This window comes from Dendrobates tinctorius, unplaced genomic scaffold (genome assembly GCF_039654945.1).
Source record: "Dendrobates tinctorius isolate UK_male_01 unplaced genomic scaffold, ASM3965494v1 ptg000046l, whole genome shotgun sequence".
NCBI classification, from domain to species: Eukaryota; Metazoa; Chordata; class Amphibia; order Anura; family Dendrobatidae; genus Dendrobates; species Dendrobates tinctorius.
This window is the reverse complement of record NW_027361714.1, coordinates 69,954,179-70,098,357: the sequence shown is the minus strand read 5'-3', so window position 1 is coordinate 70,098,357 and position 144,179 is coordinate 69,954,179. Positions and strand designations below refer to the sequence as shown.

General features: G+C 44.7%; 1 pseudogene; it reads right to left on the bottom strand.

Annotated features, from left to right (window-relative positions):
- Positions 1 to 41,230: 41,230 nt before the first annotated feature.
- LOC141089660 (zinc finger protein 592-like) lies at positions 41,231 to 102,430 on the bottom strand (annotated as a pseudogene).
- Between the last annotated feature and the right edge of the window lie 41,749 nt (positions 102,431 to 144,179).

The following is a 144,179-nucleotide window of genomic DNA, read 5'->3' as shown; positions in this document are numbered from 1 at the left end:
CAGGATAAGTGATCGGTGGAGTCCGAACATTCGAAACCGCACCAATCCCAAGAATTGGGAAATTTTGTCCCTTACAAGGCAGTTTTAAACCTCTTTGAAAATTGAGCTGCAGGTGGAATGTAAGACCTCAGCTTCATTCATTCTCTTTTGGGGCTCCAGAAAAAAAAAAGAGCAGCACTTGCAGCCAGTTAGGGAATTAATGGATCAGTGATTCAGTGATTGAGTCTTCAATGCCACCCCAGTCTCATAGGGATAAAAATTCCACATTCTGCCAATTGGTGAGAATCCCAGCAGTCAGACTCCCACCAATCAGTAACTCATCTTGTGGAGAGGTGATTACTTGGTTACAATGGAGAAATCCTGTAAGTGCATATCTGCCACTGTGTTCCAAGAATTTAATCTCCAGTGGAAATAAGGAATCTTCTAATTAACGAACGAATATCAGAGAGAATGAATGACCGCAATACACAACACAATCCACTATAGTAAGACCACTAATACCACATACAAGGAAGAAATATCACCACACCGTGAGTGGACTACATGTTACCACCACGTAGTGACCCAATAATACTACATACTGTACAAGGGAGAAATACTGCCACAGTATGACAGCAACACATATTACCACCATATATAGTAACCGAATAATACCACGTACAAGGGACAAATACCACAACACTGCTACCAGACTACATAGTGACCAAATAATACGACATACAAAGGAGAAATACCACAACACCATGACCAGACCACATATTACCAACACATAATGACCAAGTACAACAATACTGATCATGAGTAAAAACCAGAATACTAACAAACTGCTATTACCATCAGTGGCATTATACACATGAGCTCTGTATATAGTCTATAGGTAATACAGTGATCACTAGTGAAATTATACACAGGATCTCTGTATATAGTGTACATGTAATGCAGTGATCACCAGTGACATTAAACACAGGAGCTCTGTATACAGTGTATAGTGTACAAGTAATACAGTGATCTCCAGTGATATTATACACAGGAGCTTTGCATATAGTGTCAGTGTACAGATAATACAGTGATCACCAGTGATATTATGCACAGAAGCTCTGTATATAGTATCAGTGTACTGGTAATGCAGTGACTCACCGATGACATTATACATAGGAGCTCTGTATGTAGTATTTAGACTATAGTATGCCCATACATGTGATACACTGATTCACCTGTGATGTCTCTAGGTGAAGCCCTTCATCTTTGCTTTTCTTCTTCATCTGGCACAGACTGACATCATGTCTGTTAGCCAGGACTCAGCTCTGTGGAAAATAACACAGTCATTAATTGCTGATCACTTCTGGAGCACATTCCCCACTTTTTCACTGACTTCTATACTGCACCAGAAGAAAAAAAAAGCAGTACAGTGCCACCTTGCACAGTGACAGGACCTCACCTTTTGGTGCCCCCATGGAAATCAGTCTCCCAAAAAGTAAATTATATTGCAGCAGTAATAATGGTCCCACTTGCCACCATAAACTAATAATGCATGTTCCTCATTCTGGCCCTCATACAATAATTAATTTCCTCATCCTGGCCCACATGCCCCTTGTCCTGACCCACATGTACCTTGTCTTGGCCAATATGTGCAATAAGTCCTGGACCACTCCAAGTTTGAGGGACTGAGTACCATAGGCCATTTCAATGTCCACTCTAGCCACTGGATAGTCTTTAGCGTCCCCCTAAATGCAGTGGACGCCAACCTTATTCCCAGGGATCAGCTGTAGAGGAAGGGTGGCCCTGAGTTTAGCAGTCCAGGTACTTGCCAACCATTTACCTTTACAGAACAGGCTAGTGGCCCCTTACTGGGTGGACAGTTCACACTGCATGCCGGATATGCATAGTATGAAAAGTGGCATCCCAGGCTACAGTCCATCTGCTCAGAGATTGAGGACAATAGGTGGCTATATGGCGTGGGCCTTTTTGTAGTATATAATATTGCCCGCTGGAACCTTCGTTATTACCTCCCCCGCTCTTTTGGATTTGGATGACCCACCACCTTCTGGGCCTCCGCCTCCTGCTGGGACCCCCAGTACGGAGTGGGCTGCCCATAAAACCTGGCCCCAGTGCACAAAACAAGCCTCTTAGTATTATGTGCACTAGAGCAGTACTCTAGGTTTACATCACAAATGACAACCACCACTGTGATACATAACCTATGTACACAGTATTATAATGCCACATTGTGATTTTAGGAACACCCCTTTAATCATTGAGGTCTTTTCCTCTAAAAAACTTGAGCCCTCCTTCACTCTTTGTTCAGGTCACACCAGCACCCCAACAAAGTTCTGAGCTCTGCCCACCAGTTGTAACAGAGTTATAAACACCCCCTCTATGACTTACCCATTTGATGCAAGTTCCCTGTTTACTCCCGCTCAACTACATGGCATTATGTGACTGCTCAGCTTCAGATCATCACATACCACACCATCTTTACAATGTCTTCTTTTAGAGGGAGCTACCTACTTAGAACTTTCCTCTTTTCTCTCTTAACACATACTCTAACAATCTGTTCAAACCTCAAGCAGAAAATAGCTGTACTCTAAGTTTGAACTTATATTTAGAGGAAGTGAGGGCCAGAAGGTCATGTAACCACGACAGAAAGCTCAGTGATTGGGCTAATATGGAATGGAAGACAATTAGTCTATGCTGCATTTCAGAAATCCATATACATTAAATAAAAATCCTTGTGCCTGAAAAACCGCTTACATTTTGAAAAACAAAATCATTACTAGAGTTGAGCGAAACGGGTCGAACAATTTCAAAAGTCGCCGACTTTTGGCAAAGTCGGGTTTCATGAAACGAAACCCGACCCTAGGATGAGGTCGGCCACGAGGTCGGCGACTTACGCGCCAAAGTCGCGTTTCAAAAGTTTGTTTAGCGCTATTTTTCAGCCAATCAGGATCCACGGACACTGTGGGCAACGTGATGACATAGGCAGGGGTCGCCACCATCTTTCAGAAGGGCATGCAAGTGATTGGCTTGCTTTGGTGGGCGTCACAGGGGTTATAAAAGGGTGTGCACGCCGACCGCCATCTTACTTCTGCCGATCTTAGCATAGGGAGAGGTTGCTGATTCTGTAGGGAGAGCGTTAGGCAGGGAAGAAGACAAAAAAACTGCTTCTGCTGCTAGCGATTTTGCCTGTGCAACACACCAGTCACTGTGTGTGCAGTGCAAGGGGAGGCTATATTGTGGTGGATCAGCGGTGTTGGTTGTTAGGCTGCCTTCTAAGGCTTCCTGACAGCTGCATTGCTGTTTCCCCACTGCTCTGCAAACTGCTTTTTTAAAAGCAATCCCAATTTTTTTTTTGTCCTGCTAAGGTACTGAGCGTGCATTTATTCACACCATACAGCGGTGTACGCTCCTCACACAGTACCGTGTAACGGCTGTTATCACAGCCACAGTGAAGCTATCTGTGTGTCACTGTGGAATGATAAGTGGAGGACTTGTTCCGTTCTTACAGACCTACACTCTAGGGAGATTCCTATTCTGCCCAATTCTACAATTCACTTTTTTCACACCTGCTGCATCGAGCCTGTGACATAGCGCTCTGATATTCATTGGGCCTCACACAATCCAAAAGTGTCCAGTGTCTGCAGAAATTCAAAATCTCCCTTATCCTGTAGTCACTTTTTTCACACCTGCTGCATCGAGCCTGTGACATAGCGCTGTGATATTCAGTGGGCCTCACACAATCCAAGTGTCCAGTGACCACAAGTGTCTGCAGAAATTCAAAATCTCCCAGAAATTCAAAATCTCCCTTATCCTGTAGTCACTTTTTTCACACCTGTGCCATCGAGCCTGTGAAATAGCACTGTGATATTCAGTGGGCCTCACACAATCCAAGTGTCCAGTGTCCACAAGTGTCTGCAGAAATTCAAAATCTCCCTTATCCTGTAGTCACTTTTTTCACACCTGTGCCATCGAGCCTGTGACATAGCACTGTGATATTCAGTGGGCCTCACACAATCCAAGTGTCCAGTGTCCACAAGTGTCTGCAGAAAATCTAAATCTCCCCTGTCCTATAGACACCTTGTACCTTGTTTTACATTACTATATAGTTTGTAGGATTTTGTCTACATTTCTACCAAAAATGAGGAAGGCTGGTGGAAAAGGCCGTGGAATTGGGCGGGGGTTGGCAGCTGGTAATGATGGTGTTGGTGGTGGATCTGATGGTAGTGGCAAAAGCAAAATAGGACCGAATGCAGGAGGTGTTGAGCCTGCATCATCGTCTGGCTCCATAAGGCTTCGAAGGCTTAGTTTTCTAGGAGTTGGCAAACCGCTTTTTATGCCAGAGCATCAGGAAAAAGTTTTGTCTTACATTGCTGACTCAGCCTCCAGCTCTATCGCCTCCTCTTCTGAAGTTGTAAAAAGTAAAAGCACTGAGTCGTCATTGGAGGCTCATGTTCATGAACCACACCTTTCATTGTGTCCTTCACCACAACCAAGATTGAAGGATGACGCAGGCCATACTACTGATTACTCCATGGAGCTGTTTTCACATACCATGCCTGGATTATCAAGTGAAATGGTGAATTACCCAGGCCAAGATGAATCTGACATGGAGTGCACTGATGCACAGCCGCTGATAGATGATTCTGCTGGTACATTCACTCAGAGCACTACATTGTCCTCGCAGTGTACAGAGCCAGATTCTGACCCTGATGAGACTCAGGTGCCACTTCCCGCACACTATACCACCATACACGGTGACACAGAGGAAGGTGCACATGACATTGAAGAGGAGGTGATGGATGACCCAGCTGTTGACCCAGATTGGCATCCATTGGGGGAAGAGGGTGCTGCTTCCAATAGCTCAGATGAGTAGCATCCACAGCAGACATCAACATCGCAACAGCTGTTATCTGGCAGGCCCGGAGCACTCCAAAGACAGGTTCCAAAAATCAAAAGAGTTGCTGGACAGCTTGTCTAGAGGGTCAAAACATCACAGCGTGCTAGGCCGCAAAATGTCTGCCAAAGTAGGAAGAGTGCAGTGTGGCACTTTTTTGAACAAAATCCTCATGATCAGGCCAAGGTTATCTGTAAGAAGTGCGCAAAGACCTTTAGCCGAGGGAAAAATCTGAAAAATTTGAATACCAGTTGCATGCTTAGACATTTAACCAGCATGCACTTGCAAGCATGGACACAACACCAAACCTCAAGTGCCACATGTGCAACTGATCACAAAGAAGGTAGTCAGCAACGCTACATTGTTTCCCCCACTGTAAGCCCACCGGTTAGCACAGCAGCAAATGTTGAGGTGTCGTTGCAAGGCCACAGCAGTCAGGGAATCCCACTGTTATATCAACGAAATACTGAATCTAGGCCATCAGAAAGAACACCAACTCCATCACCATCATCAACCCTCTCTCAGTCCGCCCTGTCCACCGCTACTTCCACCATATGCAGCTCTCAAGTCCAGCTCACCCTCCCAGACACTATGAGTAGGTCAAGAAAGTACTCAGTCTCTCATCCGCGTACACTGGGTTTGAACGCCCACATTGCCAAACTAATCTCGTTTGAGATGATGCCCTATTGGTTGGTGGAAAGCGCAGCTTTCCGCGAACTCATGGCCTATGCAGTACCACGCTATGACCTACCCAGTCGCCACTTCTTCTCTCGCAAAGCCATCCCAGCCCTCCACCATCATGTGAAAGACCGCATTGTCCATGCACTCAAGCAGTCAGTGAGTGGAAAGGTGCACCTCACAACTGATGCATGGTCCAGTCGGCATGGCCAGGGCCGTTACGTGTCCATCACTGCGCACTGGGTTAATGTGGTGGATGCAGGGTCCACAGGGGACAGCGGTGGTGGGACAGTGCTGCCTAGCCCACGGTATAGGAAACAGTTGGCTGTAGGCGTTCCACCCTCCTCCTCCTCCTAGAAAAGCGAAAGCTCGTCCACAGAGCGCAGTCATACGAGCACTCCATCTGCAGCTGCCACTGTTGCACACAAGGTGTCCCCCTATCGAGCAGCTAGTGGAAAGCGTCAGCAGGCTGTGTTGCAGATGATGTGTTTGGGCGACAGACACACCGCCGAGGTGCTGGCCCAGTACTTGAAGCGACAAACTGAGTCATGGCTGGGCAGTGTACATCTTGAGGCAGGCAAGGTAGTTAGTGATAACGGCCGTAATTTTGTGGCAGCCATAGCCCTTTCAAAACTCAGCCACATACCTTGCTTGGCTCACACCTTGAACCTGGTGGTGCAGTGCTTCCTCAAAAATTATCCGGAGTTAACAGCCCTGCTCCAGAAGGTGCGAAGACTGTGCGCGCACATCCGCCGGTCGCCTGTACACTCCGTTCGTATGCAGAAGCTGCAGCGATTGCTCCACCTTCCCAACCACCGCCTCATTATCGACATTGCAACAAGGTGGAACTCCACCCTGCATATGGTGGAGCGGCTGTGCGAGCAGAGGCAGGCCATAATGCATTTGTGGGAGGATACACGGCCAGGCACTTTGAGAGCAGACATGGAGTTGACAGGTGTGCAGTGGTCGAAGCTGAAAGACCTCTGTAAAGTCCTTCAGTGTTTTGAGGAATGCACACGGCTGGTAAGCGCAGACGACGCCATCCTAAGCATGAGCATCCCACTTATGCGTCTGCTCATGCAAACTTTGACGCACCTTAAGGAGCAGGCGTCTGCAGCCAATGTTGACGAGGAGGAAGAGGTGGAGGGAATCCTTGATGACATTCAGCCATTGTCTGCTCAGGGACCTCTCCTGGACGAGTTGGAGGAAGAAGAGGAGGAGGAGGATGATGATGATGGGGATGATTACTTAGGGGAGGAGGATGCATCTCGTGGGGCAAGTGAAAATGTTGGCGTGGCAAGGTCTGGTACAGGGTTTGTGCGTGACTGGAGGGATGTGGATTTGCCAGAAAGTGCTCCTCCAACCAGCACTCGCAGTGCATCATTGACACCGGGAACATTGGCCCACATGTCAGATTATGCCTTGCGGATCCTAAAAAGGGACCCCCGCATTGCCAAAATGATGAACGATGATGACTACTGGTTGGCCAGCATCCTGGATCCACGCTATAAAGGCAAATTACAAAACATCATGCCACAGGAGAACCTTGACCTAATATTGGCTAATAAACAAGCAACTCTGGTAAATCGGTTGCTTGAGGCATTCCCAGCACACAGCAGCGGTGATGGTTCTCACACGAGCCGTATGGGCCGGGGGCAGCTTGGCAGAGGTGTTCGTGGTGCACACAGCAGAAGTGGCGTTGGAGACAGGGGTTTCATGACAATGTTGTGGACTGATGTTTCAAATACCGCTCACACAACTGGTAATACTGCATCGATGGAAAGTGACAGGAGACAGCAGTTGTCAACTATGGTTACAAACTACTTTTCCGACGCCCACGAGTGGGCCCCCCTTGCTTGGGCAGGGCCTCAGCATTTGCAATCTTTACCTCTCCCTGCTCCTCCGCTGTGTAGTCTGGGCCGTCAAATCCATACTGTGCCCGACACCGTCTGAGCCTGCCTCCTGATGTATAGACATATCTTTTGAATGTGTACGCTATCCATACATGTTATCCGAGGATACGGTACCCTTTCTCACCTTTGTGCAATCACTTGCAAGCCATACTGGGCCTTACACGTCTGAGCCTGCCTCCTGATGTATAGACATATCTTTTGAATGTGTACGCTATCCATACATGTTATCCGGGGATACGGTACCCTTTCTCACCTTTGTGCAATCACGTGCAAGCCATACTGGGCCTAACACCGTCTGAGCCTGCTTCCTGATGTATAGACATATCTTTTGAATGTGTATGCTATCCATACATGTTATCCGGGGATACGGTACCCTTTCTCACCTTTGTGCAATCACGTGTAACCCATACTGGGCGTGAGAACGGCTGGCGAGCTGTTAAGCAAGCTACAGCACCTGTGGTTTGCACACGTAAGTTTTTCATTTTTTTTCAGGAATTACGGTTAGGCCTAATTCCGGAACTGCGGTTGACCTGCACTTACTGGGAAATCATCGTTCGCGAGTAATAATTGTAATCAGTGATCCCCATCACTAACGTTGTTCAGCGGGTTATCTGCACCTGTAAGCGACAAACGCTGGCCTTTTCAGTGTAGCGCACATGCAGCCACGGACATGTAAGGGCATGACACACCAGTTATTGGCCAATCTCATGTGCCAGAGCCTCACGTGTCCCTCTAGTAAGCCGGACTCGGACCGTGGGGCATGACGGAGTCTCATTCGTTAACGGAATTAAGCTTGCAATGTGTGCATCTGTTCTGTAGCTGGCATGGTTGAGGTTGCCCGTGTTGAGTCAAATTACGCCGTAGGCTCCACTCCTGGTGGTGCCCTTCTGGACATTCCTTTAAGGTTCAGCTTTGCAACCATACTGCCCACGTAAAACAAACACTTTGCCTTCATGAACGCTGTTTGGAGGGTCTTGACTCGTGGGAATAACGCCGCCCAATCAGTTAACCTGCTAGAGAGATCCTTCGTTGCTCCCAAGCATGACATCACACTCCCTAGGAGGAAGGTAATGCCACTGTGGCGACCGTACTCCTGGGGGCGACACAAGTGCACTGATGCCCACCCACTGCTCGATGAATCTGCTGGTACATTGACCCAGACCACTACATTTCCCTCGCACGCTACACGGCCTGAATCTGACCCTGATGAAACTCAGGTTACACTTCCCATATACAGTTCCATCTTACACGGTGACAAAGAGGAAGCTGCAGATGAAAGTGCAGGTTCGGCCCACCCGCCATCAGACACACCACCGTACTATCAGGGGCCCTGTGCCAGTGCCGTCGCCAACGAGTGGGCCCCCCCTGCTTGCTCAGGATCACAGCACTTGCAAGGTTGAAATACTGTGCAGTGAGATGGAAGATGGGGACGACGAGGAGTCCAGACTAGTACAGGGATTCCCTAGCGAGGGGACTTATTTCATTGTTTTCAATGTTGGGACAGCAATTTTTGGGGAGCACTATACTCTGGAGAATGATAGATGTGGCCCACCATACACTGGAACATTCCAAAGGTGGACATCAGACACTGGAGCAGCATTTACAGGGCCCATTATACACTAGAGCGTTAGAAATGGGGCCCATTATGTTTTGAGCATTATTTGCGCCCATAAGACAGTGGAGCTTCATCCATGGGGACCAACATATACTGTAGCATTATGTGGAGCTCATCATATACTGTTTCAAACATTATATGGGACCAATGATTCTGTATGGAGAAATAGATGGGCCTCGTCATGAGATGTAAAAAGTGAGGTATTTTTCATTGTACTATACCGCTATTTCTCTGCCGTATCGGAGCATGATGAGTTGTGGTATGTGTTAAAGGGGCGCTCTTTCGCCCAGGGCACATGAAAACCTGCAGCCAGCCCCCCCCCCCACAACTTTAGCCAAATAACCCCCATTTTTCAGTGCGTAACTTGTATTATGAAGTTAATTAAGGTTGACCAGCTTAAGTAAGAAGAATTGATGCTTTGGCATTCAAATGAGCACTGTAGGTGTGTTTCCTGTCCTCCTCTCACTGCCGACTTTTATTCCCCATTGACTTACATTGGGTTTCGTGTTTCGGGACGACCCCGACTTTTCCCTATAATCGGCCGATCTTGCTCAACCCGACTTTTGGAAAAGTCGGGTTTCACGAAACGAAACTCGACCATAAAAAAACAAAAGTCGCTCAACTCTAATCATTACCAGTCAGTGTAAATTCGATTTTAAAGAATACATTTTATCAACATCTAAACATACATTAAGTTATTTAGGCAATAAGTTAATATGTAGAAATTAATTCTTCAGTCTAGTCAACATATTGAATCTTAACTGACCTCCAAATGAACAAACCGAGACAATAACTAAAGAATGTGCCTTGGTTGATACATCTGGATAACAGTGCGCATCTTTTTTAGATTTGTATAGCTTGAACTTAATGCTCTTCATGCTATATATCATGAAAATGTACTAAAAAAAAAGAAAGTAAATTTTCATATCGGTCATAGTCTAGACTAAAGCTGTGTATCCCACTGGCATGACTGCTAAATCATACCTTAAGGCCTGTATTAAAGTGAGCACAGCTTACAATTAGAATAAAATAAGTATTTTTGTGCCCAAATAAATAAAAAATGGAATTCAATTAGGGAGGAAGAGGAATATGTAAAAATGCATGTAATAAATATTTAAATCATTGAGCCAAATCGAGGACATTTGAGTGACATACTTCCAAAGGGAATCGATTCTAGACTAATGTTGGCCGAATCCCCTTATTTTGTCGGGATTGTCCTCATAAAGTATATTTAACATTCAGATGACATTCATACAGCAGATGTTGGAGAAAAGCTTTGGAAATACTGAATTTTAACATGGTAAATCCTGTGTTTTCAAAGCAGACAAGCAATTTTTGAGAACTCATGCATCATTGCCCAAGTGACTGTACAGGTGTATGGGAAAATCAGGAGAAATAGCTGCCAAATGAGCATCCAGCCAACAGCTATTGAAGGTGTATGGGCATCTAGAGTAGCCATGTGACAGGTCTGGAGCATTATCCTTTTCTACAAGACCACTCATTCACAAACTACATTCCAGTTTGTACCTCTTTACCATTTAACCAGTAAATCTCAGTAGGATCACACTGGAGCTTTGTAATGTTGTGAAGCCTGAGGTTGTTTAACCCTAAGATATTGTAATAACACTGAGGGTGGCATTTATAGTGGCAGCTAAAGTTTATGATAGCAGAAACTGATCCTTGGAGCAATAAAAGCTAAGCTTCGAGAGTGTCTGTGAGACTAGCAAAGACCATACCTCTGGAATATATGAAGTCTGCAGCAGGTGGAATCAATAAAGACTTGATGCTACTTAAGTTACCGCCAGGTTTATCAATTCAATACATGAATGGTAAATGTAATTCAAACAACTCCTTCAACTACAATGTGCAGATTGGTATTATCATTTTTAGTAAATGCTAGAACCTGAATAGGAAATATAGACTTTAGAAAACAAATCTAAGCTGCAGTTCTATATTATCCTACATTTTCAATAATTCACAAAGACAGAGAAGGCAAAGACATGAAAATAATAGATTTTCCAATCTACAAAATTGGAGTACTAAAGAAACTCTTTTGGCAAAATACTGTGTTACTCGTAGTGCTGACCATGAGAAGGTGGCATACAGGGATTCTCTCTTTGGTGTTCTCTCTGTATATAAATGTGTATGAGGGATATGCTGATGACAATTATGCAAAGGGATTTATATGATCACTCTCACAAATGATAATTCATAACAATCCAGCTCTATTATTGCTAGATATAAAGGAGTTCTCTGGTATATTTTTATATTTCAGAGGGAAAACTATTCCCAATAAAGAATAATGAAAACATATCTGACTCTACAAAAAATCTGTGACCTCAGACGTGACATCATTGCTTCTGGTTTGACTGGCAGAGTGTTGAAAAAATAAATCCGACAGTGTACATGGACAAAATCTGTGTCAATTAGTGCAACACAGTGTGATGCAGCATAAACCTGCAATAAGACCCCAATATTTGGTTAGGTATTAGCTTATAATTGATAAATGGCAAAAGAGGTTTTTATTTGATATGATTTACCAAAACGAAAGGTTTTAAAAAATAACCCCAATTATCCCCAGTGGTAGTATAAACTGAGGCAGTCAATTTCTATGTTAAAGATTTCAAAAGATCAAGGAAGGAAAAATAAATTATGTAATTACCCATTAGGGTCAGTGAGTGTCACTGACCCTAATGACATTTTAAATGTGTTTATTTCTTGTATGAATGGAGTTTTCTGTTAACCCTTGTTTGTGTTGCCTTGTTTGTCGGGTTGGTGTAATGCGGTGCACAGTAGTGCCCCTCTTCCCTGGGTGGGGGAAGAGAACAAATGGAGAGCTAACTCAGGAGATAATTCAAGGGTGGAGGCCTTGGCATCTTCACTTTCAGAAGTATCACAGGGAGAAGGGTGAGCTAGGGCACCCTCTAGTGTTAGGGACAGGGAAGCAGCCCCTGGTCCTGGATCACATGACAGCTGTGTTGTGACATTTGCTCTCACCGTACCCATTTTTTCTGATCGATTATGGATCCAATCGCTGCTCTGACAGGGCAACTGCGGCAGCTTCGTCTGAAGGTGGCAGACTTACACATGGTGGTTTTGCAACACTCTGATACATCCGGTGTGGTATCCCATCTCCTCAGCAAACCATATTGGAGCCTAAGATTGCTTTGCCAGTTAGGTTCTCTGGGGGGCGTGACAAGTTTGCTGAGTTCCAGGAGGCCTGTAAACTGTACTTCAGGTTACGTTCGGTTTCCTTAGGTACAGAGGAGCAACCTGTGAGGATAGTAATCTCGCTTCTCCAGGGGGACCCTCAAGCCTGGGCATTTTCTGTCCTGTCTGATTCTCAGTCACTTCAGACGCTGGAGGAATTTTTTCTGGCACTGGGCCTTTTATATGATGACCCCGATTGCATCTCCTTAGCTAAGTACACACTGCGCCAACTTCAGCAAGGAGACCGTCCGGCGGAGGAATATTGCTCTGAGTTCCAGAGGTGGGCAACAGACACCAATCAGAAAGACCCTGCACTCTGTAGACAGTTCTGTGATGGGCTCGAGGGTGAAGGATGTCTTAGCTGTGTATGAGACTCGTGACTCCCTTGAGGGTTGATTGCCGTCTTCACCAGAGACATAGGGAGTCACCTCTGTGCGCGGGAGGTCTGGGGTCAAGATAGGTCAGCACTGAGCCTACTGAGAAACCCATGTAGGTGGGGTGGCACCTCACTTTGGTAAACTACCTTTTTATCTGGCATAGATGGTGAGTGTTTTTCAATTGTGGCAAAAAGGGCCATTTCATGGGCATGTGTCCCTCCTGATCACATAGTAAACAAATGCCAGGAAAACTAGGTGGCCCGGGTTGTGGGGAGTTTAGCAACCCAGGTGTCCTAATCACCTCTGTGAGTAGGACACAATTTTTCCAACCAGCTATAATCCACCTGGGTGGGTTTAACGTGGACGTGTCTGCATTTCTGAACATTGAGACGGGATTTAATTTGATAAATGCTAGGTTCGTCCAGGTCCAACGCAGTTTGTCTCCAAGTTTTGGAGGGCACTTGGCACCCAGCTGGGGGTCTACTTGTCCTTTTCTTCTGCTTTTCACCCACAGTCTAATGGGCAGACTAAAGGGGTTAACCAGAATCTAGAGACGTGCATCATGTTTTGTATCTGAAAATCAGGAGGACTGGGTTGCCTATTTACTGTTAGCCAAATTCGCTGTAAATAATCGTTGTCAGGAGTCGACTGGTAAGTCCCTGTTTTTCAGGGAAAATGGGTTTCATCCTCAGTTTAGTTCATTTAATAGTAATCGCCCTTCTAGATTACTGGAAGTACTGTTTTCATCTTATGTTACTACCATATAGCAGGGGGTTACAAATAATTTGAGGAAGATGGGCTCCAAATATAAGAGTGTGGATGATCGGAGACGTTTGCTGGGTCCGGACCTATGGGATGATGACTTGGTGTGGCTGTCCTCTAGGAACATTAAGCGGCAGGTTCCGTCTTGGAAACTGGGTTCCAAGTTTATCGATCATTATAAGATCATTGCCATCGTCAATCCTGTAGCATTTCACCCTGCTTTACCTTCTACCTTTAGTATTCATAATGTATTCCATTGATCTCTCCTTAAAAAATATGTTGCATCTTCAGTATCTCTACCACTGTGTCCTGTCACTGATGATGGAAACTTGGAATTTCAGATTGCAAAGATCTTGGATTCTCGTGTTGTTCGTCGGTCGCTTCAGTATCTGGTACATTGGAGAGGATATGGGTACCAGCATCTGATGTTCATGCAGCCAATTTGGTAATGGCTTTTCACGGGGCACATCCCGATAGGCATGGTCCTGAGGTTCTGTAGATCCCTGGTAGAAGAGGTGGTACTGTCATGGGGTTACCGCGACAGTGTGGAGCCAGAAGATCGCAGCGTATGATTGCTCCTACTCTGGTGCTGAGAAGAAGCACTTCTCCTTCATTTTAAATGTGTTTATTTCTTTTGGCAGAAGAGGCTTTAATCGGCCATGATGGATATTCCTGTGCTCGCAACTGAGCTTGGCTACCCACTCCTTTCCCCTTTATACTCTGGGCTCTGTTACATATCCTTGTCAAAGCAAGCATTTGCTTCATGGCTAACGGAGGCAGAGGAGTTCATATGCGGAGTGTTGGAGGAGTTATCTGTGACAGTTGCTTGGCTTGTATGTGTGGTAATACCCTATCCTTCTCTGTTTTGGTTTATTCCCATACCTCCATGCCCCAGTGCATTCCTCTGTTATATGTGAATGAATATTTTGTATGACTGGAGTTTTCTGTTAACCTTTGTTGGTGTTGCCTTGTTTGTCGGGTTGGTGTGCTATGGTGCACAGTAGCGCCCCTCTTCCCTGGGCGAGGGAAGAGAACAAATGGAGGGCTAACTCAGGAGATAAGGCAAGGATGGAGGCCCTGGCATCTTCACCTTCAGAAGTATCCCAGGGAGTAGGTCGAGCTAGGGAACCCCCTAGTGTTAGGGACAGGGAAGGAGCCCCTGGTCCTGGGTCACCCAACAACTGTGTCGTGACAGCGAGTCAACGTCAGGTTCTCTCTATAGGAATCAATCGTACTTGGTCAATGATAGATGAACAGAAGATTAAAGATGGAAAATCAAAGAAAACATCTGTATTGGAGCTTCTGGTTTAGTTCAAAAGGGGCAACAGAATTGACTCAGTAAATCCATTTTGTCTCCTTTTGTAGAATTCCACAATTCCAACAATCCCAATTGACTCCCCCTAGATGACTGCGAAACTATTTCAACCACAGAAAACCAAAAGCAATGCAGGGTAGGTGATTCCCTAGGCGATATTAGACACTTCGATCTGGTCTGCATTGCTATCAGTTTTCTGTAGCTAAAGTTGTTTTGTGGTCACATATGGTGGGCAATTTAGATTGTAGAATATATTCGGTGAATAAATTTTTCAGGATTGGTCTTCAGTTTTAAAAATTCTAAATATAACTGACAAGACAATTCCTCTAAATAAAAGCGTGCTGATTGACATCTTAAATCGCCCTCAGTGCAATCAATTTACGGGCCTTTGTTAAAGAACTATATATAGTGTAGATAAAATAGAGATACAATTTAGGAGCAGCCAGTGAAATTTTTATCTTCTTTCTGCTTGTGAGTAGACCCAGCATTCGCAGGTCAGAGTAATAAAAACTTCACATTATTGAAAATATTAAAAACATCCAAAGTGTGGGAGACGCTGTAGCTATGCGTTTAAAGTCCATACAGAACTCTTAATTATGACTTTTTTTAGTTTTTAAAAGAACCAAATTTATCACAATGGCTCATTGCTGTTTGATTTATTTAATGCATTTTTTTGACTGTTTAGTCTATCTTTACACCACTTATGTGTGAAAAAGAAAGGGATTCTCCAGCGTAGGTTAAATCTTTAAGGGTATGTTTCCATGGTCAGGAAACGCTACGGATTGAACGCTGAGTACTGCCTCAGTGTCCAGTCGGCAGCGTCCAAATGTTTGTGAGGATTCTGGACTTTCCTTTGTGCTTGTTTGCCCTTATTCAAGACAGTCTTGCATCTCGCCCTGTCATGGAACTTCCTTTCTGTTCTGTGATTTAAGTCTGGGTTGTGTGCTCCTCTTTGCCTGAGTATTTTGTTGTTGCTAGCTCTTGAGCACCTGCCTGTCTACTGATGGACTCTCTGCTGCTGCTGCTGCTGCTCTTTACTCGGTACTCTGCCTCTCAATGCTCTGCTGCCTACAGTACGCTGTATGTCTCCCCGATAACTGCTGTCTAGACTTCTAGTGAGGAGCGGTTCGCCTCTGGAACTGCTCTGGCCAGTAAGGAATCCTGACGTCACCATCTCCTCTTGGTCTGTGTTTGTGTGGGCTGCGTTGCTGGACTTGTGTGGGACTTTCAGCCCAAAAGGTACATGTGGTGACCTTCCTCTGCTAATGCTAGTCCTGCGAATTGCTGGACTTCTACGTCTAGGTGCAGTGTGCATTTCCACCTATATGGTTGCTGGACTTCTACACGTTAGTGCAGTGTGTGTGCTCATCCATAATATCGCTGGACTTCCTCTTAAAGGGCCTTGTGCTTCCTCTCATATATACAGCTGGACTCTCACATTTAGTGCCTAGTGCACACCTGCATCATCATTACAGTTGAACTGGTTCATATTAGTTGTCGCGCTCCGCTCTTCAGTTTCACTAGACATTTCTATATTGTGCTGTGCTTTCTTTACTATTGCAGGAAATGCTCTGTTTTTTATGCCACCCTTGCATCATTCTATATTGTGCTGTATTTTCATTACTATTGCAGAAAGTGCTCTGTTAGTTTTGTTTCACTTGTTAATATACTTATTTACATCAGCTCTGGTCTCAGTCTCGTGTTATCCCACGCAATCAGATTCCGTAGTACCCTTATAATTGTTACAATGTTACAGCATAGTGGAGGGGATTTTATGAAATCCCATCTCCACTATGAGTTCAAAGACGCAGGTGGCAGACCTGCGTATACCCACATGCGGCTCGTCTTTATAGACCACAGCATGTCTATGTAAGTGAGTGGAATGATACTATTGCCTTGCTCTTCCTCCTTTAATGTTCTTAATGTTTTTATAATAACTTGGTGGCACTGCTACATTTTGTCATGTATTACCACCCAGAATTAATGGTATTACCACACTGTGATATGTGTTACCATGTGCTGTAAATATGTTGCGTTTCATTGTAATATGCTATGTTTTAGATAGGGAAAGTGTAGTGCTCCCTTTGGACACTAGAGGGGGCACTCTAGTATATAAAGCTCTTAGTAGGATAGGGTTAAGAGTAGGAGGGGCTGTCGGGAGTTAAGTTTAGATGAGAAGGAAGTTAGTTCAGATGGGGCCAGGGTCCCCAAAGTGTCCACATGGGCTATAGACCCATAACGGCTCGGCAGCCACGCAACGTTAACCAGCGACAGTCCAAGTTATCCACGGCTATTGGACATTAGTATAGTGGGCCAAAGCAGTAGAGAAGATGTGGCAACTCGTCGCTGGGCAGACGCTCTTAGGGCGGGAGACGGACAGAGTGAGGAACAGAAGGATGATGCAGCTTCACAGGAAGCTGTACAGATGGGTCGGATGCTTTTCCAGAGGCAACCAAACCAGGTGGCGGATGATTTCAAGTCTGGGGCGAAACAGGCAGAAGGAATTGTCACCATGGCGAGGATAGGCCAGGAAGAAGCTATGAAGCAGTCTAAGACAGTCGGGTCCGGGCACGTGCCGTATAGAAGCGTCAGCAAAGTAGAGAAAACTGAGGAAGCAAGTAAACATGAATGTGTAATCTATGATGCGCCAACTGTGGATATATTGTGTGAAGTTGTCAGTAAAGAAGCCATTCAAGTTAACATGGATTGTGCCTCAATTACTGGGAGTTGCCAAGGAGAGGGGCCATCGCAGCTTGGGAAGTACCCAGGGGGACCCGAACCTGGAAATGCAGGTACGCCGTACAGTGAATTAGTAACATAATAACATAGTAACTAGTTATTAGGGTTGAAGGAAGACTTCAACCCATATACTATCCTAACCTGCCCTAACATTGTATCTTTCTGTGAAGGAAGGACTGGATACTGATGCTTTAGTGTCTCTGGCCACGACTATAGTCCTGGCCGACCCTTACATCTATTTATCTTGCAGAGGCGCTCAGTCTCCAAGATAAGTTACACAGGCTATAGGGCCCGTTACACATAGCGATATCGCTATCAATATCGCTGTAACGTCACTGGTTTTGTGACGTAGCAGCGATATTGCTAGCGATATCGCTACATGTGATACATACCTCCGACTGGCTCCCCTGCTGTCTGTCGCTGATCGCGCGAGAATATCCTGGACCATTTCTCGTCGGGCGCTTCCTGCTGGGCTTCCTGTGGCGCCGACGAGCGACGCGTGGACGCGGGCGGAGGACGTCAGGATCGCCGAATCTGACAGATAAGTAGCGACCCCCGACCGCAGCTATGTCGCTGGTGAGATCTGCCTGTGTGGCAGCTCACTAGCGACCACTTTGCGATGCACCAGCGATCCATATCGTTGTCGGGATCGCTTGTGCATCGCTTAGTGTAACGGTACCCTATGTATAGGATGCGGTGATTCCGCATGTGTTCAATGGACACATGCGAAATCACTGCGCTTACAAAAGGGGGCAGCACTTTGAGCGGAGCTGCTGCCAATACGCTACGTGGAAACACACCCTCTCCCCTTTCCCTGATATTGTGTACTTATTATGTGTCTTACTTCGGTCCTGAAATGTGTACCAATTTTTGAGCACAGGTGTACATGTCAACTATGCTCATTCACTGCGAAAGCAAACCTCTCACTTTGCTGCGCTCTGTGACAATTACTGAATATGGTGACAGACACGTAAGAAAATGTAAGCCAGAATTTTGGCATATTTCATTTTGGCATATTTCATTGAGTAAAAGTCCTTTATTATCTATCGCTGTAAACATAACATCTCATCAAAAGTGAAGTTACTCTTTAAACACAGTTGAGCGCATGATGTCAGACATTAATTGATTTTTTTAAGCAATGATGTTATGTTACATATCACAACATATATCTTGCAGCAATTAAATAAACTTTAATCAGCTGGTAATGTTACTAAATATGGTAATTATAATATATCACCACTTGGCATCCATTATAAAAACTTACATATCTTGCCTGAGGAAGCAAATGCAAATCTTTTAAAATGCTTATGTAATCCTAAAACTTCTGGGCAATGTTGTCATCCTCTTTAAATGTCCATGTTATTTTTATACTAGGCATTTATTGTGTAATTGTGTGGGCGAGCCTTTCTTCATGTTACCATTATCTACCACAGAATTACATCATGCTTGTTATAAACATAAGATGTTAACATTAGTGATGAGCAAATTTTTTCAAAAATGATCGCCAAACATAAACTCGACATGAATACGGCACAGTCGGATTCGTGATCGGAAACCCGAACAAAATTTTATAAAATCGGTAAAAATTGGTAACATTCGGTAAAAGTGTGGCAAAATATTTGTTTTGCCACAAAAAATATTTTCAGCATTTTAGCAACGATAATCGTGATGTATCATGAGAGTTTGGCATGTGTTTGATGAGGGAGGGGGTTTGCAAAGCTCAATGGTGCGGCGTTCTTGTAGACAGTCTTTTTTTTTTTCTCCTAACTTTATATGTGCACATTGCCAGGCAGGGCGCAGGAAACACACACAATGTCCTGACACAACAGGTTGTGTCATTGGCTGCTCAAATTATATGTCCCTCTCCATATAAATAACGGACATCTTGTTTTAGCACCATTTTGACACTGTAACAGAGCAGAGAGGCTGCAACTGACACTGGCACTGTTAACAGCAAGATTTTAGCTAGTTAGTTAGGCGGTTGCATATCAGTCAGATAGTGTTGCTAGATAGTGTCCTGTTGTGAGTTCATTTTCCCCTTCACTACTGAGGCCCGAGGAACTCCCTCTTCTGGTAAAGAAAGGTAGTGAGCCTGATTATCAAACACCTGAGCCTGATGATGATGACTGGCTGAGTGGAGTTACTGACTGGATATAAGGCTGCCGACGCCCTTCTGCCCTGCGGGTGATTTCTCTGTGGGATCCTTGGAGACCAGTCTGAATTCCTGCTCCTCTAAAGCTAAGTTTTCTGCTCGGCTTTTTGCATTTGTGCTTAGACTTTGTTTTGCTTTGTTTTTCTGGATTTCTGCCATTCCCTGCTGGGGTGTGCTGAATTCCTTTAGCTCTGTCTTCTGAAAATACCTGAGTGCTGATTAAGTTTTTGAAGCCTAGCTGCTTCAGGGTCTTTTTCATATCAGCTTGTTGGCTTATGTCTTTGATAGGGTTTTGGCAGATTGCAGACAGCAACCTTCCTTTCCTGTTCTGTTTAGCTAGCTTGGGCCCCATCGTTTGCTCAGCCTATCTTTCTATCTGTGTGAGTGTTTTTTCATCTTGCTTCACCGTCATTATATGTTGGGGGCTGCCTTTTACTTTGGGGTCTGCTCTGGGGCAGTTAGATTTCCTTTTCTGTCTTTAGGCTATTTAGCGCTCCGGCTGTGATAGAGGCGTCTAAGGCATCATAGGAACCCCCCACGGCTACTGCTAGTTGTGTTGATAGGTACAGGGGTCTGCAATCTGATAGTTGCCAACTTCTCTGGTTTTCTGGACGTAGCTTCTATTTTTGTGTCTGCCTCCTACGGTGACTCAATCATAACAGAATCACCCGCCATACCGCAGATCCTAGGGTACTCAATAGCAGGAAAGAATTGTAAAAAAAAAAAAAAAAAAAGTGTGTATATTTTTTCCTCTATATCTCTGAGGCCGTAGGGGGAATTTTTTTTTCTCTCAATGGAGATAAAGCAATTGTCTGATCGTGTGGAGCAGCTCGCTGCGGAAGTGCGGGGAATTTATGCCTACCTTGCTCATTCACATGCTGCTGAACCAAAGATTCCTACACCTGATGTATTTTTTGGGGATCGGTCTAAATTTTTGAATTTCAAAAATAATTGTAAATTATTTTTTGCCTTGAAGCCTAACTCGTCAGGGAGCTCCGCGCAGCAGGTTAAAATTGTCATCTCTTTGCTGCGTGGCGATCCCCAGGATTGGGCGTTTTCTTTGAAACCAGATGATCCTATTCTGACTAATGTGAACGCATTTTTTCAGGCCTTGGGGTTGTTGCATGACGAACCTAATGCCATTGATCAGGCTGAAAAGACCCTGCTGGCATTGAACCAGGGTCGTGATTCTGCAGAATTGTACTGTCAAAAATTCCGAAAGTGGGCAGTACTTACTACCTGGAATGATAATGCCTTGGCTGCTCTCTTTCGGAAGGGGTTGTCAGAAGCCGTAAAAGATACTATGGTGGGATTTCCTGTTCCCTCTGGTCTTGACGATTCTATGTCATTAGTAGAGTTGAGCAACTTTTGGTTTTTTAGGGTCGCGTTTCGTTTCGTGAAACCCGACTTTTCCAAAAGTCGGGTCGAGCAAGATCGTCCGATTACAGGGAAAAGTCGGGGTCGTCCCGAAACACGAAACCCAATGTAAGTCAATGGGGAATAAAAGTCGGCAGTGAGAGGAGGACAGGAAATACACCTACAGTACCCATTTGAATGCCAAAAGCATCAATTCTTCTTACTTAAGCTTGTCAACCTTAATTAACTTCATAATACAAGTTACGCACTGAAAAATGGGGGTTATTTGGCTAAAGTTGGGGGGGTAGGGCTGGCTCCAGGTTTTCATGTGCCCTGGGCGAAAGAGCGCCCCTTTAACACATAATACCACAACTCATCATGCTCCGATACGGCAGAGAAATAGCGGTATAGTACAATGAAAAATACTTCACTTTTTACATCTCATGACGAGGCCCATCTATTTCTCCATACAGAATCATTGGTCCCATATAATGTTTGAAACAGTATATGATGAGCTCCACATAATGCTACAGTATATGTTGGTCCCCATGGATGAAGCTCCACTGTCTTATGGGCCCAAATAATGCTCCAAACATAATGGGCCCCATTTCTAATGCTCTAGTGTATAATGGGCCCTGTAAATGCTGCTCCAGTGTCTGATGTCCACCTTTGGAATGTTCCAGTGTATGGTGGGCCCCATCTATCATTCTCCAGAGTATAGTGCTCCCCAAAAATTGCTGTCCCAACATTGAAAACAATCAAATAAGTCTCCTCGCTAGGGAATCCCTGTACTTGTCTGGACTCCTCGTCGTCCCCATCTTCCATCTCACTGCACAGTATTTCAACTTTGCAAGTGCTGTGATCCTGAGCAAGCAGGGGGGGAGCCCACTCGTTGGCGACGGCACTGGCACAGGGCCCCTGATAGTACGGTGGTGTGTCTGATGGCGGGTGGGCCGAACCTGCACTTTCATCTGCAGCTTCCTCTTTGTCACCGTGTAAGATGGATCTGTATATGGGAAGGGTAACCTGAGTTTCATCAGGGTCAGATTCAGGCCGTGTAGCGTGCGAGGGGAATGTAGTGGTCTGGGTCGATGTACCAGCAGATTCATCGAGCAGTGGCTGGGCATCAGTGCACTTGTGTCGCCCCCAGGAGTACGGTCGCCACAGTGACATTACCTTCTTCATAGGGAGTGTGAAGTCATGCTTGGGAGCAACGAACGATCTCTCTAGCAGGTTAACTGATTGGGCGGCGTTATTCCCACGAGTCATGACCCTCCAAACAGCGTTCATGAAGGCAAAGTGTTTGTTTTACGTGGGCAGTATGGTTGCAAAGCTGAACCTTAAAGGAATGTCCAGAAGGGCACCACCAGGAGTGGAGCCTACGGTTAAATTCGACTCCACCTGGGAAACCTCAACCATGCCAGCTACAGAACAGATGCACACATTGCAAGCTTAATTCCGTTAACGAACGAGACTCCGTCATGCCCCGCGGTCCGAGTCCGGCTTACTAGAGGGACACGTGAGGCTCTGGCACATGAGATTGGCCAATAACTGGTGTGTCATGCCATTACATGTCCGTGGCTGCATGTGCGCTACACTGAAAAGGCCAGCGTTTGTCGCTTACAGGTGCAGATAACCCGCTGAACAACGTTAGTGATGGGGATCACTGATGACAATTATTACCCGCGAACAATGATTTCCCAGTAAGTGCAGGTCAACCGCAGTTCCGGAATTAGGCCTAACCGTCATTCCTGAAAAAATGAAAAACTTACGTGTGCAAACCACAGGTGCTGTAGCTTGCTTAACAGCTCGCCAGCCGTTCTCACGCCCAGTATGGATTGCACGTGATTGCACAAAGGTTAGAAAGGGTACCGTATCCCCGGATAACATGTATGGATAGCGTACACATTCAAAATATATGTCTGTACATCAGGAGGCAGGCTCAGACGGTGTTAGGCCCAGTATGGATTGCACGTGATTGCACAAAGGTTAGAAAGGGTACCGTATCCCCGGATAACATGTATGGATAGCGTACACATTCAAAATATATGTCTATACATCAGGAGGCAGGCTCAGACGGTGTTAGGCCCAGTATGGATTGCACGTGATTGCACAAAGGTTAGAAAGGGTACCGTATCCCCGGATAACATGTATGGATAGCGTACACCTTCAAAATATATGTCTATACATCAGGAGGCAGGCTCAGATGGTGTTAGGCCCAGTATGGATTGCACGTGATTGCACAAAGGTTAGAAAGGGTACCGTATCCCCGGATAACATGTATGGATAGAGTACACATTCAAAATATATGTCTGTACATCAGGAGGCAGGCTCAGACGGTGTTAGGCCCAGTATGGATTGCACGTGATTGCACAAAGGTTAGAAAGGGTACCGTATCCCCGGATAACATGTATGGATAGCGTACACATTCAAAATATATGTCTATACATCAGGAGGCAGGCTCAGACGGTGTTAGGCCCAGTATGGCTTGCACGTGATTGCACAAAGGTTAGAAAGGGTACCGTATCCCCGGATAACATGTATGGATAGCGTACCCATTCAAAATATATGTCTGTACATCAGGAGGCAGGCTCAGACTGTGTCAGGCACAGTATGGATTTGACGGGCCAGATTACACAGCGGAGGAGCAGGGAGAGGTAAAGATTGCAAATGCTGGGGCCCTGCCCAAGCAAGGGGGGCCCACTCGTGGGCGTCGGTACTGGCACTGGGCCCCTCATAGTACGGCGGTGTGTCTGACGGCGGGTGTGCACCACCACCGTCAGAGACACTTGATTGCACTATGAGGGACCCTGTGCCAGTGCCCGCACCCAAGAGTCGGCCTACCCACCTGTCCAGGGCAACGGCACTCGCACGGTGTCATGCGCTAGGTGGTGACCCCGGCCATGGGGGGGGAGGCAGCACAGTTAGGGAGTTTTAGAAAGTGGCATATGTTGATGTTGGACATTCAGCTGATGCAAAAGGCGAAATAGGTGAAGTCCCAGGAAGAGGTGGACCAAAGCAAGCCATTTTTCTGTCACCCTATGTGTCATCAGGGGAAGGTGGGACAAAACCCTTGGAAACCCATGCATGGTTCATTTTAATGAAGGTTAGATCATCCACATTTTGGGTTGACAGACGGGTCCTTTTTTCTGTCAGGATTGATCCAGCTGCACTGAAGACTCTTTCCGATAGCACACTTGCAGCTGGGCAAGCGAGCTCCTGTAAGGCATATTGGGCCAATTCAGGCCAGGTGTCCAGTTTAGCGGCCCAATAGTCAAAGGGGAATGACCTGTGTGGGAGAACATCGATATGGGAGGAAAAGTAGTTTGTAACCATAGTTGACAACTGCTGTCTCCTGTCACTTTCCATCGATGCAGTATTACCAGTTGTGTGAGCGGTATTTGAAACATCAGTCCACAACATTGTCATGAAACCCCTGTCTCCAATGCCACTTCTGCTGTGTGCACCACGAACACCTCTGCCAAGCTGCCCCCGGCCCGTACGGCTCGTGTGAGAACCATCACCGCTGCTGTGTGCTGGGAATGCCTAAAGCAACCGATTTACCAGAGTTGCTTGTTTATTAGCCAATATTAGGTCAAGGTTCTCCTGTGGCATGATGTTTTGTAATTTGCCTTTATAGCGTGGATCCAGGATGCTGGCCAACCAGTAGTCGTCATCGTTCATCATTTTGGCAATGCATGGGTCCCTTTTTAGGATCTGCAAGGCATAATCTGACATGTGGGCCAATGTTCCCGGTGTCAATGATGCACTGCGAGTGCTGGTTGGAGGAGCCCTTTCTGGCAAATCCACATCCCTCCAGTCACGCACAAACCCTGTACCAGACCTTGCCACGCCAACATTTTCACTTGCCCCACGAGATGCATCCTCCTCCCCTAAGTAATCATCCCCATCATCATCCTCCTCCTCCTCCTCTTCTTCCTCCACCTCGTCCAGGAGAGGTCCCTGAGCAGACAATGGCTGAATGTCATCAAGGATTCCCTCCTCCTCTTCCTCCTCATCAACATTGGCTGCAGACGCCTGCTCCTTAAGGTGCGTCAAAGTTTGCATGAGCAGACGCATAAGTGGGATGCTCATGCTTAGGATGGCGTCGTCTGCGCTTACCAGCCGTGTGCATTCCTCAAAACACTGAAGGACTTTACAGAGGTCTTTCAGCTTCGACCACTGCACACCTGTCAACTCCATGTCTGCTCTCAAAGTGCCTGGCCGTGTATCCTCCCACAAATGCATTATGGCCTGCCTCTGCTCGCACAGCCGCTCCACCATGTGCAGGGTGGAGTTCCACCTTGTTGCAATGTCGATAATGAGGCGGTGGTTGGGAAGGTGGAGCAATCGCTGCAGCTTCTGCATACGAACGGAGTGTACAGGCGACCGGCGGATGTGCGCGCACAGTCTTCGCACCTTCTGGAGCAGGGCTGTGAACTCCGGATAATTTTTGAGGAAGCACTGCACCACCAGGTTCAAGGTGTGAGCCAAGCAATGTATATGGCTGAGTTTTGAAAGGGCTATGACTGCCACAAAATTACGGCCGTTATCACTAACTACCTTGCCTGCCTCAAGATGTACACTGCCCAGCCATGACTCAGTTTGTCGCTTCAAGTACTCGGCCAGCACCTCGGCGGTGTGTCTGTTGCCCAAACACATCATCTGCAACACAGCCTGCTGACGCTTTCCACTAGCTGCTCGATAGGGGGACACATCGTGTGCAACTGTGGCAGCTGCAGATGGAGTGCTCGTACGACTGCGCTCTGTGGACGAGCTTTCGCTTCTGGAGGAGGAGGAGGAGGGACGAACGCCTACAGCCAACTGTTTCCTATACTGTGGGCTAGGCAGCACTGTCCCACCACCGCTGTCCCCTGTGGACCCTGCATCCACCACATTAACCCAGTGCGCAGTGATGGACACGTAACGGCCCTGGCCAGCCGACTGGACCATGCATCAGTTGTGAGGTGCACCTTTCCGCTCACTGACTGCTTGAGTGCTTGGACAATGCGGTCTTTCACATGATGGTGGAGGGCTGGGATGGCTTTGCGAGAGAAGAAGTGGCGACTGGGTAGGTCATAGCGTGGTACTGCATAGGCCATGAGTTCGCGGAAAGCTGTGCTTTCCACCAACCGAAAGGGCATCATCTCAAAGAGATTAGTTTGGCAATGTGGGCGTTCAAACCCAGTGTATGCGGATGAGAGACTGAGTACTTTCTTGACCTACTCATAGTGTCTGGGAGGGTGAGCTGGACTTGAGAGCTGCATATGGTGGAAGTAGCGGTGGACAGGGCGGACTGAGAGAGGGTTGATGATGGTGAAGGAGTTGGTGTTCTTTCTGATGGCCTAGAATCAGTCTTTCATTGATATAACAGTGGGATTCCCTGACTGCTTTGGCCTTGCAACGACACCTCAACATTTGCTACTGTGCTAACCGGTGGGCTTACAGTGGGGGAAACAATGTAGCGTTGCTGACTACCTTCGTTGTGATCAGTTGCACATGTGGCACTTGAGGTTTGGTGTTGTGTCCACGCTTGCAAGCATGCTGGTTAAATGTCTAAGCATGCAACTGGTATTCAAATTTTTCAGATTTTTCCCTCGGCTAAAGGTCTTTGCGCACTTCTTACAGATAACCTTGGCCTGATCATGAGGATTTTGGTCAAAAAAGTGCCACACTGCACTCTTCCTACTTTGGCAGACATTTTGCGGCCTAGCACGCTGTGATCTTTTGACCCTCTGGACAAGCTGTCCAGCAACTCTTTTGATGTTTGGAACCTGTCTTTGGAGTGCTCCGGGCCTGCCAGATAACAGCTGTTGCAATGTCGATGTCTGCTGTGGATGCTCCTCATCTGAGCTATTGGAAGCAGCACCCTCTTCCCCCAATGGATGCCAATCTGGGTCAACAACTGGGTCATCCATCACCTCCTCTTCTATGTCATGTGCACCTTCCTCTGTGTCACCGTGTATGGTGGCATAGTGTGCGGGAAGGGGCACCTGAGTCTCATCAGGGTCAGAATCTGGCTCTGTACACTGCGAGGACAATGTAGTGCTCTGAGTGAATGTACCAGCAGAATCATCCATCAGCGGCTGTGCATCAGTGCACTCCATGTCAGATTCATCTTGGCCTGGGTAATTCACCATTTCACTTGATAATCCAGGCATGGTATGTGAAAACAGCTCCATGGAGTAATCAGTAGTATGGCCTGCGTCATCCTTCAATCTTGGTTGGGGTGAAGGACACAAGGAAAGGTGTGGTTCATGAACATGAGCCTCCAATGACGACTCAGTGCTTTTACTTTTTACAACTGAAGAAGAGGAGGCGATAGAGCTGGAGGCTGAGTCAGCAATGTAAGACAAAACTTTTTCCTGATGCTCTGGCTTTAAAAGCGGTTTGCCAACTCCTAGAAAACTAAGCGTTCGAGGCCTTATGTAGCCAGACGATGACGCAGGCTCAACACCTCCTGCATTCGGTCCTATTTTGCTCTTGCCACTACCATCAGATCCACCACCAACACCATCATTACCAGCTGCCAACCCCCGCCCAATTCCACGGCCTCTTCCACCAGCCTTCCTCATTTTTGGTAGAAATGTAGACAAAATCCAACAAACTATATAGTAATGTAAAACAAGGTACAAGGTGTCTATAGGACAGGGGAGATTTTGAATTTCTGCAGACACTTGTGGACACTTTTGGATTGTGTGAGGCCCACTGATATCTGAGCGCTATGTGACAGGCTCGATGGCACAGCTGTGACAAAAGTGACGAGAGGATAAAGGAGATTTTGAATTTCTGCAGACACTTGTGGACACTGGACACTTTTGGATTGTGTGAGGCCCACTGATATCTGAGCGCTATGTCACAGGCTCGATGGCACAGCTGTGACAAAAGTGACGAGAGGATAAGGGAGATTTTGAATTTCTGCAGACACTTGTGGACACTGGACACTTTTGGATTGTGTGAGGCCCACTGATATCTGAGCGCTATGTCACAGGCTCGATGGCACAGCTGTGACAAAAGTGACGAGAGGATAAGGGAGATTTTGAATTTCTGCACTCACTTGTGGACACTGGACACTTTTGGATTGTGTGAGGCCCAATGAATATCTGAGCGCTATGTGACAGGCTCGATGGCATAGCTGTGACCAAAGTGACGAGAGGATAAGGGAGAATTTGAATTTCTGCAGACACTTGTGGACACTGGACACTTTTGGATTGTGTGAGGCCCACTGATATCTGAGCGCTATGTGACAGGCTCGATGGCACAGCTGTGACAAAAGTGACGAGAGGATAAGGGAGATTTTGAATTTCTGCAGACACTTGTGGACACTGGACACTTTTGGATTGTTTCAGGGCCACTGATATCTGAGCGCTATGTGACAGGCTCGATGGCACAGCTGTGACAAAAGTGACGAGAGGATAAGGGAGATTTTGAATTTCTGCAGACACTTGTGGACACTGGACACTTTTGGATTGTGTGAGGCCCACTGATATCTGAGCGCTATGTCACAGGCTCGATGGCACAGCTGTGACAAAAGTGACTAGAGGATAAGGGAGATTGGATTGCTTTTAAAAAAGCAGTTTGCAGAGCAGTGGGTAAACAGCAATGCCAGCCTGTCAGGAAGCCTTAAAAGGCAGCCCAACAACCAACACCATTGATACACCACAATATAGCCTCCCCTTGCACTGCACACACAGTGACTGGTGTGTTGTGCAGGCCAAATCGCTAGCAGCAGAAGCAGTTTTTTTTTCTTCTCAGCAGGACAAAAAAAAAATTGGGATTGCTTTTAAAAAAGCAGTTTGCGGAGCAGTGGGTAAACAGCAATGCAGGAATGTCAGGAAGCCTTAGAAGGCAGCCCAACAACCAACACCACTGATATACCACTATATAGCCTCCCCTTGCACTGCACACACAGTGACTGGTGTGTTGTGCAGGCCAAATCGCTAGCAGCAGAAGCAGTTTTTTTGTCTTCTTCCCTGCCTAACACTCTCCCTACAGAATCAGCAGCAAACTCTCCCTATACTGAGATCGGCAGAAGTAAGATGGCGGTCGGCGTGCACGCCCTTTTATACCCCCTGTGACGCCCACCAAAGCAAGCCAATCACTTGCATGTCCTTCTGAAAGATGGTGGTGACCCCTGCCTATGTCATCACGTTGCCCACAGTGTCCGTGGATCCTGATTGGCTGAAAGAGCGCAAAACAAACTTTTGAAACGCGACTTTGGCGCGTAAGTCGCCGACCTCGTGGCCGACCTCATCCTAGGGTCGGGTTTCGTTTCATGAAACACGACTTTGCCAAAAGTCGGCGACTTTTGAAATTTTTCGACCCGTTTCGCTCAACTCTAGTCATTAGCCATTCAGGTTGATCGGCGTTTGCGCGAACGCAAAGCTGCACAAGAGGTGTTGCCACCTGTTGAACAAATGTCTGAACCTATGCAATGTGATAGAGTTTTTTCCAGAGAGCAGCGTCAGGAGATCAGAAGGCGTAATAAGTTGTGTTTCTTCTGTGGAGATGCCTCGCATATTATTTCTGTCTGTCCTAAACGAGAGAAACGCTTTGCACACACGTTCTCTGATCTGCTCCCTGTCCACATTTTCCGCCAAGGCTTTTGTGGATTCGGGAGCAGCCCTAAACCTAATGGACTTGGATTGCTAAACGTTGTGGATTTCCGATGACACCTCTGCAGACGCCTATCCCTTTGAGGGGGATTGATGCTACTCCTTTGGCTAAAAATAAACCTCAGTTTTGGACCCAGGTGGTAATGCGGGTCGCCTCAGACCATCAAGAAAATTGCAGATTTTTGGGGTTGCATAATCTGCATGATACTATTGTTCTGGGGTTTCCCTGGTTACAAATTCATAATCCAGTTTTGGATTGGAAATCTATGTCTGTGGTGAGTTGGGGTTGTCGGTGTGCCTTTAGTGAGGCTCCGGTGTTTTCCACCTCTCCTCAGTCGCATGATGTTCCTGATTATTTGGCGGACTTTTATGATGTATTTAGTGAGAATGAGTCTGTGTCTCTGCCTCCTCATAGGAGTTATGACTGTGCAATTGAACTGAGCCCGGGGTTTAAATTTCCCAAGGGTCGGCTCTTCAATTTATCTGTACCCGAGCACGAGGCTATGCGATCCTATATTAAGGTGGCGTTGGAGAAGGGTCATATTAGACCATCCTCGTCACCCTTAGGTGCCGGTTTTTTTTTTGTAGCCAAAAAGGATGGATCATTAAGACCTTGTATTGATTATCGTGCCCTCAACAAAATTACTGTTAAATATCAGTATCCGTTACCCCTGATTTCTGATCTATTCTCCAGAGTTAAAGGTGCTTGCTAGTTTACCAAGCTTGACCTCAGGGGGCATATAATCTTATTCGCATTAAGCATGGGGATGAATGGAAGGCGGCGTTTAATACTCCGGAGGGACATTTTGAGTACCTGGTGATGCCTTTTGGGCTCACTAATGCCCCTTCTGTCTTCCAGTGCTTCATGAACGATATTTTCCGAGATTTTGTTGATAAATTTTTGATTATCTATCTGGATGATATTTTGATCTTCTCCAAAGATTGGGATTCTCATGTGGAACATATTTGGACTGTGTTCCGGATCTTGAGGGAGAATTCCCTGTATGTCAAAGGATCTAAATGCCTTTTTGGAGTACAGAGGATTTCTTTTTTGGGATTTATTTTGTCCCCGTCAACTATTGAAATGGACCCGGCCAAGGTACAGGCCATTTACGATTGGGTTCCGCCAACTTCTTTGAAGGCCCTACAGAAGTTTTTGGGTTTTGCTAATTTTTATCGGAAATTTATAGCAAAATTTTCTAGTATTGCCAAGCCATTGACTGATTTGACTAAGAAGGGTGCTGATGTGTTAAATTGGTCTCCGGAGGCTGTTTCTTCCTTTCAGGAGCTGAAGCGAAGATTCACCTCCGCCCCGGTTTTGCGGCAACCTGATGTCTCACTTCCGTTCCAGGTAGAGGTGGATGCCTGTGAGATTGGTGCAGGAGCTGTTTTGTCCCAAAAGGATCCTGTAACATCTAAAATGAATCCCTGTGCTTTCTTTTCCCGAAAGTTCTCTCCATTTGAACGTAACTATGATGTGGGGAATCGGGAACTGTTGGCCATGAAATGGGCATTTGAGGAGTGGAGACATTGGTTGGAGGGAGCTAAGCATCAAGTCGTGGTCCTCACTGACCACAAGAATTTGATTTACCTAGAGTCGGCTAAGCGCTTGAACCCTAGACAGGCTAGGTGGACCTTGTTTTTTACACGTTTTGATTTTGTGGTTTCTTTTCTTCCTGGAACTAAGAATGTCAAGGCAGACGCCCTCTCTAGGAGCTTCTTTGCTGATTCTCCTGTGGTGACCAAGCCTGCCACCATCTTAGACGAAGGGGTAGTTCTTTCTGCCATCTCGCCCGACTTAAGACGTACTCTGGAAGAGTTCCAGGAGGACAAACCTGAGCGTTGTCCCAGTGGAAAGTTGTATGTTCCTGACCAGTGGAAGAAGAGAGTGACGTCTGAAGTTCATTGCTCTGCTTTGGCTGGTCATCCAGGTATTTTTGGTACTAGAGATCTGGTGAGTCGGTCTTTTTGGTGGCCCTCCTTGTCTCGTGATGTCAGGAATTTTGTGCAGTCCTGTGGGACTTGCTCCCGGTCTAAATCGTGTTCTCGCTCTAGTGGGTTGTTGATGCCTTTGCCTGTTCCCAAGAGGCCATGGACCCATATTTCAATGGATTTCATCTCTGATATGCCTGTCTCTCAAAGGATGACTGTTATTTGGGTGATTTGTGATAGGTTCTCTAAGATGGTTCATCTTGTACCACTCCCTAAGTTGCCGTCTTCCTCTGAGTTGGTGCCCCTGTTTTTACAACAGGTGGTTCGCTTGCACGGGATTCCTGAGAACATTGTATCTGACAGAGGAGTCCAGTTTGTGTCTAGATTTTGGAGAACTTTCTGTTCCAAGCTGGGAATTCAGATGTCCTTCTCCTCTGCTTTTCACCCTCAGACCAATGGGCAGACAGAGAGAACAAACCAGACCTTGGAGTCATATTTGAGATGTTTTATTTCTGCTGATCAGGATGATTGGGTTTCATTTTCAATTTGCTTTAAATAATAGAGCTAGTTCTGCCACTTTGATGTCACCTTTTTTGTAACTTTGGGTTTCATCCTCGATTTTCTTCAGGGCAGGTGGAGCCCTCTGCCTGCCCAGGTGTTGACACTGTGGTGGAGAGAATGCACCAGATCTGGGACCAAGTGGTGGATAAGTTATCTCTCTCCCAGGAAAAGGCCCAGCGGTTTTCCAACCGACATAGGACCATTGGTCCCCAGTTTAAGATTGGTGATATGGTGTGGTTATCATCAAAAAATATTGCTATGAAGGTGGCTTCTCCTAAGTTTAAGCCTAGATTTATTGGACCTTACAAGATTTTGGAGATTATTAATCCGGTCTCTTTTCGTTTGGCTCTTCCTGTCACATTTAAAATCCATAATGTGTTCCATAAATCTTTGTTGAAGAGGTTTGTTGAACCTGTTGTTCCGGGGGTGGCACCTCCAGACCCTGTATTGGTTGAAGGTAACATGGAATATGAGGTAGAGAAAGTACTGGATTCCCATCTGGCTAGATGGAGACTCCAGTATTTGGTTAAGTGGAAGGGTTATGGTCAGGAGGATAATTCCTGGGTCTCTGCCTCTGATATTCATGCCAAAAGATTGGTGAGTGCCTTTCATCGGGCTCACCCTGATCTCCCTGGTGGCGTGGTTGAGGGTTCGGTGACCCCTCCTCAAGGGGGAGGTACTGTTGTGAGTTCATTTTCCCCTTCACTACTGAGGCCCGAGGAACTCCCTCTTCTGGTAAAGAAAGGTAGTGAGCCTGATTATCAAACACCTGAGTCTGATGATGATGACTTGCTGAGTGGAGTTACTGACTGGATATAAGGCTGCCGATGCCCTTCTGCCCTGCGGGTGATTTCTCTGTGGGATCCTTGGAGGCCAGTCTGAATTCCTGCTCCTCTAAAGCTAAGTTTTCTGCTCGGCTTTTTGCATTTGTGCTTAGACTTTGTTTTGCTTTGTTTTTCTGGATTTCTGCCATTCCCTGCTGGGGTGTGCTGAATTCCTTTAGCTCTGTCTTCTGAAAATACCTGAGTGCTGATTTAGTTTTTGAAGCCTAGCTGCTTCAGGGTCTTTTTCATATCAGCTTGTTGGCTTATGTCTTTGATAGGGTTTTGGCAGATTGCAGACAGCAACCTTCCTTTCCTGTTCTGTTTAGCTAGCTTGGGCCCCCTCGTTTGCTCAGCCTATCTTTCTATCTGTGTGAGTGTTTTTTCATCTTGCTTCACCGTCATTATATGTTGGGGGCTGCCTTTTACTTTGGGGTCTGCTCTGGGGCAGTTAGATTTCCTTTTCTGTCTTTAGGCTATTTAGCGCTCCGGCTGTGATCGAGGGGTCTAGGGCATCGTAGGAACCCCCCACGGCTACTGCTAGTTGTGTTGATAGGTTCAGGGGTCTGCAATCTGATAGTTGCCAACTTCTCTCGTTTTCTGGACGTAGCTTCTATTTTTGTGTCTGCCTCCTACGGTGACTCAATCATAACAGTGTCCAGTGTGGCTGTAAAATTTACCTTCCGGAATTTTCTTTTTTTTGAGCCATTACTGAGGTCCACAGACAAAGCCAGCAGGGCACATGTCCTACAAGTGTGTTGTGCACTGCTTCTATTGTGCTTCATGCACGAGTATAGCATTCTAAATAATATTTTTTCACTGGCTACATGTGAAAAAGCCTGCTGTATCCACATTTAGCTACTTAAATAGGTGGTTGACTGTATATCAGATAGATACTGTAGGTAGCTAGTGTCCAGTGTGACTGCTACATTTACCTTCCAGCACTTTTTATCTTTTTTGGCCATACTGAGGTCCACAAAGAAAGTCAGCAGGGCACGTGTTGTGCACTGCTTTTATTGTGCTGCATACACAAGTATAGCATTCTAATTAATATTTTTTCACTATATAAATGTGGACGGCCTGCTGTATCCCACCTTGTAATTTTGTGCTGTGGTGATATGAAACTGTCTGAAGACCTAAGGCACATTAAAAAAATTATAATTTTTTCTGTTGCTAAATGTGAAACAGCCTGCCGTATCCCACGTCATTTTGTATCGGTGATATGAATCTGTCTGCAGACCTAACGCGCATTAAAAAATTTATAATATTTTCTTTTGCTGAATGAAATACAGCCCGCCATATCCCCCATTGTCATGTTTTGGCAGTGTTATGAACCTGTCTGCAGACCTAACGCGCATTAAAAAAAATATATAATTTTTTTCTGTTCCTGAATGTGATACAGCTGGCCATATTCCCATACAGTAGGGGACATCTCACTTTGAAATTTTTTGGAGCCTATTTTCTAGATTATGTGCATCTTTGGCATTCAATTTCTAATGGGGATCTTTTATACCTAGCTTGAGACACGCATCTATTACACCTATCTTCTGACGAGCATTAAACGCTCTCTGGTAATTGGTGTTGGGTAGATAGGTAATAGTTGTAGGCTCTATCCTGGATCTCGTACTTTCCATAGCCACCCTGTTATTGATCCTGCTGTATGTTCCCATTCCCTCCTCAAAAATTCTTCTGTTACCAATGTCATACAGTAGTGGACATGTCACTTTTAAATTGTTTGGAGCATCTAGTTAATGTTAGACAGCCCTTATCGACAGGCACAGAAAAATTTGTCTGTTACAAACATCATACAGTAGGGGACATGTGACTTTGAAATTGTTTGGAGCATCTACTGAATCTTATACAGGCCTTATCGACAGGCCCAAAAAAATTCTTCTGTTACTAACGTTATACAGTAGGGGACATGCTACTTTAAAATTGTTGGGAGCATCTTGTCAATGTTATACAGGCCTTATCGACAGGCACAGAAAACATTTTCTATTACTAATGTCATACAGTAGGGGATATGTGACTTTGAAATTGTTTGGAGCATCTACTGAATCTTATACAGGGCTTATCGACAGACCCCAAACAATTCTTCTGTTACTAACGTCATACAGTAGGGGACATGCCACTTTTAAATTGTTTGGAGCATCTAGTCACTGTTATACAGGTCTTATCAACAGGCACAAAATAATTATTCTGTTACTAATATCATACAATAGGGGACATGTGACTTTGACATTGTTTGGAGCATCTACTCAATCTTATACAGGCCTTATCGACAGGCCTCAAAAATTCTTCTGTTGCTAATGTCATATAGTAGGGGACATGTGACTTCTAAAATGTTAGTAGCATCTACTCAATCTTATACAGGCCATATCGACAGGCCAAAAAAATCCTTCTGTTACTAACGTCACAGTAGGGGACATGTCACTTTTAAATTGTTTGCAGCATCTAGTTAATGTTATACAGGCTTTATCGATAGGCCCAAAAAATTTTTCTGTTAGTAGCATCATACAGTAAGTGACATGTCACTTTTAAATTATTTGGAGCATCTAGTCAATATTATGCAGGCCTTATTGACAGGCCCAACAAAAATTCTTCTGTTCCTAGTGGCACACAGTAGGGGACCTGACTTTAAAATAGTTTATAGCATCTAGTGTGTTATAGAGGCCTGATCCATAGGCTACAAAAAATTCTGTTCTTAACATCTTGCAGTAAGGGACCTGATTTAAAAATTGTTTGTAGCATAACTTGTTTGTCATACAGGCCTCATCCACAATCAAACAATTCTTTTTTCCGTGACTAACACGATACAAAATGCCATATTTCAACTTTGAATTTACTGTCGCTGAAATGCAGCTGTTTGCAGAGGTGGTGCAGAATTTAAAATCTAATTTTTGTTTGCTAATACTACACTCCTACCACACTATCTGAGTAACATGACTCACCAATCGTTACACCGATGCCTCTACCTTGTGCCAGTCATTACACTGGCTACCCATCCACTCCAGAATTCAGTATAAACTTATTACCCTCACCCACAAAGCCCTCCATGGCTCAGCATCACCCTACATTTCCTCCCTTTTTTCAGTATACCATCCTACCCGCACCCTCCGTTCTGCTGATGACCTGAGATTAGCATCCTCAATAATCAGAACCTCCCACTCCCGTCTCCAAGACTTTACACGTGCTGCGCCAATTCTTTGGCATGCACTTCCCAGGTCAATACGATTAGTCCCCAATCCCCACAATTTCAAGCGTGCCCTGAAAACGCATTTATTCAGACTGGCCTATCGCCTCAACACATTAACTTAATCTATCCCTGTGTGGCACAGCCAAAAGTTTTACCATAACCAGGTTCCCCGCATCATGTTCCCACATGCTTTATGCATCCATTAGCCCTCTGTGTCTGTACTGTTACACACTTAACATTATGGCTGGTTCATACAATCAGGGCAACTGTTACCATCCACCTTTCGTGTCTACCTCTTTCCTCATAGACTGTAAGCATGCGAGCAGGGCCCTCATTCCTCTTGGTATTTGTTATAATCTATGTGATAATTGTTATGCTGTAATGTCTATTGTCTGTACAAATCCCATCTGAAATGTAAAGTGCTGCGGAATATGTCAGCGCTATAGAAATAAAATTTATTATTATTATTATGACTGGGAAAAAGTGAGGCCGTGGTGGAAGGGGAATTAGGCTTGGTGTTCAAGATGTACATGGAGTAGGTGGTAATGTTTGTGAAAGCACTAGTGAAGCAATGTCATGTCCTATGCAAAGACAACTGACAACTTATGTTACTGGACAGGCTACACCACTACCTTTCTTTGGAAGATGCACAGCAGTACGGCTTGTCTATGATGCCCAGAAAGAGCATGTATTCGAGTGAATGGCAAATGCAGCTTCAAGTGGATCTTCTTCCTCTTCCTCCACCTCAACATCACACCCAGTACAGTCCACAGAGGTGGCACCCAAATTCCCCTTGCTTACCCTTATGTCCCAACTATCCAACTGCTAAACTGACTGTACAGAACCACAGATGGGTGCGTCTGAATATCTGTTCATCAGAAGTGTACTCAAAAGCTTTGCAGAGTCAAGAGAAGGAAATCTGCATCAACGCCCAAAATTTTTTTTAGCTTGGATCCGGGGCAGGACGAAATACGTTAGGAAAGCAGCATCCTGACCCTCGTCATCAGACGTTAACCCCCGGGGAGAGAGGTGATCCTGATGAGACTCAGATATCTGAGGCTCATGCAGACTGTACTGTGCTGTCAGGGCAAGAGGAAGAATGTGATAACAGAGGAATGTGATTATGATGATGAGGTATTAGATCCCAGTTGGTGTGAACACTGCTGAGTAGGTCTTCTGAGGAGGAAAATGAGGAGGTTACATTGCACTGTATGACGCAGACATGTAGTGATGCAGCCACGACGAGCATTACATCCTCAGCCAAAACTGTGCCTCTGACCAGCAGCGTCCACGGGTCTGCAGCTTGTAGGGGTGGCATGGGTTGCCTAGCCTTGGCCTTTTTTGACACTGCAAAGGAAGAGCCAACTCCCATAATCTGCCAACTTTGCAAAAAAATGAGTTGAGGTCAAAAGTGCAATAATTTGACTACTACATGTATGAACCTTCACATGCGCAATCAAAATGTTTTTCCATGGGAATCCCACTGTGCAAAAATGCGGAGCAGTGGACCTCAACAACCATCAGCCACCCCAATCGCATCTGCTGCTTCTTCCTCCTCCTCTGTTACTGTGCCATATATTGAGACACAGTTCTTCGACTGAAGAACCTTGGGTTCTTTACCTTCTCCAGTCACGCTGACTGAGAGCCCGCCATCAGCTGTAATGGAAGCGGACATGTTTTTGACCGATCTCAGAGACCAAGCACACCGCAACTTTCTCAATCCACCTTAAGATCTCCGCCTAGACCTCTCTCACGGTCCAGCAGTTTGTCAGGTTCACCATACTCTGCCCTCTCTCAGCACTGCAGCCAGCCCATGGTACCACAGTTGTGGTCAAATAAAAGATTGTTTCCTCCTACGAAGGACAAAGAGGTTGAACTCTACAATGTCCAATCTGTTGGCCACTGAAATGCTGCCTTTCTGCCTGGTAGATACAGAAGGTTTCCTAAAGTCGATGGCCATTGCAGTCCCCCAGTACCAATTGCCTAGTCGCCATTGCTTTTCTAAGAAAGCTGTGCCTGCACTACACTAGCATGTCGCAGACAACATCATCCATTCCTTGACTAAATCTATGTCTGCCAGGGTGCATTTCACCACAGACACTTGGGTGAATAAGCATGGCCAAGGGCATTACATCTCGCTGACTGGGCACTGGGTGACTCTGGTGGCTGTGGGAGCAGGCGGTCAAGGGGCTGCTCTACAAGTCATTGAATCCCCAATGCTTGAGGGACAAACTCTGTATCTAACTTTTCCTCCACTGCTTCTGGCTCCTCCGCCGCCTCCTAGGGCCCCCACCTGTGCCCTCAACATCTCCCTTAATCAGACATGCATTCCAACAGTGTAGATAGAATACCTTCAATATGGACTGACCTGGGATGGAGTAGTGGTATTACAACCACTAGGAGCAGCACCGGCAGGTAGTGAAGTCAGGAATAGCCAGGGGACAATACACAGGAGCAGCAATGTAGTTTTCAGGATCAGGAGGTGAAAGGAAGCTTGACTAAAGGCTAGTAGCACAATAATCTCATAAGTAAGGAAGTACAATGCCAGGTTTAATTAGGGTGTTCAATAAGGGTAGAGCCAATCAGAAACAACACAGGTACTTGTATCTGGGTCAAGAAGACAATGTCCAGTGAGCTGAATAGATCAGTGGGAAGAGCTGCAGCTTGGTGCACAAGAGCCACTGGTTTCAAATCCTGACAGTACTTTCCTCCTTCCAGGCTGGCCTCTGGATATCTAAGGCGCATGCTTCTCTGGATGTCTCTGATGAGAAGCTTTTGTAAGCCTGGGTGCATGAATGTTGCCCTCCAGCTCCCTTGAATTATCTTCTGGTCCATAACCCCTCCATTACACCAAATATTGTAGTCTTCCTCTGAATCTTCTAGAGTCCAGATTGTTATACACAATGTACTCCTCTTCACCATGGACTTTTCCTGGTGGTGGAAGTGTCTGACTTCTACCTGGAAACAGGTACTAACTGAATGGTTTGAGCAAGGATACATGGAACAGAGGGTGAATTTTCTTACTGTTAGGAAGTTTTAAACGGAAAGCAACTGGGTTAATTTGTGCAGAAATGTGAAAAGGTCCTATTAATTTTGGACCCAATTTACAAGACAGTAGGATTATTTTCAAATTTTTGTTTACAGAGTCAAACCTTGTCACTGACCTGAAGAGTAGGAGGGACTTTGAGATGTTTATCTGCTGCTTCTTTGTAATCTTCTTGGGCCTTTTGTAACATCTCAGTTAGTTCTTTCTGAACTTTCTGCAACTTTGTAAAGGCCCGTCACACATAACGACTCACCAGCGATTCCGACAACGATATCAACGTCAGAATCGCTGGAGAGTCGCTACATGATCGCTGGTGAGCTGTCAAACAGACAGCTTCACCAGCGATCAGCATAGCGACGCCGAGCGTGCGGCGTCACTGTTTTCATTAGTTACCAGCACGCTGATGCAGGGAGCTGGAAACTAAGGTACACATCGGGTATCCAAGGGACGTGCGTCCCTTAGATACCCGATGTGTACTTTAGTTACCAGCTCCATGCATCAGCGAGCTGGTAACTAATGTACACATTGGGTTTCTAAGGGACGCATGTCCCTTGGATATCCGATGTGTACGTTAGTTACCAGCTGATCGCTGGTCTCCCGCCTGTCACACGCAGCGATGCGTGCTGGCCAGCGGGAGACCAGCGACCAAAGAAAAGTCCAGGGCTTTCCTACAGCGATCTGCGATACTGGCAGGGGGGCCGGTCACTGATCGCTGTCACACACAGCAATCTCGCTGGTGAGATCGCTGTTGTGTCACAAAACTTGTGACTCAGCAGCGATCTCGCTAGCGAGATCGCTATGTGTGACGGGGCTCTTAGTCTATTTGTAACAGCAGGAACAGATGTATTAAATGGGAGATTAAAAATAAATACTGGGTGCTAGCCAAAGTTAGCAAAAACTAGATTTTGGGATGTAAAAATGTTTGGAGTTATTATAGGCAAATTCTGATGGTAAATAGTCCACCCAGTCGTCCTGGAGGTAAGAAATAAAGCAGTGCAGGAATTGTTTTACAGTTTGGCTAGTTCTTTCAGTCTGGCCGTTGGATTGTGGGTGGAAGGCAGTAGACAAATTGACAGTAACTCCTAAAGCTGTACAGAAGCTTTTCCAAAATTTTTATGTAAACTGAACACCCCTATCAGATTACATTGTCATGGATTCCATGCAGCCTAAATATCTGTTTGACTTTTTATTCTGTTTCTTGTTCAGTGGTAGGAATCCCTTTAATTGGAATAAAATGGGCCATCTTTGTGAGCCGACCTACCACAACAAGGATAACAGTCATTTCTTTAGATGGAGGTAGGTCCACAATAAAATTAATTTAAATTGATCCTCAAGGCCTGGATGGCACTGGAAGAGGTTGAAGCAGTGCTAGAGAAGAAGATTGTGGCATCTTGCTCTGTGCATATGTTAGGCTAGTTTCACACTAGCATATGGAGGAGCTGCAGAGGGATGCGGACTTCCTCTGGTCAGCTCCGCCCATGGCCACACCTACTCTGGCCAGCTCCGCCTCCGTTAGCATGCAGCCTGAGTACCCTATCTTTAGTATTAGGTATGCAAGCTGTGCCGATGTATGCGGATGCCTCCACATGCAACAATTTGATGATGCGGCAATCGCACCAAAATGCAGCACGTTGCGTTTGGCGCTGGTCCCCGCACCGTCAAAACAATGCATGCGGAGGCATTCGCATACATCGGCACAGTATGAGAACCTAATGCTAAAAATAGGGTACGCAGGCCGCATTCCGGTGGAGGTGGAGCTGACCGGAGGAGGTGCAGCCGTGGGCGGAGCTTCACAGAGGAAGTCCACATCCCTCCGCAGCGCCTCCATATGCTAGTGTGAAACTAGCCTTAAACAGGAGGAAACTTATTTTATCGCATCCTTCCTACAGTAAGGCCATTAAAAAGAAGATAACAGTAGTTCTTGTGTTTTCATGACTCCTACAAGTTTAGAATCATGGACAAGTTTCAGGACTTCAAGTCAAGTAGATTCTGGGACATATATTTGGTGGTTCTGCATCCCAAACCCCTCCCTAAAAGAAAGATCAACGTCTTTAGAAGTTTAAAGATTCCTCCTTAGGGACCACCGCACCTTTTTTAGCCTGCAAGTTGCTAAAAAAAGCAGCTACACAAGATGATAATTCAGAATGAGCAGGTGTAATCCGCTGCCTAGGTTGCACAGATGAAGACAGAGTTGATGTACCTGCTACAACACCGAAGGAGTCCCCTGTTAAGGAAAATACTTTATCCTGAGAATTTCCGCTGTCCTGAGCATCCCTAAAAGGCATAGGCAAACCAAGCAAGCTGCTGTTTTTGTCAATAGCTCTGGTTTGCTCAGATCTAACCTTTTCTGCTTCCATGCAGTCAGATTTCTGCCCTTTTTTACAGTATTCATCAAACATACTCAGCTCTGGTTCTGAGGGCTTTCTAAGAGAATTGTCCATGCATTCTTCTTCAGGATTGTTTTTGGAAGGCTATTGAAAGTACGGAGACTCTGCTACCTTCTGCTTGTTAAGAACAATATCTTTTGAATCTTCTGGCTCAGGGCTAGAAATAGGGCTAAACTGGGTAAAAGTTGGCAAAAGTTCTGCCTTGTGCGATTCTATTTTTTCTGGGTAGCTCCGTGAGCTGTCCCAGTTGATGTATCCTGATTCAAATTTTCCATAGACTGAACGAACAGCATGGGGATCAGGGCTCACTTCAGGGCCACGAAAACGCTAACTGTTGGAACAACAGGGACAGAAACAGACTGGGCCAAAGACAGATTCTCCAACACATTCCTGATGGTTTGAGATGGTTTTCTTATTCATCACTTGTTTGGATAGCTTCCTTGGAATCCAAACTTGAAGCATCAGGGATATCAAAAGCAACAAGAAAATCATTAAAGTCTAGAGTCTGGTAGTGCTAATTCATGGCTCCATTTAATGTAGATGCCACACTTAAAACCCTGCCCTGTGTTTTCTGATCACAGCTACAGTCACCGGGGTCTTGACAAGTCCGTAACCACACAAACATATAGGGAATTGACCAGATCAGTTGGCTGGGACCTGGAGAAACTAACATGGTCAAGAAAGACTGGGCCTGGGGAAGAGGAGGGTACTAAGTAGTGAAGTGAGAGGAGACGAGTCGTATTAATGGAGGAGGGAACGTCAGCTGTATCAGAGCGGGAGCCGGGAGCTACTCAGCATGCGTGTGTGCTGCACAGGGGCAGGGAGCATAGTCAGGAATAGCCATGGGTCAGTACACAGGAGCAGCAATGTAGTTTACAGGATCAAGAGATGAAAGGACGCTTGAGTAAAGACTGGTAGCTCAATAATCTTGCAATGAAGGAAGTACAATGCCAGGTTTAAGTTGGATGTTCTATCGGGGGGGATCCAATCAGGAACTCAGGTTAGAGACAATCAGAAACAACAAAAGCACTTGGATCTGAGTTAGGAAGGAAATGTCCAGCGCACTGATTAGCTCAGAGGGAAGAATTGCTGCTTGGTGCACAAGAGCCACTGGATTCAAATCCTGACACCCCTCCAACTCCACACTGCACATCCATGGCTCAACATAATCAGGCAGTGTTCAAATTAATATGACTTGGAAATCACAGTAACATGCTCAAGAGTTGTGGACAGCTATCCAGGTCATGTTAGAGCAGTGGCTTTCTCTACTGAAGAAAGCAGAAAAATCCAGCTCACAGATAAAATGCAAAATGTGCATTTTATTTTCCATGGTACATGAAGCAAAGATTAAAATTGTGTGTTCACAAAAAAAGAGAATACAGGCATCTTTTGCCGTGTTTCTAGCAACATGTGCTCTTTGTCTTGATCTGCACCCTTCTGCACAGTTTCTAAATAGCTACTAAGATGGTTAGCAATGACGACGCTGATGACGCCGTCATCGCTAGCGCTGACAACGCCATCATCTCCATCACTGTTCCGGTCATCTATATGCTGGAGCAGACTTTGAATAGCCTGTGGGAGGAGATGGTGGTCCCAGAAGATGAGGAGGAAGCAGAGGAGGCTGCTGAAGGGATAACATTGTCTCTAAGATCAAGGCTGTTATCACACAGGCGGGTGCCAATGGAGGGTGGTTTTCTGCGATCGAGGGGGGCTTGTGATAACAGACAAACTCTTATCGAAGGTGCAAGATCTGAGAAACAAATGAAGGAGGAAGAGGTGATGGGCAAACAACTGTCAGATTAAGAGGATAATCAAGCCCCTCTCTGTTGTTCGTGGTTGGCTGGAGGAAACGAGCCTCATTGTCACCCAGCCACCAACACAGCATGGGCTTGGACCTCACGGTAGAGCCTGACATATGAGTGCCTTCTTGCTACACTATCTGCAACATGATCCCCGTATAGTTATGATTAAGAATAATGCTGACTATTGGGTTGCCACTCTGTTAGATCCACGTTATAAAACCAAATTTTGCCAGATGATTCCCGCCCTAGAAAGGGACCCACGAATGCTGGAGTATCGAAACGCTTTTACCCAACCTTAAGAGAACTTTTCCCCAAGACAGCAGTGAAGCACACAGTTTGCATTGCAGCTGTAGACTTCCAACCTCCAGCACGTCAATTCGTCAATGTTAAAAATATTAGCAGCAGCTGCATTGGTGAAAATGTAAGTAGCAATTTCTGTGAGTCCTTTGACACTTTTTTAGACCAACTCGTGCACCAGCACAACAGAATCCAAGTCTTACACATGGTGAACGAATGGAGAGGATAGTACAAGGGTATCTAGAACTAAATTTCAATACCATCAGGGAGCGTTTGGACCCTGTTATGATTGGGTCACCGATGAGGAAAGCAAGACCAAGCTATGCCACAGAAAACCAGAGAGGTTGGTAACTAAGCAGATTGCAGACCCCTGATCCTATCCACACAACTAGCAGTAGCCGTGGAGCGTACCCATGATGATTCTAGACGCCTTGACACAGCCGGAGAACTAAATAAGCCTAAAGCAAGAAAGGGGAAATCTAAACTGCCCCAGAGCAGACCCCAAAGGAATAGATAGCCCCCAAACATATATTGTTGGTGAGACAAGATGAAAACACTAACGCAGGTAGGAAAATAGGCTGAGCAAATTATGGGGCCCAAACTAACTAGACAGGACTGGAAAGGAAAGACACTGTCTGCAATCACGCAAAAAACCCTGCAAAAAATGCCCAATATGTCTGATAGAAAAAATACTGAAGTCACTAGACTTCGCCCACTATATCAGCACTCTGGTATATTCTGAAAACAGAGCAAAGAGAAGCCAATCTAATAAGGGACAAAAACAAACTGGCACAAACAGTAACATAAGAATGGAAATTCAGCACAGCCCCAGCCGGGGCTGGTTGACCACACAAAACTGAAATTGACAAAGCCAAATCAAATGTGAACAATAGCAAAAGAACACTTAGCTTGAGCATGCAGGGACTGAGCTGGAAACTAAGACCTCAGGAGGCAGGAAAAAATCACCAGCAGGGATAGAGGGAGTTGGCTGTCTTAAATCCAGTCAGAATCTCCCAATGTCCAATCGTCCTCCTCATTATCAGGTGGCAGGCCTCTGTTAATTAGATCAGCTCCATTACTTCCTGTAACCACCAGAGGGAGCCCGGAAAGAGAACTCGCAACCCCTCTTTCAATACAACCATCTCCACTACCTTCACCAGCAACCAGAGGTAGGCCAGAAAGTCAATTCACAATAGGACCCTTTCACATTTTAGTCTTCTAAAATTAATGAGTGGCCTGAGCTCACCTCACATGCCTTGGAGGTTTTATCATGCCCTGTAGCCAGTGTTCTCTCAGAACGTGTCTTCAGCATTGCTTGTGGTGTCCTGACGGTAGGACGCGCTTAGGCAGTCTTCTCATAGGGGAAGAGGGAAGAAGATATGTGTAGCAGCTCCTGGTTAGGAGGAACTGCTGGAAAGGATAGAAAGACAGAAGGAAGCTCCCTGTCGAGGGAAGTGATCCAAGAGGCACAGAGCAGTGGCTATACTGCCCGTGGGGCTCAGTCCACACTGACGGACGTCAGATGAAGGGATTAGGTCACAGAAGGGAATTGGCCCCTAGCCCAGTGGTGTAAACAATGGACTCAGCTGGCAAGGCGACAGTTGTGGCACCTTTAAGTACCTCAGCCACAAGCCACAGTTATCTTCGCCTGAAAGGCAGCCAAAAGGGAGCAAGGAAACGCAGAGAGTACTTTATCCAACAAGGTCTGTGGCTGCTGGCCTGGGACACTGACTGTGAGGTGTTGTGTAGGAAGAGGCGAGAAAGCAACACAGTGAGATGGCCAGGAAAGGCATATACTGAAAGGAGTGCTGGAAGGGTGTTCTCCATCTGCCTGGGAGTTTACTGAGCCCCTCACCTGAAGGACACAGCACCAAGCAGGTATTTGTGTACACCAGAACTGTGAGTAAAGCTTTGGAACTGCACCCAGCTGTGTCCTCTGAATTCTTTCCTCAACACTCACTCAGCACTGCCACATCTAACATCATCAAACATCCCATCTTTAATTACAACTACTGCCCTGGGACAACAGCTCTGCCTGTAGAGAGCTATTCCAACTCTGCTGCATCACACCATCAGTCACAGAGGATCTGCACAGCAGCGCTGGTCACCTCTGACCAGAAAACACAGGTGATGTCACAAACACTTCATTATAATTTTTATCATCAATTCCTTGTAAATATTCCCCTTTTATTGGATGCCCAGGGCCACGGACTGGGTCACCGCCGCTGTGACAGTGCCCCTTTAAGAAGTGGCCTGGTACCAAGTACCCCACGGCCCTGGCGGGCGATCCAACTTGGCATCATGAACAGGATATCGAAGCCCGGTATCACTGGGTCCTGTGTGCCAAAGACTGTATTGAATTGTGAGATTGCTTAATAGAATGTGCAAATTAGTAAACTTATTGGACTGTGATTTGGACTGTAAAAATGGCTACCATGGTGGTTCCACGAGGTGTGCAGTGAGGGGTACCATTGTGGGCGGTACCCAGGAAAGAGCGCGAAACATGAACCTCCCGTGTCTGTACTTTTATGCTACAGCATCATAGCCGACAGCCCGAGGGGTCCGCATCCTGGCTTGGAATGGCAGCAAAGGAAAGAGGCACTGCCCCCGGAGGGTAGAGAAAGGCCCCATGGCAAGAAAGAGAGTGGAAGAGAAGACAGAACACCAGGAGGCTATCATGGAGAGTGGAGGGAGGCCAGTGGATCGCAGGGAGAAAACTGAAAGCTCCCCCGGCCCTGTAGATCAAGACTTCAGCTGCTCAACTGGCACCGACTCCCAAATCTGGCCAGGTAGTCATAGATGTAGCCTGAGACCGGAAGGTCGAACCCAGGGGAGGGATACTAGAGCCCGTTAAAGTAGAACAGCCGCTCCCTGCAGTACGTCGCAGGCAGGAGGTACTCATCTGGGAGGATAGCGGGACCGACCTGATGGGATTCCCCATAACACAGGAAGAGTTCTCATTCAGCACTGCCACATCTATGATCATCAAATATCCCATCTTTAATTACAAGTACTGCCCTGGGACAACAGCTCTGCCTGTGGAGAGCTATTCCAACTCTGCTGCATCACACCACAATCGCAGAGGATCTGCATAGCAGCGCTGGTCACCTCTGACCAGAAACCACAGGTGGCATCACGAACACTTCATTATAAACGTTATCATTCATCAGCTTTAAATATTCCCCTTTTATTGGATGTCCAGGGCCACGGACCCGGTCACCATTGCTGTTACACTGCCCCTTTAAGAAACGGCTCTGGCGGGCGATCCACGAACACTCCTGGTTGGGTGTCCATCTGCTGGAATGGGTGTAGTGGAAGGACTGATGGCCCCTATTATACTATTTCTACTGTGGTGAAAATGATGCCACTTCTGTAATGTAAGCCCTGATTTATTTAAATGTGAACACTCCTTGTTGGGTGTCCATCTGCTGTATTGGGTGTAGTGAAAGACCTGTCAGTCCCTATTAAACTATTTCAACTGTGGTGAAATTAATGCCACTTTGGTGGTGTCTGCCAATAAGTTTTGGAAATGTGAACTCCTGGTTGGGTCTCCTTCATGTGTGTTGCCTTTAGCAGTAGGACTCTGAGACGGTCAGGCCTCTACCCCCTTGAATGTCAGGCACCAAGATGTGGTTAAAACTAAAAGGTGGAGGCCATTCCTGATATGTCTATGTTCAGACCTGGTTGGCCTTCATCTGCACTTGCTCCATCTGGCTTCATGGGAGCGATCCAGTAATGTTCAGGAAGAAGTTTGAGACTTCGAAACGCGTTGGGAAAATAAAAGTATACAAGTACACAATCTGGAAAGGAGTCGTTTTGTCTAGCAGCGCACGTTTAAATCCGAAAATTGTTTCTTTGATATCTGAGGCACCAAGATGTAGCAGTGCTGAGTGGGTTGGTGCAGCAATAAGCAGAGGACACCAGGGCATGTAGTTCCAAAGCTGCCAAAATGCCCGGGTGTAAATTTCCCAGGGTCAGCTTTTCAACTTATCGGTACCCGAACATGATGCTATGCGATCTTATATCAAGGAGTCGTTGGAGAAGGGTCATATTAGATCATCCTCTTCACCTTTAGGTGCTCTTTTTTTTGTGGCCATGAAAGATGGTTCTTTAAGGCCATCTATTGACTATCGTTCCATTAACAAAATCACTGTTGAATCACTGCTTATTAGGCTGCCTGCTGCCATACTTGGGACTGAGAGCATCATTGTCAGCAAGCTAAAATCTCTAGGGAGATTCAAATTCTCCCCAGTCCTATATAGACATTTTATACACCATCCAATTTCAGCCTGTTATATTGAGGTGTAATCTACACTGGGCCTGAGATAATAGTTCAGTGTCCTCAAGTCTGTAGGGAGATTCAAATTCTCCCCAGTCCTATATACACCTTGTACCTTGTTTTACAGTACCATATTGCTAATGGTATTTTGGGCACATTTTCCCAAAAATGAGGAAGTGTGTTGGAAGAGGCCATGGAAGTGGGCGGGGGTTGCCAGCTGTTAATGACTGTGTTGGTGGTGGTGGTGGATCTGCTGGTAGTGGCAAAAGCACAATAGCACCTAATGCAGGAGGTGTTGAGCCTGCGTCATCGTCTGGCTCCACAAGGCCTCGAAGGCTCCCTTTTCTGGGAGTAGGTAAACCGCTTTTAAAGCCGGAGCTTCAGGAACAAGTTTTGGCTTACATTGCTGACACAGCCTCCAGCTCTATCGCCTCCTCTTCTGAACTTTCAAAAAATAAAAGCACTGAGTCGTCATTGGAGGCTCATGGTCAGGAACCACACCTTTCCTTGTGTCCTTCACCCCTACCAAAAGTAAAGGATATGGCAGGCCACACTACAGATTACTCCATGGAGCTCTTTTCACATACCATGCCTGGGTTATTAAGTCAAATCGTGAATTACCCAGTCCAAGAAGAATCTGACATGGAGTGCACTGATGCACAGCCACTGCTAGATTTATCTGCTGGTACATTCACTCAGAGCACTACATTGTCCTCGCAGTGTACTGAGCCAGAATCTGACCCTGATGAAACTCAGGTGCCCCTTCCCGCATACTATACCACCTTAGATGGTGACACAGAGGAAGGTGCACATGACATTGAAGAGGAGGTGATGGATGACCCAGTTGTTGACCCAGATTGGCATCCATTGGGGGAAGAGGGTGCCGCTGCCAATAGCTCAGAAGAGGAGGAGGAGCATCCGCAGCAGGCATCGACATGGCAACAGCTGTTATCTGGCAGGCCCGGAGCAGTCCAAAAACGGGTTACAAAAACCAAAAGAGTTGCAGGACAGCTAGGCCAAACGTTCAAATTAGCACATCGTGCAAGGCCTCAAATGTCTTCCATAGTAGGAAGAGTACAGTGTGGCACTTTTTTGAACAAAATCCTAATGATCAGGCAAAGGTTATCTGTAAGAAGTGCGCAAAGACCTTTAGCCGAGGGAAAAATCTGAGAAATTTGAATACCAGTTGCATGCTTAGACATTTAACCACCATGCACTTTCAAGCATGGACGGACTACTAAACCTCACGTACCACATGTGCAACTGCTCCCAATGAAGGTAGTCAGCAACGCTACATCGCTTCCCCCACTGTAAGCCCACCGGTTAGCAAACTACCACCAGCAAATGTTGAGGTGTCGTTGCAAGGCCAAAGCAGTCAGGGAATCATAATGTTATTGCTATGAAAGACTGAATCTAAGCCATCAGAAAGAACACCAACTCCATCACCATCATCAACCCTCTCTTAGTCCGCCATGTCCACCGCTAGTTCCATCATATGCAGCTCTCAAGTCCAGCTCACCCTCCCAGAGACTATGAGTAGGAGAAGAAAGTACTCATCCTCTCATCCGCGTACACTGGGTTTGAACGCCCACATTGCCAAGCTAATCTCGTTAGAGATGATGCCCTACCGGTTGGTTGAAAGCGAAGCTTTCCGCGAACTCATGGCCTACGCAGTACCACACTATGACCTACCCAGTCGGCACTTCTTTTCTCACAAAGCCATCCCAGCCCTCCACCTTCATGTGATAGACCGCATTGTCCATGCACTCAAGCAATCAGTGAGTGGAAAGGTGCACCTAACAACAGATGCATGGTCCAGTAGGCATGGCCAGGGCCGTTACGTGTCCATCACTGCGCACTGGGTTAATGTGGTGGATGCAGGGTCCACAGGGGACAGCGGCGGTGGGGCAGTACTGTCTAGCCTACGGTATAGGAAACAGTCGGTTGTAGGCGTTCGACCCGCCTCATCCTCCTCCTCCAGAAGCGAAAACTCGTCCACAGAGCGCAGTTGCATGAGCACTCCATCCGCAGCTGCCAGTGTTGCACACTCGGTGTCGAACAGCTAGTGGTAAGCGTCAGCAGGCTGTGTTGAAGATGATGTGTTTGGGCGACAACAGACACACCGCGGAGGTACTGGCCGACTACTTGCAGCGACAAACTGAGTCATGGCTGGGCAGTCTACATCTTGAGGGAGGCAAGGTAGTTTGTGATAACGGCCGGAATTTTGTGGCAGCCATAGCCCTTTCAAAACTCCGACACATACCTTGCCTGGCTCACACCTTGAACCTGGTGGTGCAGTGCTTCCTCAATAATTATCTGGAGTTAACAGGCCTGCTCCAGAAGGTCCGAAGTCTGTGCTCGCACATCCGCCGGTCGCCCATACACTCCAGTCGTATGCAGAAGCTGCAGCGATTGCTCCAACTTCCCAAGCACCACCTAATTATCGACGTTGCAACAAGGTGGAACTCCACCCTGCACATGGTTGAGAGGCTGTGCGAACAGAGGCAGACTGTAATGCATTTGTGGGAGGATACATGGCCAGGCACTTTGAGGGCAGACATGGAGTTGTCGGGTGTGCAGTGGACGAAGCTGAAAGACCTCTGTAAAGTCCTTCAGTGTTTTGAGGAATGCACATGACTTGTTAGCGCAGACGATGCCATCATAAGCACGAGCATCCCACTTATGCGTCTGCTCATGCAAACTTTGACGCACATTAAGGAGCAGGCGTCTGCAGCCGAGGAGGATGAGGAAGAGGCGGAGGGAAGCCTTGATGACAGTCAGCCATTGTCTGCTCCGGGATCTCTCCTGGACGAGGTGGAGGAAGAAGAAGAGGAGGAGGATGATGGGGAAGATTATTTAGGGGAGGAGGATGCTTCTCGTGGGGCAAGAGAAAATGTTGGCGTGGCAAGGTCTGGTACAGGGTTTGTGCGTGACTGGAGGGATGTGGATTTGCCAGAAAGTGCTCCTCCACCCAGCACTCGCAGTGCATCATTGACACCTGGGACATTGGCCCACATGTCAGATTATGCCTTGCAGATCCTAAAAAGGGACCCCCGCATTGCCAAAATGATGAACGATGACAACTACTGGTTGGCCAGCCTCCAGGATACACGCTATAAAGGCAAATTCCAAAACATCATGCCACAGGAGAACCTTGACCTAATTTTGGCTAACAAACAAGCAACTCTGGTAAACCGTTTGTTTGAGGCATTCCCAGCACACAGCAAAGGTGATGGTTCTCCAATGAGCCGTAGGGGGCAACATGGAAGAGGTGTTCGTGGTGCACACATCAGAAGTGGCGTTGGAGACAGGGGTTTCATGACCATGTTGTGGACTGATTTTTCAAGTCCCGCTCACACGACTGGTAATACTGCATCTATTGAAAATGACAGGAGACAGCAGTTGTCAACTATGGTTACAAACTGCTTCTCCTCCCATATCGATGTTCTCCCTCACAGGTCATTCCCCTTTGACTATTAGGCCTCTAAACTGGACGCCTGGCCTGAATTGGCACAATATGCCTTACAGGAGCTCGCTTGCCCTGCTGCTTGTGTGCTATCGGAAAGAGTCTTCAGTGCTGCTGGCTCAATCCTGACAGAAAAAAGGACCCGTCTGTCGACCCAAAATGTTGATGATCTAACTTTAATTAAAATGAACCATGCATGGGTTTCAAAGGATTTTGTCCCACCTTCCCCTGATGACACATAGGTTGCCAGAAAAATGGCTCGCTTTTGTCCTCCTCTTCCTCGGACTTCTCCGATTCCTCCATTTGCAGCTGCTGAATGTCCAACATCAACATATGCCATTTTTTAAACCTCCCTAACTGGGCTGCCTCCCCCCCATGGCCGGGGTCACCACCTAGCGCACGCAACCGTGCGAGTGCCATTGCCCTGGACAGGTGGGTGGGCCGACTCTTGGGTGCTGGCACTGGCACAGGGTCCCTCATAGTGCAATCAAGTGTCTCTGACGGTGGGGGTGCACACCTGCCATCTGACACACCGGCGTACTATGAGGGGCCCAGTGCCAGTACCGACACCCACGAGTGGGCCCCCCTTGCTTGGGCAGGGCCCCAGCATTTGCAATATTTACCTCTCCCTGCTCCTCCGCTGTGTAGTCTGGGCTGTCACATCCTTCCCTGGGACTGCCATTACAAATTTGGTGAACTGATAGATGATGGTTAAGACGTAGCTATGCCCTGTCCTGCTGGCCGGGCTCTAGCTTCAGATGATCAATGGCTTACATTTCTTATGGACGTCGACTCACAATGCAGTGGTGGTTTATCATCAGCTTTCACAGTTTTCCTACTCACAGATGTGTGACATTCCTGCCCACATTTTTAAATGTGCCCTCTCATGCCAATCCAATAGAATCGCCTAAAGCCTGTGGCTTCTGTATTTTGCACTCCAAAGTTACCTGACAGATCATGATAGGCAGTGAGGACCATGTCTACATCTCTCCCTGTGATCAAAATTTGATGGAGATGAGTAACGGTGATGGGATCAACGGTACTGCGATACAGCAACCCTTTCTTCACAAAGAACTGTTTTCGCTGTCTCCACACACAAAGTAATCGAAGGTCAGCATCGCCTCTGAGAATTCTCCCGGGAGTTTTCACTGTGATTAGTAATTCCTAAATTTCTGCAATCACTCGACTTTATGTCTGTACTTTTATCCATCTCGTTTCCTCTTGCGGAGAGTCTGGACTGTCTTACTGAGACAGAAATATATATGAAGATTTAAAAATACCCCAACAGTGTATACTGGTGTACGCTTCAAAAACATTTCCTTTTTTCTACTTTTTAGATTGTTGTCTAATCCATACTGAGGCTGTGAGTGTCTTTGTCGGACTCCGGAAATAAACACGGAGATTTTAAATGTTTAAACTATGCTATATATACCTGTTATTCGGTGATACTGTACCCTTTCTCAACTTTCTGCAATCTTGTCGAATCCATACTTTGCCTGAGACCGTCTGAGTCTGCCTCCTGATTACAGATGAGTGGTGTTTGAGTGGAACTGTTGGCCAAGTTCAAATTCTAGCTGTTTTGAGCAGTGTTAGATCCATTCGTCGAACTACAACACTTTGATTAAAATTCGGCTGTTCGAGTTTCCGTTCGAGAACATTTCGTTAAACAAAAGCGTATCTTTTTTTTCACATTAATAATGGTTTTCAATGATAATAGACCGTTTTAGGGCATAGTAGCGGTGTCTGGTAGCCAGCGGTGTAGTACACCTGTGAAGGAGCTACACTCTGTGTGTTTCTAATAATTTTTACCGCATATTGTCCTGAAAATCCTTTTGAGCCTAGTAACTGTGTCTGCTACTCAGAAGAGGAGCCCACCCGTGAACCAAGCTATGCCGCCTGTTTATGAAAGAACCAGTTTTTGACTGCATTTACACCACTTAATACTTTGGGCCTAGTAACTGTGTATGCTACTCAGCAGAATTGGCCACCTGTGAGCCAAGCTATGCCGCCTGTTTATGTAAGAACTGTGTGCTACTCAGCAGAGGAGCCCAGCTGTTAAGCAAGCTACAGCACCTGTGCTTTGGACACTTAATTTTTTCACATTCTTTCTGGAATGCCGTTTAGGCCTAATTCTGGAATTACGGTTGACCTGCACTTACTGGGAAATGCTTGTTCGCAAGGAAGAATTGTAATCCCAGATCCCCATCACTAACAGGGTTCAGCGTGTTATCCGCACCTGTAAGCGATACACGCTTGTCCTTTCATTGTAGCACGCGTGCAGCCCCGGACATGTAAGGGCATGACAGACCTGTTATTGGCCGATCTCGCGTGCCAGAGCATCGCGTGTCCCTCTAGTAAGCTGGATACGGACCGCGGGGGCATGCCTGAGTCTCGTTCGTTAACGGAATTAAGCTTGCAATCTGTGCAGCTTTTTTGTGGATGGCATGGTTGAGGTTGCCCGTGTTGAGTCCAATTAAGCCACAGGCTCCACTCCTGGTGGTGCCCTTCTGGACATTCCTTTAAGGTTCAGCTTTGCAACCATACTGCCCCCGGAAACCAAACACTTTTCCTGACAGTGACATTCTGGTCAAAGAGTGCGATGACATCACGTCTGTACGCCCTCTGCCTAAACAGTCCAAGTGCAGAGAGATGGAAGATGGGGATGACGAGGAGTCCAGAGTACAGGGATTCCCTAGCGAGGAGAATTTTTGGGGAGCACGATACTCTGGAGAATGATATCTGGGGCCCACCATACACTGGAGCATTCCAAAGGTGGACATCAGTCACTGGAGCAGCATTTACAGGGCCCATTATACACTGGAGCATTAGAAATGGGGCCCATTATATATGGAGCATTATTTGGGCCCATAAGACACTGGAGCTTCATCCATGGTGAACAACATGTACTGTAGCATTATGTGGAGCTCATCATATACTGTATGGAACATTATATGGGACCAATGATTCTGTATGGAGAAATATATGGGCCTCATTACTCTCTATGGCGCACTATGCGGTGGCCATAATACTGTAGGGAGGAATATACTATCTGTTTTTTGATCTATTGGAGAATTTAAAATGGATATCAGTCATGTGATGTAAGAATTTAAGTATTTTCTTTGTACTGTACCGCTATTTCTCTGCCGTATCAAAGGATCATGAATTGTGTCATGTGTTAAAGGAGCCCAGTGACACTCTTTGGCCCTGGGCCCACGAAAATCTGGAGCCAGCACTACCCCCTCCCCCCCACAACTTTAGCCAAATAACCCCCAGTTTTCAATGCCTAACTATTATTATAAAGTAAATTAAGGTTGACAAGCTTAAGGAATAAGAATTGATGTTTTTGGCATTAAAGTGGGCACTGTAGGTGTGTTTCCTGTCGTCCACTCACTGCCGACTTTTCTTCCCCATTGACTTACATTGGGTTTCGTGTTTCAGTCGGACTTCGACTTTTCACAATAATCGGCCGATTTCGTTCGACCCGACTTTTGCGAAAGTCGGGTTTTGTGAAACCCGACTCGACCCGAAAAAAGGCAAAGTCGCTCATCTCTACTTTTGGGCTCACTAATGCCCCTTCTGTCTTCCAGTCTTTTATGAACGATATTTTCTGGGACATTGTGGATAAGTTTTTGATCATTTATCTGGATGATATTTTGATCTTTTCCAGTGATTGGGATTCTCATGTGGAACATGTCTGGACTGTGTTCCGGATTTTGAGGGAATATTCTCTGTATGTTAAGGGATCGAAGTGCCTCTTTGGTGTACAGAGTGTCAGGTCCTGTCAGTGCCACCACCTTGATCGGGACCTTGAGCCTAACTGTCCCTATCTTGCAACGTGTGACCAACTGGGAGTCAATAAAATTAATAGATGATCCGCAGTCCACGAAGGCTGTAGAGGGAAAAGAACTACCTCCACAAACAGCTCTACATGAAGCAAAACTTTAGAAAACGAGGAAAAGGGTACCCGAGGGACTGAGTAGTCTCCCTGCTGACTACCCAGAACTGGGTCGAAGATGGGCAATCAGGACACTCCCTTTTCCAATGTCCCGTTTTACCGCAGTAGAAGCATAACTGCTTGTCCCTCTGGCGTTTTCTCTCCGTATCCTTCAGGGAGAGGGCGCATGCGTCCATGAGCTCAGGGACAGTCTTTTTTCCACTGGGGAACAATGGAGTCTCCACCTGCATCACCCCTCTGGCCCGCAACCTTCGGTCCATCCGGGCGACCTGGGTCATGGCGTCCTCAAGAGAGTTAGGTGAGGGATGTAACGCCAAGGCATCCTGCAGCTGCTCAGACAAGCCTCTGCAAAAGAGTCCTCGAAGCACGTCGTCGTCCCAAAATACCTCTGCAGCCCAGCGGCGCAATTCAGTACAAAACCACTCAGCCGAGTGTTTCCCCTGACAGACGCTCATCACCATGTCCTCTACCAATCGCACTCGGTCAGGCTCATCATATATGTGCCCGATGGTCTCAAAGAATGAATTCACAGACACTGTCTCAAGGGCAGTGGGAGGAAGGGAAAATGCCCAAGCTTGTGGGGACCCTCTTAATAAGGACATAATGACCCCTACCTTCTGGTTTTCATCCCCAGAGGAACGTGGTCTCAAACTAAAAAAGTTTGCAACCCTCCATGAAAATCCTGAACTCCTTTTTGTTCCCAGAAAAGAAGTCAGGCAGTTTAATAGGTGGTTCCGGGGACACCAGAAGAACATCACTGACCCCAGCCCCCATAGACCCATCAGATAAAGCCCCCCGCACTATCTCAGAAACCTGCTACTGAGTACGAGCAAGAGCTTGCTGTTCCAGAGATAAACCCTGAAACATCTGACTCATATTTTGCATCTGTTCAGCCAAAGACTGTATGGAATCCATAATTCTCTGCACAAAAAAACCCCAAAACTTAATGGTCAGTTATAATGTCAGGGTCCTGTCAGCGCCAGCGTGCAGCCTCCGCAGAGCAGGGACTCACCCACACTGTAGGGGGGCCCGGGGACAGGTACAGCTGGGAAGCTCAGACAAACAGGACCTGGGGACGCTGAAGTTTAGCAAGCAGTGAAGGAGCTACGGTCATGTGACTGCAAGGGGCGGGGCTTAGTGTCCTGCTGCCAGAGATCGGTAGGACACAACTACAGGAAAGCTCAAAGTCAGGCAAACGGGGGTCATACTCAGAGATAGCAGTAAAGTAACAGAGATGAGACAGTACGGATAGTCAGGGCAAAGCAGAGGTCAAAACCAAACAGATATAGAAGATACCAAGCAGAATCCAACAAGCAGTATCCGGAGAACAGACCGAGTCAAAACCAAAGTATCAGGCAACCAGAACACAGCACAAACACACTCAGGGGTCAACACAATCTGCCAAGGGCAAAAGTATAACTGACGAGGATTGGAGCTTCCTGAGGCTATAAGAAGCCTTCCCAGAACCAAGGAGAGGCCAAAATAATAAGCCCCAGGTGTGCAGGTAAGAGTCCGCACTGAGATCATAACATTAACCCCAGAAGTGCAGGTCCACCAGCACTGGTTCCAGACATTAACCCCAAGCGTGCGGGTCCAACCCGCACTGGGATCATGACACAGAGGATTTCATTTTTGGGATTCATTTTGTCCCCGTCGACTATTGAAATGGACCCGGCCAAGATACAGGCCATTTATGATTGGGTTCAGCCCACTTCTTTGAAAGCTCTCTAGAAGTTTTTGGGTTTTGCTAATTTCTACCATAAATTTATAAGTAATTTTTCTGGTATTGTTAAAGCACTGACTGATTTGACCAAAAAGGGCGCTGATGTGGTGAATTGGTCTCCAGAGGTAGTTTTGGCATTTCAGGAGCTTAAGCGGAGATTCACTTTTGCTCCGGTTCTACGGCAACCTGATGCCTCACTCCCATTTCAGGTGGAGGTAGATGCTTCTGAGATTGGTGCAGGAGCCGTTTTGTCCCAAAGAGATCCGGTGACTTCTAAGATGAATCCCTGTGCCTTCTTTTCTCGAAAATTCTCCCCATCTGAACATAACTATGACATGGGGAATCGGGAATTGTTGGCCTTGAAATGGGCGTTTGAAGAGTGGAGACATTGGTTGGAGGGAGCTAGACATCAAGTTGTGGTCCTCACCGACCACAAGAATTTTATTTATCTTGAATCAGCCAAACACTTGAATCCTAGACAGGCTAGGTGGACCTTGTTTTTCATGTGTTTTAATTTTGTGGTCTCTTTTCTTTTGTGCACTAAGAATGTTAAGGCGAACGCCCTTTCTAGAAGTTTCTTTGCAGATTCTCTTGATGTGACCGAGCCTACTACCATTCTAAATGAGGGTGTAGTTCTTTCAACCATCTCACCCAATTTCAGACGTGCCCTGGAGGAATTTCAGGAGGACAAACCTGAACATTGCCCTATGGGAAAATTGTATGTCCCTGACCAGTGGAGAAAAAGAGGAATGTCTGAAATTCATTGCTCCACGTTGGCTGGTCATCCAGGTATTTTTGGTACCAGAGATTTGGTGAGTCGGTCTTTTTGGTGGCCTGCCTTATCTCGTGATGTCAGGAATTTTGTGCAGTCCTGTGGGACTTGTTCTCGGTCCAAGTCCTGTTTTCATTCTAGTGGGTTGTTGATGCCCCTGCCGATGCCCAGGAGGCCATGGACTCATATCTCAATGGATTTTATTTTTGATCTTCCTATGTCTCAGAGAATGACTGTTATCTGGGTGATCTGTGATAGATTTTCTAAAATGGTCCTTCTTGTACTCCCAAAGTTGCCATCTTCTTCAGAGTTGGTGCCCTTATTTTTACAACAGGTGGTTCGGTTGCCCGGGATTCCTGAGAACATTGTGTCGGATAGAGGAGTCCAGTTTGTTTCCAGATTTTGGAGAGCTTTTTGTTCCAAACTGGGAATTCAGTTATCTTTCTCCTCTGCATTTCATCCTCAGACCAATGGGCAGACAGAGAACAAACCAGACTTTGGAATCCTATTTGAGATGTTTCATATTTGCTGATCAGGATGACTGGGTCTCATTTTTGCCCTTGGCCGAATTTGCGCTAAACAACAGGGCTAGTTCTGCCACTTTGATGTCGCCCTTTTTCTGTAACTTTGGGTTTCATCCTCGATTTTCTTCAGGGCAGGTGGAATCTTCGGCCTGCCCAAGTGTGGATTCTGTGGTAGAGAGAATGCAGCAGATTTGGGACCAAGTGGTGGATAAGTTGTCCCACTTTCAGGAAAAAGCCCAACGGTTTTTCAACCGGCATAGGACCATTGGTCCCCGGTTTATAGTGGGTGATATGGTTTGGTTGTCTTCAAAGAATATTCCTATGAAGGTTGCATCTCCAAAATTCAAGCCAAGATTCATTGGACCTTATAATATTTTGGAAATCCTTAATCCCGTTTCTTTCCGTTTGGCTCTTCCCGTTACGTTTAAGATTCATAACGTGTTCCATAAATCCTTGTTGAAGAGGTTTGTAGAGCCAGTAGTTTCCATGGCGGCGCCTCGTGACCCTGTATTGATTAATGGTAATTTGGAGTATGCGGTAGAGAAAATATTGGATTCTCGTTTGGCTAGACAGAGACTCCAGTACTTGGTCAAATGGAAGGGTTATGGCCAGGAGGATAATTCTTGGGTCTCTGCTTCTATCATTCATGCCGAAAGATTGGTTCATGCTTTTCACCGGGCCCATCCTGACTGGCCTGGTGGAGTGGATGAGTGTTTGGTGACCCCTCCTCAAGGGGGATACTGTTGTGAATTCTCTCTCTGGCTTCCCTCTGGTGATTACTGAAGATAGTGGAGCTGGTCAGATTGAGAGTTCTTTCTGGGTTACCTCTGGTGGTTATTGGAGGTAGTGGAGCTGATCTGATTGACAGAGGCTTGCCACCTGATAATGAGGAAGACTATTGGAGATCCGGGGTTTCTGATTGGGATTTAAGACAGCTGACTCCCTCTATCCCTGCTGGTGATTTTCTTCCTGTGCCTCCTGAGGTCTGATGTCTCCTGCTCTTTCCCTGCATGTTAAGCTAAGTGATTCATTTGCTATTTTGTTTGCTTTTGATCTGGTTTTGTCTATCTCTGCTTTGTGTGGGTCATCCAGCTCCAGCTGGGGCTATGCTGAATCACCGCCCATATGTTATTGCATGTGCCAGTTTGTTTTGTCCCCTGTTATATTGGTGGGGACGAAGTCATGTAACTTCAGTGTTTTTGTGCATCAGATGTGTTGGACTTTTTGCAGGGTTTTTTGCGTGATTGCAGACAGTGTCTTTCCTTTCCTGTCCTGTCTAGACAGTGTGGGCCCCATCGTTTGCTCAGTCTATTTTTCTGCCTGCGTTTGTGTTTTCATCTTGTCTCACAGACAATATATGTTTAGGGGCTATCTATTCCTTTGGGGTCTGCTCCGGAGCAGTTTAGATTTCCCCTTTCTTGCTTTGGGCTTAGTTAGCTCTCCGGCTGTGCCGAGGCATCTAGGATCATCGTAGGTACGCTCTACGGCTACTGCTAGTTGTGTGGACATGATCAGGGATCTGCAATCTGCATAGTTACCAACCTCACTGGTTTTCTGTGGCTTGGCCTGGGCCTGCTATCCTCCTCAGTGATCCATTCATAACACCCACCATCCCCATCCTTGTCCATTCCACCACTTCCATCATTTCTTCTTCCCCCACCACCCTCAACATTGCCCTCCTCATCAGCACCTTCTCCCCATCACCTCCACCCCAACATTGCCCTCTCCTCCACCTACACACACAGACACAAACAGCACCATTCACCTCTCTGCACATTCCCTTGCAGCGCTATGCACACACACACACCACCACTCAACTCTACACACACACAACACATGTACATACAAAAAACACACACACAGCACCGCTCACCTCTCAGCACATCTCACCTCTCTGCACGCACTCCCATCGCTGGCAGCTTGCCGCTGAATGATGGGGGGCAAGTGTCAAATAAAGATAAGTTAGGCAAACAAATAGGGGAGGTGTGTACGTAGATTAATAATCTCGATCCTTACATTTATGTTTCAGCAAAAACTGCAGGTGCCACATTTGAAGGGGAAAACCAGCCAGATGCCTATTGGTCTCAGGCTATTGTATTGACTATATATCACATAGTCTCATACCAACCTGCCTCTACTAAAAGTTACTGACAGTCTTGGGAAATCTGATCCGAGATATCTGAATCTGCCATTTACATGTCCCAATGTCTACATAAGATTGACATGATTTTATCATTTTGGTCATCATAGGTGCCAATCAGACATGTAATATCATTAGATGTGTCTCTGATCACGCGAGTAAGCTGGCCCGTATGATTGCTCCCCAGTACATGCTTAGAACTGGCATTAATAACCAATGCTGGATATTCCCTATTAAGAAATCTCCTTTTTAAATTAGTCGCTTGTGCCTCAGTTTCTCCTAAGCCTCAAGATTTGTGCCTTGGTGATCTGGGACGCCCTCACACCCAGGGCGGTGGGGTACTCGGTACCGGGCCCGATGGTCCTCAGTGGTAGATGTCACGGTATCTGGGACCCGGCCCGTGGCCCTGGGCGCCCATTGTAAATGTTCAGTGTGAATGTGTAAGTCATGACGCCACCTGTGGTGTTCGGCAATGAAGACGTTAAGCTGATGCTGCAGACAGATCCTCTGGGACAGATGGTGTGGTGCAGCAATGATGTTATAGCCCTCCACAGGCAGGGCTGTAGTCCCAGGTTAGAGTAGGTGAAATGACACTAAGATGGTGTAGTGCCAGGCGCAGGGGATGTAGCAGTGCAGGGCAGGGGCGTATCTAGGGGAGGCAGCCGGGGCAGTTGCCCCGGGCGCGGCCGGCAGGGGGCGCAGTCCGGGCCGCCTAAAGCAGCTGTCCACAGTGTCCTCCCTGGCGGCTGCGTTCTGATGCCCCCCCCGGCCTGAGAGTCGGCAGTTCTCTGTGTCAGCTGTCAAGCTGACAGCCGGCACAGAGAAAGTGCGCGTGCCGACTCCCAGGGAACAATTATACAGGCATCTGTATAGACGCCAGTACAATTGCAGCTCTGACCGGCGGGCCAGAGCGACATCAGCAGGGTGACATGTTATGTGATCACGCTGCTGACGTCACTCCCCGGCGCCCAGAGCGAACGCTCAGCGCTGGTGGTAAGTGTGCTTCAATGTGAAGCTGAAGAAGCCACCGAAGATGGGAGATAGGGTGGTGTTAATATGTGGCGATGGGGGTTAGTGAGTGAGGTTAATGAGTGGGGATGGGGTTAATGCGTGGGGGGGTTAAAGAGTGGGGATGGGGTTAATGTGTAGTGGGGTTAATGAGTGGGGATGGGGTTAATGTGTGGGGGGTTAAAGAGTGGGGATGGGGTTAATGAGTGGGGATGGGGGTTAATGTGTGGGGTGTTAATGTGTGGGGATGGGGGTTAATGAGTGGGGATGGGGTTAATGTGTAGTGGGGTTAATGAGTGGGGATGGGGGTTAATGTGTGGGGGGTTACTGAGTGGGGATGGGGGTTAATGTGTTGGGTGTTAATGAGTGGGGATGGGGGTTAATGTGTGGGGGGTTAATGAGTGGGGATGGGGGTTAATGAGTGGGGGTTAATGAGTGGGGATGGGGGTTAATGAGTGGGGATGGGGGTTAATGAGTGGGGATGGGGGTTAATGAGTGGAGATGGGGGTTATTGAGTGGGGATGGAATTAATGTGTGGAGGGTTAATGAGTGGGGATGGAATTAATGTGTGGGGGGTTAATGTGTGGGGGGTTAATGAGTGGGGATGGGGGTTAATGTGTGGGGGGTTAATGAGTGGGGATGGGGGTTAATGAGTGGGGGGTTAATGAGTGGGGATGGGGGTTAATGAGTGGAGATGGGGGTTAATGAGTGGGGATGGGGGTTAATGAGTGGAGACGGGGGTTATTGAGTGGGGATGGAATTAATGTGTGGAGGGTTATTGAGTGGGGATGGAATTAATGTGTGGGGGGTTAATGAGTGGGGATGGGGTTAATGTGTGTGGGGTTAATGAGTGGGGATGGGGGTTAATGTGTTGGGGGTTAATGAGTGGGGATGGGGGTTAATGTGTGGGGGGTTAATGAGTGGGGATGGGGGTTAATGTGTGGGGGGTTAATGAGTGGGGATGGGGGTTAATGAGTGGGGGGTTAATGAGTGGAGATGGGGGTTAATGAGTGGGGATGGGGGTTAATGAGTGGAGATGGGGGTTAATGAGTGGAGATGGGGGTTATTGAGTGGGGATGGAATTAATGTGTGGAGGGTTAATGAGTGGGGATGGAATTAATGTGTGGGGGGTTAAAGTGTGGGGGGTTAATGAGTGGGGATGGGGGTTAATGTGTGGGGGGGTGAATGAGTGGGGATTGGGGTTAATGTGTGGGGGGTTAATGAGTGGGGATGGGGGTTAATGAGTGGGGGGTTAATGAGTGGGGATGGGGGTTAATGAGTGGAGATGGGGGTTAATGAGTGGGGATGAGGGTTAATGAGTGGGGATGGGGGTTAATGAGTGGAGATGGGGGTTAATGAGTGGGGATGGGGGTTATTGAGTGGGGATGGAATTAATGTGTGGCGGGTTAATGAGTGGGGATGGAATTAATGTGTGGGGGGTTAATGAGTGGGGATGGGGGTTAATGTGTTAAGGGATTTGGGAGTGGGGATGGAATTAATGAGTGGGGATGGGGGTTATTGTTTGGGGGGTTAATGAGTGGGGATGGGGTTAATGTGTTGGGGATTTGGAGTGCGGGGTACATAATGTATGGGGGGATTTGGAGAGGGGATGGGGGTTAATGAGTGGGGAAGGGGTTAATGTGTGGGGGTACATAATGTGTGCGGAAGATTTGGAGTGTGGATGGGGGTTACTTAATGTGTGTGAGGGATTTGGAGTGTGGATGGGGGGTATTTAATGTGTCTAAGGGATTTGGAGTGTGGATGGGGGGTTATTTAATGTGTGTGAGGGATTTGGAGTGGGGATGGGGGGATTTAATGTGTGTGGGAGATTTGAGGACACAGAGTATGTATGAGGAAACAGTATGGGGGTTGGGTGCAGACAGTATGGAGAGCGAACGGGTTAATGTATGTGGACACAGTATGGGGAGTCAGGGGTATGTGTGAGCAGACAGTATAGAGAGTGAGGGGGTAAATATATGATGAGACAGTATGATGAACCGAGGGATGTTAGAGGAGGGAGGGGAATAGTGTGAGGTGACAGTATATTGCAGACATTTTTATTTAGGAGCATTATAATGACACTTCTATCTTTAAGGGGATCGTGTGGAGATTTGCTGCAGAAGACCGGAGAAGATGGAAGCCTGCAGAGACGAGATGTGGATGAGAAAACTCATCATGGGGCCTGGACAAGAAGAAGAAAAGGAGAACGACTCCAGAGACGACATCATCTATAAGGTACTTGGATGTAAATGTTATTTGTGCTACTGACTTATTCTCATGTTTTTATTTGTTAGGAACATTAAAGTGGTTGTCCAGGTTTGTACGGTACGGAGTCTGCAGTCATTCTATGTGACTGCAGACTTCTGAATTCTCACAGAGCTCATTGAACGCTGTCAGGATTCTCTCGTGCTGGTAATTTACATACATGCGGTTACATGCTGACTAGACATGTGTGGCCTCACTCAATGAAAATGAACGGAGCGAGGCTGGGCACGTCTAGTCGGAATGTGGCCAGAGGTATATAAATCACATACTTGTGCTGACATGACTGTACATCGGCAAGGGAGAATCCTAAAAGTGTGCAGTGCATTAGTTGTGAGAATTCAGAAGCCTGCAATGTCAGGATTCAGCTCTGCAGGTTCCAGTAGTCATTACACGGGCACTTCACTCATATGCGATTTTCATACTTGACAACGAGCTTCTCTTCCTGCTTTCAGTTTTTTACTGAACATGGAGAGCATTAGGGAGAGCAGCTCGTGGGTACATGGCTAAGTGTGCAAGTCGCATATTATTTGGTGTGGGGGGGGCGCCGAACCAAATTCTTGCCCCGGGTGCCAGGAAGCCTAGATACGCCTTTTGGTGCTGAGTTGGTTGACGCAGGAATAAGTGGAGGACACCAGGGCATGTAGTTCCAAAGCTTTACTCACAGTCTGTTGTGGCACAAGAGACCGCATCCGTGCCATGTCCTCCGGGTCAGGAGCTCAGCCAACTTCCAGGCAAGATGAAGTACTCCTTTCCAACACTCCGCCAACATATGTGCCTTTTCTGAACATCTCCCTTTTGCGCCTAAAGTGAAGTACTCACAGTACTGAGTTACACTGGAGTTCCTCCTGTCAGATGTTCCTATGAACTCTACTTGTACAGCAGGCAGCTGTAGCCTGCTTCGGGGACTCTCTGCTACCAAGTCCCGGGTCACTATCTTGTTGCTGTTGTGCCCCCAAGTCTTGTGTGGGAATAAAGTGGTGACAAACTTCTATTCCTCCGGTGTCTGTTGCGGGACCATCAGTATCCAAACAACCTCGGTGACCGGACACCGGCCTTGCGCTGTGAACTTGAGAAGGCTTCTCCTCCAACCCTAATCCTTAGTCCTCCTCTCCTCACGTTCCGTACTAATCCTTCTTTCTTATGGAGAGAGTCAGGCTTTCCTTCAATGTCTCTTTACTGTGCCAGCAGACCCAGGTCACTGAGGTCGGCTGCAGCACTTCCTTCATCTATCCCTCTCAGGGGATCTTCTTACACAAGTCCGACCTTGTCAGACTCTTATGACTGACTGCCCAATTCCTATCTTCTTCCCGCTCTTTTTGTGCAAACTAAACTCCACCCACCGCCCACCTCTCTTCGTGTTCCAAGCAGGGAGCCACCAAAGGGTTCCTTGCTACACTACTGTGCTGTGTGGGATGCAGGTGTTGGAGTGCGGTCAGGTGTCCCCACCTTACCTGGATAGTGGGGTACCACACCTCAGGAGGAGGTGCAGTACCTCTGTGGCGACTGAACCCTCAGGGGCACCACAGATCCCTCTCCTGAGACTTGGTGGAAGGTGGCTTTCCCACCTAAGGAGGTGTTTACATAGCCCTTTGCGCCCCTCGCAATCATAATGTCCAGGAAGGCAATCCTGTCACCACATACCTCGCATGTAAATTTCAGGCTAATACTAATCACATTCAATTATAATATAAATTCTTCAAATTAATTTTTATCTCCCATCCCAAACACAGGCCGAGGATGTCAGCAATGTACCGCCTCCAGAATTTTATCTAGGGGAACCATGTGACATCCCAGTCCCAGAAAACAATGGTGTCCTCCCACCAGCCCAGCAGCAAATTGGCATATGTGGGGGCACAGGGGTTCCCCATTGCAGTGCCTCTGAGCTGGTGGTAGAATCTACCATTAAAAAGTAAGTAATTATGGCCAAGGACATATATCAACACATCTATCAGGAATAGTGATGGGTGAGTAGCATCGTTGCTCGGGTCTCCCCGAACATGCTCGGGTGATCTCCGAGTATTTTGGCGTGCTTGGAGATTTAGTTTTCGTCGTCTCAGCTGCATGATTTGTGACTTGTAAAGAGGCTGAATACATGTGGGAATTCCCTAACAAACAGGCATTCCAGACATATATTCAAGCTGTCTAGCAGTCACAAATCATGTAGCTAAGGCGACAAAAACTAAATCTCCAAGCACGCCAAAATACTTGGAGACCACCCGAGCAACGAGTATACTCGCTCATCACTAATCAGGAACCTATTGTGTTCTCCTAAGTGTGTTCTTCTCATAGTTGGATAGTATGTAACTGCTTTAATGCCCTGATCATGCGGTATACTATTGTACAATGATTCTATATCAATGGATGCAATGACAGTCCCAGGTTCAAGTTGAATATCTTCCAACTTGATCAACAAGTCTCTAATATGAGAAGGTAGGGTTACGAAGGGGAGGAGGATTATGTCCAAATACACCCAAATTTTGGGTAAGAGCATCTATACCAGACACAATCGGGTGTCCTTTTAGGGGATTAAAACTTTGTGCACTTTTAGTAACAAATAGAAAGTAGCCAGTTTGGATATTTTGGAAGCATGAAGTCAAACTCATTTCTAGACATAAGGCGACCATTAAGAGCTTTAATAAGATTGGTTTCCAGGTTTGCTGAATATTGGGGTGTAGGGTCCCCTCTCAGAACCTCATAGAATCTTTCATGTATCTGAAAGTAAGAGATAGCACATCTTAAGATATTTATTTGCATCCAGAATTATCACAGTTCACCCTTGTCTGAGAGTTTAATAACAATACTATGGTTCCTCTCTAAAGAGAGTGTGAGCTTTTTATAATAATTACAATTAAAGCTCATTTTTATAGGTCTTGTTGTTTTGGTTTAAGCTTAATCAGATCTTGTTTATTCTTTTGGTTTTTCCCTTTGACCTATCAAAAGAGAGAAATTGGTATAATGAATAAAAATAAGCTAAATAATCATCAATATCTGGTTGTCAAGGGTAAAGAAAGTGCTGTGTGCAAAAAAAAAATTGCATTGTGTAATGGAATTAGTGAAATCCTCCCACACTAATTCCTAAAGTTTATTTCTTGGGTTACATTTACCTCTCATAACTAACTGAAAACCGTTGTTGTGCGCCACTGTTGTGCATACATCTCCATAAAAATTACTCCTTCTACTGGTAGCATCCATTGAAGGAATATTTATTATGTTGTTTTCCATGAGGGTCATGAATTGTCATTGGTCCTTAAACAATGGAGGCAGCTGATTGAAAGAACATTGATGATCTAAGCAGCAAAGTATTCAAGTTTTTTAGGTGTGACCTAAAATAGATAGATTTAAGTGATTATTTCTCGATGAAGCTGTGACAGCTTGTATTTTGTGGAGTCAAATAAAGTTTTAATTTTATTATGTTTACTTATAAAGAGTCATCATATTACACTGCGCTTTACAGAAATCATCATCATTGTGTGAATGTGAAGAGGATGGCGTTCCACTCCTCTGACAATACCTGATATTTAATATATAAGAATATATTTTACTGTGCTATAATTTATTGTTAACTTCCTGTGACTGTAGTTCCTGCTTTGGTGGATATCACAGGATTAACTGTAGGGCCGGCCCATAATGGGGAGGAGGATAGGGAATCTCTAGGTTAGTTGCACAGGAAGTTGTAGGTAGTTAAGAAGCAGAAGAGGAAGAAGTGAGAACACCCTCTGGTTAAGGTGATCTTCTCCTGGGTTGCGTGTGTGAATGAAGAGAACAGAAGAGGAGAGAGGAAGCTTCTAAGAAGAATACTCTTAGCAAGCTAGTGGGGAAGGGGTTGTGTGACCAGAAAACTTTGCTAGTTTGAGTCCTTAAAGGTCTCTGGGGAATAGAGAAGTGTCAGCCAGGTCTAGTTAGCGATGGTTCTGAGAAGAGACGTGTCAGCAAGACTGGGGTCACACTCAGGAATGTGGCAGCTATAGGCAAATCGTTACGTGGCTCCTGAAAAGTTGCATGAAGGAAAGAGGTCACTGGAAAAGCTCAGCTAATTATGGTTTTATGCACTGCTGTGGTTTCCTGTTCATGGGGTCACGAGGAAGCAGAGCCATGCAATGCCTGGCAGAGCAGAGGAGCTGGGAGGTGTCCATTACGAACATCTGTTTACACACACTCAAAATGGCTACAGTCCCGAGCCCCGCTACAATTATCCCTATTGGGGCTCACAATCTAAATTTCCTATCACTATGTCTTTGGAATGTGGGAAACCAGAGTACCTGGAGAAAACCCACACAAACAGGGGGAGAACATACAAACTCCTTGCAGATTGTTCCCTTGGTGAGATTTGAACCCAAGACTGCAAAGCGATGGTGCTAACCACTGAACCACCGTAACGCTATCTTTTTTATTTGTATCATATTTGACTACTTTTGATTGCTTTTTACGCCATTCATTGGGGAGTGATAAGGGACTAAAAACTGTGGTGCTTTAGGATTTTTTATGCCATTCATCATGCAGAATATTATGTTTTCAAAATGTGGAATTTCCATTCACGGTTATGCAAAATATGATTCTTTTTCTTCTTAGGAGAACAGAAAAATAGAGGAGTAATTTAAACTTCTATTTTTCTAAACTTTTTTTCTTAGTTTATCCAGGAGACTTGAACCTGCAAGCTAGCTCCAATGACTACAGTTCCATGGGGGTGTTGGTTGTCACCCACGTTATATGAAGCAGGGAAAACTCCTAAGCACAATATATACATCAAGACTAGAGCTGAGCAAATTTGTTTGGGTTCCCTCTTATTTGGCAAGCTATAGCACTTACTGAATAAGCTGCAGAGGGAACCCAGATCCCTGGATCTCTCCGGCTGATCAGCTGATTGGCGCCGCAGCTGCATGTGTCGCAGCTGTGTCACAGTCACAGCACATGCATGGAGAGCCTGTTTGTTGGACTCGCCATGCATGTGCTGTGACTGTAATACAGCTGTGACACATGCAGCTGGCGCGATCCAGGAAGCTTGCCAAATAAGAGGGAACAGGAACAAATTCGCTCAACTCTAATCAAGACCCAACATGATAAATACGTATATTTCCATCACATGTCATGAATAAATTAGAACATAGCTAAGCATGATCTTCAATCCTGGGCTTGTCGAAGTTGTCATTGTTTACCGCATGCCCCCTATAAGCACAGATCTCAGCAACATATGTTGTGGCAGTGCAGTCATTGGAGCAGTGTATTTATATGTTTTAAATCATTATATATTTATTTTTCCTTTTAAAAAAAGGTAAGCAAATATCTGTCTCTGTGTGGTGACGTGTGATATGCAAAATATGCAAATGAGTCATGGAAAAGAAAATGCAAATGTTTCCAGGTATTACATACTTGTCAAATGCCAGCTCTGAGCATGCAAATCCAAAAATAAGATTATCAACCTAAATCTATCATTACTTTGATGCAAAGAGCAGTTTATCACAGAAAATACAATATCCTTAGCCTTATATCTAAAATGCAAATTAGGACTAATGAAAATGGACCTAAGCTGCAAATGCCAGGTGTATTCTGGCCAGTGCAAGTCTGAGAAACAAGCCATGCCAGTCCGGGTCTCCTAGCAACCATCCCCTCCATGATAAAGTCTTTCACTGTGCAGCTGCTGTGGAACTAAACCTGACATATCATCCTTCTAAACACTTCCTTGGGCTCATTATTAGGCCCATTATTGGCTGGCTGCAGAGTCAGGAAATGAAGAACCTGTGGGAAGTTTGAAGAAAGGCTTTTTAGAATATAGACCTAGGCCTATATATTTCTTCTGAATATGTGAATATGATACATTGCTCATTTTTACGTCTTGTCTGACTGTATACATTTTTGCTCAAAACCGGGCAATTTCCCGTTTTCGTTTATTCCTTCTCTTCTTCTAACAACCATTTTTTTTATTTTTCAGTCAGTTTAAGGAGTAATACTCAAAATTCCAAGTGGTGCTCAGTACAGTTGAGCGAATTTTTCAAAATTCGGCTCCAATTACGATCGGACTCGAATATTGTTTTTGCAATATTTGCCAAACACAGCCGAACATCATTGGAGTCAATGGGAGTTGAAATGAACGAATATGTTCGGAATCAATCATCAAACATAAATTCGGAAAGAATAGGGTACCAATATGGCACGAGTATGCCAAATTCTGATTCGGCAACTGATTCCGAACATATTTGCTCAACTCTAGTTCTCAGCAGATATGAAGACAGTCCAGCAGTATAAAGAAGAAGATAAACTGCAGCATTCACCTGAATAAAAATCAGTAGATTTTATTCAAAATTTTTAAAAAGTGTGCGTAGCAGCCAATGGCATACTGCAAAGTACTGACAACAGCCGTTTCATGCCCAACAGGCGCTTCTTCCTGGTCCTTGTCTACCTTTTAATTTTTCAGTTGACAAAGATAAATGAGGCCTTGTTTTTTTGCAGGAGGAGTTGTACTGTAGTTTTGAATAACACCATTCATTTTATCATTCAATGCAGTGAACTGGAAAACAGGAAAAAAATTCCAAGCAATGTGAAATTGCAAAAAAATAAAAACGTAATTATGCTATTGCTTTTTGGAGTTTTGTTTTTTCCACATGCGTTGTGCTGTAAAAATTACCTGGCAGTATGGTTTTCTAGGACAATACAACTACAGAGATATCAAACTTGTGCAGTTTTTTTTTTTCATAGAGGGCGTTTGACTGGATTTTTTAATGCAAACTAAGCACCTCCTCCAATTGACTCTGCTTCACTAGCTCTTGGAACTTTTTTTTTCTTCTGTGTCCCTCCATTCCATCCTTAAGCCCCCGTTACACACAGCGAGATCGCTAGCGATATCGCTGAAGCGACAACGATTTTGTGACGCAACAGCGACATCGCTAGTGATCTCGCTAAGTGTGACATGCGGAAACGACCGGCTCCCTGCTGCGATGTCGCTGATCGTGCGCGAACGTTCCGGATCATTTTTTGATCGCTGGCGTCACGCTGACCAGCATGCATCGCTGTGTTTGACGCCCCTTATCAACGACGAGCGACCTCATTTGCAACTCCGAACTCATATAGATAGCGCTGAAGGACGCCTATTCAAAGTCTGAATCGCTATTATAGACAGTGTGTGACACGGTACCAACGATCGCCGTGGTTGTTAGTGACATCGCTGATCGCTGATGCGTCGTTATGAAGATCGGCCTGTATGACTGCTTACTAGCGATGCACAAACAATCTTAGCCAGATTGTATCGTTGTCGGAATCGTTGGTGCGTCACTACGTGTAACGGTACCCTTAGGTCAACCGGTAATAAAGATGCAAATTTTCCCTTCAACTAATATGTATAGCGCAGTGTTTTGGCCAATATCAGAGGAGAAAAAGCAAATGCACACAGTGACATTCTGTGGTAAACACCTAGTTGATTGAAGGAAAAATGTGCACCATTATTACCATGAGACATCATTTTGGATTGGAGGGGAATAGACAAAAAAACTACTCCAGAATCAGTGGAGCAGCATCAACTGGAGGAGGTACTCCGTTTCAATTAAAAAATACAGTGAAAATTCCTCTTTATGTGGTGAAAAAAAAATTGTAGAAAAAAAATATTGTTTGTGTTACTTTTTGCCATATTCCAAGAACTATAAGGTTTTCATTTTTATGTCGATGTATTTGTGTTAGGGCTTGATTTTTCCATTGCAAGCTGACATTTTTATTTATACCATTTTAGGGTTGATACAATGTTTTAATCGCTTCTTATTGAATTTCGCAGGTAAGTGATATAATATATAGCAAAACTATGCAGGGATATATGTTTGTTGTCCCTGCTATACCAACTCTGCGATTAACAGGAAAACAGCACAAATGGGGAACTAAAACTTAACCTTTTCTTAATAATTTAAAATAGTGTTATTCACGCTTGGAGCCTATAATGACCCACAAAACATAAAAAACATATACAAAAAGAGCCCATATCCCTGTAAGGGGGGAATGTTTTGACAATGGTCACTCAATATAAGGGGCCAATGTGTCAGTCTGTCAACACTTTAGAATATATGGATAACATGCAATTCATATCTGGCTCAAAAAAGACAGCCGTATATTATAATGGAGAAGTGACAAAATAAAGGAACAGTCTCGCCAATTTTTTTGTTCTGAGTCTTCCCATCTCTCATTTTGTTCTGCTACTTCTAGAATAATAATCTTTATTTATATATATAGCGCCAACATATTCCGCAGCGCTTTACAGTTGAACAGTTTCAAACACAACAGTCATAAGTAGAGTTGAGCGAAACGGGTCGAAAAAATTCAAAAGTCGCCGACTTTTGGCAAAGTCGGGTTTCATGAAACGAAACCCGACCCTAGGATGAGGTCGGCCACGAGGTCGGCGACTTACGCGCCAAAGTCGCGTTTCAAAAGTTTGTTTTGCGCTCTTTTTCAGCCAATCAGGATCCACGGACACTGTGGGCAACGTGATGACATAGGCACGGGTCACCACCATCTTTCAGAAGGGCATGCAAGTGATTGGCTTGCTTTGGTGGGCGTCACAGGGGGTATAAAAGGGCGTGCACACCGACCGCCATCTTACTTCTGCCGATCTTAGTATAGGGAGAGGTTGCTGCTGATTCTGTAGGGAGAGCGTTAGGCAGGGAAGAAGACAAAAAAACTGCTTCTGCTGCTAGCGATTTGGCCTGCACAACACACCAGTCACTGTGTGTGCTGTGCAAGGGGAGGCTATATAGTGGTGTATCAGTGGTGTTGGTTGTTGGGCTGCCTTCTAAGGCTTCCTGACATTCCTGCATTGCTGTTTACCCACTGCTCCGCAAACTGCTTTTTTAAAAGCAATCCCAATTTTTTTTTTTTTTGTCCTGCTGAGAAGAAAAAAAAACTGCTTCTGCTGCTAGCAATTTGGCCTGCACAACACACCAGTCACTGTGTGTGCAGTGCAAGGGGAGGCTATATAGTGGTGTATCAGTGGTGTTGGTTGTTGGGCTGCCTTCTAAGGCTTCCTGACATTAATAATAAATAATAATAATTTTTATTTATAATAATAATTTTTATTTATATAGCGCCAACATATTCCGCAGCACTTTACAATTAAGCGGGGACATGTACAGACAATAAATTCAATACAAGTTAAGACAATTCAAACAGTGACATTAGGAGTGAGGTCCCTGCTCGCAAGCTTACAATCTACAAGGAAATGGGGGGACACAGTAGGTGAAAAATGCTTGTTAATTCAGGTCTGGCAATTATAATAGGGATTTTCATATAAAGCTGCATGATCCGGTCATCAGCCCGTGTGTTTAAGTGCAATAGACAAGTATCAAGTGCAGTTATCCTGTGCATGAAGGGTGTGGAGACAGATGAATAGTAGGGTGCAGATTCAGAATAATATTTGGAAGGAGGGAACAGGGCAAAGTTAGCTTGCTGGGTAGTTGATGTGGTAGGCTTGTTTGAAGAGATGGGTTTTCAAAGCGTGCTTGAATAGGTCAGGGCTAGGTATCAGTCTGATCGCCTGGGGAAGTGCATTCCAGAGAGCTGGAGCAGCACGAGAGAAGTCTTGGAGGCGGAGGTGCGAGGTTCGGATTACGGGGGATGTTAGTCTTAGGTCATTTGTAGAACGGAGGGCACGTGTAGGGCGATAGACAGAGATGAGAGAGGAGATATAAGGCGGTGCAGAACAGTGGAGAGCTTTGTGGGTGAGAGAGATGAGTTTATACTGGACCCTGTAGCGAATAGGTAGCCAGTGTAATGACTGGCACAAGATGGAGGCATCGGTGAAGCGGCTGGACAGAAATATGACCCTGGCTGCCGCATTCAAGATGGATTGGAGAGGAGAAAGTTTGGTAAGAGGGAGACCGATCAGAAGAGAGTTGCAGTAGTCCAGGCGAGAATGAATAAGAGCGACAGTAAGAGTCTTAGCAGTTTCAAAGGTGAGAAAAGGTCGGATTCTGGAGATGTTTTTAAGATGCAGGTGACAAGAGCGACTGAGTGATCGGATGTACGGAGTAAAGGAAAGTTCAGTGTCGAATATGACCCCAAGACAGCGTGCATGCTGCTTGGGAGTTATGGTTGAACCCTCCAGGGTTATTTCGATGTTAGGTAGAGTGAGGTTAGTAGAGGGGAGAAACACAAGAAGTTCAGTTTTAGAGAGATTTAGTTTCAGATAGAGGGAGGACATGATGCTAGAGACAGCAGACAAACAATCCTTGGTATTTTGAATTAGGGTAGGGGTGATGTCAGGGGAAGAAGTGTATAATTGGGTGTCATCAGCATAGAGATGATACTGGAACCCAAATCTGCTGATTGTTTGTCCAATAGGGGCAGTGTATAAAGAGAAGAGGAGGGGGCCTAGGACTGAGCCCTGCTGGACCCCGATAGTAAGGGGACGAGAAGAGGAAGAGGAGCCGGAAAAAGATACAGTGAAGGAGCGGTCAGAGAGGTAGGAGGAGAACCAGGAGAGGGCCGTGTCCTTGAGGCCTATAGAGCGGAGCATAGTGAGGAGGAGCTGGTGATCCACAGTGTCAAATGCGGCAGAGAGATCCAGGAGAATCAGCAGGGAGCAATGACCTTTCGATTTCACTGTTATTAAATCATTAGAGACTTTAGTGAGGGCAGTTTCAGTAGAGTGTAAAGAGCGGAAACCAGATTGTAAGGGGTCGAGAAGAGAGTTATCCGAGAGATAGCGGATTAGACGGGAGTGGACCAGGCGTTCCAGGAGTTTAGAGATGAAGGGAAGGTTAGAGACAGGTCTGTAGTTAGCAGTGCAGTTCTGGTCCAGGGATGGCTTTTTAAGTAAAGGGGTTATGATGGCATGTTTAAATGAGGAGGGAAATATACCTGAAGAAAGAGAGAGGTTAAATATTTTAGTCAGGTGAGTGGTGACCACTGGTGAGAGAGACTGCAGGAGCTGTGAAGGAATAGGGTCACTGTTGCAGGTTGTAGGCCGAGCAGAAGCGAGGAGCTTGGAAACTTCTACTTCTGAAACAGGCTCAAAGATGTCTAGTGAGCTTGAGGTGCGGCAGGGAAGGGGATCCAGGCACTGAGGAGATAGGGCTGAGATATCCTGATGGAAGTGGTTGATTTTTTCTAGGAAATAAGTGGCCAGATCCTCACCGCTGAGGTTGGTGATGGGGGCCTGTACTTTAGGTTTCAGGAGGGAGTTTAAGGTTTCAAAAAGTCGTCTTGGGTTGTTGGATAGTGAGGTGATGAGGGTGGTGAAGTAGGATTGTTTGGCCAGATGAAGGGCAGAGTTATAGGTTTTGAGCATGAACTTATAGTGGATGAAGTCTTCTGCTAAGAGAGATTTTCTCCACTGCCGCTCTGCACACCTCGAGCAGCGCTGAAGAAAGCGTGTTTGCGTTGTGTGCCAGGGCTGCCGTTGTCTGTGTCGGGTCTTTCTGCGTATAGAAGGTGCTGCTTCATCTAGGGCATTCTTCAGTGTATTATTGAAGTGTGACAATGCTATGTCTGGACAGGAGAGGGTGGAGATGGGGGCTAAAGATGTGTGGAGATTGTCCCTAAGCTGTTGGGTATTAATGGTACGTGTATTCCGATAAGTGTGGTAAGTGGGGGTGTTCCGAGTGAGGAGACAATTTTTGACAGAGAAGGAAAGAAGGTTGTGGTCCGAGAGCGGGAGGGGTGAATTAGTAAAGTCGTGCAGCGAGCCGGGACGGGAGAAAACCAGGTCCAGAGTATTCCCGTCCTCATGTGTAGGAGAATTAGTAAACTGTGAGAGGCCGAATGAAGAAGTTAGAGAAAGAAGATGAGAGGCAGACTGGGAGAGCGGATCATTGATGGGGATGTTAAAGTCTCCCATGATGAGGGTGGGGATGTCACAGGATAGAAAGTGAGTAAGCCAGGTGGTGAATTGGTCTAGAAACTGGCGGGAGGAGCCTGGAGGGCGATAAACGACCGCCACTCGTAAGGAGAAGGGCTTAAAGAGTCTGACGGCGTGGACTTCAAAGGAAGGAAATGTAAGTGAGGGAACCGGGAACCGACATTCCTGCATTGCTGTTTACCCACTGCTCCGCAAACTGCTTTTTTAAAAGCAATCCAATCTCCCTTATCCTCTAGTCACTTTTGTCACAGCTGTGCCATCGAGCCTGTCACATAGCGCTCAGATATCAGTGGGCCTCACACAATCCAAAAGTGTCCACTGTCCAAAAGTGTGTGCAGAGATTCAAAATCTCCCTTATCCTCTAGTCACTTTTGTCACAGCTGTGCCATCGAGCCTGTCACATAGCGCTCAGATATTCATTGGGCCTCACACAATCCAAAAGTGTCCAGTGTCCAAAAGTGTGTGCAGAAATTCAAAATCTCCCTTATCCTCTAGTCACTTTTGTCACAGCTGTGCCATCGAGCCTGTCACATAGCGCTCAGATATTCATTGGGCCTCACACAATCCAAAAGTGTCCAGTATCCACAAATGTGTGCAGAAATTCAAAATCTACCCTGTCCTATAGACACCTTGTACCTTGTTTTACATTACTATATAGTTTGTTGGATTTTGTCTACATTTCTACCAAAAATGAGGAAGGCTGGTGGAAGAGGCCGTGAATTGGGCGGGGGTTGGCAGCTGGTAATGATGGTGTTGGTGGTGGATCTGATGGTAGTGGCAAGAGCAAAATAGGACCGAATGCAGGAGGTGCTGACCCTGCGTCATCGTCTGGCTACATAAGGCCTCGAACGCTTAGTTTTCTAGGAGTTGGCAAACCGCTTTTAAAGCCAGAGCATCAGGAAAAAGTTTTGTCTTACATTGCTGACTCAGCCTCCAGCTCTATCGCCTCCTCTTCTTCAGTTGTAAAAAGTAAAAGCACTGAGTCGTCATTGGAGGCTCATGTTCATGAACCACACCTTTCCTTGTGTCCTTCACCCCAACCAAGATTGAAGGATGACGCAGGCCATACTACTGATTACTCCATGGAGCTGTTTTAACATACCATGCCTGGATTATCAAGTGAAATGGTGAATTACCCAGGCCAAGATGAATCTGACATGGAGTGCACTGATGCACAGCCGCTGATGGATGATTCTGCTGGTACATTCACTCAGAGCACTACATTGTCCTCGCAGTGTACAGAGCCAGATTCTGACCCTGATGAGACTCAGGTGCCCCTTCCCGCACACTATACCACCATACACGGTGACACAGAGGAAGGTGCACATGACATAGAAGAGGAGGTGATGGATGACCCAGTTGTTGACCCAGATTGGCATCCATTGGGGGAAGAGGGTGCTGCTTCCAATAGCTCAGATGAGGAGCATCCACAGCAGACATCGACATCGCAACAGCTGTTATCTGGCAGGCCCGGAGCACTCCAAAGACAGGTTCCAAACATCAAAAGAGTTGCTGGACAGGTTGTCCAGAGGGTCAAAAGATCACAGCGTGCTAGGCCGCAAAATGTCTGCCAAAGTAGGAAGAGTGCAGTGTGGCACTTTTTTGAACAAAATCCTCATGATCAGGCCAAGGTTATCTGTAAGAAGTGCGCAAAGACCTTTAGCCGAGGGAAAAATCTGAAAAATTTGAATACCAGTTGCATGCTTAGACATTTAACCAGCATGCACTTGCAAGCGTGGACACAACACCAAACCTCAAGTGCCACATGTGCAACTGATCACAAAGAAGGTAGTCAGCAACGCTACATTGTTTCCCCCACTGTAAGCCCACCGGTTAGCACAGCAGCAAATGTTGAGGTGTCGTTGCAAGACCACAGCAGTCAGGGAATCCCACTGTTATATCAATGAAATACTGATTCTAGGCCATCAGAAAGAACACCAACTCCATCACCATCATCAACCCTCTCTCAGTCCGCCCTGTCCACCGCTACTTCCACCATATGCAGCTCTCAAGTCCAGCTCACCCTCCCAGACACTATGAGTAGGTCAAGAAAGTACTCAGTCTCTCATCCGCGTACACTGGGTTTGAACGCCCACATTGCCAAACTAATCTCGTTTGAGATGATGCCCTTTCGGTTGGTGGAAAGCACAGCTTTCCGCGAACTCATGGCCTATGCAGTACCACGCTATGACCTACCCAGTCGCCACTTCTTCTCTCGCAAAGCCATCCCAGCCCTCCACCATCATGTGAAAGACCGCATTGTCCATGCACTCAAGCAGTCAGTGAGCGGAAAGGTGCACCTCACAACTGATGCATGGTCCAGTCGGCATGGCCAGGGCCGTTACGTGTCCATCACTGCGCACTGGGTTAATGTGGTGGATGCAGGGTCCACAGGGGACAGCGGTGGTGGGACAGTGCTGCCTAGCCCACGGTATAGGAAACAGTTGGCTGTAGGCGTTCCACCCTCCTCCTCCTCCTCCTCCTCCTCCTCCAGAAGCGAAAGCTCGTCCACAGAGCGCAGTCGTACGAGCACTCCATCTGCAGCTGCCACTGTTGCACACGATGTGTCCCCCTATCAAGCAGCTAGTGGAAAGCGTCAGCAGGCTGTGTTGCAGATGATGTGTTTGGGCGACAGACACACCGCCGAGGTGCTGGCCGAGTACTTGAAGCGACAAACTGAGTCATGGCTGGGCAGTGTACATCTTGAGGCAGGCAAGGTAGTTAGTGATAACGGCCGTAATTTTGTGGCAGCCATAGCCCTTTCAAAACTCAGCCACATACCTTGCTTGGCTCACACCTTGAACCTGGTGGTGCAGTGCTTCCTCAAAAATTATCCGGAGTTAACAGCCCTGCTCCAGAAGGTGCGAAGACTGTGCGCGCACATCCGCCGGTCACCTGTACACTCCGTTCATATGCAGAAGCTGCAGCGATTGCTCCACCTTCCCAACCACCGCCTCATTATCGACATTGCAACAAGGTGGAACTCCACCCTGCACATGGTGGAGCGGCTGTGCGAGCAGAGGCAGGCCATAATGCATTTGTGGGAGGATACACGGCCAGGCACTTTGAGAGCAGACATGGAGTTGACAGGTGTGCAGTGGTCGAAGCTGAAAGACCTTTGCAAAGTCCTTCAGTGTTTTGAGGAATGCACACGGCTGGTAAGCGCAGACGACGCCATCCTAAGCATGAGCATCCCACTTATGCGTCTGCTCATGCAAACTTTGACGCACCTTAAGGAGCAGGCGTCTGCAGCCAATGTTGATGAGGAGGAAGAAGAGGAGGGAATCCTTGATGACATTCAGCCATTGTCTGCTCAGGGACCTCTCCTGGACGAGGTGGAGGAAGAAGAGGAGGAGGAGGAGGAGGATGATGGGGATGATTACTTAGGGGAGGAGGATGCATCTCGTGGGGCAAGTGAAAATGTTGGCGTGGCAAGGTCTGGTACAGGGTTTGTGCGTGACTGGAGGGATGTGGATTTGCCAGAAAGTGCTCGTCCAACCAGCACTCGCAGTGCATCATTGACACCGGGAACATTGGCCCACATGTCAGATTATGCCTTGCGGATCCTAAAAAGGGACCCCCGCATTGCCAAAATGATGAACGATGACGACTACTGGTTGGACAGCATCCTGGATCCACGCTATAAAGGCAAATTACAAAACATCATGCCACAGGAGAACCTTGACCTAATATTGGCTAATAAACAAGCAACTCTGGTAAATCGGTTGCTTGAGGCATTCCCAGCACACAGCAGCGGTGATGGTTCTCACACGAGCCGTACGGGCCGGGGGCAGCTTGGCAGAGGTGTTCGTGGTGCACACAGCAGAAGTGGCGTTGGAGACAGGGGTTTCATGACAATGTTGTGGACTGATTTTTCAAATACCGCTCACACAACTGGTAATACTGCATCGATGGAAAGTGACAGGAGACAGCAGTTGTCAACTATGGTTACAAACTACTTTTCCTCCCATATCGATGTTCTCCCACACAGGTCATTCCCCTTTGACTATTGGGCCGCTAAACTGGACACCTGGCCTGAATTGGCCCAATATGCCTTACAGGAGCTCGCTTGCCCAGCTGCAAGTGTGCTATCGGAAAGAGTCTTCAGTGCAGCTGGATCAATCCTGACAGAAAAAAGGACCCGTCTGTCAACCCAAAATGTGGATGATCTAACCTTCATTAAAATGAACCACGCATGGGTTTCCAAGGATTTTGTCCCACCTTCCCCTGATGACACATAGGGTGACAGAAAAATGGCTTGCTTTGGTCCACCTCTTCCTGGTACTTCACCTATTTCGCCTTTTGCATCAGCTGAATGTCCAACATCAACATATGCCACTTTCTAAAACTCCCTAACTGTGCTGCCTCCCCCCCCATGGCCGGGGTCACCACCTACCGCACGACACCGTGCGAGTGCCGTTGCCCTGGACAGGTGGGTAGGCCGACTCTTGGGCGCGGGCACTGGCACAGGGTCCCTCATAGTGCAATCAAGTGTCTCTGACGGTGGTGGTGCACACCCGCCGTCAGACACACCGCTGTACTATGAGGGGCCCAGTGCCAGTACCGACGCCCACGAGTGGGCCCCCCTTGCTTGGGCAGGGCCCCAGCATTTGCAATCTTAACCTCTCCCTGCTCCTCCGCTGTGTAATATGGGCCGTCAAATCCATACTGTGCCTGACACCGTCTGAGCCTACCTCCTGAGACATATATTTTGAATGTGTACGCTATCCATACATGTTATCCAGGGATACGGTACCCTTTCTAACCTTTGTGCAATCACGTGCAATCCATACTGGGCCTAACACCGTCTGAGCCTGCCTCCTGAGACATATATTTTGAATGTGTACGCTATCCACACATGTTATCCGGGGATACGGTACCCTTTCTAACCTTTGTGCAATCACGTGCAATCCATACTGGGCCTAACACCGTCTGAGCCTGCCTCATGCTGTATAGACATATATTTTGAATGTGTACGCTATCCATACATGTTATCCAGGGATACGGTACCCTTTCTAACCTTTGTGCAAGCACGTGCAATCCATACTGGGCCTAACACCGTCTGAGCCTGCCTCCTGAGACATATATTTTGAATGTGTACGCTATCCATACATGTTATCCAGGGATACGGTACCCTTTCTAACCTTTGTGCAATCACGTGCAATCCATACTGGGCCTAACACCGTCTGAGCCTGCCTCATGCTGTATAGACATATATTTTGAATGTGTACGCTATCCATACATGTTATCCAGGGATACGGTACCCTTTCTAACCTTTGTGCAATCACGTGCAATCCATACTGGGCCTAACACCGTCTGAGCCTGCCTTATGCTGTATAGACATATATTTTGAATGTGTACGTTATCCATACATGTTATACAGGGATACGGTACCCTTTCTAACCTTTGTGCAATCACGTGCAATCCATACTGGGCCTAACACCGTCTGAGCCTGCCTCCTGAGACATATATTTTGAATGTGTACGCTATCCATACATGTTATCTGGGGATACGGTACCCTTTCTCACCTTTGTGCAATCACGTGTAATCCATACTGGGCGTGAGAACGGCTGGCGAGCTGTTAAGCAAACTACAGCACCTGTCCAGACAAGTACAGGGATTTCCTAGCGAGGAGACTTATTTGATTGTTTTCAATGTTGGGACAGCAATTTTTGGGGAGCACTATACTCTGGAGAATGATAGATGGGGCCCACCATACACTGGAACATTCCAAAGGTGGACATCAGACACTGGAGCAGCATTTACAGGGCCCATTATACACTAGAGCATTAGAAATGGGGCCCATTATGTTTGGAGCATTATTTGGGCCCATAAGACAGTGGAGCTTCATCCATGGGGACCAACATATACTGTAGCATTATGTGGAGCTCATCATATACTGTTTCAAACATTATATGGGACCAATGATTCTGTATGGAGAAATAGATGGGCCTCGTCATGAGATGTAAAAAGTGAGGTATTTTTCATTGTACTATACCGCTATTTCTCTGCCGTATCGGAGCATGATGAGTTGTGGTATGTGTTAAAGGGGCGCTCTTTCGCCCAGGGCACATGAAAACCTGCAGCCAGCCCTCCCCCCCACAACTTTAGCCAAATAACCCCCATTTTTCAGTGCGTAACTTGTATTATGAAGTTAATTAAGGTTGACCAGCTTAAGAAAGAAGAATTGATGCTTTTGGCATTCAAATGGGCACTGTAGGTGTGTTTCCTGTCCTTCTCTCACTGCCGACTTTTATTCCCCATTGACTTACATTGGGTTTCGTGTTTCGGGACGACCCCGACTTTTCCCTATAATCGGACGATCTTGCTCGACCCGACTTTTGGAAAAGTCGGGTTTCACGAAACGAAACGCGACCCTAAAAAACCAAAAGTCGCTCAACTCTAGTCATAAGTAACAACGTTAACAATGCAATAATTAAAGCGAAATAAGATGACCCTGCTCGTGGGAGCTTACAATCTACAATGAGGTGGGGGAGATACAAAGCACAGGTTTGTATTTACAATGATGTACTTACAATGATGGTCCAGCCATCTTCAGGGGGTGGGGGTTAGATGGAGATAGTGAATGGGCTACACACACACAAACATAAAATGACTTTGATTACTGAATGTGATAGGCCGCTCTGAACAAAAGTGTTTTGAGCGAGCGCCTAAAACTATGCAAATTGTGGATGGTCCTAATATCTTGGGGTAGAGCATTCCAGAGGATTGGCGCAGCACGGGAGAAGTCTTGGAGTTGGGAGTGGGAGGTACGGATTAGGGCAGAGGTTAGTCGAAAGTCATTTGCAGAGCGTAGCGGTCGGTTAGGCCGATAGACAGAAATGAGAGAGGAGATGTAAGGGGGTGCCTCACTGTGGAGAGCTTTGTGGGTGAGAATAAGTACTTTGAATTGTATCCTGAAATGAATGGGCAGCCAGTGTAACGACTGGCAAAGAGCAGACGCGTCCGAGTACCGATTAGCCAGATGGACAACCCTGGCTGCTGCATTAAGGATGGACTGGAGAGGGGAGAGTCGAGTGAGGGGGAGGCCAATTAATAGAGCGTTACAGTAGTCCAGGCGGGAGTGGATCAGGGCAACAGTGAGGGTTTTTGTTGTGTCCATGGTGAGAAAAGGGCGGATTCTAGAGATGTTCTTTAGGTGTAAGCGGCACGAGCGGGCAAGAGATTGTATATGGGAGGTGAAGGAGAGATCGGAGTCAAACATAACACCCAGACAGCGCACCTGCTGTCGGGGTGTTAGAATCATAGAATCATAGAATCGTAGAGTTGGAAGGGACCTCCTAGGCCATCTGGTCCAACCCCCTGCTCAAAGCAGGATTCGCTAAATCATCCCAGTCAGATGTCTGTTCAGCCTCTGTTTGAAGACATCCATTGAAGGAGAACTCACCACTTCTCGTGGCAGCTTGTTCCACTCATTGATCACTCTAACTGTCAAAAAGTTTTTTCTAATATTTAATCTGTGTCTCCTCCCATTCAGTTTCATTCCATTGCTTCTAGTCTTTCCTTGTGCAAATGAGAATAAAGTTGATCCTTCTACAATGTGACAGCCCTTTAGATATTTGTAGACCGCTATTAAGTCTCCTCTCAGTCTTCTCTTTTGCAAACTAAACAATCCCAAATCCTGCAACCTTTCCTCATAAGACAGGGTTTGCAGACCGGTCACCATTCTGGTTGCTCTTTTCTGAACTTGCTCCAGTTTGTTGATGTCTTTTTTAAAATGTGGTGCCCAAAACTGGACACAATATTCCAGATGAGGTCTGACCAAAGAGGAGTAGAGGGAAATAATGACTTCACGTGATCTAGACCCTATGCTTCTGTTAATACATCCTAGAATTGCATTTGCTTTTTTTGCTGCTGCATCACACTGTTGACTCATATTCAGTCTGTGATCTATTAGTATACCCAAGTCTTTTTCACATGTGCTGTTGCTTAGGCCTATTCCTCCCATTCTGTATATGCTTTTTTCATTTTTATTGCCCAGATGTAGTACTTTGCATTTTTCCCTGTTAAAAACCATTCTGTTAGTTGCTGCACACTTCTCCAGTTTATTTATATCTTTTTGAATCCTCTCTCTCTCTTCTCTAGTATTAGCTATCCCTCCTAGCTTTGTGTCATCAGCAAATTTAATCAGTTTACCCTCAATTCCTTCATCTAAATCGTTGATAAAGATGTTGAACAATACAGGGCCCAGGACAGAGCCCTGTGGTACCCCACTTGAGACATTCTTCCAACTGGATGTGCAGCCATTTACGACCACTCTTTGGGTCCGATCACTAAGCCAGTTATGAATCCACCTAACAGTTGCCTTGTCCATTCCATACTTAGTCATTTTTTCAATAAGGATTGTATGAGATACTTTGTCAAATGCTTTGCTAAAGTCAAGATATACTATATCTACAGCATTTCCTTGATCCACCCAATCAGTGATTCCATCATAGACGGAAATTAAGTTAGTCTGACATGACTTACTAGTTACAAACCCATGCTGACTCTGTTTAATCACTTCATTCTTATCCAGGTACTGACATACATGTTGTTTAATAATTTGTTCAAAGATCTTTCCTGGTATAGAAGTCAGACTCACCGGCCTATAGTTGCCTGGGTCCACCTTCTTCCCCTTTTTGAAGATAGGAATAACATTTGCTCTTCTCCAGTCTTCTGGGACTTCTCCTGTTCTCCAAGAATTTTCAAAGATTATGGAGAGGGGTTCAAAAATTTCTTCTGCTATCTCCTTCAGTACTCTGGGGTGTAATTCATCTGGACCTGGAGACTTGAATTCATTTAGGTTAGCTAAGTGTTTCCTCACTATCTTTCTGTTTATAGATATCCTGGATTCTTCTATTCTCTTAATAGGACAGTGAAGAACAGTTGATGTCACATTTCCTTTCTGAGAGAAAACAGATGCAAAATAGGAATTTAAAAGTTCAGCCTTCTCAACATCCTGTCTTACCATTTCATCATTTTCATCCTGTAAAAATCCTATAGCATCTTTGACTTTTCTTTTACTTTTGACATATCCTCAAAATCCTTTATTATTGCTTTTGACATCTCTTGCAAGCCTCAATTCATTGTCAGCTTTAGATAATCTGATTTGTGCCCTGCAGGTTCTGCAGACAGCATTATATTCTTCTTTAGATATGCCTCCCTCTTTTCATTTTATAAACATTTTTTTCTTCCTTTTTAGCATGTGCTTAAGTTCTGTGTTCATCCATCCTGGCTTCCTTAAATGCTTCCTATTCTTCCCTCTTTTCGGAATTGTTAACAACTGTGCTTTGAGAATTTCATTTTTCAAGATTTCCCATCCTTCCTGGACATTTTTGTCTTTAAGGATATCCAGCCATTGGATCCCTCCAATTCTCTTTCTGAATCCCTTAAAATCTGCCTTTCTGAAATTTAACCTTGACGTCTGAGTCTTCACAGGTCTTCCTCCTCTAGTTATCCAAAATTCTAAAATAGCATGGTCGCTACCTCCTAGGGTCCCAGCCACTTTTACCTCCTCAACCATTTCCTCCCTGTCTATAAGGATTAGATCCAAGGTAGCAGTTCCCCTTGTTATCTCCCTTACCTTTTGGAAGATAAAGTTGTCAGCAAGAGAGGATAAGAATTTCCTTGACCTGTTAGTTTTGCCTGAGAGAGATTCCCAACAAATGTATGGATAGTTGAAATCTCCCATGACAACTATGTCATATTTTTGGGAGAACTTGGCCATTTGATGCATAAAGAGTTCATCCATATCTTCAGGTTGCACAGGCGGCCTGTAGTAAATGCCTACAATGGTGTCCTTTCCATTGTTCTGTCCTTGTATTATTACCCAAACAGTTTCCACAGAACTCCCAGTCTCTGAAGCTTCAATCTCTGTGCAGATATACGCGTTTCTAACATACAATGCGACACCTCCTCCTCGTTTATCAAGTCTGTTTCTTGCAAATAAGTTGTATCCTTCTAGTCTTGTATTCCAATCATGTGTATTGTCCCACCAAGTTTCAGTGATTCCAATGACATCATATTTCTTCTCCTGCGTTAGTAGTTCCAATTCTCCTTGTTTGTTGCCCATGCTTTGTGCATTAGTATAGAAACATTTTAGTTTGTGATTGGTTTCTCTTTCTCCAATATTTTTATTAATTAGATTCTTTTGTCTTTATTCTTCCTTTCCACTTCTAATAGCAGAGTTCTCAATAGCATTTGTCAGGTGTATGGCTTTTTCTGGTCTTTTGCTTCCCTTCCCTTGTTGTTCTAGTTTAAAGCTCTCCTTACAAGTGTAGCAAGACGACTTCCAAATACATGTTTTCCAGTCTTCGTAAGGTGCACCCCATCTCTAGCAAGTAGTCCATCATAAAGGTAACTCACTCCGTGATCCAGAAATCCAAATCGTTGCTGACGGCACCATCGACGTAGCCAGTTGTTCACCTGCAGAATCTTATTCCACCTCCTTGTTCCATGGCCATCCACTGGGAGGATGGAAGAGAAGACCACCTGCGCTCCCAGTTCTTTCACTTTCTTGCCTAAGTCTTCAAAGTCTCTGCAGATGGTTTCCAGGTCGTTTCTTGCGGTGTCATTTGTCCCCACATGTAGTAGCAGGAATGGGTAGTCATCTGTAGGTCTGAAGAGTCCTGATATCCTGTCAGACACATCTTTAATTTTTGCACCTGGAAGACAGCACATTTCTCTTGAAGTTATTTCCGGTCTGCAGATAGCGGCCTCTGTTCCTCTCAAAAGGGAATCCCCCATCACCACCACTCTCCGTTTCTTCTTCAAAACATTTTTCTTTCTCCCTCCAGGAGGACTCTGAAGGCGTACAAGGTTGCTGTTTGTGGGCAAAGTCTTATCCTGATGTATTTCTTCATCATTTTCCTGCGTGAGAGCCTGGTACTGGTTTCTGAGCAGTATGGGTGCTGACTGCCTCCTGATCCTCCTGCTTCTCTGGGTCACATGTCTCCATTCCTCTGTTTCTTCAGGTGCACTTCGAATTTCTTCTCTTTCTGTAACATGAAGAGATAATTCTGCTCTGTCTAAGAACTCTTCGCCTTCCTTAATGATCTTCAGCGTAGCTAACCTCTCTTCGAGACTTTGCAACTTTTCCTCCAACAGGGACACAAGCTTGCATTTGTGGCATGTGACGTTTGGCTTTTCCACTGGTAAGTCTGTGAACATGTAGCAAGAAATGCAGCTCCTGGCCTCTTCCATATTGAGATTTCTTAAAAACGATGAAAGATGAGTCAAAATTCGCACGCCGATAGGCACGCGGCTTTCCGATTTCCTCTTTTCAGCTGCAACAGCCAAAACCCAGTGATCGTTGAGCTTGCAGAGACTCTTCACTTATCCCAGAAGGCCCTGGGAATATGCAAATGATCTCCTCAAGACTCTTCCCCTGGTTTTCCGATTTCCTCTTTTCAGCTGCAACAGCCAAAACCCAGTGATCCTTGAGTTCGCGGAGACTCTTCACTTATCCCAGAAGGCCCTGGGAATATGCAAATGATCTCCTCAAGACTCTTCCCCTGGTTTTCCGATTTCCTCTTTTCAGCTGCAACAGCCAAAACCCAGTGATCCTTGAGTTTGCGGAGACTCTTCACTTATCCCAGAAGGCACTGGGAATATGCAAATGATCTCCTCAAGACTCTTCCCCTGGTTTTCCGATTTCCTCTTTTCAGCTGCAACAGCCAAAACCCAGTGATCGTTGAGCTCGCGGAGACTCTTCACTTATCCCAGAAGGCACTGGGAATATGCAAATGATCTCCTCAAGACTCTTCCCCTGGTTCCCCTGGTTATTATGCTGCCACCCACGGAGAGGGAAATGTCAGATTTAGGGAGGTTAGTAGATGGCGGGAGCAGAAGAAGTTCAGTTTTGGAGAGGTTGAGTTTCAGATAGAGAGCAGACAAGATGTTGGAGACTGCAGACAGACAGTCAGTGGCGTTCTGTAGTACAGCGGAGGTAAGGTCAGGGGATGATGTGTATAGTTGTGTGTCATCAGCATAAAGATGGTACTGAAAGCCAAATCTGCTGATGGTCTGTCCAATTGGGGCCGTGTAGAGAGAGAAGAGAAGGGGGCCAAGGACTGAGCCCTGATTTACCCTGACAGTGAGAGGAAGAGGAGATGAAGTGGAGCCAGAAAACAGAACACTGAAGGAGCGGTCAGAAAGATAGGAGGAGAACCAGGAAAGAGCAGTGTCCTTAATGCCTAGTGACTGGAGCCTAGAGAGTAGGAGAGGGTGGTCAACAGTGTCGAAAGCTGCAGAAAGGTCGAGAAGAATGAGCAGAGAGTGGTCACCATTACGTTTTGCTGTCAGAAGGTCATTGGTCACTTTGATGAGTGCAGTTTCTGTCGAATGTAGGGAGCAGAAACCGGACTGTGAGGGGTCTAGGAGGGAGTCAGTGGAGAGGTAACGGGTAAGGCGGGAGTATATCAGGCGCTCCAAGAGATTAGAGATGAAGGGGAGATTGGAGACTGGTCTGTAGTTGTTTTTGCAGGATGGGTCGAGGGTGGGTTTCTTTAGTAATGGAATAATGATAGAGTGTTTGAAGGAGGAGGGGAAAATGCCAGAGGAGAGGGAGAGATTAAAGATTGTAGTTAGGTGAGTTGTGACGACTGGAGACAGAGACTGGAGGAGATGTGAGGGAAAGGGGTCGGTTGTGCATGTAGTCGGACGAGAAGAGGAGAGGAGCCTGGAGACTTCTTCTGTGATGGGTTCGAATGTGGAGAGTGAGCCAGGGGAAATGCAGGGAGGGATGGGAGTCACTGAACTTGGTGATTGGGAGTGGATTTCCTGACGGATATTGTCTATTTTCTCTATAAAGTGGGAGGCCAGGTCATCAGCGCAAATGTCTGTGATAGGGGCTTGTGCTTTTGGCCTGACGAGGGAGTGAAAGGTGTCAAAAAGTTTCTTGGGGTTGTTGGATAGTGAGGAGATCAGGGTGGTGAAGTAGGTCTGTTTGGCGAGGTGAAGGGCAGAGTTATATGTCCTTAACATAAATTTGAAGTGTATGAAGTCTTCTGGTGTGCGTGTTTTCCTCCATAAGCATTCAGCACACCTAGAGCATTGCTGGAGAAATCGGGTTTGCGATGTGAGCCAGGGCTGTTTCACTCGTGTTTGGAGGTTCTGAGGGTGAGGGGAGCTACTTGGTCAAGGGTGCTTCTAAGAGTGTCATTGAAGTGATGTACAGCCAGATCAGGACAGGAAAAAGAAGAGATTGGGGACAATGATGAGTGTAGGGAGTCTGAAAGTGTATGAGGGTTAATGGCTTGTAGATTTCTGACTGAATGGTAGGTAGGAGGGTGCTGGGGTGAGCGAGGATTTGTGAGTGTAAAGGAGAGAATGTTGTGGTCAGAGAGGGGAAGCGGTGAGTTATCTAGGTAGGAGATTGAGCAGAGCCCGGCGAAAACCAGGTCCAGGGTGTTACCGTCTTTGTGTGTTTCAGAGGTTGAGAGCTGTGAGAGGCCTAGAGAAGTGGTTAGTGATAGAAGCTGGGATGCAGATGTGGAAGTGGGGCTGTTGAAGTCTCCCAGGATAAGGGTTGGTAGTTCTGAGGACATGAAGTGCAGCAGCCAGGCAGAGAAATGGTCCAGGAAGTGGATGGGTGAGCCTGGGGGCCGGTATATGACCGCTACTCTGAGGGAGAGGGGACGAAAGAGCCTGATGGTGTGGACTTCAAAAGAAGGGAATGAGAGTGATGGAACTGGGGGGATGACCTGGAAAGTGCATTGTGGGGACAGGAGTATGCCGACTCCACCACCAGGTCTGTTTGTCGGTCTCGGGGAATGGGAGAATTGTAAGCCACCATGAGAAATGGCAGCAGGAGAGACAGTGTCAGAATCCTGAATCCAGGTTTCCGTGAGGGCCAACAGATTCAGAGAGTTTTTCAGAAAGTAATTGTGTAGGAAAGGAAGCTTGTTGCATACAGACCGTGGATTCCAAAGGGCACAATTAAAAGAAGGAGATGAAGGAGTGCAAATAATATTAGTAAAATTATTAAGGTTTCGATGTGAGGTAGGGTAGGGGTTGAGGTTGGGGGATGGTGGACCTTGGTTGGGGGAGATGTCCCCTGAAATCAGTAGGAGCAGGAAGACAAAGAGCAAGTAGTTTTTGGAATTGTATGAAGATTTTTGTGCTGTGTGTTTGGGCAAGATGGGCTGAGGTTTTTTAAGAAGGTGAGAAGTGCATGGGAGCTGTACATGGGAGAAGGAAAGAGAGAGGAGCTGATGTATATGAGTCGTGATGGAGGGGGGATTGGTCGGTGAAAGTGGATTGCAAGAGAACATAGGAGGATAGGAATAAAGCACATGGATAAAAGGGAGAGCAGAGTGTGGGTTACCTGACTCCTGCCCTGACTAACTGCCATGTAATATCTGCTGTATCACGACGCTTATCTTCGTGACGCTTTGCTTCTGTGATGCGCGCACCCCCACATGCGTGCACCCCTAAGGATGGTTCTAAATTTATAGTCCAGACTGCAGGGTCAGAAGAGATGGATTGTGGGAACTGGTTGAGGATAATTTGCCAGCTGGGGTCAGCACACCAGGGTTTTTTTGTTTTTTTTGCCATTCAGCCTGGCGACATCTATTTTAACACCTCCACCAGATAAGATCTACACTGATCCCAGTCATGGTTATGCAACAGTGAGTTTTAAGTACAATGCACCAAATGATTTATAACAATGAATTAGCAGAAACATTAAAATATGTTTCTAGATGGTAAAGCAGCAGATGACACAGCAGACAGCAAGCAGAGGTGGGAATTTTTACCATAAGAGTCTATTGCAGCAGATGAGACAGCAATCAGAGGTGGGAAGTTGTACCATTTGAATATGTTGCATATGTTGCAACATATGCATATGTTGCATATGTTCTAGAAAAAAGAAGTCCCAAATTTTGTCCCTATCAGTCCCTGATCACAGGGTCACCCTGACACCCAAGACTCCTGCCCTTACAAGGGCAGTCGACAGCTAACACTTATGGTGCTAGTCAACCCTGGACTGGCCTTGTGTGCCCACCAAGAGGAATGACACGCAGGGCCTTTTTTTTTCTAGAGGTGACTTCAGGACTTTTTTTTTCAAGAGGTGGCAGAATAAAACCAGAGAGGGGAAGACTCAGAAAATAAAAAAACTGATGAGACTGTTCCTTTATTTTGCTACTTCTCCTTTTATAATATATGGCTGTCTTTTTTTGAGCAAGATATGAATGGCATGTTATCCATATATTCTAAAGTGTTGACAGACTGACACATTGGCCCCTTATATTGAGTGACCATTGTCGAAAAATTCCTCCCTTACTGGGATATGGGCTATTTTTGTATCTGTATATCGTTTTTAAGTTTTCTACATCATTTAGGCTCTAAGTGTGAATTACACTATTTTATAATACTAAGTAAAGGTTAAGTTGTAATTCCCCATCTGTGCTGTTTTCCTATATTTTGATATATCTGACTTTTAAGGATGCAGTAATACAAATATATTTTTATCAATTTATTAGATATCTTTTTAATGGATTTGAATTGTTATGCTAAAAAGATGTTTTTATTTTAACATTTTTTAATCCCCGCGAGGGACTTGAACCTGAAATTTTAACAGTAGAACTGTCTGATCTTCACAGGAGAACTGTTATGCAAGGCATAAAAGCCTTCAGCTAGCCGGAGCCTGCAATAGCAAGCTGTTGACACCCCTGATTGTACTGCGGGGGTCAATGGGCTCATGCAAAGGTGCGCCCCCTGTTTCTGCCAGCTCTGATGTAGCTGGCATTATAGACAGCTCCTAAGCTATATATATATATATATATATATATATATATATATATATATATATATATACTCAGCTCCTAAGCTGGCATCATAGGATGTACCAGTAGGCTCAGTGTCAGAAAAGGGTTAAAGTGGATCTGTCACCAAATTTCACAATACAAATGGCATACATTATTAAATAGCTGTCTTAGATCTGATGAAGTCACCATAATTACTTTGAAAATCCATGTCAGAATGGCCGTTAAACAGTAATATTAAAATAGGCATTTTATGAATCCAGTTTTTCAGCGCTCATTTCAATTTTAGTCAGAAAACTTTCAGAAAGGAAAAAAGGGTAATATAGCCATTCTGACCATTTTCAAAGTAACTACAATAACTTAATGCGGACTAGAAAATTAATAATGCATGCAGTTTGTATTGTGAAATCTGGTGAGGTCACAGATGCACTTAAATTTAATTTCTTAATGGGTTTAATGAGTTGAGGGCAGTGTCCACTACTCGCACAACCCCTTGTCAATCACTATGTTTCCACCTGGTAAAATAATAACACCTATACTCACCTCTGTGTACTCTGATCCTGATCACACTCTCCCCCGCAAATAAATACCATAAATACATCAGTTAGGTTCCCAAGAAGTAAGGGACACCTGGATGACCAAATAACTGCAAGATCAAGCTATAAAGTATAGGATCTGTTTGTAGTCTGTTACCATGGTATTATATAGATCTGCATAAGAGCTGTACATATAAAATTGTAGAATATATTTCATAAAAACTAATTGCTGTTTTAAAAAATGTAAAATAAAGCATAAAATAACAAATTCTCCACGTTATTATCCTACTGACTGCTTACCATTTACTCCCCTTCCACCTTTGCTAACGTCTCCTGCCACTCCTCTTTTTAAACTGGTGTGTCACTAGAAGTCTGATTCAATATCACAAACCCCAGCGATCAGTGGTTGGTGATTAGAAGTTGAGGTCAGGTAACACATGGCGACTATGAAAACCACAGGGCACCAGTGTAAGCAGAAGAAATGCTGGGGACAATTGTGATCTTAAAGCATAACCAAATAAATAATTCAATCAATAAAGCAGATTATAACAAGACCGCACTGATCAAATTTAATATCCGATACATAATGATCATTACAGATAGAAAAATTGTTAGGATAATAAAAATTTGCATGCAATAAAGTCTCCTTACATTAAGCAACTTAATGGCGTTAATAGCCATAAGTCAATTAGTTTCATATTAAATGCCTAAACTAAAGGTGCATTAACAGTAACAAATTGTCAGGAATGGTGGTTCCTGATAATCGGGCAGTGTAAAAAAAAAACTGCAAATAATAATATAATAATAATAATAAATGTTATTTCTATAGCGCCGACATATTCCGCAGCACTTTACATTTCAGAGGGGACTTGTACAGACAATAGACATTACAGCATAACAATAATCACATAGATCATAACAGATACCAAGAGGAATGAGGGCCCTGCTCGCAAGCTTACAGTCTATGAGGAAAGAGGTAGACACGAAAGGTGGGTGGTAACAGTTGCCCTGATTGTATGGACCAGCCATAATGTTAAGTGTGTAACAGTACAGACACAGAGGGCTACTGGATGCATAAAGCATGTGGGAACATGATGCGGGGACCCTGGTTATGGTAAAACTTTTGGCTGTGCCACACAGGGATAGATTAGGTTAATGTGTTGAGGCGGTAGGCCAGTCTGAATAAATGCGTTTTCAGGGCACGCTTAAAATTGTGGGGATTGGGGACTAATCGTATTGACCTGGGAAGTGCATTCCAAAGTGTATAGTCTTGGAGACGGGAGTGGGAGGTTCTGATTATTGAGGATGCTAACCTCAGGTCATCAGTAGAACAGAGGGCACGGGTAGGGTGGTAACTGAAACAAGGGAGGAGATGTAGGGTGGTGCTGAGCCATGGAGAGCTTTGTTGGTGAGGATAATAAGTTTGTACAGGATTCTGGCGTGGATGGGTAACCAGTGTAATGACTGGCACAAGGTAGAGGCATCGGTGTAACGATTGGCGAGGAATATGATCCTGGCTGCAGTATTCAAGACAGATTGGAGGGGGGAGAGTTTGGTAAGAGGGAGACTGATTAGAAGAGAGTTATAATAGTCGAGACGACAATGAATAAGAGAAACAGTAAGTTTTTGCAGAGTCAAAAGTAAGAAAAGGTCGAATTCTAGAAATGGCTTTCCTAAAAATTATCTTTCTCAGCAGCACATTGTCCTGTGTAAGCAGGAATAGTGCTGCCAAGAACATCCTATATGCACAGAATTGAATGTGAGGGTGGCCGCACTAAACAGGCTTCTAACCAACTGTTGATCGAAAAATCTGTAAAGCCCCCTTCTCACATAGCGAGATCGCTAGGGAGATAGCTAAAGTGTCACCAATTTTGTTCATGCAACAGCGATCTTGCCTGCGATCTCACTACATGTGAGACATAGCGGCGACTGGCCCCCCTGCTGGATATCGCTGATCATGCAGGAATGTCCTGGGCCATTTTTTCATCGTCGTCGTCCCACTGTCCAGCATGCATCGTTGTGTTTGACGCTGACGAGCGACCTCGTTGGCGACGCAGAACTCAGGGATGCAGACTGGAATCGTTCAGAATAGCTGCTGTATGACAAAGTAGCAACGACCGTCTAGTCGTTATACGGATCGCTGAATCGTTGCTGCGTCGCAGAAGAGATCTGCCTGTTTGGCAGCTTACTAGCGACCATTTAGCGACGCACCAGCGATCCTTACCAGGTCGTATCGTTGTCGGGATCGCTGGTGCATCGCTATGTGAAACAGGACCCTAACAGTCAATTTTCAGCAGCATATTGTGTTTTGTAAAAGAGTCCTAAGGACACAGGACAGATGCTTTAAAATAATCCAAACAGCAGATCATGCCAGGTAAATGAAAAATTAACTACTTAACGTGAACCCCTCATCGCTTCTGACATGTCAGTTTCTGTAAATAGGTGTATTCCTCATTAAACAAAAGATCTGGAACAAATTTTTGAACTCTGCATTGTGTTGTTCCTCCTAGAAATGTATGAATTAATTAATGCAGACCTAAAACTTCCTCAAAAAAATATGCTGAAGACTTTGTAAAGATCCATGAAGTCCCCTGATTCTGCTGCATCACTTCATCGCAGAGATATTCATATTTCTTACTTTTGGAGGGCAGTAAGTAAAACCTCTGCTTCTCGTACAACTGGGCATGTCTTCAGAGTTCTCTCTTGGATAGTAAACTTTCGCCCTTCCAAGACGCTGCCAATCACAGCTTGGCAGCTGATCTATCAGTCTCTGATTGGCCAGGTACTATATGGATAGATCTGACTAATCAAATGGCATCCCTAGCTGACTTCTTCCTGTTCCATTCAAGCTGATGGATATGTCTCATCCATGTATGTACATATGGGTAGACCTAACAGTCACTTGGAGCTGGGTGAAGAAAAGCCGGCTGGGGGCCATGCTAGATTAGTCACATCTTTACCTAAAGTCCCCAGACCGGCATTTGAAACTATGTTTTCTCTGAAATAATTGGGCAGCCGGAATCAATTTACAAATTTTATTACTATTGCCATTGTCATAGGATGTAATAATAATAATAATAAATTTCATTTCTATAGCGCCGACATATTCCGCAGCACTTTACATTTCAGAGGGCACTTGTACAGACAATAGACATTACAGCATAACAATAATCACATAGATCATAACAGATACCAAGAGGAATGAGGGCCCTGCTCGCAAGCTTACAATCTATGAGGAAAGAGGTAGACACGAAAGGTGGGTGGTAACAATTGCCCTGATTGTATGGACCAGCCATAATGTTAAGTGTGTAACAGTACAGACACAGAGGGCTAATGGATGCATAATGCATGTGGGAACATGATGCGGGGACCCTGGTTATGGTAAAACTTTTGGCTGTGCCACACAGGGATATACACTCACTGGCCACTTTATTAGGTACACCATGCTAGTAAGGGGTTGGACCCCCTTTTGCCTTCAGAACTGCCTCAATTCTTCGTGGCAGAGATTCAACAAGGTGCTGGAAGCATTCCTCAGAGATTTTGGACCATATTGACATGATGGCATCACACAGTTGGCGCAGATTTGTCGGCTGCACATCCCTGATGCGAATCTCCCGTTCCACCACATCCCAAAGATGCTCTATTGGATTGAGATCTGGTGACTGAGGAGGCCATTTGAGTACAGTAAACTCATTGTCATGTTCAAGAAACCAATCTGAGATGATTCGAGCTTTATGACATGGCGCATTATCCTGCTGAAAGTAGCCATCAGATGTTGGGTACATTGTGGTCATAAAGGGATGGACATGGTCAGCAACAATACTCAGGTAGGCTGTGGTGTTGCAACGATGCTCAATTGGTACCAAGGGGCCCAAAGAGTGCCCAGAAAAAATTCCCCACACCATGACACCACCACCACCAGCCTGAACCGTTGATACAAGGCAGGATGGATCCATGCTTTCATGTTGTTTACGCCAAATTCTGACCCTACCATCCGAATGTCGCAGCAGAAATCGAGACTCATCAGACCAGGCAACGTTTTTCCAATCTTCTACTGTCCAATTTCGATGAGCTTGTGCAAATTGTAGCCTCAGTTTCCTGTTCTTAGCTGAGAGGAGTGGTACCCAGTGTAGTCTTCTGCTGCTGTAGCCCATCTGCCTCAAAGTTCGACGCACTGTGCGTTCAGAGATGCTCTTCTGCCTACCTTGGTTGTAACGGGTGGCAATTTGAGTCACTGTTGCCTTTCTATCAGCTCGAACCAGTCTGCCCATTCTCCTCTGACCTCTGGCATCAACATGGCATTTCCGGCCACAGAACTGCCGCTCACTGGATTTTTTTTCTTTTTCGGACCATTCTCTGTAAACCCTAGAGATGGTTGTGCGTGAAAATCCCAGTAGATCAGCAGTTTCTGAAATTCTCAGACCAGCCCTTCTGGCACCAACAATCATGCCACGTTCAAAGGCACTCAAATCACCTTTCTTCCCCATACTGATGCTCGGTTTGAACTGCAGGAGATTGTCTTGACCATGTCTACATGCCTAAATGCACTGAGTTGCCGCCATGTGATTGGCTGATTAGAAATTAAGTCTTAACACACAGTTGGACAGGTGTACCTAATAAAGTGGCCAGTGAGTGTATTAGGTTAATGTGTTGAGGAGATAGGCCAGTCTGAATAAATGCGTTTTCAGGGCACGCTTAAAATTGTGGGGATTGGGGACTAATCGTATTGACCTGGGAAGTGCATTCCAAAGAATAGGTGCAGCACGTGTAAAGTCTTGGAGATGGGAGTGGGAGGTTCTGATTATTGAGGATGCTAACCTCAGGTCATCAGCAGAACGGAGAGCGCGGGTAGGGTGGTATACTTAAACAAGGGAGGAGATGTAGGGTGGTGTACCCCTATATGGAATGGAAGTGTGAACAGCGATTTGACAAGAGCCAAACTGTGTATGGAAACACGAAGTTGACTGGAGAAATAGTAACACCCAGTTGTCAATTTGTAATAATATTCTATAAAGAATAGCAGCATGTTTTATTTGTTTTTTCTTGTGCTTTTTGCTGCGGTTTTGGCATGCCAGATTTGTCTATTGTGCATGCTGATAAACTTTAGCGTTGAAAAATTAGTCCCATTTTACAGAACCAGGTTTCGGCACAAAAACGCAGCAAAACCTGATACCTGTGTTTTTGGTGCATTTTTTTCAGCATTTTTTCACCACCCAGTCATGTAAATGGGTAAAAAAACACTAGACAAATGCTGAAAGAAGTGACATGCTCCATTGTGTGAAAAACATGCAAATCACAACGTTTTGATGACAAAAAAACAAGGGGTGTGCTGAAAATTTGCATTAAAAAATACATTAAAAATGCTACAAAAATGCCTAGTGTGAACTTAGCCTAAGGCAAGAAGTTAAGAAAAGATGTTCCAGAATTGATATTTATGAGGAACACAACACTAGAAGTAATGACCTTAGGACCTCTTTGCATACTCTTAATTACTAAATGAGTCTTGTAATAATAACTAAAAGTTTTCAGAACTTAGAGCAAAAAATGACTGCACATGAAGGTATCAACCACTAAGGACTCTCAATTCTGAATATTTTGCACATGATTTAAGGATTTCTTCAGCATTGGATATAATAAAAACTGAATTGTTATGACACAAAAGATAAATTTTCTTTCTTTTTAATTATGTTCTTCTGTTTGCATCATGCAGAGGATTAGAAAACAGATACAAACCAGCCATTGCTATCAGTTTTCAGCTAGGAGTTAATGATCAGCTTAATGCACTCCACCCATTGTTATACAATTGGGAATGACATGTGTTAGTAATCTCCTTAACCTCACATGATGACGGGGACCCAGATGTTGCTGATATGTGCTGGTTTAGGCAAATGTATCCCTTATGGGGAATCCTTGTACTCAAAGCAAAAGGCAAATGAATGTGATGTAGTTTTATGAACTGTATTAAAGAACCATGCTCTGTATAAAAAAAAAAGACATTTACGACATGGAAAATTGATGCTTAAAATATTAGACATTAAATGAAAAGTGATTCTAAATGATCATTATAGAAGTGTTAACAAATATTTATAATGTAGTCAAGAAAAAGCTAGATGGATGCATCTCATTTTAGAACAATTCCTAATAATCCGGTGTAAGCCCCCTCTTTTCTGCGATTCTTTCACCACTCTTCTGGGAAGGATTTTGATGGGACTTGGAATTTGCTTTCAGGTATTTATGTCTTTACAGTAACAAGAACATTAGTGTTGTGTTACTGTGTAACTTAGGGTGCATTTACACTGTATAATTATCAGGTTCCAAGAAACGCGCATTCCCCAATGATCTTGCAGTGTAAACCGGCTGCCAATCTACCCAATGGACAAGAGAAACATTTTACCATTTGGTGGTCCAATGGGATCCTAGGTTCAGATCCCACCAAGGACATCTGCAAGGAATTTGTATCTTCTCCTCATGTTTGCATGAGTTTCCTCTGTGGACCTGAGTTTCCTTCCACATTACAACAACATACTTAAATGGCATTCAGATTGTGAGCCCCAGTGGGGACAGGGATGATGAAGTCTGAAAAGAGCAATGGATTAATGACGTTATATAATTGAATAGAATATTAACAAAGTATTTTGTATTCTGTATGCACTGGAAAATAATTCCAAATGGGATGCAATTGTAAAGAAAATGGGTTTTGCAATGATTTTTGGGGTTATGTTTTTACAGCATACATTTTGTGCTAAAAATTACTCTTAATCCTGATTCTCCAGATCATTATGGCTATGATGATGCCATTCCAAGCTTGTGTGTATATATATATATATATATATATATATATATATATATATATATATATATATATATATATAGTACATACAGTGCCTTGCGAAAGTATTCTGCCCCCCTGGAACTTTTCAACCCTTTCCCACATATCGTACTTCAATTATAAAGACACCAAATGTAAATTTTTGGTGAAGAATCATCAACAAGTGGGACACAATTGTGTAGTTGAACGAAATTTATTGGTTATTTTAAATTTTTGTGGAAAGTCAAAAACTGAAAAGTGGGGCATGCAATATTATTCAGCCTCTTTACTTTCAGTGCAGCAAACTTACTCCAGAAGTTCATTGTGGATCTCTGAATGATCCAATGTTGTCCTAAATGACTAATGATGATAAATATAATCCACCTGTGTGTAATCAAGTCTCCATATAAATGCACCTGCTCTGTGGTAGTCTTAGGGTAATAATAATAATAATAAATTTTATTTTTATAGCGCCGACATATTCCGCAGCACTTTACATTTCAGAGGGGATTTGTACAGACAATAGACATTACAGCATAACAATAATCACATACAGTAGATTATAACAAACAACAAGAGGAGTGAGGGCCCTGCTCGCATGCTTACAGTCTATGAGGAAAGAGGTAGACACGAAAGGTGGGTGGTAACAGTTCCTCTGATTGTATGGACCAGCCATAATGTTAAGTGTGTAACAGTACAGACACAGAGGGCTAATGGATGCATAAAGCATGTGGGACATGATGCTGGGAACCTGGTTATGGTAAAACTTTTGGCTCTGCCACACAGGGATAGGTTAGGTTAATGTGTTGAGGCGATAGGCCAGTCTGAATAAATGCGTTTTCAGGACACGCTTAAAATTGTGGGGATTGGGGACTAATCGTATTGACCTGGGAAGTGCATTCCAAAGAATTGGCGCGGCACGTGTAAAGTCTTGGAGACGGGAGTGGGAGGTTCTGACTATTGAGGATACTAACCTCAGGTCATCAGCAGAACGGAGGGCGCGGGTAGGGTGGTATACTGAAACAAGGGAGGAGATGTAGGGTGGTGCTGAGCCATGGAGGGCTTTGTGGGTGAGGATAATAAGTTTATACTGAATTCTGGAGTGGATGGGTAGCCAGTGTAATGACTGGCACAAGGTAGAGGCATCGGTGTAACGATTGGTGAGGAATATGATCCTGGCTGCAGCATTCAAGACAGATTGGAGAGGGGAGAGTTTGGTAAGAGGGAGACCGATTAGAAGAGAGTTGGGTTCTGTTTGATGCACAGAGAGCATCATGAAGACCAAGGAACACAACAGGCAGGTCCGTGATACTGTTGTGGAGAAGTTTAAAGCCAGATTTGAATACAAAATGATTTCCAAAACTTTAAACATTCCAAGGAGCACTGTGCAAGCGATTATATTGAAATGGAAGGAGTATCATACCACTGCAAATCTACCAAAACCCGGCCATCCCTCTAAACTATCATCTCAAACAAGGAGAAGACTGATCAGAGATGCAGCCAAGAGGCCCATGATCACTCTGGATGAACTGCAGAGATCTACAGCTGAGGTGGGACAGTCTGTCCATAGGACAACAATCAGTCGTACACTGCACAAATCTGTCCTTTATGGAAGAGTGGCAAGAAGAAATCCATTTCTCAAGGATATCCATAAAAAGTGCTTTTTAGAGTTTGCAACAAGCCACTTGGGAAACACACCAAACACGTGGAAGAAGGCACTCTAGTCAGATGAAACCAAAATCGAACTTTTTGGCAACAATGCCAAACGATATGTTTGGTGTAAAGGCAACACAGCTCATCACCCTGAACACACCATCCCCACTGTCAAACTTGGTGGTGGCAGCATCATGGTTTGGGCCTGCTTTTCTTCAGCAGGGACAGGGAAGATGGTTAAAATTGATGGGAAGATATATGGAGCCAAATACAGGACCATTTTTGAAGAAAACCTGTTGGAGTCTGCAAAAGACCTGAGACTGGGACGGAGATTTGTCTTCCAACAAGACAATGATCCCAAACATAAAGCAAAATCTACAATGGAATGGTTCACAAATAAATGTATCCAGGTGTCAGAATGGCCAAGTCAAAGTCCAGACCTGAATCCAATCGAGAATCTGTGGAAAGAGCTGAAACCTGCTGTTCACAAACGATTTCTATCAAACCTCACTGAGCTCAAGCTGTTTGCCAAGGAAGAATGGGCTAGAATTTCAGTCTCTCGATGTACAAAAACTGATAAGAGACATACCCCAAGCGACTTGCAGCTGTAATCGCAGCAAAAGGTGGCGCAATAAAGTATTAAATTCAAGGGGTCGAATAATATTGCACACCCCACTTTTCAGTTTTTGACTTTCCACAAATATTTAAAATAACCAATACATTTTGTTCAACTTCACAATTGTGTCCCACTTGTTGTTGATTCTTCACCAAAAATTTACATTTGGTATCTTTGTTTGAAGCATGATATGTGGGAAAAGGTTGAAAAGTTCCAGGGGGCCGAATACTTTCGCAAGGCGCTGTACATATATACACTAAAGACATACTGAAAGGGAATTTAGATTGTGAGCCCCATCGGGGACAGTGGCAATAATGTCTGTAAAGTGCTGTGGAATTAATGGCGCTATACAAAAGAGTAACATAAATAATTAAGTAAAATATTTAATTTTTTTTCTGATTAAGTAGAAAAAAAATCTGAATTTTGTAAGACAAAAAAATATTTGGTTCATGTCACCCATTTTTTTATATCGGCACCCTGTGATTGCATCATTTACGCCGATGGGAGCCCAAACAAGCGAGGACCAGAGCACGTTCCATTTATTATCTGCTGTCAGATATTGACAGTGGCATTTAAATGGTTAAAATCCATAGGCAGCGCTAAACTGTTAAGGGGCCTTTACACATAGCGATATCGCTAAAGCGTCACCGATTTTGTGACGCAGCAATATCACTATGTGTGATACTTACCTCCAACCAGCTCCCCCGCTGTCTGTCGCTGATAGCGCGAGATCGTCCAGTTCCATTTCTCATCGGGCGCTTCCTGCTGGGCTTCCTGTTGGCGCCGACGAGCGACGTGTGGACACGGGCGGGAGGACGTCAGGATCGCCGCGTCTGAAAGGTAAGTAATGACCACTGCTGCGTCGCTACATCGCTGTGAGATCTGCCTGTGTGACAGCCGGAGCCTCCTTGTTAAAGCTTTGCAGCCGTGATGTGCCCGCTGTCACTGCTGCACTGTTCTGGCATTCTCTAATCTTCCCGGCGGCCAGCGGGGAGACCCAGGTGACATAGTGAGTCTCCCCTCCCGGATCCTGATGCTCCGGCAGAGCCCCGAAGAGCATCGCCGGCAGCAGCACAGGAGGGGCTTCCTCTGCATAAATATGCAGAAGTGCCGCGCTTACCTCCGGTGCAGGTTCAGACCCAGTCTTCTCCCGACTTCTCCTCTTCTGTCCTGCGGCACTTCTTGAGAGGGCATCTGCTCCATCAGTCCTCCCTCTCTGCACTCGATGGACCGGCAGGGCTTCATTAAGCTCCGCAGTCGCTGGGGAGTAGGGGGGACCAGCACCAGAGCCAGACGCGCTCAGCTGTAGCTGTGTCAGTTTGGCATTAGACCCATATATGTCTTTGTCCACGGGATCTGTATATTTCATAGCCCCAATTTCTTTTGTTGTATGAGATTTCCTTTTCAAATCTGCTTGGGTTGCCATATTGTTTTTCAGCTGCAGAACAGACAAAGGGGCTACAGTACCAACTTTCACCTGGCCCTTTCTTTGGTCAAATAAAGTCTTTTTTGTTTATAAATGTACATCTTTCTTTTTTTTGTGATTTCTGGCATAGTCCAAATGATCTGCCACCAATTTTAATGCAAAAAATACACTGTAAGGATGCCAATAGTTTTTATTTTTAGGGAAAATCCAGGAGCTAATGTAAAAGAGGTCTGTTCCTGGTCTCTGCACACCGCACCCCCCTCACACCCGACGATATCAACGGACTTGGCCAAACACCTAATCCCATCCCTGTAGTCTGTGAGCCCTCACGGGCAGGGTCCCCTCTCCTTATGTACTTGCGTGTCCCTTGTCTTACACATGTTTAGTATACTTGTCTATATTTCCCCTTTTCACATGTAAAGCGCCATGGAATAAATGGCGCTATATAAATGCATAATAATAATAATATATGGGGACCTCCTGACATTTCCCATAGAGTTGATGTCCGGGAAACAATATTCCAGCCAATTCAATGGCCAATTGTTTGGTGGTGTACTTAAGCCAATACATAGGCCCCGATTACATTTGTGTTTTTTCTTTTCAGTCACTTTTTTTAGCTTGTGGTATTAGTTGTCTTTTTTTGCTCATTTTTCAAAATGAAGCATGCAATTCATGAATTTGGCACAAAGTCAAAAATTGAATTTTCACTGTCTCAAGCTGTTTTTGCAACATTTTTGAGCAAAAAGCAACATTTTAAAAAATGGTGCAAACATTGATCCAAAATACTGGCATGCTAAAAAATTCATTAGGGGTGAATGGAGTAGAGTTATCCCAAATTTTGCAACTTTTTAAAAAGTTGCAATAGCTGAATCAGGTAAAAACTTCTAGAATTGCTAAGCTCCACCCATTAAACGGTGAACAAAAAGAAAAAGCAAGAACATATAAAATAAACTTAAAAAAAGGCACAAATAGAATAATGAATTGGGTGCAAACAAAAAAAGAAGCAAAACACACAAAATTAGACAAAAACGTGGGTAAAGGCAATGATGAATCAGGACTTTAGTGTTATTTCATGCTTTTATATGGCTGCTTTACTTGGAAATCTTGGAATTCAGTAGTAAATGCAGCACTCAAAGTCAGATGACAGTTATGTGCTACAAGGGTAATCATTTAGCGGTCCTACATTTTGAGCTTGTGCTGCATGCAATTTTGCAGATTAGGCCCTTGATTCATCATTGCCTTTGCACCTATTTTTTGCCTAGTTGTACCTGTGTATCTTGTGTCTTTTTTGCACCTAATTCACTATTCTATTTGAGCCTTTTTTATGTCTGTTTTATATGTGCTCGCCTGTTTGTTTTTTTCCCCTTTGTGGGCGGAGTTTAGAAATTACTCATGTTTTCAGGTGATTTTTTATTTTAAAAAGTCGCAACCTTTGGCACAACTCCAATAGAGTTTTACAACCCCGAAGTGATTGTTTATACATTAATTAAAAGTCCCTAATTTTGCAATATTAAAATAATAAAAAATGTTATGTTTTGTCCAAAAAGAGGTTGTCTGGTCTTAAACTACAAGTCTGCAGTCACGCTATGTGAGGATTTGTCAGTCCCGGCATCAGGAACAGTAGACATGTGATCGCTAGTATATGATATGTATAGTTTCCACCACTTTTCGACTGGATGGTCGTGGCCTCATGCAATGCAAGTGTATTAAGGCTGGAAACAGTTTAGTCAGAATGTTGCCGGGAGTATTCATATGGCATACTTACTGTACCTAAGGGTGGTTTAGTCTGTGTACTCTATTAACACAGGAAGCAGGCACATGGCTGATACAGAGGGGACAATAAGTATTTGATACACTGACGATTCTGCAAGTTTTTCCACCTACAAAGAAGAGAGATCTGTAAGTTTTATCGTAGGTATACTTCTATGGTGATAAACAGAATCTAACGATAAAAAACAAAAAAATCACATTGTGTGATTTTTAAACAGTTAAATTGCATTTTATTGCATGTATTAAGTATTTCATCAATTACCAACCAGCAAGAATTCTGGGTCTCACAGACCTGTTAGTTTTATTTAAGGAGCCCATACAGGTAAGCGCATGTCTTAATCCTGCTCATTTAGACACTGTTCACATGTTCAGGTTTTAAATATATTAGATAGGGACTGCTTCAATAGGGTTACCTTGACGTGGTGGAGCAGCTTAGCATACATTTTTTTGCATAAAAACGTATTGACTAAATACCCTGTATTTGTTGTCATCTTTTTCAGCACTTGCTGACTACTATTATAGGTCTTACTGCAAGGTATTTTTGCACATTTTTCATTCTGTGCTTTGTTTGAGTTTCAATCAGTGGGTGGTGTGAACATTGTCCTACAGACTTGTTCACATTTGTGCATTTCACATGTGTTTTTAATCCATTTTTTTCGTGCTTATGCATGATTTGAGAGACCCCACCCCTCTCTTGTGTGACATGCACAAAAGGAGCTGTCTCACGCCATGAGCCCATACAGGTAAGCACCTGTCTTAATCCTGCTCATTTAGACACAGTTCACATGTTCAGGTTTTAAATATATTAGATAGGGACTGCTTCAATAGGGTTACCATGACGTGGTGGAGCAGCTTGGCTGTTATGATGAGTCACCGAAGGAGGAAAAAACAAAATACCAGCTAAGTCCAGAAAAACCAGAGAGATTGGCAGCTATCGGATTGCAGACCCCTGAACCTATCCACAACAACTAGCAGTAGCCGTGGGGGGTTCCTACGGTGCCCTAGACCCCTCGATCACAGCCGGAGAACTATATAGCCTAAAGACAGAAAGGGGAAAAACTAAACTGCCCCAGAGCAGACCCCAAAGTAATAGGCAGCCCCCAACATATAATGACGGTGAAGCAAGATGAAAACACTAACACAGATAGAAAGATAGGTTGAGCAAATGATGGGGCCCAAGCTAACTACATAGGACAGGATAGGAAAGCTGCTGTCTGCCATCCGCAAAAACCCTATCAAAATGAGCTAACCGACTGATAGGAAAAATAAGCCCTGAAGTCGCTAGGCTTCAAAAGACTATATCAGCACTCAGGTATATTCTGAAGACAGAGCAAAATATCAACAGATCAGAGACAAAAATGGAGTTCAGCTCACCCCTGGCCGGGGATGGCAGAACTCCCAAAAAACAAGGCAAAACAAAAACAAAACTGAAGAGTACAAAGAAGAGCAGAAAACTTAGCTTTGAGATGCAGGAATCAGACTGGTCTCCTAGAATCCAGCAGGAAAATCACCAGCCAGGAAGAAGGGCGTCGGCAGCCTTATATCCAGTCCTCAATTTCAGCCACCCAGTCATCATCTAGCTGCCCATGTGTTTGGTAATCAGCCTCACTACTTTCCTTCACCAGAGGAGGGAGTTCATCAGACCTCAATGGTGAAGGGAAAAATGAACTCACAACAGTACCTCCCCCTTGAGAAGGGGTCACCGAACCCTCATCCATGCCACCAGGGCGATCCGGGTGAGCCCGATGAAAGGCACGCACCAATCTTTCGGCATGAATATCAGAGGCAGAGACCCAGGAATTATCCTCCTGACCATAACCCTTCCACTTAACCAAATACTGGAGTCTCCATCTAGCCAGACGGGAATCCAGTATCTTCTCTACCTCATATTCCATGTTACCTTCAACCAATATATGGTCAGGAGGTGCCACCACAGGAACTACTGGTTCAACAAACCTCTTCAACAAGGACTTATGAAACACATTATGAATTTTAAATGTGACAGGAAGAGCCAACCGAAAAGAGACCGGATTAATAATCTCCACAATCTTGTAAGGTCCAATAAATCTAGGCTTAAACTTAGGAGAAGCCACCTTCATAGCGATATTTTTTGATGACAACCAAACCATATCACCCACCTTAAACTGGGGACCAACGGTCCTACGCCGGTTGGAAAACCGCTGGGCCTTTTCCTGGGAGAGAGACAACTTATCCACTACTTGGTCCCAGATCTGGTGCATTCTCTCCACCACAGTGTCAACACCTGGGCAGGCAGAAGGCTCCACCTGCCCTGAAGAAAATCGAGGGTGAAAACCAAAGTTACAAAGAAAAGGTGACATCAAAGTGGCAGAACTAGCTCTATTATTTAAAGCAAATTCGGCCAAGGGCAAAACTGAAACCCAATCATCCTGATCGGCAGAAATAAAACATCTCAAATACGACTCCAAAGTCTGATTTGTTCTCTCCATCTGCCCATTGGTCTGAGGGTGAAACGCAGAGGAGAAGGACAACTGAATTCCCAGCTTGGAACAGAAAGTCCTCCAAAATCTAGACACAAACTGAACTCCTCTGTCAGATACAATGTTCTCAGGAATCCCGTGCAAGCGAACCACCTGTTGCAAAAACAAGGGCACCAACTCAGAGGAAGATGGCAACTTAGGGAGTGGTACAAGATGGACCATCTGAGAGAATCTATCACAAATCACCCAAATAACAGTCATTCTCTGAGAGACAGGCATATCAGAGATAAAATCCATTGAAATATGGGTCCATGGCCTCCTGGGCACCGGCAAAGGCATCAACAAGCCACTAGAGCGAGAACAAGGTTTAGACCGGGAGCAAGTCCCACAGGACTGCACAAAATTCCTGACATCATGAGACAAGGCGGGCCACCAAAAAGACCGACTCACCAGATCTCTAGTACCAAAAATACCTGGATGACCAGCCAATGCAGAGCAATGAACTTCAGACATCACTCTCTTCCTCCACTGGTCAGGAACATACAACTTTCCACTGGGACAACGCTCAGGTTTGTCCTCCTGAAACTCTTCCAGAGCACGTCTCAAATCGGGCGAGATGGCAGAAAGAAGTACCCCCTCGCCTAAGATGGTAGCAGGCTTAGTCACAACAGGAGAATCAGCAAGGAAACTCCTAGAGAGGGCGTCTGCCTTGACATTCTTAGTGCCCGGAAGAAAAGAGACTACAAAATCAAAACGTGTGAAAAACAAGGCCCACCTAGCCTGTCTAGGATTCAAGCGCTTGGCCGACTCCAGGTAAATCAAATTCTTGTGGTCAGTAAGGACCACGACTTGGTGTTTGGCTCCCTCCAACCAATGTCTCCACTCCTCAAATGCCCATTTCATGGCCAACACTTCCCGATTCCCCACATCATAGTTACGTTTGGATGGGGAGAACTTTCGGGAAAAGAAAGCACAAGGATTCATTTTAGATGTCACAGGATCTTTTTGGGACAACACCGCTCCTGCACCAATCTCAGAAGCGTCCACCTCCACCTGAAACGGGAGTGAGACATCAGGTTGCCGCAAAACCGGAGCAGAAGTGAATCTTCGCTTCAGCTCCTGAAAGGAAGAAACAGCCTCAGGAGACCAATTCAGCACATCAGCACCCTTCCTAGTCAAATCCGTCAATGGCTTGGCAATACCAGAAAAATTAGCTATAAATTTCCGATAAAAATTAGCAAAACCCAAAAACTTCTGGAGGGCCTTCAAAGAAGTGGGCTGAACCCAATCATAAATGGCCTGTACCTTGGCCGGGTCCATTTCAATAGTTGACGGAGACAAAATAAATCCCAAAAATGAAATCCTCTGTACCCCAAAAAGGCATTTTGATCCCTTGATATACAGGGAATTCTCCCTCAAAATCCGGAACACAGTCCGAACATGTTCCACATGAGAGTCCAAATTCTTGGAGAAGATCAAAATATCATCCAGATAGATAATCAAAAATGTATCCACAAAGTCTCGGAATATATCATTCATGAAGCACTGGAAGACAGAAGGGGCATTAGTGAGCCCAAAAGGCATCACCAGGTACTCAAAATGTCCCTCCGGAGTGTTAAACGCCGTCTTCCATTCATCCCCATGCTTAATGCGAATAAGATTATACGCCCCCCTGAGGTCAAGCTTGGTAAACCAGCAAGCACCTTTAACTCTGGAGAATAGATCAGAAATCAGGGGTAACGGATACTGATATTTAACAGTAATTTTGTTGAGGGCACGATAGTCAATACAAGGCCTTAATGAACCATCCTTTTTAGCCACGAAAAAAAACCAGCACCTAAGGGTGAAGAGGATGGTCTAATATGACCCTTCTCCAATGCCTCCTTAATATAGGATCGCATAGCCTCGTGCTCGGGTACAGATAAATTGAAAAGCCGACCCTTGGGGAATTTACACCCCGGGTTCAGCTCAATTGCACAGTCATAACTCCTATGAGGAGGCAAAGACGCAGACTCATTCTCACTAAATACATCATAAAAGTCAGCCAAATAGTCAGGAACATCATGCGACTGGGGAGAGGTGGAGAAAACAGGAGCATCACTAAGGGCACACCGACAACCCCAACTCACCACAGACAAAGATTTCCAATCCAGAACTGGATTATGGATTTGCAACCAGGGAAACCCCAGAACAATGGTATCATGCAAATTATGCAACACCAAAAAGCTGCAATTTTCTTGATGGTCTGGGGCGACCCGCATTACCACCTGGGTCCAAAACTGAGGTTTATTCTTCGCCAAGGGAGTAGCATCAATACCCCTCAATGGGATAGGCGTCCGCAGAGGTGTCATAGGAAATCCACAACGTTTAGCAAAATCCAAGTCCATCAGGTTCAGAGCTTCTCCTGAATCCACAAAAGCCTTGGCGGAAAATGTGGACAGGGAGCAGATCAGAGTAATTGCCAGAATAAACTTAGGTTGAACACCACCCACAGAAAACGTGTGTGCACAACGTTTCTCTCGTTTAGGGCAGACAGAAATAATATGCGAGGCATCTCCACAAAAAAAACACAGCTTATTACGCCTTCTGAACTCCTGACGTTGCGCCCTAGACAAAACTCTATCACATTGCATGGGTTCAGACAATTGTTCAACAGGTGGTAACATCTCTCGTGTAGTTTTGCGTTCACGTAAACGCCGATCCACCTGAATGGCTAATGACATAAAATCGTCAAGACCAGAGGGAACAGGAAATCCCACCATAGTATCTTTTACAGTTTCTGACAAACCCTTCCGAAAGAGGGCTGCCAAGGCACCATCATTCCAGGTAGTAAGGACCGCCCACTTTTGGAATTTTTGACAGTACAACTCTGCCGAATCCTGACCCTGGCTTAATGCCAACAGGGTTCAGCAGAATGTGAATGAGCAAGATAGGCGGAAATTCCCCGCACTTCAGCAGCGAGCTGCTCCACACGATCAGACAATTGCTTCATCTCCATTGAGAGAAAAATTCCCCCTACGGCCTCAGAGATATAGAGGAAAAAATATGTACACAAAAAAAAAAAAAAAAAAATTCTGACACTTTTTCTTTTTTATATTTTTTTTTTTTTTTTTACAATTCTCTCCTGCTATTTAGTACCCTAGGATCTGCGGTATGGCTGGTGACTCTGTTATGATGAGTCACCAAAGGAGGAAAAAACAAAATACCAGCTAAGTCCAGAAAAACCAGAGAGGTTGGCAGCTATCGGATTGCAGACCCCTGAACCTATCCACAACAACTAGCAGTAGCCGTGGGGGGTTCCTACGGTGCCCTAGACCCCTCGATCACAGCCAGAGAACTATATAGCCTAAAGACAGAAAGGGGAAAAACTAAACTGCCCCAGAGCAGACCCCAAAGCAATAGGCAGCCCCCAACATATAATGACGGTGAAGCAAGATGAAAACACTAACACAGATAAAAAGATAGGTTGAGCAAATGATGGGGCCCAAGCTAACTACATAGGACAGGATAGGAAAGCTGCTGTCTGCCATCCGCAAAAACCCTATCAAAATGAGCCAACCGACTGATAGGAAAAACAAGCCCTGAAGTCGCTAGGCTTCAAAAGACTATATCAGCACTCAGGTATATTCTGAAGACAGAGCAAAATATCAACAGATCAGAGACAAAAATGGAGTTCAGCTCACCCCCGGCCGGGGTTGGCAGAACTCCCAAAAAACAAGGCAAAACAAAAACAAAACTGAAGAGTACAAAGAAGAGCAGAAAACTTAGCTTTGAGATGCAGGAATCAGACTGGTCTCCTAGAATCCAGCAGGAAAATCACCAGCCAGGAAGAAGGGCGTCGGCAGCCTTATATCTAGTCCTCAGTTCCAGCCACCCAGTCATCATCTAGCTGCCCATGTGTTTGGTAATCAGCCTCACTACTTTCCTTCACCAGAGGAGGGAGTTCATCAGACCTCAATGGTGAAGGGAAAAATGAACTCACAACACTTGGCATACATTTTTTTGCAAAAAAGCGTATCGACTAAATACCCTGTATTTGTTGTCATCTTTTTCAGCACTTGCTGACTACTATTATAGGTCTTACTGCAAGGTATTTTTGCACATTTTTCATTCTGTGCTTTGTTTGTGTTTTTATGTACAAGGGTGCGATGGGCTAAATGACAATAGGCAAGCAGCTTGGTGAGAGAGCAACAACTATTCATGCAATTGTTTGAAAATGCAAGAAACACAAGATGATTGTCAATCTTCCTCTGTCTGGGGATTCATGCAAAAGCACACCTCAAGGGGTACAGATGATTTTGAGAAAGGTCAGAAATCACCCCAGAACTACTTGGGAGGACCTGGTCAATGACCAGAAGAGAGCTAGGACCACAGTCTCAAACATTACTTTTAGTATCACACTACACCATCATGGATTAAAATCCTGCAAGGCACGCAAGGTCCCCCTACTCACGCCATCTCAGGTCTAGGCCTGTTTGAACCTCACCAATGACCATCTGAATGATCCAGAGGAGGCATGGGAGAAGGTCATGTAGTCAGATGAGACCAAAATAGAACTTTTTGGCATCAACTCCACTAGTCATTTTTGGAGGAAGAAGAAGAAGAATGAGTACAACCTCAAGTACACAGTCCCAACCGTGAAACATTGTGAGGGAAACATCATACTTTGGAGGTGCTTTTCTGCAAAGGGGAAAGGATGACTGCACGGTATTGAAGGGAGGATGGAGGGGTCATGTATCGCAAGATTTTGTCCGACAACCTCTTTCCGTCACTAAGAGCATTGAGAAAGAGTTGTGGCTGGGTCTTCCAGCATGACAATAACCAGAAAAACACAAACCAGGGCAACTAAAGAATGGCTCTGTAAAAAGCCTTTCTAGGTTCTGGCATGACTTAGAAAATCTCCAGACCTGAACCTAATAGAAAATCTTTGAGGGAGCTGAAACTCAATGTTGCCTCGCGACCGCTCTGAAATCTGAAAGATCGAGAGAAGATCTCTATAGAGAAGTAGACCAAAATTCCTGCTGCAGTGCGTGCAAACTTTGTCAAGAATTACAGGAAACGTCTGACCTCTGTAAATGCAAACAAAGGTTTCTGTAGATAAAAAAGCATAGTGCATGAGAATAATATACGGTTTAGTTAACATGATTTTTGATGAAAAAAAATGTGAAAACCATCCTGCCTCTTTACGGTAACGGTAATTGGGACAGTTCTAACTCTAATATTAAAAACCTTACCTTTTGTCAAGTGGCATGCATGTTGATAAGGGCTGAGATGGACTGAGCCCAACTAGTGGACACACAGCCATGTTATCATGTTAATTAAATACTGTATATTATTTCATGCACTATGCTATTCATTTATTTCATGCAGGGTATTTAATCATTATGTTTCTTTGTTTTTTTTCTGTTTAGTGTCGAGAGTGAATGTGCGCTTACATGCTGAATGCACACCCATTTATATCCCAGTTCATACTTTTTTTCGACATATATTTAAGTCAGTGGTGTTAGGCCTGAGTGAATGAATGTATTATTTTCGTAACTTCCCAACAACACCGAAAATATATCTCATAAATATCGGATAGGTGCAAACCCCAATATTCATCAATGACCACTAGCTGAAAAGTGTCTGAGATTTTTTTTGGAACAAAGGAAGCTTTTGCCTCTGGAATTGTACTCCTCCACCTCAGAGTATACAAATCCTAGACTTGGTAGCTGGTTCTCAGCAAATCCCCTGTTGTAATTACCTGTTCATGTCGAAAGGTCCTTCTTCAATGGAGGTTCAAGTGTCAGCCCTTTCTCACTTTCCAAGTTATAATTAACCCCATATGTTCAATGTGAGGGTAATACAGTGCCTTGCAAAAGTATTCGCCCCCCTGGAACTTTTCAACCTTTTCCCACATATCATGCTTTAAACATAAAGATACCAAATGTAAATTTTGGTGAAGAATCAGCAACAAGTGGGACACAATTGTGAAGTTGAACGAAATGTATTGGTTATTTTAAATTTTTGTGGAAATACAAAAAGTGAAAAGTGCGGCGTGCAATATTATTCGGCCCTTTTAACTTAATACTTTGTTGCGCCACCTTTTGCTGCGATTACAGCTGCAAGTCGCTTGGGGTATGTCTCTATCAGTTTTTTACATCGAGAGACTGAAATTCTTGCCCATTCTTCTTGGCAAACAGCTCGATCTCAGTGAGGTTTGATGGAGATTGTTTGTGAACATTTCTCTCTCTCATTTCTTCCCAGTTCTCTTAATGCTGTTGTTTCTAAAGACTTTCTTTTCAGGGATCTCTCTCCAATCTTTCCTCTCAGGGGTCTCTCCTCACATCTGCCTCCAGGCAGCTCCTATTTCTACCAACTGTCCATCAAGTTCCTCTGCCCCCTATATTCCAGATCTTTCTTCAGTGGTTTGTGCTGGGCTGGTTGGGCTGGTTGGGCATGCTCAGTACAATCTGCCACATGCACCATCCAGCAATACATTCCCTCTACATCTATACAACTGGCAAGACGGAAGTCATAACAGTATACCTTTTTATCATATATATACAATGCAACATAATACCTGCTTCACAGCTGCTACAGCTATATGCTCCAGACATGTTTACCCCTATTACACTTCTGATCACATGACCACCGGCTCAGGACAATTCCCACAACACACTGCGCGCCCTGTGTGTATTCGCAAGTCTGCAGTCAAATAGAGTGCTTGCAGACTTGTAGTTTAGCTAAATCTATTTAATGACAGGAAAAAAAACTATTTTTGTCTGCTTAAAATTTGTGCATCTTTCTGATGAATTTAACTCAATAAACACCAGCGAATACCACAAGTAAAAAAAAAGAAAAGTGCTTTAAAAAACTACAAATGATGTATCAAGACCAATAGATGTGTTAAATTCAGAGGAACTACACCGAACCTCTTTAAGAAGATGAGCATTGACAGCGTCAGTGGTTCCCTGTACAATTTGGGGCTAGAACTATCGGGACTGTCACCACTGTTGCCAGAGGACGATTCTTCTGAGTGGGAAGGACCTTTTCACTGGAGAGCAGGGGGCGTGGGGGAGATAAAAGGGGCTGAGCATGGGAATGGGAGAGATTTGGCAGGAAGGCGACTGGAGAACAAGGAGAAGGTTGACTCCTTCCCCACTGCTCCGACTGCTGTCTCATCCTTTAGTCCCCAGTGGACTGTGTCTTTACTAAACTTCCCCTGGACATTCCCGTACTGTTCAGATCCTTCCTGCCCCCATTGAAAGATAGTTTTGCTCACTCTGCTCATAGTGATTACGCCAGAGGTTCGCTATTGCGGTCTGCAGGCCTGCCTGCTCTTCGTGTTCTGCACCATCCCAGAATCAACGAAAGAGACTGTTCCTGCATTCCAACGTACTCAAGCCAAGTGAGTCCGGATAAATCGGCATGGTCGGGAGACCGTTCATTTCGTTCCTCCGTAACAGAGCCAGAGACATTGTCCACAATTTACGACGCCATCGGGAGATATTCCAGCCTCTTCCCAACAAGAACTTCAAGCAATAAGTCACCTCTTTCGTACAACTTTTTCCCCCAAATATTGTTCAAAATATTTGTTCAAATATTGTTGTTCCCTCAGTGTTCCTGTGATACTTCATTTTTATCTTATCTCCCTGTGCGGAGTACATCTTGTATGTCTATATAACCTGTGTAAGTAAATTCTGTTAACCCCTTCTCTGCCTCCGGCTCTTCACTGCATCCCATGAACCTCAGTCTAGTACCTTTACACCTCTCACACAATATCCATGGAATTAACTCAGTTATATGGAAGTCTTGAGCAGCACAATAAGTTAATGATTGCCGAATTGACACCCTCATCCTTCTTATTTACACCCAATCTACCCGATGTCCACACATTTCTATTGTCTAGACCATGGTATCAAACTGGTCTTCAATCACCATCTATTGATATAAAATCCCCCTGCTCTGTAATACTCCTGCTAATAATCCACAAGTACCTGAGGAAGACCTTCTTTGAAACATGAAAAGTGCAGTGACTAATTCAGTCACATGTAACCAGCAGCATCTTTTTAAGTTTTGGTTTATAGCAGTGATTTTATTGTTTTGATTTATTTTTTCATTGTAATCATGTTATTCATTGAACTTCCGCTTTAAAACTAAACAGACATTTTTGGAACATGCTCCTGGTGGCATCTCTGCATTTGGAACAGCGCCTGCAGCAAGACCCAGTTATTTCTTCTAATTATTCTCCATAGAGTCAGACAGCCAACTGTGCCAAAGAGGGTCGAGGGCAGCAGTTCCACTGATGACAATTTGCTTTTAAGGCTCTGTCTGACAGTACATGTTATCCAGGTGAGCGTGATTCCCTGAGGATAACTACACCAGGCACCATTACTCTTTTTCCGTATTTGGTTGCTTTTTTGATTATCTATTATTTTTTTTATCTACTTGTATATTTTAAGACTGTAGTGAGGATTTGTAAGGTCAATAAAAGAAGCATTGTATACCGCACATCTTAAATACATAAGTAGACATTTTGCAAACTGCTTATGTCATTGCACCTTACATATGACAAAATAAATGGCAACCTCCAAAACATTTGACCGCTACATGCCTTAGGTCAAACTTTGAGTTACCTTTGGAAATGACAAGGACCTCTTGGTACAGTTAAACAATTATGTTTTCTTACCAACTATTACTAACGTTACTGACAAATAGAACAGTTTCTCAGCTGTGGTATTCACATGTGTGGCCAGTATGATAGCTGCTAATAGATGAAAAAGTCTAATGAACATGTCTTTTCCAACCCTCTCATATCATATCTGAGTCATATCTGGGTCATATCTGAGGAAGCAAACAGAACAGCCCTCACAGGTGCTTCCCTTCCCAGTTAGAGTTAATATCCTTTAATTTGACAGAAAAAAACGTACAATCACTTCCCTTAACTCTTAGGTATGTGAAACAGCTGTTAAGGCTAAAATGTATCCACTCCATAGTAAAAAACCAGGACAGAATCTCTCATACTGGACAGCCCATATAGGTCACTTCAGAACGTTTCCATATGAAGAGGAGGAACATTGACCCGACACTTGGCACTCACCTCTACTTTCATGGCTGCTGTCATCTGCTATAATTTGTTTTGAGATGTTTGGCTGGTGCTGTCATATTCCATCAGAAAGAGTTTTTTTAACCCTTTTGACTTATAATAGTTGTATCATTTTCCTTTATGTATCTGTTTTCTCTCTCAATGGAATTATGATGGAATTTACAAAGGGCTTTTCTCTTTCAGTAATGTTATGGCTCATCATTGGGTTATAAGTTCATAACATCTTATATTATGTGACTGCAACCAGCTCTGCTCATCTTCAGATCTGTTCCTCAAAATACACTCCTTTGTTTTTAAACACAGACAGACACCTCATGCCCTCTTGAGCTCCCACCTAACACTTTATCTTCTCCTCCTCACTGCCAGAGATATCTCTCCAAATCCTTGTCCTCCTCACCACTTCCCCACAGTCACTTCTACCTCCCATCCACAATCTATGACAAATTTCTGTAACCTTTCTAACCTTAAACTCAATCACCCTGCCCACGGTTCCACAGTCCCTCTAACAGGAGCTCTATGGAACGCTTGCTCTATCTGCAAGAGACTTTCATACATCCATAATCTTTTCATCACTGATTTAGTGAATCCTGCTTTGAGCAGGGGGTTGGACCAGATGGCCCAGGAGGTCCCTTCCAACTCTACTATTCTACGATTCTATAAACTTTCCTTCCCCAGTATTAAAGGGAATCTGTCACCCTTTTTTTCATCTATGAGCTGCTGGCATCGACATCAGGGGCTTATCTACAGCAGTCTGTAATGCTGTAGATAAGCCCCGATGTAATCAGAAAGATAAGAAAAAAGAGTTAGATTATACTCACCCCAGGGTCTGCTCCGCTCCGATGGGTGTCGCCGTCCCGTCTGGCACCTCCAAACTTCATACGATGCTGTCCTCTTCTTACCTTCCCGTTGTGGCTCCTGTGCAGGCGCACTGATCTGCCCTGTTGAGGGCAGGGCAAAGTCCTGCAGTGTGCAGGCACCGGAGTCACGACAGGAAGGAAAGAAGAGGACAGCATCGTATGAAGATGGGAGGCGCCGGACCACAACACCCATCCGACCAAGACCGGACCGCCCCCCGGTGAGTATAATATAACATGTTTTTCTTCTCTTTCAGGTTACATTGGGAGCTTATCTACAGCATTACAGAATGCTGTAGACAAGCCCCTGATGTCGGTGCCGGCAGCTCATAGATGAAAAAAAGGGTGACAGATTCCCTTTAATGAAACCTGGCTCACCCTCTCTGACACAGCCTCTCCACCTGCCCATTCTTAAGGGGGACTTCATCTTTCTCACACCCTCCACCCCAGCAACCAGCATGACGGTTGGTTTTCTCTTGTCAGAAAACTGCTCCTTTACTCCAATTACACTACCACCCCCATTACTCTCCCTTCTTTTAAGGTGCACTCTGTACACATCTACTCCCGCTCTAACCTGCACCTTGCTGTCATTTACCATCCCCCAGTGCCAGCCACCACATTTTTAATCTCTTACCACCTGGCTACTTTATTTCCTTGCTGCAGATATCCCCACTATCATCATAGGTTACTTCAACATTCCCATTGACACTTACCACTCTGCTGTCTCTAAGCTTCTATCGCTCACTTCCTCACCTTCCTCCTCGGCCTTCAGCAGCCACTCACAAAGACGGCCGCTCACTGGACCTCATCTTCACCAGCTTCTATTCAATATCTAACCTCTCTATCTTATCTTTCCCTCTATGTGACTACAACCTACCCACATTCTTTTCCCTCTCCTCTCCTGGTGCACAATCCCCACTCCACAAGCGTGCACACCCTTGCAGAAATGTCAAACACCTTAATTTACACTAACTTTCTGATTCCCTTCTCCCTCTCGCAGGCATAGATTCCTTACACAATGCAGATGCTATCACCACTTTATATAACACTACAACAGCTGTAGTTTTTGAATCAGTCGCCCCATCATATATAACAAAGTTCGCACAACATCAGGGAACCCTGGCAAACCAGCCTGACTAATGAACTGAGGCAGGTATCCAGGGTTGCTGAGCTGAGATGGAAAAGATCCCACTTCAATGTGCACTTCATCATATTCAAATAGTACCTCACCACAAGTCCACAATCACTGCAGGAAAGCAAGCCTACATGTCATCTCTCATATCCTCCATGTCTCACAACCCTAAACAGTTATTCAACACTTTCAATTCTCTCTCTTCCATCCCCCAGCACTTCCTCCCTCTTCTCTCATCTTAGCTGAACACTTGTCTCATTCTTCAAACAGAAGATTGTTAACATCAGAGAAAGCTTTGACCTACAGCCACCACAGCCCCTTCTCATAACTACTTAGCATTCCTCCTCCAAAACCAGCTTTTGTACCATTCCAGATTAACTTTCCTTTTCACTCTCAAGATCACATCTCAACCAGATACCATCCCACTTCATCCCAAACCTCACCACAGTCTTCATCCAAACCATAACTCATCTCTTCAACCTCAATCACACCCATCCTCAAAAAGCCCTCCCTTGACTCATCCTCTGTGTCTAGCACTTCTCCCCATACCTCAAAAATACTGGAACAACGTGTCCTCCAACCTCTCCTCCTGCTCCCTCTTTGATAACTTACAATCTAGCTTGCTACCACATCATTCCACTGAAACTGCACTAACTAAAGTCTCCAATGACCTACTAACATACCAAATCCAAGTGACACTACTCTGTCCTCCTTCTCCTGCACCTGACATATGCTTTTGACACAGTCGACTATTCCCTCTTACTACAGATTCTCTCATATCTTGGCATCACAGACTTGGACCTATCTTTGATCCTGTCATACCTAACAGATCGGACATTCAGCGTCTCCCACTCACACACCACCTTCTCATTTCGCCCCTATCTGCTGGAGTCCCCATAGATTCAGTTCTAGGACCCCTGCTCTTTTCCATCTACACCTTCGACCTTTGAAAGCTCATAGAATCCCACAGTTATCAGTATCATTTCTCTGGTGATTACACACACATCTACTTCTCTGGATTGGATATCACCTCTTTACTAACCAGAATCTCACAATGTCTGTCTGCTATTTTATCCTTCTTCTCTACTAGATTTCTAAAGCTTAACATGGACAAAACAAAATTCATCATCTTTCCCCCATTTCACTCAACCCCCCAACAAACCTATCCATAAAATGAAATGGCTGCTTACTTTACCCAGTTTTGCAAGCTCGCTGTCCGGGAGTAACCTTAGACTCTAATCTCTCTTTCAAACCACATATCTGAGCCCTTTTAACTTCCTGCTGACTCCAACTCAAAAATATTTCCAGCATCCGTACATTCCTTAATCAAGAATCTGCAAAAACCCTAGTGTTTGCCCTAATAATTTCCCGCCTGAACTATTGCACCCTCCTGCTCTGTGGCCTCCCTTCTATCACTCTTGCTCTGCTGCCCGACTAATCCACCTGTACCCCCCACTATTCCCTGGCCTCTCTTCTCTGTCAATCCCTTCACTGGCTCCTCTTTGCCCAAAGAATCTCTTTCAAAACTTTAACCATTGCATACAAAGCCATCCACAACCTGTCTACTCCATACATCTGTGACCTAGTTTGCCGGTACTTACCTGCATACAACCTCTGATCCTCACCAGATCTCCTTCTCTACTCCCCGCTTATCTCCTTTCCACAATCACATGCAATATTTCTCTCATGCAGCCCCCCTACTCTGAAATTCTCTACCCCAACAGATCAGACTCTTGCCTACCATGGAAACCTTCAAACGAAACCTGAAGACCTACCTCTTCCGACAAGCCTATAACCCTCACTTGACCATACCGCTGCATGACCAGCTTTCCCCTCACCTACCCATCCATTGTAGACTTTGAGCCCTCACGAGCAGGGTTCTCTCTCCTCTGTGCCAGTCGGTGACTTGCATTGTTTATTATTATTGTACCTTTTTTTTATGTATACCCCTTTTCACATGTAAAGCTCCCTGGAATAAATGGTGCTATAATAAATAATAATAGTTCTCTGCACATACACACAAGTGAAATGGACTGTTCATAGTTTCACGGGTTGCTGAGAGTGATAATATAACCAATAGGGCGCACCAGATGTGTGAATAAGCCAATACATAATTGCAAGGCCTAGGTGCCGCAACAGTGGGAAACACAATCAGTAAAGGAAGAGAAAAAAGGCACCACTGCAAAAAGCGCACACTAAACCACATAGAATAAATTTTATTGATGCAAAAGGTAATACATTAAAAACACAATAAAACATGGTACACCACCCACAATGTATATAAGGTCAAACATGGCACATATAACATATCAGACCCAATACAATAATCCATATATAATCCATATACAATCTAACCCCACTATAATACCCATAACCATTGCCCTATATTTAGGCTCATGGAGACCAAGGGCAATTGTTGCACAATAATACAATGTTTAATGCAACAAGCCCTACATAACACCTGATAATGAAAGCATGCCACATGCGGCCACAACACAAGGTGGCCCAATATATAACCAACATTCAATTGTGCCCCATCAATAATGAAGGTACCACTAGGGGAAAGTGAGGCTGCAACAAAAGATATAAAGAAGTGGGTGCTACCCCAGGACCATACCCCACGCGTATCGCCACAACCCGTGTGGCTTCGTCAGGGGAAGTCACACGGGTTGTGGCGATACGCGTGGGGTATGGTCCTGGGGTAGCACCCACTTCTTTATATCTTTTGTTGCAGCCTCACTTTCCCCTAGTGGTACCTTCATTGTTGATGGGGCACAATTGAATGTTGGTTATATATTGGGCCACCTTGTGTTGTGGCCGCATGTGGCATGCTTTCATTATTAGGTGTTATGTAGGGCTTGTTGCATTAAACATTGTATTATTGTGCAACAATTGCCCTTGGTCTCCATGAGCCTAAATATAGGGCAATGGTTATGGGTATTATAGTGGGGTTAGATTGTATATGGATTATATATGGATTATTGTATTGGGTCTGATATGTTATATGTGCCATGTTTGACCTTATATACATTGTGGGTGGTGTACCATGTTTTATTGTGTTTTTAATGTATTACCTTTTGCATCAATAAAATTTATTCTATGTGGTTTAGTGTGCGCTTTTTGCAGTGGTGGCTTTTTTCTCTTCCTTTACGGGTTGCTGAGAGTGGCACTGATCAAGGTATATTTCCAAAGGCGAACTTTCACTTAATCTCTTATCACTTTAAGCATAGTGAACATCAAACACTTACAGGCATGTAATATAACAAATGGTAATCACTCTCTCCAATTCATCCAGCAGCTCTGTCACTGCTCTGGACTCTATTTTTTGGTTTGCAGTGGTGATGTCACACTGGCAGCATGCACCAAAGGAGACACTCTCAATGCTGGAGTGAATGTGTCACATGGATTTATGTCTTTTTACATCAATTAAGGAATTTGCTCCTAAGACCTTGTGGGGGTATCACAACACATTAGGAGACCCTAATCAGAGGACAATAAAACATCCGGACTTCTTATAATAATAATCTTTATTTATATAGCGCCAACATATTCCGCAGCGCTTTACAGTTTAACAGTTTCAAAACACTAGTCATAAGTAACAACATTAACAATACAATAATTAAAGCAAAATAAGACGAAATAAGACAACCCTGCTCGTGAGAGCTTGCAATCTACAATGAGATGAGGGAGATACAAAGTACAGGTGTGTATTTACAATTGTGTATTTACAATGAAGGTCCAGCCATCTTGAGGGAGTGAAGGATGGATGGAGATAGTGAATGGGCTACACACGCACCCTTACACAAAGAATGACTTTGATTAGTGAACATGATAGGCCGCTCTGAACAAGTGTGTTTTGAGGGAGCGCCTAAAACTATGCAAATTGTGGATAGTCCTGATTTCTTTGGGTAGAGCATTCCAGAGGATAGGAGCAGCACGGGAGAAGTCTTGGAGTCGGGAGTGGGAGGTATGGATTAGAGCAGAGGTTAGTCGAAAGTCGTTTGCAGAGCACAGCGATCGGCTAGGCCGATAGACAGAAGTGAGGGAAGAGATGTAAGGGGGTGCCGCACTGTGGAGAGTTTTGTGGGTGAGAACAAGTACTTTGAATTGGATCCTATAATGACTGGGCAGCCAATGTAAGGACTGGCGAAGAGCGGACGCGTCCGAGTATCGATTAGCCAGATGGACGATCCTGGCCGCTGCATTAAGTATGGACTGGAGAGGGGATAGTCGAGTAATGGGGAGGCCAATTAATAGAGCATTGCAGTAATCCAGGCGGGAGTGGATCAATGCAACAGTGAGGGTTTTTGTTGTTTCCATAGTGAGAAAAGGGAGGATTCTAGAGATGTTCTTTAGGTGTAAGCGGCAAGAGTGGGCAAGAGATTGTATATGGGATGTGAAGGAGAGATTGGTGTCAATCTTTTTTTTTTTTTTTTTTCATATATGTACCTACCTACTGTCAATGTAATGCCTTTATGCATCAGTATCTGTACTTGATCCTGCCTTGCGGATGTAATGCTCTGAATTTCCCCATGGTGGGACGATTAAAGGATTATCTTAAACATAACACCCAGACAGCGCGCCTGCTGCCGGGGTGTTATTGTGGTACCACCCATGGAGAGGGAAATGTCAGATTTAGGGAGGTTAGTAGATGGCAGGAGCAGAAGGGTTGTTGGCTAGTGAGGAGATCAGGGTGGTGAAGTAGGTCTGTTTGGTGAGGTGAAGGGCAGCGTTATAGGTTCTTAACATAAATTTGAAGCGGATGAATTCTGGTGTGCAGGTTTTTCTCCATAGGCGTTCCGCACTCCTAGAGCATCGCTGGAGAAGTTGAGTTTGTGATGTGAGCCAGGGCTGTTTTACTTTGTGTTTGGAGGTTCTGAGGTTCTTATCTAAGAACTGGTCCAATATTTATGTTTCTCCCTATCCCCTAATCCCATAATCATAATTCTGCTTCACGTCACTTGTCTCATCTATTGCATTTTTTCAGTGCTGTATTGTGCATAAATATGCGACTCTTCAGATTTTGTATTAGTCTATGCCTGATGAAGAGACCTGAGTAGTCTGGAAAGCTTGCAATGTGTTACCATCTTTTCAGTTAGCCATTAAAAGGTATCAACTACTGAGGACTCTCAATTCTGAATATTTTTCTATTAATTTCTGCACATACAAAATGACGCTGATGCTCAGCAGTAATCAGATGCAGTCCAAGGGTATATATGGAAAAATATAAAAGAAGAAAGCTGCACTCAGTGTCAGGGTAGGTTCACACGACCATAGAAAAATTATTACAGAGTTTCATCCAAGATAGAGGGTTTTTTGGGATTTGTCATCTGTGTGCAGTCCATGTGCAATCGTTTTTTTACAGGAGCAGCTATTATTCATTTATAGGACCATTTGCAGATTCTCATGTTACAGAATTGCAATGTATTTGTAAAAATTGGATGCTATACTGTGGCATCCGATTTTTTTCTTGAATGAGCGAGTGTCATCCAATTTCCAGAATAAAATTGTGTATGCTGTGATTTTTTTCCCACACAGATTCAGTCAGTGAAAAAAATTGTACATCTGCACTGCCCATCATGTAATTATTGGGATAATTGCAAGTTCAAGTCCCATAAGAGGACAAAAAAATAAAGTGAAAACATGTTTTTAAAGCATAAAAAATAATAAGAATTTGACTCACTTTTGAAGCAGAGAAATAATAGTTAACAATAATAGTAAAAACGTGGTATCCCTGTGTCCACAGAAGTCTGATTTATAAAAAAAAAATATAAAGTTAATTGAACTGATTGGGAAAAGTTGTATAGTGAAAAAAACCACGAGTTGCTGGTTTTGTCACTGATATATTGCAAAAAAAAAAATCAAAAAAATGCAATCAAAATGTTACAACTGCCAAATGGCGTAAATAAAAATATCAGCTTGTCTCGCAAAGAAGCAAATCCCCACACAGCTGCACTGAGGAAAAAATGAAAACATTACTGGTCTCGGAAAATGGCGACATACGCAAATTTTTTTCTTTATTAATGTCCACTTTTTTATAATTTAGATAGTTTTTGCATAGTTTTTTCCTCTATGTTTGATATCACTGTAATTGTACTGATATGAGGAATCATATTGCCAAGTCAACATGATTTGCACGCAAAACAAAAAAAAACAACTTTTTTTGGTGCAGTTTTCCCACTCTTTGAATTTAACTTTCCCTTTTTCCAGCACACTGAATTGCAAAATAAACAGTGTCATTCAAAATAACAACTCGTCTTGCAAAAAACAAGCCACATACGGCTATGTGGACAGAAAAATAAAAATAATTATGGCTCTCGGAAGGGGAGGAAAAAAACAAAAATGCAAAAATTTAAAAATGCCTTGTCAGGTAGTGGATAAGTACTACTGCTCCTTCAAACAGTGGAGGTCTCAGCAACGGAAACACTCCACCAATCAGTAAGTGACATTTAATGATTACTAAGGCTATGTGCACACGGTGCGGATTCACCCGCGGATTTTTCCGCGTGGATTTTGCACAATCCGCAGGTAAATCTGAAGGTCAAAAGACCTGCGGATTACCCTGCGGTTTTGCCCTGCGGTTTCTCACCTCCACAATGGAGGAGATGACATGTCAATTCTTTCTGGGGATTTGAAACCGCAGGCAAAACCGCGTGGAAAAATCCGCACCGTCTGCACAGCGGTTTCATTTTTCCATAGGCTAGAATGGTAGAAGGGCTCATGAAGACATCCATGCAACTCGGTCCGAGCATGGACTACTTATCCACATACTGACTGCGGGTCTCCAGAATCAGAACCTGACAGCCTCATAGAAATAATATGAGGCTGTCATGCTCGGGTCGGGAGAGCCGCGGTCAGTCCGAGCATTGTGGTCTGAGATTGGACAGAAATACCTGTACGACTGCATGAGCCATTAGTATTGTGGCCTCTTTTGTCTCATACTACTGTAACACATTAATTGTAATAAAATTCTGCTATATTTATAGGTAGTTTCCATTGAATAATAAAACTTCCCTAAACAACAATCTTGTTTCCTTATCATTAATGAAATGGCTCTTCTGAGCCATGAAGATCTGAAAATACCGTAGAAATTCCACTAGAAACTGCAAATTCCCCTCAATTTCATTCACTCTGCATCAGCAGTCTACAGTCCTAGTTGTAGACCAAAGCAAACCGTGGCCTGTAGTTTGCTGTTTCTCTACCAGCTGCCCTATTGTATTCTCTGATTAATTGATTCACATACTTGCAGTCGCTTGCCCACTAGTCTTTCCTAGCTTTTATCAGTATAAGAGAATTGAGAGAAGCAGATGACACTAGTTGGCAAGTGACCACAAATATACAAATTGTACACATGCGGTCACTTGACCACCCAAACGCATTTGGAATGCAGGGAAATCATGACATACACTCACAATTTGGCAGTCTACACTAACACAGAGTGCCTGCAGACTTTTTAAAATTCAGACCAGACAACATCTTTAATTGTCTGACAAGGTGAAGCAACTTAATCTCGTCCAAGATTTGTGTTGATTACAGTAACCTATAAAGCTGTGCATACATTATAATTTAAGCATAAGTAATTTCATATGTCCATGGAGGTGAAGTTTGAACAATATACAATGCATATGGAAAGTATTCAGACCCCTTTAAATTTTTCACTCTTCGTTTCATTGCAGCCATTTGGTAAATTCAAAAAAATTCATTTTTTTCTCATTAATGCACACTCTGCACCCCATCTTGACTGAAAAAAACAGAATTGTAGAAATTTTTGCAAATTTCTATTGAGTAGAAGCACCCTTTTGAGCTAGCACAGCCTTGAATCTTCTTGGGAATGATGCAACAAGTTTTTCACACCTGGATTTGGGGATCCTCTGCCATTCTTCCTTGCAGATCCTCTCCAGCCCCATCAGGTTGGATGGTGAACGTTGGCGGACAGCCAATTTCAGGTCTCTCCAGAGATGCTCAATTGGGTTTAGGTCAGGGCTCTGGCTGGGTCAGTCAAGAATGGTCACAGAGTTATTCTGAAGCCACTCCTTTGTTATTTTAGCTGTGTGGTTAGGGTCATTGTCTTGTTGGAAGGTGAACCTTCAGCCAAGTCTGAGGTCCAGAGCACTCTGGAAGAGGTTTTCATCCAGGATAGCTCTGTACTTGGCCGCATTCATGTTTGCTTCAATTGCAACCCGTCGTCCTGTCCCTGCAGCTGAAAAACAACCCCCATAGCATGACACTGCCATAACCATGTTTCATTGCTGGGATTGTATTGGGCAGGTGATGAGCAGTGCCTGGTTTTCACACATACCACTTAGAATTATCACCAAAAAGTTCTATCTTCGTCTCATCAGACCAGAGAATCTTATTTCCCATTGTCTGGGAGTTCTTCATGTGTTTTTAGCAAACTCTATTTGGGCTTTCATTTGTCTAGCACTCTCTGAGGAGAGACTTATATCGGGCCATAAAGGCCTGACTGGTGGAGTGCTGCAGTGATAGTTGACTTTGTGGAACTTTCTCCCATCTCCCTACTGCATCTGTGGAGCTCAGCTACAGTGATCTTGGAGTTTTTCTTTACTTCTCTCACGAAGGTTCTTCTCCCACGATTGCTCAGTTTGGCTGGACAGCCAGGTCTAGGAAGACTTCTGGTGGTCCCAAACTTCTTCCATTTAAGGATTATGGAGGCCACTCTGCTCTTAGGAACCTTGAATACTGCAGAAAGTCTTTTGTAACCTTTGCCAGATCTGTGCCTTGCCACAGTTCTGTCTCTGAGCTCCTTGGCCAGTTCCTTTGACCTCATGATTCTCATTTGGTCTCACATGCACTGTGAACTGTGAGGTCTTATATAGACAGGTGTGTGCCTTTTAAAATCAGTCATATCAGTTTAATTACACACAGCTGGATTCCAATGAAGGAGTAGAACCATCTCTGAGGTCGTTATACAGATCACTGATTGCTAATGAGTCAACAGGTGTGTGCTTTTCCAAATCAAGTCCTATCAGTTTAATTAAACACAGCTGGACTCCAATGAAGGAGTAGAACCATCTCAAGGAGGATCACAAGGAAATGAACAGCATTTAAATATGAGTGTCTGAATACTTATGACCATGTGATATTTCAGCTTTTCTTTTTTAATAAATTTGCAAAGATTTCTACATTTGTTTTTTTCTGTCAAGATGGGGTGCAGAATGTTCATTAATGAGAAAAAAATGAACATTTTTGTATTTACCAAATGGCTGCAATGAAATAAAGAGTGAAAAATTTAAAGGGGTCTGAATACTTTCCGTACCCACTGTACAATTATGGATTTTTGGATGTTTTGGTGTAAAGTGGTTTAACCCCTTAACGACCGCCGATACGCCTTTTAACGGCGGTAATTAAGGGTACTTAAACCACAGCGCCGTTAATTCACGGCGCTGTGATTTAAGTGAATAGCGCCCCCCAGTGTCGGATTTTCTCCGGGGTCTCGGCTGCCAGGGGTAGCCGAGACCCCAGAGAACATGAATCGGTCGGTTTTTACCGACCCCCGCTTTTGCGATCGCCGTTATTAACCCTATAACGGCGACCGCAAAAAAAAAAAAAGCCGCGATTTTACATTTAATTTCTCTTTCCTCTGATGTGATCGCACATCAGAGGATAGAGAAATAGGGTCCCCGATCCCCCCGGTCCCCTCCCGGTACCTCTCCCTTGACCTCCGTCCCCTCCCGGTGGTCCCGCACCCGCCGGCGTCATCCGATGGGCGCCGCCATCTTGAAAATGGCGGGCGCATGCGCAGTGCGCCCGCCGGGAATCTGCTGGCTCCGGCTGGCAGATTCCATTCATTATTTTAATCACTATGATAAACGATCATAGTGATCAAAATAATAAAAATAGTACATAACCCCCCCTTTTATCACCCCCTTATTCTGGCACACATAATGAAATAAAAAAAATATTTTTTTTTTCAGTTTTCCATAAGGGTTAGGGTTAGGGTTAGGGTTAGGCTAGGGTTAGGGTTAGGCTAGGGTTAGGGTAGGGTTAGGGTTAGGGTTAGGGTTAGGCTAGGGTTAGGGTTAGGCTAGGGTTAGGGTTAGGCTAGGGTTAGGCTAGGGTTAGGGTTAGGCTAGGGTTAGGCTAGGGTTAGGCTAGGGTTAGGGTTAGGCTAGGGTTAGGGTTAGGCTAGGGTTAGGGTTAGGCTAGGGTTAGGGCTAGGCTAGGCTTAGGGTTGGGCTAGGGTTAAGGGTTAGGGTTGGGCTAGGGTTAGGGTTGGGCTAGGGTTAAGGGTTAGGGTTGGGCTAGGGTTAAGGGTTAGGGTTGGGCTAGGGTTAGGGCGAACTAGGATTAGGGTTAGGATTAGGGATTAGGGTTGGGATTAGGGTTAGGGGTGTGTTGGGGTTAGGGTTGGAGCAAGAATTGAGGGGTTTCCACTATTTACCAACTTTGGGGGTCTAAAAATTGGGGTCTAAAAAATCACTTTTGTGGAAATAAAAAAGACTTTTTATTTTCACGGCTCTGCGTTTATAAACTTCTGTGACGCGCTTGGGGGTTCAAAGTGCTCACCACACATCTAGATAAGTTCCTTAGGGGGTCTAATTTCCAAAATGGGGTCACTTGTGGGGGGTTTCCACTGTTTAGGCCCATCAGGGGCTCTGCAAACGCAACATGATGCCCGCAGACCATTCCATCAAAGTCTGCATTCCAAAATGGCACTCCTTCCCTTCCTAGCTCTCCCATGCGCCCAAACAGTGGTTCCCCCCCACATATGGGGTATCAGTGTACTCAGGACAAATTGCATAATAACTGTGGGGGTATGATTTCTCCTGTTACCCTTGTAAAAATAAAAATTTGGGCGCGAAAAGATCATTTTTGTGGAAAAAAAATGTATTTCTTATTTTCACGGCTCTGCGTTTATAAACTTCTGTGAAGCACTTGAAGGTTCAAAGTGCTCACCACACATCTAGATAAGTTCCTTCATGGGTCTAGTTTCCAAAATGGAGTCACTTGTTGGGAGTTTCCACTGTTTAGGCCCATCAGGGGCTCTGCAAACGCAACATGATGCCCGCAGACCATTCCATCAAAGTCTGCATTCCAAAATGGCACTCCTTCCCTTCCGAGCTCTCCCATGCGCCCAAACAGTGGTTCCTCCCCACATATGGGGTATCAGCGTACTCAGGACAAATCGCATAATAACTGTGGGGGTATGATTTCTCCTGTTACCCTTGTAAAAATAAAAATTTGGGGGTGAAAAGATCATTTTTGTGGAAAAAAAATGGATTTCTTATTTTCACGGCTCTACGTTATAAACTTCTGTGAAGCACTTGAAGGTTCAAAGTGCTCACCACACATCTAGATAAGTTCCTTAATGGGTCTAGTTTCCAAAATGGGGTCACTTGTTGGAGTTTTCCACTGTTTAGGCACATTAAGGGCTCTCCGAACGCAACATGGCATCCGATCTTAATTCCAGCCAATTCTGCGTTGAAAAAGTCAAACGGTGCTCCATCCCTTGCGAGCTCTGCCGTGTGCTGAAAAAGGGGTTTACCCCCACATATGGTGTATCGGCGTATTCAGGAGAAATTGTACAACAAATTTTGTGGTTGATTTTCTCTTTTAACACTTGTGAAAATAAAAAAAATTGGTTCTGAAGTAATTTTTTTCCAAAAAAAAGTTAAATGTTAATTTTTTCCATCCACATTGCTTTCGTTCCTGTGACGCACTTAAAGGGTTAATAAACTTCTTGAATGTGGTTTTGAGCACCTTGAGGGGTCTAGTTTTTAGAATGGTGCCACTTTTGGGTATTTTCTGTCATGTACACCCCTCAAAATGACTTTAAATATGATGTGGTCCCTAAAAAAAATGGCTTTGTAAATTTTGTTGTAAAAATGAGAAATAGCTGGTCAACTTTTAACCCTTATAACTTCCTAACAAAAAAAAAATTTGGATCCAAAATTGTGCTGATGTAAAGTAGACATGTGGGAAATGTTATTTATTAAGAAATTTATGTGACACATCTCTCTGATTTAAGGGCATAAAAATTTAAAGTTTTAAAATTGCAAAATTTTAAAATTTTTTGCCATATTTCTGTTTTTTTCATAAATAAACACAAGACTTATCGAAGAAATTTTACCACTAACATGAAGCACAATATGTCACGAAAAAACAATCTCAGAATCAGCAGGATCCATTAAAGCGTTCCAGAGTTATAACCTCATAAAGGGACAGTGGTTAGAATTGTAAAAATTGGCCTAGTCATTAAGCTGCAAACTGGCTCTGTCGCTAAGGGGTTAAAGCTGATCTGTCAGCAGATTTAACAAGCAGTATACACTACTAGTAGAGCTTAGACTTGGTGAGACTGGTGTGCTTATTTGTCTGTCAGAATGTGAATATAATCCTGATATTAAGAAAAATACAATAAAGGGGTTGTCTGGCCTTAGGCTGTAAGTCTGCAGTCACTCCATATGACTGCAGACTTGTGAATTCTCAAATTGTGTGCAATGCTAGCTGTGAGGATTCTCCGGTGCAAGAAGTGGGCGGCATGTGACTCTGAGTGTGTGATTAGCTCAATTCCAACTAGACTTACCTGGCCTCCCTCAATACACATGCACTGAGCGAGGCCGTGCCCATATAGTTGGCATGTGAATGCATGTATGCAAATAACATACATGCGGTTACACTTCACAGCTCCCGATGTCATCAAGGGAGAATCCTTACAGCACGCAGTGGGCGCAATATGAAGATTCACAATTCTGCAGTCACATAGAGTGAATGCAGATTTATAGCCTAACAACTCCAGTCTAGATATAGAATGAAATAGCTCATGAGTCAAAATGCATTAAGTCGACATCCACCTAGCATGACAATAGCAACTTGTGCTGAGCAGTGTAAGTTCTCAGCAGCTGAAGAGATGCCAATGAGCTGTTAATCAGCCTAGGCTGGTGGAGATTCAGCAAGCATAGAGGAGCTGTCACTCAGGCTAGGTGGGTGGAAATTGAGTTATAAAGGATTCTTAAATTAAGATATAACCATTCTAAGGCCGGCGTCACACTTGCGAGAAATTTGCACGAGCCACGCATATCAATACCCGGCACTGCCGCCAGCACTAAGGCCCGGATCACTCAGCTGCATAGAAATACATGCAGGCGCACACTCCGGTCCCGAGTGCTGGCGACAGTGCCAGGTATTGAGATGCGAAACTTGTGCGAGTTTCTCGCAAGTGTGACCCTGGCCTAACATGGATTCTCAGAGTGAATAAAGCCCCCTCATCAGGTCTGAGAGATCTATTTAGTAATATATGCTGTTTGTATTGTGAAAGCTGGTGAGAAAGCCACTGTAAATTGTAGATACTATTAGGCATACACTAACGGAAACAATTTTATTGTCAAAAATACAAAATACCAGCAAATAAGAGCCTGAAAACAATATAAATATGTACAAGCCACTGGCTAATATATGCTGTGACCATAAGCAGCTGCCCATCTGCAGAGCTACAGACACAACAAAGGGACGGGTCAAAACATATGTAAGAAGACATATTTTTGGCACATAGCAGGCATCCATGTAGTTTGAGAATTAGTGAGATTAAATGCATTCCTAAGGACCCCGGGGAGAGAAAGAAAGTCAAGATGTCATGCAGAGAAGCACCATTATCCATATATTTATGGGCTCAAACACTCATATATTTTTAAAGTGCTTATATTTATTGATACTTTTTGATGGCATACAGCGTTGTTTGTATAACCAAACTGCATTAATGACAGCAATTATTTGATATATTAATTTATCATTTCTGTGCTCAGTGATATAACATAACTTTAACTTAACACTTAAAATGTTAAAGTTTTAATTGAGGAGACTATGTGACTAATTCACAGAATATGGCACTACAGTCTTGGCCAGAAGTTTTAAGGTTGACACAAATTTAGCTTTTTTGCAAAGTTTGCTGCTTCAGGTATTATTATGGCAATTTGCATTAACTCTAAATTATTTTACTGCTGGTCACATGCAGCCGCGTTCTCACGCTAAGCTCAGTGTGAGCTGGCTGTCTTCCTGAGCGGTAACATTAGTGATGTCACTACTCAGAAGTACAACAAAATATAGAAGAGTTTCAAAAAGTACCAACAGAAATGCAGCACTCATATCCTTTGAAATAATACTCCTTCATTCCACACACATGGACATGATTCTTCACGGTGAGCAGGTAAAAGCAAGGGTTAAAGCAGGGGAGAGGAGAGACAACGTACAACGGCCATTTCACATCTCAACTGACGCTTCTGCGGGTCAGAATGCGTGTGACTGACGGTGACATCATTAAGGTCACCACCAGTCACACACAGCCATGCTCTCATGCTCAGCTCAGTGTCCTGGATGCCAGGCTGAGCATTCACATTAGTTATGTCACCGCTCAGCAATGCATCCAGATGTAGCAGAGTTGGAGCTTATTGTGGAACATATGGATCATCTGTAGATAGGTGAGTATAACTTTGATTTTTGATTTTTACATTAATAGATGGGTAAAAGAGTTCATTTCAATTAAAGGACTTTTCTCTGTGTGGGTCGTATTAAATTTGATAACGGGGTTAGTAATGGGGGTGTCTACTAGATGCCTCTCTATTACTAACCCCTGGCTTGATGTCAGTGGACATAAAACAGCCGACATCATCCCAAAACTATTATCCCACTTGCCTCAGCACCAGGGCAAGTGGGAAGAGCTGGGTAAAATGGATGCCCTTTTCTGGGGCAGCTGCAGGCTTTTTTTTATTTATTACCTAAATGGACAGGCACCGGCTGGTGAATAGTCTCATCAGTGTATGCCCGCTCTCACTGCTATTAGCGACACTGGGCATATAATGAAGGAAGTAGTACTCTCATCAACTGACACCTGTGACTGGCGGTAACCTTTTCACTGCGGGACACAGCTGTTGGCTCAAACACTTTCATCCGGTGTTTATCACACTGTCATACAGATGACAGATTGGGAAACACTGATTGTTCGGGCCCCTGATTCATTTGAATGGGGTCTAGGTTCAGGCTGGAGTTACGGTACCATTCTGGTACCCGAACAGAACCAAATGGACCCGAACTTCCACGGGTCCACCCATCACTAATTGTCAACATATAGCTTGGGCTTTACAATTTACCGCAGTTTTTTATGTATGTGATGCACTGATTAATTATTGTAGAATTATTCATACATATTTTTCTATACAATTGCATACGTATATATACTATTGTGTAGAAATGTATATATACATTTAAGCAAATATGTATAAAGCCCATTTTCTTCTTTGCAATTGATACATAATCAGGTTATAAATAAAAACATGATAGTGGAAGAGACTGATAAAATTACTTAGGCAAATCTAAAGCACTAAAACTCTGGTGTGTTTATAAAAATATGAATTAAAAAATAACAGTAAATCATTTCACATAACCATTGACAGTTCTTATGACTTAGATGTGTTGTAACGACAGATAGCAAATAAGTTGTGCCAAACCTAGTGTGAAGTGTTGGCAAATTAATCAAAGTTGTCTAAGTTTTGTAACATAGCCCTTTAATTGTTGACAGTAGATAATTATTAATAGTCTCCAGCTTCTGCTTGGCACCGTAATCCTGACTTATGTCAATTATGTTCTTTGAGGATATGGGTTTATGCCAAAAAATAGAAATTTAACCCTGTAAAGACTGCCAATATGCATTAAAGCGACGACCATTAAGATCGCCTGCAGTATCAGCCCCGGACAGTTTGGGAGCTGATCGGAGCCAATTAACCTCTTAAAAACTACTGTCAGTCACGACAGCAGTATCTAGGATGGCTAAGGGACTCTCTATGGCAGGATCGACACCCTTCGATCATAATCGCAGGTGCCAATCATTGCCATGGTACTCTGAGGCTATCTAATGACCCCAGGGTACATTGCCCTGTGAGATCCAGCTATAAGCTGGGTTTCACAGGTAGAGTCAGTAAGTCACTGAAAGGTCTCAGGCACTGCAGTACATGAGTAGTGTAATGCATGAGACCAACGATCAGAGTAAAAATTATACATGAACCACAGCGGGATATGTATAAAAATTAAAAAGTGAAAAAGTGGAAAAAATGAAATGTGTAAAAAATCAAAAAAAGGGCACAAAAACACAAAAAGCTGTTTCACCACTAAAAAGGCAGCCTTTGTGATAAAACAAAGGTCAATTAAAAAAGTATACAAAATTGGTATCGCGGCGACGAGAACGACCAGATCTGTAAACTGACAAGTTACTTATTCCATACAGGGAATACTGTAAAAAAAAAAAAAATGAAAAAAACACACCAAAAATTTTGCTTTGTCATCATACTGACAAAAAAAGGAAAAAAAAAAAGAGATCAGAAAGTCATTAAAAAAATAAAAGCATCAAATCAAAAAAAACATTCCGCTGAAATCAAGCCCTAGTATGACTCATTCGGGAAAAAAAAGTAAAAGTTACAGCTTTCAGAATATGGTGATGTGAAAATAAATTCATTTTTGTAAAATATTGTTTTTAGTGTGCAAAAGTGCCCTACCAGTGACGCCACTCAAGGTTGATCTATGAAATGGACACCCGGGTGCAAATGCGCTGCCGATATCATCCCTGATTGGTTATTGCCCTCACCATGTGACCAAATGCCGCTGCAAAAAAAAGTCTTGCAGGGTGAGTCACAGAACATTCCCCCCATGATGAAGCAGTGTATGTAAAGAGCGAAATATTCATAGAGGACCTATGGGGACTTTATTTTGATCTGATAGCCTCCACTGTGCACTTTGGTTTGTTTTGATTCCTTTCTCCCGAACAGCACTTTTCTTGCAAGCTCACTGTATCATGATATTGTGTTTTCCACTGTTCATTTTTCTGATTAGGAGCATCATTATGGATATGCTAACCTCTGCTATTGTAACTTCTGTTTGCAATTTAAAGTACTGTGACATGCTAACCATTTTCCCACGTGGGATTACTATTAAATACAAGCTTTGTGAGTTAGGATCCAAATTACCATTATGATGCACATATTACTCTCCTAAGTGGCATTATTATGCACATGCTGTTTTATTCTATGAGCTAAGATGATTATCAGTACATTATTGGCTTTGTGGAGTTGCTTCTTGGGTCATTTGGGACACTTGCCTTTAACTGACTCTTCTATTATGCAGGTGTTATACCTCGTGGGCTTTTGTTTTTCTTTTGCTACGGTTAGGTAGATATGGGCAAAGCAGCATGTGAAAATGTTGTCCATCAGAGATTCTTCTACAGGCAATTGCCAAATAAAAGATATCTATTAATTAATAACAGCATACCTATCACTTGCTCAAAGCAATTGAGTTAAATACTTCGTAAAAATCCCTGATTCTGCCTCTCTTTTCAGTTTTGCGCTACATCACTCCATTGATGAGATATTAAGAATTGTTTCTTTCGGAGATCAGCATGTGAAATCTTCGCAGTCCAACTTGCGTGTTTTTAGATTCTTATCTCTTGGTGTGTGGTTTCACACTCACCCTCCTAGGTGCTACCAATCACAGCTCTGTCTAGAAGTTTCAGACACTGCTGAACTGTGAATGGCTGCATCTGAGAGCCCAGTTGTATTGTAAAGTAGAGATTTCACATAGTGCACTCCAGAAGAATGAAATGTGAAACACTCTGCACATGGAGCTGTGCAGTATAAAATGGAAAAAAGCAGTCAGTGGAGCACAGGGATTTTACAAGGTATTTAACTCCGGTTTACACTAACTTTCCAGTTTATACCAACAAGGATAGTTTTGTCCAGATATTAAATTCCATGTCTGAAAAATGTACAAATATCTGGAAACTTATGGGAGTTTTATTGTAGATATGAGTAGCAATTGAGTTTGTGGAAATGGGCCCACTACCAAGGACAGGTGAACGTGGAGCACCCCACAGGGCCGTGGGTTGCACGGTATGGGGCCGGTCAGGTTCTTAAAGGGGATGTGTCATGGTGGCAGTGACCCAGTCCATGGCCCTGGGCATCCAGTAAAGATGGTTGTTAAATGAAGGATGATGATAATGGGGAAAATGATGGGGACATTGTAGGGAAATGAAGATTTGTCGTGACTCCACCTGTGGTTTCCAGTCAGAGGTGACCAGTGCTGCAAAGCAGATCCTCCAGGACTGATGATGATGCAGCTGCATTGTTATAGCTCTCCACTGGCAGAACTTTTGTCCTGGGGCAGTAAAGATGTTGTCAGTCGAGATTGACTGTGGTGGTGAGTGCGGTGTAGGGCAGGTGAGACGCAAAGGACACGCGGGACATGACTAGGTGCAGTTTCAGAGTTTTTACTCACAGTTTTTTATGAGCACAGGTGCCCGCTTGGTGCCATGTCCTTCGGGTGAGGGGTCCAGCCAACTCCCAGGTAGATCGGGAAACACCTTTCCAGGACTCCCTTTGATGTTTGCTCTTCCTATGGCCGTCTCACTGCACTAGTTGTCACTTCTACTTAGCGTCTTCACAAACAACCAGTGTCCCTAACCCAAGAGCTGCGGACTTTGTCAGGCGACGTTGGTCAGGCCCTGGGATCCTATATGGCTGCCTTTTTAATTAATAATTGTGTTTGTGGCTGAGGTACTTGCAGTTACCTCAACCTCCGGCTTGCTAGCTGAGCCTTGTGGTTCTCCACTAGTCTCAGGGGCCGGCTCCCCCACTGCAACCTGGTCCTTCCACTTCTGGATATGGGCCCCACGGGTGGCTTCCGCGCTTACCGTGCCCTTAAGACCTCTTCTCACTGTCTAGGAGCTTCCTTCATATGTTCCTCACTACTCTCTGACCCTTGCCCTTCCTACGTCAGTCCTGCTCCTCCGCTGTCCTGTCACCGACTGACTGGATCCTTCCAGAAAAATCTTTTCACCTCACCTTTAACTCCTCCCATTAACTGTCACTGATTGGTTGTCATCTCTCACACCACTCACCAAGCTCCACCCCTTCTGTACCTTTCCCCACTCACCTACCAATACCCTTTCCTAGCCAGCCTGGGATGAGGCCATCCTCCCGCAGGGTACACCCTGATGCCCTGACTGAACTGGTGTGCGTTGGGTGCAAGTGTAAGGCCGGAGTCACACTGGCGAGGAATACGGGAGAGTGAGAGGCGCAAAAAGCACGCATTAGACACGGACCAATGATTCTCTATGGGGTCCCTCGCACCAGCCGTATATTTCTCCTCAGTATCCTACGCTCCGTGCCACTCGCAGCATGCTGCGATTGTCAGCGTACTACGCCCGTAGTACGCCAATGCAAGTCTATGGGTGCGCAAAAAATACGGATTGCACACGGACCACACATGTGACTTGCGAGAAATACGCACCAGGTGTCTTTAGAAACCCTGTCATAGGGCTCCATTATTTGTCCATTTTGCAAGCCTGCGAGAAAATCTCACAATACGGATGCCATACGGATTGCATACGGATGCTTACATGCGCAAAATACGCGACCACACCTTGATTACGGATGACATACGGAGCACTATTTAGTGGTCTGTCTTCCGTATTACGCATGTAAAATACTGACCGTATTTTGCGCAGGTTAGTGTGACTCCAGCCTTAGAGTCCTGGGTGGTGCTCCCTCCTTATCTGAGGGTGGGATACCACACCTCTGGATGAGTTGCAGTACCTCTGTGGCGACTGGACCCTCAGGGGCGCCACACACGCAACATCTTTCTTCCAGGCAGTTACGCTCCGTAACTTAAGTACAGAAGTGCTAAATTAAATAAACACTAAAAAAAAAATGAAAATTTGTATTGCAATGGAAAAACAACTTGCTTTTCATATGTTCTTTTGAAGGGATGAAGCTTGAAGAGGTTAAAGATATAACAAATGTATTAGGCATTGGTCGATATTTTGGCTAAATTATGAATGCTCGCAACCACGTCTAGTGCACTTGTTGCCTTTTGAGTCCCTACACTAAAATCAGTAGCAACTCATCAGAAAGGAAATAATTCAAAATGTCACTGAAAAAAGCAGCCATATTTATCAGCGACAGTTCACAATACTAGTGCACTACAGCATGCAGCAGCCCCCATGATAAATGCAAAGGCATCATGGTGCAAAACAATAATGAAACAACAACTCACAGCCCCTTGGTTTGGGAAATTAAGAGTGGTTTTCCCTGTGGGGTGCACTTACATAGTGGCAGTCAACCTGCCTGACCTAACAGTATAGGCATGACCAATAGACTGTTAGCCAGACACTGTGTGCTAAGTATTTCTGTGTGACTGGCGCCATATATAAAAGTCTTATCCATTCATAATACTAGACAACCACCCCCTCCATGAGACATAGGTGTGTGATAGGTTGTTTCATCACTATTTTACACCAATGCTGCCTATGCCTTTAGCTGATATCCACAGTGGAAATTGCAGGCGATTAGTAGCACCACATACCGGCTGTTTAAATACTGTAAGTCCACCAAAGTAGAAGTCTTCCTCTATGATGTCAACATGGCCGAACAGAGCATATAAACCAGCATTGTGATGGTAACATGGCTATATATGTATCTCCCCCACCTTCTCAGCATTCTTATTTTATAATTAGGGATTTATCTAAGTTCCCTGACCGCCCCAATAAAATAACAATCGCATTTTGCCAAAGAGGATATTTAAGCTGCATGCATGTAATAGGGTAAAAGGGTAAAGTTGGCGCTGCTAGATGTCCCACACATACTGTACCAGAATTGCTGCAGATTTTACTTATGTATTTCTATAAGTAACATGCCAGAAGATCCCAGTACTATGCTAAGGCCTGTTTCACACTTCCGTTTTTGACCATCAGTCAAAATCCACCGTTTTTGCAAAAAAACGGATCCGCCATTTTTTTTGGTGGATCCGTTTTTTTCCCCCATTGACTTGCATTACTTGTGGATCTTGACAGATGGCCATCCGTCGGATCCGTTTTTTTGCAGATCCGTCAATTTTTTTTGCATCCACCGAGATGCCTGGACGGACCATGTAACATTTTTTTTACTGCAGGATCCGCAGTTTTATAGTGTGCATGCCCGGAGGAATGAAGTCAGGAGGAAATTTAACCCTGAAATCATTTCTGGTGGACAGAGAAAATCTCTCTCTCTCTTTTGGTGCAGCGGTTCCTTTAAAATTCTTCATTCGGCGGATCCGTCAAAAAAACGGATCCGGTGACATCCGTTCACATCAGTTAGGAACGGATCTGCTTTCCACCTTTTTGGCGGATTTTAACTGACTCAAAAAACTGAAGTGTGAAACAGGCCTAATGGACAAAATGTAAAAAAAAAAAAATTATCCACAAGCTGCTGACTTTTTCTATTTGGAAACTGTCATGTGCATGTGGGAACTATAGGTAAAATCTATTTTCTTGCTTCACCTTTCTTCCATTGTAAAATGCCTTGCTGTCTCTGGGCCCAGCTTAAATTGGCAAAAAAAATTTAAGGAGAAAAAAACCCTACTTAAAAAAAATGTATACTTATACTGTACATATAACACCATCATATTACACAGCACTTGACAGACATTGTCATCACTGTCCCCATTGGGGCTCACAATCTAAATTCCCTATCAGTATGTCTTTGAAGGGTGGAAATCGGGGAACCCGGAAGAAACCCACACAAACAAGGATAGAACATATGTAGTAATCGCAGGTACGCGGGATGCAGTGATGAGACGGGAGACGGGATGAACTTAAGATGTAACTTTTTATATATATTTATACCGATAGGGGCTATCTTGAGTAACCAACAAGCAAACAACAGTTATCCTCGCAGGGATCAAAACAAGAATACACTGGTAACACGAACACGACTACCTGGTCAAGACCGGTCACTATAGGGCCGCGGTATGGCCGACTACGGGTCCAGGGTATTAACTACAACGTGTCTTTTATCCTCTCTGACGTCCGGCAGAGTGGTGGTCGGTGCTGCTTCGGCGTTTCAGTCGCTGGGCCCAGCCGACGGGGATCTGGCGTAGACTTTGGGCGTTCCTATACCCAGGTGAAGTGGGGGCACAGCAGGCCCCTGAAGAGTTCCTCTGCATTGCGTAGGAACGGGGGTGTAGGCCGCAACCGCAGGCTGGAGGGAAGCTGCGGCAGCAGGCAGGCTGGAGCCGGGCTGTGGCGGCCGCAGTCGCGGGCTGGAATGGAGCTGTGGCGGCCACGGGCGGCAACGGGCAGACCGCGAGGAGCATGGTCGGGTGGTCAGTGCCTCTCTGCTGGTTGGCTTGGTGCCATCTCTCTCCTATCTGTGGTGAGTCTCTCTCCAGTGCCTCCAGTCGCTGCTCCCTTCTTGTAGCTCTCACTCTGGCTCTCTGGCGCCCTCTAGCCTTCCTGCTCCTTCTCTCCTGCTCGGTCGAGTCCCCCCTGCTGGCGTCCTCAGCCCCTTTTATACTTGCTCCGCCCTCATCCCTTCTAGAACTCTCTCTGGTCCGTCCTCTAATTATGTCCCCCGGAAACAGTCCCCCTAGGAACCTTGATAACAGTCCCCTTGGTTCCGGCCTGGCTACACAGCGGGGACTCCTCCTCCTCCTACACATACAAACTCCTTGCAGATGTTGTCCTTGGTGGGACTTGAATTCAGAACCCCAGAGCTACAAGACTGCAGTTCTAACCACCCTGGGGCAGCTTTGATAAAACTGTTAGTGTAAGCTTCGATTAGTCGTTGTAAAAGGCTCCAAATGTCTTATAGCGGTTTGCACTGGTTGGAATGTTTGGTACATCTTTTCCCACTTTTATATAACTGCAGCACTTATTAGTAGGCTTATATTGCAAAACAAATTTCTGACAACATTTTGGTGCAATTTTGTCATACTGTTCTGCATCTTGAGGCACATCCCGTTCCCCCCCTCTGTAAAATCCCTGGTCGACTGAAGTACAAAACGTGATGGTGCAAATAATGTTTGCTGGAAATTATGCAAGAATTCTGCCACATTTAGCATGGCAGCTCTCCCCCACTGTCATTAATGCCTTTGTGAACAGGTGTAAGGGTTATCTTGGCAAGTCTGACTGGTTATCATCCAGTTGTCATTAAGGCAAACAAGCGAAACCACAAAAATTCAGATAAATATTCAGGAGACAAATGACAACTGTGTTGTGGGAACCTAACAAGAATTACACTCTCCTCACTAAACCTTAAATGTGTGCAGAAATTCACAACCTGTTAAACAGGATGACATGATCTATTACCATAAAGAGCAAAATTTACTTTCCCATTTTTTAGGCAATCAAGATGATAATTTGATATGAAATGGATGCTGACACACAGATTGTCGTCAAGAGGACAATAAACAAGTTTTGGGGTTTTAAATTAAATGGTTAATTAGATATTATATGTATGCCTAGAAAGCCCTAAATAAAAAAGGGGTAGTTAAAAAGCCAGTTTGGTGTGGAAAAACTTGACTGGCCGCACAGTCCTGACCTCAAACTCATAGACAACATTTGGGATGAACTAAAACAGATATTGCAAGCCAAACCCCCTCTTCAAACATCAGTGCTTGACCTTACAAATCCTTTTCTGGATAGATGAGTAAAAATTCCCACAGACACACTCTAAAAATTTGTATAAGGTTGGGTTCACATCGCGTTAGGTGCCATCCGTTTAACGCATCCGTTACTAAGCGGCACTAACGCTATGTAACGGATGCGTTAACGCACCTATTGGCATCTATTTTGGTAACGTATCCTTATGCATGTCCAAATTGGCATGCGTTAGCGATGATGCATTACTTTGTGGCGCACCCTCGAACGTGGTGCGTTGGGATGCGTTCGCTGTGCATAGACCTCTATTGCTAATGGAATGCTACCATGCGTTAGTGCATGCGTTAGAGCAATCAGTCAAATAAAGACAAAAAGGACATCAGCGTTAGTGCATCCGTTTAACGCATATGTTAAACGGATGGCACTAACGCGATGTGAACCTAGCCTAAAGTAGTCACAGAACAGTGAAAGCTGTTTTATCTGCAAAGAGGAAAAATAATTCCAAATTAGTGCACATGGATTTAGAATGTGATGCCATAAAAGCATGTTTAGCTGTAATGTTTCTGTCTGTATCAGGGGTGGGCGATTCATTTTCCAGAGGGGATACTATAGCGACCATGACTGTTGTGGAAGGCTGAACCAATAGGTTGAAATTAGTTCTGCTCAATAGTAATATTAGCACATTAATATCGATAAATATTATTAATATTTAATATGAACTGTATCACTTATTATTGACAAGAATTGAGACCCACATATATATATATATATATATATATATATATATATATATATATATACCCTGTATACATAAATATATATATATCTCCCCGAGTTAGACATGGAAACACATTTGGTTAAAGTCAATGGGTGATTTATTGCTTCATAAACCATGAAGCCCAAATTGATAACAGAAAACAGCCTTTATGGCTCAAATGAAAGTAAAAAGTTCATATAAATTCATTCCCAGTATGGCTCTCGCTTTCTGGGACAACACATAAGGCAGCTCTCGCAGGAGCTTCAGTCTGGAGGCTTCCTTCCTTCAAACAACACAGACAGAGAAAAAAAACTGGCTGGACATTTAACTTCCTTCAGCCACACCCTAAAAGTGGAGATATGGTGGGTAGGCGTCCTACCCATCTCTGACCTACCATCATGAAAGCCAGACCCATATAGCGACTGGATTGCTCTCAGCATATATCATGCCGTAAGAAAACTTTTGGCTTTCACATTACGCAGGATAATGACCATTGCGACACATATCTCCCCTCACGTATGGTGTCATTGACTTCTCACAATATATACCCTGTATGTGCCCACACATAACCCCTATATACAGTACAAGTCCCCACATAGCTCCTATATACTGTGTGAACCCACATGCAGAGTCTTCTATATATAGTATGAGTCAACACATAGCCCCACACAGTTACCCTAAATACAGTATGCGCACACACATAGCTCCCTATATACAGTATGAGCCCCCACACACCCCTCTAATATACAGCATGAGCCCAAACACACAAAAAATATCAGCCCACACAGATCCCCTATATATATATGTGTATATATATATATATATATATATAGTATGAGCCCCCTATATACTTTATCAGTCCCCACATAGTCCTCCTACTTACAGTATGAGCCCCACATAACCTTTCTATATACAGTATGAGACCTATATAGCCTTGATATATAATGTACAGTATAACCCAACACACAGCTTCCCTGTATACAGTATGAGCCCTCACACAAATCCCTATACAGTAAACGGTATGAGCCCCTCACGGACCCCTATATACAATATGATCCCCCACATAGCCTCTCTATTTACAGTATTAAGTTTATACAGAGACTCAATATTTATAATGTTGTACATTATTTTTTAAGATTATGCTTATAATTGTACTTCAATAACCATAGAAACATCTGACTAAAAGACCTAAAAACACTGAAGCATCAGACTTTTTGAAATCTAAGCTTTGTGTCAGACTGAAAACTTTTGGCCACAGCTTTATATAATGTACCTACAACTATGCATAATTAGGCACTTCTGGCGCTACATAGCTCTGCAAAAATAACAGAAATCCAAAATGTTTCATCAATGCCAGCTGTCCCAAGATGCAGCAAATTAAATTAAATCTTAAATTTAACTTTAAAGGGAACCTTTCATGTGCCCAAACGCTATTAACCTTCATATGCGGAGTTAATCAAAAGCATTCTAAAGCTGCCCATCTGCCTGCTGCACTGAAAGCACTCCTTGGGCTTTCAGTAAGAGGCGTGCCTGCATGGCTTTAGTCACCGCTCAGTGTACAGTGAACGGTGGCTGTAAGCACACCCTGGCACCCTGACAGCTGTTTCTACAGCATATCCTTGCAAAGCCTGCAATTAAATCAAGTGCCAGGTTCTGCTTACAGCAGCAGCTGAACAGTGCTGTGAGTCATGTCTGTAGCCGCTGCGTGCACACCACACCCCCATAACTTAAAGCCTACAGCTTCCCGGAGGTAATAAGTTCACTTTTTCCCAGTAGTCGCACTTTCAAGCACACCGTGGCACGTTGACTGACAGCCATCACTTACAGCCACTGCTCAAAATGTACTCAGGAGTGACTGAGGATACCGGAAGAAATAGTTTATTTTCTCCCAGTAGCTGCATTTCAGTGACATGGCCACACAGTTTTAGATTGCTATTATTGCAGCTTAGCCCCATATCTAAAGCTTAATAGCGTTCGGGGACATGATGGGTATGCTACTTTAACAGGAACCTATCTGAAAAATGTACAAAATAATGTAAGTTTGTAATGCTGACTATGTGTGTTATTTGTTACCAATGAGTGAGAGACTGATAAATCCAGACATAGTTAGTCATTCTGCTGCTTATCTCCAAGTCTCCCGGTTTCTCAACATAAAAGTGATAAAACGCCTCAGCAGAACCATAAAATAACCTGAGTGCAAAGTATGTGTGAGGTTAGCGAGCACACCTAAAGCCATTATGGATCTAGGAACCGGCAGTCATGTAAAACATCTAGGAACA